This window comes from Drosophila suzukii, chromosome 2L (assembly GCF_043229965.1).
Source record: "Drosophila suzukii chromosome 2L, CBGP_Dsuzu_IsoJpt1.0, whole genome shotgun sequence".
In the NCBI taxonomy this organism is placed as follows: Eukaryota; Metazoa; Arthropoda; class Insecta; order Diptera; family Drosophilidae; genus Drosophila; species Drosophila suzukii.
This window is the reverse complement of record NC_092080.1, coordinates 21,426,965-21,567,530: the sequence shown is the minus strand read 5'-3', so window position 1 is coordinate 21,567,530 and position 140,566 is coordinate 21,426,965. Positions and strand designations below refer to the sequence as shown.

At 41.9% G+C, this 140,566-nt stretch overlaps 11 protein-coding genes and 1 long non-coding RNA gene across 20 annotated transcripts; 3 read left to right on the top strand and 9 right to left on the bottom strand.

Annotated features, from left to right (window-relative positions):
• The first annotated feature begins 4,473 nt into the window (after nt 1–4,473).
• On the top strand, nt 4,474–7,262 carry LOC108011017 (uncharacterized). Its single transcript, XR_010655399.2, has 4 exons — nt 4,474–4,512; nt 5,613–6,185; nt 6,243–6,784; nt 6,843–7,262. It is a non-coding gene; the product is annotated as an uncharacterized lncRNA (long non-coding RNA).
• A 3,370-nt stretch (nt 7,263–10,632) lies between these two features.
• LOC108018809 (Golgi-associated plant pathogenesis-related protein 1-like) lies at nt 10,633–11,565 on the bottom strand. The gene is made up of 5 exons (XM_065868790.2): nt 11,470–11,565; nt 11,310–11,380; nt 11,111–11,218; nt 10,829–11,052; nt 10,633–10,775 (listed from the first exon to the last, which is right to left on the bottom strand). Exons 1-5 carry the CDS (start codon nt 11,480–11,482, stop codon nt 10,679–10,681), a joined length of 513 nt encoding a protein of 170 aa, XP_065724862.2. The 5' UTR covers nt 11,483–11,565; the 3' UTR covers nt 10,633–10,678.
• Nucleotides 11,566–20,205: 8,640 nt separating this feature from the next.
• LOC136117812 (Golgi-associated plant pathogenesis-related protein 1-like) lies at nt 20,206–21,151 on the bottom strand. Its single transcript, XM_065868791.2, has 4 exons — nt 21,086–21,151; nt 20,775–20,882; nt 20,487–20,710; nt 20,206–20,431 (listed from the first exon to the last, which is right to left on the bottom strand). The coding sequence occupies exons 2-4, from the start codon at nt 20,838–20,840 to the stop codon at nt 20,320–20,322; spliced, it is 402 nt and encodes a 133-aa protein (XP_065724863.2). The 5' UTR covers nt 20,841–20,882; nt 21,086–21,151; the 3' UTR covers nt 20,206–20,319.
• Nucleotides 21,152–36,033: 14,882 nt separating this feature from the next.
• Nucleotides 36,034–37,706, top strand: Osi21 (Osiris 21). Its single transcript, XM_017079165.4, has 2 exons — nt 36,034–36,873; nt 37,346–37,706. The coding sequence occupies exons 1-2, from the start codon at nt 36,152–36,154 to the stop codon at nt 37,479–37,481; spliced, it is 858 nt and encodes a 285-aa protein (XP_016934654.3). The 5' UTR covers nt 36,034–36,151; the 3' UTR covers nt 37,482–37,706.
• A 9-nt stretch (nt 37,707–37,715) lies between these two features.
• On the bottom strand, nt 37,716–40,074 carry mre11 (double strand break repair nuclease mre11). The gene is made up of 5 exons (XM_017068210.4): nt 39,769–40,074; nt 38,637–39,711; nt 38,293–38,453; nt 37,932–38,241; nt 37,716–37,864 (listed from the first exon to the last, which is right to left on the bottom strand). The coding sequence occupies exons 1-5, from the start codon at nt 39,993–39,995 to the stop codon at nt 37,784–37,786; spliced, it is 1,854 nt and encodes a 617-aa protein (XP_016923699.3). The 5' UTR covers nt 39,996–40,074; the 3' UTR covers nt 37,716–37,783.
• A 293-nt stretch (nt 40,075–40,367) lies between these two features.
• On the bottom strand, nt 40,368–42,266 carry Ppt2 (palmitoyl-protein thioesterase 2). Its single transcript, XM_017071726.4, has 5 exons — nt 42,042–42,266; nt 41,789–41,930; nt 41,621–41,728; nt 40,878–41,151; nt 40,368–40,821 (listed from the first exon to the last, which is right to left on the bottom strand). The coding sequence occupies exons 1-5, from the start codon at nt 42,186–42,188 to the stop codon at nt 40,623–40,625; spliced, it is 870 nt and encodes a 289-aa protein (XP_016927215.3). The 5' UTR covers nt 42,189–42,266; the 3' UTR covers nt 40,368–40,622.
• Nucleotides 42,267–42,744: 478 nt separating this feature from the next.
• On the bottom strand, nt 42,745–44,634 carry LOC108005962 (transcription initiation factor TFIID subunit 12). Of its 2 annotated transcripts, XM_017069397.4 has the most exons (4): nt 44,484–44,634; nt 44,125–44,216; nt 43,939–44,037; nt 42,745–43,855 (listed from the first exon to the last, which is right to left on the bottom strand). In XM_017069397.4, exons 1-4 carry the CDS (start codon nt 44,499–44,501, stop codon nt 43,138–43,140), a joined length of 927 nt encoding a protein of 308 aa, XP_016924886.3. In that variant the 5' UTR covers nt 44,502–44,634; the 3' UTR covers nt 42,745–43,137. The 2 variants fall into 2 exon arrangements, with proteins under 2 accessions (XP_016924886.3, XP_016924894.3); XM_017069405.4 differs by lacking the exon at nt 43,939–44,037.
• Nucleotides 44,635–44,846: 212 nt separating this feature from the next.
• On the bottom strand, nt 44,847–54,352 carry cana (CENP-ana). 4 transcript variants are annotated; one of them, XM_065862907.2, is made up of 11 exons: nt 54,086–54,352; nt 53,893–54,015; nt 53,486–53,832; nt 52,558–53,432; nt 46,885–50,596; nt 46,583–46,810; nt 46,366–46,515; nt 46,072–46,314; nt 45,746–46,021; nt 45,572–45,686; nt 44,847–45,511 (listed from the first exon to the last, which is right to left on the bottom strand). In XM_065862907.2, the coding sequence occupies exons 1-11, from the start codon at nt 54,222–54,224 to the stop codon at nt 45,444–45,446; spliced, it is 6,276 nt and encodes a 2,091-aa protein (XP_065718979.2). In that variant the 5' UTR covers nt 54,225–54,352; the 3' UTR covers nt 44,847–45,443. The 4 variants fall into 4 exon arrangements, with proteins under 4 accessions (XP_065718979.2, XP_016942125.3, XP_065718981.2 ...); XM_017086636.4 differs by lacking the exon at nt 46,583–46,810 and having other exon boundaries at nt 54,086–54,350; XM_065862909.2 differs by lacking the exons at nt 52,558–53,432; nt 53,486–53,832; nt 53,893–54,015; nt 54,086–54,352 and adding an exon at nt 51,179–51,634.
• A 2,498-nt stretch (nt 54,353–56,850) lies between these two features.
• LOC108018712 (zinc finger protein Paris-like) lies at nt 56,851–58,638 on the bottom strand. Its single transcript, XM_065868393.2, has 2 exons — nt 58,442–58,638; nt 56,851–58,384 (listed from the first exon to the last, which is right to left on the bottom strand). The coding sequence occupies exons 1-2, from the start codon at nt 58,528–58,530 to the stop codon at nt 57,118–57,120; spliced, it is 1,356 nt and encodes a 451-aa protein (XP_065724465.2). The 5' UTR covers nt 58,531–58,638; the 3' UTR covers nt 56,851–57,117.
• A 3,390-nt stretch (nt 58,639–62,028) lies between these two features.
• cmet (CENP-meta) lies at nt 62,029–70,885 on the top strand. 2 transcript variants are annotated; one of them, XM_017089741.4, is made up of 13 exons: nt 62,030–62,310; nt 62,381–62,503; nt 62,564–62,910; nt 62,964–63,877; nt 64,365–64,526; nt 65,279–68,549; nt 68,605–68,880; nt 68,936–69,229; nt 69,284–69,451; nt 69,506–69,772; nt 69,831–69,948; nt 70,009–70,517; nt 70,573–70,885. In XM_017089741.4, exons 1-13 carry the CDS (start codon nt 62,172–62,174, stop codon nt 70,708–70,710), a joined length of 6,726 nt encoding a protein of 2,241 aa, XP_016945230.3. In that variant the 5' UTR covers nt 62,030–62,171; the 3' UTR covers nt 70,711–70,885. The 2 variants fall into 2 exon arrangements, with proteins under 2 accessions (XP_016945231.3, XP_016945230.3); XM_017089742.4 differs by lacking the exon at nt 64,365–64,526 and having other exon boundaries at nt 62,029–62,310.
• A 1,294-nt stretch (nt 70,886–72,179) lies between these two features.
• Nucleotides 72,180–122,933, bottom strand: ab (BTB/POZ-zinc finger protein abrupt). Of its 4 annotated transcripts, none has more exons than XM_036815719.3 (9): nt 122,888–122,933; nt 121,714–121,948; nt 108,707–108,982; nt 98,296–99,116; nt 97,132–97,765; nt 96,735–97,025; nt 96,402–96,600; nt 74,372–75,073; nt 72,180–74,306 (listed from the first exon to the last, which is right to left on the bottom strand). In XM_036815719.3, exons 4-9 carry the CDS (start codon nt 98,778–98,780, stop codon nt 73,873–73,875), a joined length of 2,745 nt encoding a protein of 914 aa, XP_036671614.3. In that variant the 5' UTR covers nt 98,781–99,116; nt 108,707–108,982; nt 121,714–121,948; nt 122,888–122,933; the 3' UTR covers nt 72,180–73,872. The 4 variants fall into 4 exon arrangements, with proteins under 4 accessions (XP_036671614.3, XP_036671627.3, XP_036671619.3 ...); XM_036815732.3 differs by having other exon boundaries at nt 97,168–97,765; XM_036815724.3 differs by having other exon boundaries at nt 122,842–122,924.
• A 13,552-nt stretch (nt 122,934–136,485) lies between these two features.
• On the bottom strand, nt 136,486–137,831 carry LOC108016468 (uncharacterized). Its single transcript, XM_070998885.1, has 2 exons — nt 137,734–137,831; nt 136,486–137,678 (listed from the first exon to the last, which is right to left on the bottom strand). The coding sequence occupies exons 1-2, from the start codon at nt 137,782–137,784 to the stop codon at nt 137,190–137,192; spliced, it is 540 nt and encodes a 179-aa protein (XP_070854986.1). The 5' UTR covers nt 137,785–137,831; the 3' UTR covers nt 136,486–137,189.
• Between the last annotated feature and the right edge of the window lie 2,735 nt (nt 137,832–140,566).

Below are 140,566 nucleotides of genomic sequence, written 5' to 3'. Positions count from 1 at the left end.
GTGCGGCTCTGGCGTGCGATATATTGTAACAGACCATTGTGTCAAATATAAATCAGATCATTTTTTCCGCCTTCAGAGCAGTGACCAAAAGGCGAACGGGAAAAAACAACGCAAGGTATTTTGTTTTTATGGGCCAGAGACGGAGACAGAAATTGGCATAAATTTTGAGAGGCAGGCAGGGTCGGCTTTTTAAAATTTTGACAAACTTTTGGTGCCCCGTAATCGTATATCTAGATCGTGTTGGCAACGTCTGCTTTTGAAAGTGTTTCGATTTTGGGAATTAAAATTCAATGCACATTAAAATGACAAAAACGAATCGAAACGAATCTGCTCTGCCCGAATCGGAGTGAAGTACATTAAAAAGTCATGCCGTATCTGACAAAATGGTCAGCAATGAAATCAAATCGGCTATACAAAAAACTGGCGACAGCCATCAAAATGTAGATCGTTCGTCATTGAGGGTACAAAACCCCATAATTTCGGTGGCAATAAATAAATTTAACACGCCGCAGCCACTGTATGCATAATGTCGTACAAAACTGAAGGAGTCCGACCCGGATCCCAGTTTAGATCGAAGATATTATGTGCATATATGCTGATGGTTCAGATTGCGGAAGTCAGAACTCATATTAATACTTTAACCATCCATGAACCAGGGAGTCATTTTGTCTTGCAAAGTAAATTAAATACATTATTTTGCAATGTATCTGAAGTATACTTTTTAAAGTGTGGATTTTTATTAATAAAACAATATGATATATAATAATGCTTGAGAAGTTTTTTAACTTGTTAAATTAAATACCTATGAATACAAGGATATTTCCGTAAAATTTCTACGAGTAATCATTAAAAGTTCAATTTCCTTACATATTGAAAATACCTACATTGATGTTTCCTCAATAAGATACATGTATCTTTTAAAACATATATAAAGCGCCTGTTGGCCGGACGACCGGGAAAAGCAACGAAAGCCATGCTGAGCTCTTTGGATTCTTCGCAGCATCCAAATTGATTTGCCTTTAATTTCTCGCACGTTGTTGATTAATTTCCCCAGGAAAGGCACTGAAAAAGTGTGCGAAAGCGAGTCCTTTGTCCCACAAAGGGCATTCAGAATACGGAGAGCCTTTGCAGTGTCCGTCATTTTTTGGGGGCGTGGGAAGGGCAAGTGGATGGGTGGCGGGTCCTTTGAGCCACTGGGCGAAAAGGGACGGCTTGGGGCTCTCCTTTCATTGCGCAGGAGCAGAATCAATGCTTTGGGCCCGTGGGACATGTAATCCGGATTGCGCCATTCAGAAAGTGTAAATGAAAAATCTGTTTTTGGAAGCATTTCGGCGTGAAAATGCAATATTGAATTCATTTTCATTTAAATTCACCAACGCAAAAAGCAATTACACGACGCTCCCGGCTCCGCAGCTCTCCATGGTCAGCATGGCTCCAATCAGATTTCGTCCAGGGCCATGAAATAAAAACTGAAACAATTTTTTATGTAAAACAGGATTATTGCGCTGGGCCGGGGGCTCAAAGGGGCATAAATAATAAACTGAAATTAAATGTAAATATGGCCAGGAAATCTCGGCAGCGTCGGCGAGACAATAACAAGGACAGCGGCATTCCGGCTGACAACAACTCATAAATTTTGCCCACAAATCGCGCGGCGAGCGCACAAAATCTGTCACCTATCAAAAATGCCCTAAAAGGGCATAAGTCTCCCCCTGCCCCTAACCCATCCCCTCCAGAATCGAATCCGGTCGGGGCGAATGCGCGTGCGCAGCCTTCGGCTGACAATCGATGACAATCAATGTTTGCATTGCATTATTATTATTGGAATAAATGAATAAAGTATCGTGGATCCGCGGCATGCAGTGACAATGGCTCGACACATTCTGATGCTGCCTCCGATCCGAAGCTGCCCATTCGGGGGATTTATGTATGCCCATGCCCGAGCCCATTCCCATCCCCATCCCCATCCCCATCGCGCTACTCCGCCGCAGTTCAGGCGAATTGTCAGCGCTTCGCGACCAGTCAAAATCGCCATCAAAATCGAAATCGGTAACAAGATCAGCGGAGGCAGAAGCCCCAAAGACACACTAGCAAAAAAAAAACCTTTTTAATATTTCTAAATCCATAGAAATTATTGAGCTAAAAGATTCAGTGAATTATTTTATAATATAGATAGCTTACATTACATTTTAGTTCCTTTCCTCGAGCTTAAAAATACTTCTACAAGAGGGCTTTAGTAGACAACAAAATTCAGCTTTAATAAATTAAGGTGGTGACTTAGGAAGAGAACTTTTTGATTTGAAAGTGGAACTTTATAAACTATGAAATTAATTAACTGATGTTCTATGGAAACTACTTTTTAAAATATTTTTTTTTAAAGTATAACTGAGAAATAATAATTCAAATCAAAAATCAAGATTTTAAATTTTTTCTCCTTATGTCAAGTAAAAGTTAAATTTTTTCACTGCATAAAAAGTTGGATCCGTGTTGACATTCCTTGTAGCTTGTATAGCTGCCGTCCACCACATGGTAACTGGAGTTTTCAGTTTTGTTCGTCCATGCCAAACAGCAATCATATTTCGCAGGCCGATCGACTAGATCGAAGATCCGTGCTCGAGGCACACAGAAAATCACAGTGGATCAAAGGTGAAAGATCGATGCTGAATATTTATAGATGAAATGATTTACAAAATGATGGTTATCCCGAAAAAGTAATGTCTTTAAAAACGTGTTTCCTTACAAATCATAAAGTTTAATGAAACTCAACATTGACCTTAAAAATTGTAAGTTAAATAACTTAAAATTGTTGAGCCGTTAAAAAATCGAAATACAATTTTCAAGAACGAACTTTAAAGATAAATTTTGTAAAATCGATATATATATTGATTTCCACCCCTACAAATATATAGTAAGTATATTATAAGTCCCACAAAAATGCAAGTACCCTATAAGATGGAACTGACCCAAACAATTTTTTTTAAATTTTCAATTCGTTGTTATCTGTGGCCTTTCTTAACAAAAATATGCAATGCAAATTAGGTGCGGAGCAAAATGCTTCTGCAACAAATCAAAACCACATTTGGTATCAAAAAAATCTTAGATCATTTATTTAAAAAACATTTTTTTTTTATTTTAATATTGGTCATCTCTTATTGCATAGCTCCCTCAACGTTTAGCTATATAGGACATATTTGGTGGTAGACAAACAGAAATGTTCCACTGTCGAGGAGATTGCATGCATATATGGATAAACGGTCGATGAACAAGAAATGCATATGATTTTGAATCTCTTCGCGCTGAATGCCAACAAGCAGTCGGACCAGCTTCCTCAGATTTCTATCATATTTTGCATAGAATGCTGAAATTGCAGATCTCGGTAGACGTTGGTTTCTGGTGGAGATCCTGGAGGCGATTGCAGCTCCCCGAGATGCCTGATCGTTGAGTGAACTATTTTAATATTTCCCCCAGCTGCTCGCGGAAAGTGCTGAAATTCAAATCGTCGCGGCTGCTTTAACAAACACCTCAGCTAATAATGGCGAGGGAAGACAATGCGAAGCAGCTCCCCAGTGACGGGCGGCCTTTTTCTGGGCCCCGACTTGGTTCCAGAATGAGACTGGGACTGCGAATGGGTCTTGGGACTGCCTCGAGGCAGTCGGCATTGCCAGACAGCGTGTCTCTGGCTGCCTCATTTATGCAACAGATCGGAGGCAGAAGGTCTCCTCTCCGGCCTTAGCTTTCCGACATTGACTGGGAGTTTGGAGCTTGGTTGTCGAACAATTTCTTCGACACCTTTTTTGCCGCCGACGGACCTCTTGGCGATTTCGCATTGGGGATCTGCATCGGCATCTGCATCTGTGTGAAAAATGGAAAGCCCTTTTTGGCGATTCCTGACGATGACGTCCCCACATCATCGCACCAAAATACAGGGGAACCTTTACCACGCAAACCGTTAATAAAAAGTAGTATAACACCAAAATGGACATATTTTTATATTTACCTACTTCATTTTGTTTAAACAATAACTGAAAACTATAACCTTGTTTTATCAAGAGACACGAACAAATAGGGCTTGGAAGATTAGTTCACGGACCTCCAAATAACTTTACTTAAAGTAGTTTAAAATTAAAATAAAATTTTAAGATTTCTGTGTACTACTCTTTTTTTTGAAAAGCAATGGGCTATCCAATATAACCTAAACTTTAATGAATAAATAGATTAGATTTGTAAACAATTTTTCGATTTTGAATCGAGATCGATTGAAGCTGACGAAGCACAAGATAAAATAAACACTGCGATCTCAGGATTGTCTTCGGTTTTCCGCTAAGCGCAGCATAAATTGCATTTCTTACTCTTGTGACAATGACTAAAAGCTTTCCGAAGACAAGCTTGGGGAAACTGCAAAAGAAGAGTTCCAAAAGCTTAAGTTGCCCAGCTACTTTAAAAATATGATCCTAAACTTTAGGCAGTCTAAATCGGGAAGTTCATAAACGAACATCGGGACGGATATACAAGGTACCTTCGAAAAATGTTAAACCCAAAAGAATCACGCATAAGGAAGCTTGACTGTATTGTCACTTACACAGAAAAGTTTTGTGGGCTGCCAGGGGACATCAAAACGGAATAATATTTATGATCATTGCGATATTTTTGTGTTTCTCCGTGGCTGTTTTTGCTTTGTTTTGCTTCTTGTCCATCTGTCAGTACCGAACCGAGAGTGGTCTGGGTTCGAGGATGGGTCTGTGCCCAGGTCGAACTTTTGCTTTATGTGCCACGGAATGCGGTGCCCCGCCCCGCCCCCACAACCACCGCCTCCCTATGGCACTGATTTACCGATATGTCATTGAGCGATTCAATGCGATTCACACGCATTCTCCAGCGCGGACGCGAACTCGAACGGGTTCAATCCGCCGCCGAGAATTGTCACCCTTTGGATCGGATTTGAATGATTCGCGGCGCGGGCACAAAGGCCTCGGAAGATGATGCATAAATCTGCATGCCAACTGGCCTTCTCGGAATTTTTTCAGTTTTTGATAGACACAGAATGTGTGGTGTTATGAGTGAATGTAAATTCATGCCAAACTCACATTGCGCAAGGACGTAATGAAGTGACATCGCACTCAGGATATTGTGCAATTGTACCAGTTAATAAGGAAGTACTTTAAAAGTCCGTATTGAAAATCTCCCCATCCCAGGAAAATGAGAATATAATTGAGAAAGGGTCTTAGTTCGAATACAAATGACCTTAGCTAGATCGCGAAAATAAACCATAGTATTAATATTATTACACCAGCCTTAGTAAAGGTATTATATAAACTTGAGCCCACTAAAAAGTTCTCTTTTTTTCCTTTAGCTTCGTATATGTATACTAAATTTTATCTATAAATACCGTTTTATTTACTTGTTAATATTACAATATGTTTTGAAGCAATTTAAGATTTTACACTTCAAAAATACAGTAAAATTTGTACTTTTTGTGGAACAAGTCCATATAAACCCTTAAAACTATTCAAAAATAAGTTACCAAGATACCTCTTTCGTATATACCAAATTTACAATTGTAGTTCTACATTTTTTAAACTTGAAATTTCCCAACACTGTATTAATTCTTGCAGCCCTGGAATTTAAATATCGATTACCGCTTTATCGTGCTAAGAATTATCAATTTATTCTGCGAAGCCGGTCTGTTGAAGTGTGAAAAATGGAAACCCCAAACTTGCTTGATTTGCCTTTTGAGGTTCTCGATTTCATATTTAAAAACTTGGATGATTCTGACAAGTGGCAGCTCGCGAAAGTTAATAAAAATTTGGGGAGAGCTTTTGCTTTCCATATCCGAGATAAATATGAACGCGTTTTGATCCACTATTCTTCATCGTGGTTCTTAGAGACTATACTGCCGTTATGCGGATCAACTGTTCGTCACATTGAGACTACAGACTGCTTTGATTCATATGAGTCACTAGCCTGGCTAATAGAGAACAATTTCGAGAATTTGCAATCCTTAACAATAGATGTAGATTTTCAGAAAACATCCTATATGAATAGGTTTCTGAGGTCTGGAGTAAAATTGCAATCAGTCGAAATTCATGTTCGTATTGAATTAAATTTCTTGCCAAGAATAATTGGCACATTAATGGGACATCCCCGCTTTAAAGGCTTAGACCTATATTACGATCCCAAGGGACTGGGTAAGTAAGTCAGATTAATATAATGGACATCCCTTAAACTTTATTTTTGTTTTCCAGGTCGACTTGTCAAGCAATTTACTAATTTGGAAGTTTTGAAACTGGAGTTTTCACCCATTCGAGAAATGATAAATATTTTTGAAGTTTGCGTTCCTCTCAACAGACTTCGAAATTTAAAAATTTCGACAACGCTAATACAATTTATAATTGATGACCAAGAATTTGAGGCCTTGGAAACGATCGAAATTAAATGTTGCATTATTTCCACAAAAACTTTGCCGTTCTTCAAAAGTCTTAAAACGATTTGCTTTGAAGCAAATTTTACATGTGAAGAAATGGCTCTCCCATGGATATTAAAACACTCGAATACCTTAGAAAACCTTACAACGGACATAAGAGATATTCAAACTGACGATTTCTTTAAACTTATTAAAAGCTGCCGGAAACTTCGCTACTTCTACCTTAAAGAGGATATCGAGAATCTTCTGTCAACGGGATTTATTACTACGTTCCTTAACATTTTGCAGGAAAATGGAATCGACTCAAATAACCCATTTCAATTTGTTACAACGAAGATTACCTTCGACGCAATGAAATCATTTGTGAGTTGTCAAAGCTAGTTTTTGGAGTTGACCGAAAATAATATTTTTTTAATTTCAGATGCCAAACACCCCAACTTCAAAATTACTGGACTTGTATTTTTTTTGAACATTTTTTCACTTTAAATTTTGTGTTGAAATCCAATGTGATTAATCACAAGTCTTTTAATTTGCAAGAAATAATGTAATAATTGCATGACAATTTTTGAAAATTTAATCATTCTTTGTAAAGTACTCATTTAAAAAAGTTTCAAGAGAACTGTTACCTTTTTAATTTTAAAATTCAAGAAAGATTGACTGCCTATGGATAAAAATGGCCAAGTCTTAAGCATCATCAAAATTAATATCTTAAACTGTTGTTTTGGGACGAAATGAACAATCAAATATCTTACATGTATTATTTGACAACTCATAAACTTATTGTTAAAGTAAGGACTGTCAACTAAAAATAATTTAAATAAAGAAATATTATTTAACAAAACCGATCACATTCCACGCCGATTTGTATGTCAGTCAATAAGGATGTTGGATGAGCTGATTTCCATTTAATATGTTTTATATATTTTTTTTCTTGGAAACAGAATACCGAGACCTTGTTCCGTCTGTCCTCAGTTATTCCATGGAAACTGTCACTGACATGACGGAACTCCTTCGCCCGGAGCTAGCACACCTATGCCATATATGGCGGAAGAACACCCCATGGGGTTCCATTATGCAATAATGTGTGAAATTGCATAAGTAATGGGCAGGATAGTAGAAAAGCGCCCTCCTTTTTTCAAATGTCAAAAACAATCGTTGTAGTGCGGGCCAAGTGGCACAAATTTTTATTGAAAATTTATAATTGAATGGCGTAGCTCACCTGAGGTTTTGCCACGCCCACTCCACCCATACTCTCACTCCGCCCGCTTTCTAAATCCCCGCAGAGTTGGCTTTTGTAATTGAATTTGACGTTCGACTGTCGCGTGTTCCATTTGTGGGTGTCTCCTGTTGACTTGCTGTCATGTGGTGCGGCACTGGGCGGCGGGGGCGTGGCGCTCTTAGACACATATATAACATATTTATACTCCCTGGGAAGTCCAAGATTTGGCGCAAATACCTAATTGACAAATATCCAAAGTGGATGGCAAAAGACAGAGCAACAAAATTAACAAAACAACGCTACACTGGGGGAAAGTAGATGCATCAAATTAGCAGAGAAACTTATAAGTTTGCCTCAATTAACTTAAGCACTTGTAAAAATCTTAGTGATATGAAAATATACATAAATTACCTAAGATTAAGAAAGAAAAAGGTATATAAATCAACTTTGTTAATTCCGATTTCGATTTTGTTAATTGATTTTATGAATTAGTATGGATTTTTTTCCTGTCTTTCTTCTGATTTTGGGTGCCGTTTTGTGGGTTACAGGGTGGCAGTGATGCTGGCTGGCAATAAGTAACAAAATAATTGAACAATTATGTCCAAATGTCCGCCTGCCAGTCATTATGATAGACAAAACACGGCGTCCGACTGACGGGACCTGATCCGATGTCCATCCCCGTCTTTGTCTTGGCCTCTAGCCCCCTCTCTTTCCACCCGCTATCTGCGTCCTTGTCTCTGGCCTAAGCCGAGCGTGGAATGACATTTATAATTACCTCGGGGTATTTGGGGAATAATTTGCCCGTCCATCGCATCCCAGCCCTGCTGGCTAATGGCCGAAAAAAAGGAGGGCAGGAAAAAGACGGCCCAAGTGTCCGGATTTCCCCACCCACCTCCACCGCAAGGCCAACACCCGAGATGACCACCGCCCAGGGCTTAATGAGCCGGATTTTGGGCCGAGGAACAGACCAACCAAAAAGAAGCCATCATCAGCAGCTTTTGTTCATCTTTTTTTTGCCATCAGCCGTCCTGCTCTTCTGCTTTGTTCGCGTTTTTCCTGTCCTGCCAACTGAAAAATGTTATTGGCCGCAATTTATATGAAAACTGTGCTCACGTACCACATTAACCCCCTTGGACGACGAGCACTGGATGCCGGATGCCGGATCGAGATCCCTGGCAGCAACAATAACTCGCCCCCTCGAACAGTGAAAATGAGCAAATTTTCTAAATGAATAAACTTTGCCAGCAGAGCAATCCCAAAGAGAAGGCAGAGGGAAAAAATTAAGAAAATAGGAATCTGGCTATTACGACTAAAAATATACCCGTTATCAAGAAGCGCTTTAAGAAGGCAAGAATTATCATTTATCATTTAAAAGTATTTATTTATAGTATAATATCATATCATATGTTGCTATTGAAAAACTTCTTTATAGTCATCCAGATTTCATTGTTTGTCATACTAAAATATACATATATTGGCAAGCTGTTTCAATTAACTTAAGATTGTTGATGTCCCTTTAAGCAATATACCCTGAGATCTTGAAATAGGGGGTGCTAAGACAAAGGCCACAGCTCAGCATCGCCTCCACTGGATAGATAGAGAAATATTACCGCCCTTCGCCGGGGGGTGGACCAGGGTCCAGCGACATCTTGGCTGCTACGTGGCCAAGTGGCAACGTGGCTAATTCTTCCATGAGCTCGCAAAAATTAAGAAATTAAAAAATTGCCCTGCCCTGCCTGCTGACGGTGCGGAAAATTCGTTTGGCTGTTTTTGGCATTTTCCAGAATTGGCTGGCAGCACTTGAATAATTGCATTCCTTCGATGATATTAGTCACCGGGCGGATGCAGACACACCGACACAAACAGCGCCAGATACTCATTTATATAATTGTTTATGTGGAAGAAATATATCTATTAGATTAGGGGATATAGCTACTCTACTTTACCTAGCAAGCTGAAGTAATGAGCTGGAGTAGGCGCAGCACAGGTTTATGATTTTTTGTAGCAACCAATAAATCTAAATATCTCTTAAGTTCTGAAATCAGATTGCAGAAAATATAAAAAAATAGTTCTTAAATTAAAGTGCAAATCAAAGGAATATAAAACGACTTAACATTTGAGGAGTTTACATCTTTTAAATATAACCACATATAAATTGTAACCTATTTAACTTTAATTATTATTGAATATTGTATTATTGACAAAAACTTTCGAGTGCAAGCGAAAACAACCCATTTGGCATTGGAGACCCGATTTCGAAGGCATCTGAATATCCTGTTTCTTATCCGAATCTCCCCAATTCGAATTGGATCGCAGATATGGAACACGCTTTGGAAAGCCGACTGGCAAAGTGAGCCTTTTACAACCAGAAAGTGGGTGAATAACACCAGACCCACTTCGTCCCCTAAACGAATTGCCGGCTCACGTCCCAGGGCAACTGGATAAATGTGTGTATATCGTATGACGTATAATTAGGCGGGGAAGTCGACTATGAACCAGCCCTCGAGACCCAGACTTTTGTTTATTGGGACAATCTGACCGGGTTCATCATTAAATAATAATCAGTGGGGCAGGGGGCAGGGGCGACTGCAGTTTAATGGTAATTTGTTACGCCTAAACGTGAGCACGCGCTGTGCGTCCCTAATCTGAGCCCACCACCTCTTCCCACCTGGCCAACACCCGGGCTCAAAGGCTCTGCACTGAAAAAAAAATCGAAAAAGTATTTATTGAATTCCTGTGTATTTTTTTGGATAAATATATATTATTTATTAAACCTACTCAGGAGACTAACGACAAATAGATCAAATTATTGAATATTTATTTAAGATAATTAATCTCCAAATTTATCTAACATAATATATTGCAATTTTATAAATATAACAATATAATTTAAATGTTGGAAACTTAATATATTATAAGTAGCTTTGATTCTATTAAGAAAAATTAGATGTAATACTAAGACTCTTTAATTACTTAATGATAACTTACAGAAGCATTTTTGGATTCTTTGGTACTCAACTATTCCTTGATGTGGAATGTTAATGATAATAAGTTGGATGAGCTACGTTCTTTTTGAACTGGTTTTTGTAGTTTCCAGGGGGATTATAGTTGCACACAACAAAGATGCCATTGCCGCTAAAAAAATTTATAGGTAAAATTCGTATTTCTCTCCAATGCAAGAAACTTACCTTTTGGCAAAACCAACGCCCAACTCAGTGGAACTCTTCCAAACCAACTGAGTAAAGTGCCCAGTCTGCTTACTAAAGGAGGGGTAATTCCAGTTGTAAAGAGAAATCTCATTGTACCAGGCCTTGACGGCATCTTTGCCTTCCTGCTTTGAGAGGGGGGCCCAATAGACATTTTCTCCATATCCGTTGTGACTATGCTCCATGCGATTCTTAGCCATCAATTTCTAGATAAATGAAATAATCTCTTAAAAACCGATTTTGAAAGATTTACAAAAATCTTACATAGGCCCAGTTGGACGCCAGTTGACTTAGCTTGGGGTTCAGAGTTAATGGTGGAGCGTTATGCATGGCCCGATAATAGTTGTGGGCGTTAAGAACTTGTTGCTCAAACTGAAATTATAAATATATTTTTTTAATTGGGAGCTTATATTGAGAAATTATATTTTAAATATGCTTTCTATGTACTAAATAATAATATTACCGGAAGTGCATATAACGCCGCTTGGAATGACTTTTGCAGCACCACTGATAACAAGATTAGACAAAATATTACTGAAAAATATGATTTTTGTTTAATTTAATAATTTAAAACATGTATCCAAATATTAAAATCATGGGTACCACCAAAAATTATTATTCACCTCTAACACCCATTTCGTAGTTTGGTTTCCGCTCTACACTTAGTTCGAGATATATTTATACCCGTTACTCGTAGAGTAAAAGGGTATACTAGATTCGTCGGAAAGTATGTAACAGGCAGAAGGAAGCGTTTCCGACCCCATAAAGTATATATATTCTTGATCAGGATCACTAGCCGAGTCGATCTAGCCATGTCCGTCTGTCCGTCTGTCCGTCTGTCCGGATGAACGCTGAGATCTCGGAAACTATGAGAGCTAGGCTATTGAGATTTGGCGTGCAGATTCCTGAGCTTCTTACGCAGCGCAAGTTTGTTTCAGTAGACTGCCACGCCCACTCTAACGCCCACAAACCGCCCAAAACTGTGGCTCCTACAGTTTTGATGCTAGAATAAAAATTTTAACTGAAATGTAATGTTCTCATCAATACCTATCGATTGACCTAAAAAAAAGTTTGCCACGCCCACTTTAACGCCCACAAACCGCGAAAACCTGTGACGCCCACAATTTTTATGCTAGATAAAAAATTTTAACTGAAATGTATTTGTCTCGTCATTACCTATCGATTGACTCAAAAAAAAGTTTGCCACGCCCACTTTAACGCCTACAAACCGCAAAAACCTGTGACGCCCACAATTTTCATGCTAGATAAAAAATTTTAACTGAAATGTATTGGTCTCGTCGATACCTATCGATTGATCCAAAAAAAAATTTTCCACGCCCACTCTAACGCCCATAACGCTTAAATCTGTATACCACCGGTAGGTGGCGCATTTTAATCTCGCTTTGCTGCTTGCATATCTCCATTTAGCTGAGTAACGGGTATCTGATAGTCGAGGTACTCGACTATAGCGTTCTTCCTTGTTTATATTTTCAGTTACTTAAATTTAAATATGGTTGCACTGGTACTTCTCGGTGGAAACTGAATTCTTCTCGGCTCGGTAAGTGCTTTTATGTGAGCTCAGTGACACAGACTCACTTATCTCTGGACATGACGTAAAGGAAATAATGTTAGAGTGGTGCAAAAAATTGTAAAACCCAGGAAATTTTGCTTCATCAATGTACTTTCATACTCCAAAAAAAGATCAGGCGAATGATGTCATAGTGACTTATAACTTTAAAGTTATTAACTTTGTCGAATTATATAACTCGTTCGTTTTTATGATTCAAAACAACTAGGAATTTTATCTTTTTTTTTAATTTAAAGCTATGTATAATTATTCTGAGTGCACCAGTCTGTTCCTTTTAGAACTAAATGTGAAACTAACCGCAAGGCACACGCAACGGGACGAGGAAGGATGGCAGGACTGGGACCGGGACCCATCCCGCCATCCAGGATCGCCGCTAAAGTTTTAGGCATTTCGTGACTTTATGGCTTTCGTGTCGCGGCAGTCGAGCCTGTCAACTCCTGCTCCTTGATTGACTTGGCCAGCGATCCGGGGAAGGGTGGAAATCGGTGGACTCGGGGGTGGAGCCACCCTTGTTTGCATATTACTTAATGGCATTTGCACTTGAAGTGTGCCAGAAATTACCTGTCCGCTGGCAATTAACTTTTTAACTCGTTTCTGAAACTGTTTGCTCGCAATGCGGTACACCGAACTATTTTCCCTAACCCCCTCTAAATGATATTACACTGGGAAAGATTTCAAAGTGTTAGTATAGGTCTGTTTACAAGCCAATTTATTATATTAATTCTGATGAGAATGTTTGAGTTTTATTTACCATGCCACCTTAAATTGTTTTATTGAAATGCAGTATGTTTCCTGAAAGAAATTTGAATTTTCTTTTAAATTTTAAAATTTAAACTTCTTCCCAACAACTTACCATGTTAGTGTGTTTAATTTACTGAAATAATTTTAAAATTAAAATTTTCGCCAAGGTAAATCTATAAAATTTAAAATATATCCATTCCAGTGTTTATTTCTAACCCTACCTCCGCGAGTCTATCAAAAGTTTTGGCTCATAAACACGAATGGCTGTGGGAAAGCTTATGGCGAAAGTTTTCCTGGGGAGTGCTCATCCAAGGACCGAGGGGCGATGGCGATCAATCAACCCCACAAGCATTCAACACTTTCGAAGGTCCTCGATTAGAATGCCCCTCCTCCCACTGGCCACTTTAACCCTCCGCCCCCCAGGAGGCCAATCTGTGCATATGTTAATTCAAGTGGAATTAATTGTTTCCGGTGTTTAAGTTTTTCCGCAAAGCAAATTCTCATTCATTGCCGGCGTCTTGGTGCCTCGACTGCGGTTAGCCCAGCCCAATCCCCAACCCCCGCAATCCTAGGGATCTACCACCCCTGGAAACATTTGCATGCAGGTCCTGGCCAAGTCCCTCAACGCCCTCGTTTCGGCTTCGATGGATTTTTGACTTTTATATTTGATTTGAAATGTTGTGGTCGACTTTTGTTTTGTTGCCACTTAATGAGGCCAGCCGAGTGGAAGCAATTTCTCCTCGGCTCTGCACGGATTCACTGACATAAGAACTTCAGAGAGTCCTGCTCCATCCGGAAGTCATTTTTTAAGGAGTAAAGGAGCTAAGAGTATTGAAGAACATTCAACCCTTCTTCTGTGTAGGTAATTTGTATTGCAAATTTTATTCAGTTACTTGATTTTACCAAACAATAAAAAGTGTCAATCTAAGACAAGTGCATTTATAATAAAAATCAAATATTTCTAAAGTCGACAGATTATACTATAATTCTTCATAGAAGTCCTAGTTAAAAAACAATCCTACTTTCAACAAAAATAAACTAAATGAAATGTAACTCCAATACTGTAATTTAATCGATATAATAATAGTGCCTACAATGATAATTTTTGGTGTTATATAAACACATGAACATTTAAATTATTTACTTTTAAGTATTGTTTTAATTTTAAGAAATCACCCTTTTTTACATTTTGCAGAACCTACAGAACATATTAACAGCGCAATTGTCCCAATGCATCGGTGGAATTTTTAATTAGTCAGCATTTATTATGGATACATTCGCGTCGATGCCTTTGGGGGTCACTTCCTGTACAGTTCCCTTTGGCCAGGGCAGAATTCCTTTGATTCCGTTTTATCCTTGTGCATTTTTCACATTTTGCCAATTTTTCAGGACGACCCTCGACGGCGATTGGTAATTGTGATTGATTCCTGTGAGTCTGCAGTTTGATGTGTTTTTAATTAAACTTTTGCAGATATGCATAAATACTTGGCACAAAGTGGAATGGGTTAAAAATGAAGGCAGAATGGGTAGCAAAAGCGATGGAAATCTTTTTTGAAAACCCGCCTGCGCTTATCGAGTTTAAATTTAAGTTTTGTGTCGAATTGAAAGTAAACAACATGTTCATTAATCTCGGCTCGCTGGTCACCATCGACAGGGTGGATCCGAGATCCTTGCAAGGACACCCCTTTCGAGGACTATCTGCAACCCCGAACTGTCGTACTTTTCGCCGTTTTCTGGTCTTGTTTGCACACATGTCATTCGAGGCATTTTTGTGACAAATCGCTAACAGAGTGTTAATAACTGCTGCAACATGAGCCCATCAAAGTCACCCCAGCGGAATGCAAAAAAGTTGAATAGATCTGGCACCCGGAATACATTTGCAATTTCCCTTTTCAGATACTCGAATTGAGGGCCCACGGTGACATCTCAATAGATCACTGCAGATGCGTCCCTCCAGATTAGATAATGCATATTAAACGCACCCGTAGAACACTGTGTGCAATTAACTGGTGCGATCTGCAGATCAGATAAAATAACATATGGCAATAGACAACGAATGATATGTTCACTTTCCATTGTTTATGGATTTAATTTGAACAAAAAGCGGAATTTTTACATGAAATACTCATTTTGATGGAGAGATATAACATGTATTTGGATTCTGCTCACGGCATTAAATTCATTCATTGAAATTCATTCTTTTTAATAACTATGGGGAACTCCGATGAGTAGGTGTATTTCAAATCAAGCCCCTTATTTTAGTTCTCTTTTACGACCAACATAATGTTGGGATATCATTTTCACTTCAAGCTTAAAAGTTTGCTATGAAAAATGTTTCCCATCAATCGAAATAGATTAAAAGGCGCTTTCATCTACTCTTATTTCTGCGATTCAGCTAACAGGCCATTCACGGCCTAGTTTAATTTAATCTCGAACGAAACAAATAACTCGCTGGAATAACTAACTGATGGACATTTATTTTAATATTCTCCTGTCCGCCGATCCAAAGGGAGGGACAAAGGTGAAACAATCTGGACGATGGACCCCGATTTTTCCTGGGGCGATTGATGAGCGGATGTGGACGTTTGGCAGTTGGCAATTTCGCAATTGAAATGCAACGTTGATTTTGATTTGAGCTGCAGAGTTATTGAGGCGCAGTCTGCCGGAGAAAGGGGCCAATGGGCTGGGAGGGGGCTGCAGTTGCAGTCCGATTTTTTATTGCAGTTATTGACACGTAACAATTGCCGTGAGCCCCCGCAATCCGCACTCCCCCAGATCCCTGCCCCACCAAATGTCACACTGACATCCACTTTTTCCAGCATTTTTCTGGCAGTTGCTGCTGTCGATTTTTGGCGTTTCCGTTTCCGCTGATATTCAATTTTGTTTGATTGCTGTCGTTTTTAGTTGAACGATTTGTCCACTTCTCGGGCGATGTTTACATTGAAAGGCCCAACAAGAGGCCATATTTCAGACAGGATTCCACCGAGAGCCCACCTCTTTTCACAGATTTCACTGTTCCTGGCCTGGGAAAAATTGTTGGTCCTGGAAAGCCATACGAACCTGAGGTCCTTGCACATATTAGCAGAAATTATGAACGCTAAGCGGATTACATTTAACACGATTCGCCGGAGTCGCAGGTCGGGTGTCCTGAAAGAAATGGAGTCGCGTGGCGTGTTTCGTAATCCGAGCGGACCAGAAACGTGCCGGGGCTCAGCTCTAATTATGAAATTAAATACAAATTAAAAAGCCCATTCAAAATATGCCGTAATATAAACGGCTGGCGGCGTTGCAAATCCAAGTGCCAAGGCGGCAGAGTCTCAAATAGCAGAGTTTCCCATCCTATTCCATTTCATCCTGAGCTCGTTGTCATGTCTCCCCACCATATATCGTTTAGCTATCTCCACTTTTGGTGTTTGAGCTGATTTGTTTACCCAATAAGCCGAAAGCGTTTCGTCATTGTCGTCATCATCATCCAAATGCTGATCGATTTAGCACACTTTTTAACAGTGGTTCCTTTATATTAAAAATGAAGTCCCTATAAATATTCAGAAATTATTTAAGTGATTAGTTTTCTTTACCAAATTACTTAAATAATAAAGCTACCTTTGTATTAAAAAACTTGTTTAATATTAATATTAATGCTAAGAATCTTTATCACCTTGATTGAATTCTACATTAAATAATACATTATAGTTTAAGAACATTTTTTAAAGAATTTTTGCTCTTTTCAGTTACTGGTAACACTGTGCAGAGCCGTCAAGATTTCGCTCATCATTCGCCCCATCATTATGCCAAGTTCTTGGAAGTCAAAACGAGCCAAGTCAAAATGGGGCGTGACTGGGGGCTGGCTGGATTCGAAGGAAAGAAAAACATATTATTCAATATTTAAAAGTTCGCCTTCCTTCCGGCGGAACTGTCTTCCGCTCGAGTTGATCGATGACGCTGCTTCAGCCGGTTGATGTTACTGTTGCCTCGGTGGGGTGTTCATCCCCTGACAGCCCATCATAGCTATAGCTCTCCTGGTTTTGGCCTCACCTTACACTACACCCCACCGCGCGAAGCCACCACTTGGCATGATAAATTTAATTCCGCTTCTATTTTGATGGCACTTGTCAATTCAAATACTTTTGTCAGTCTCTCTCTACGATTTTTTTGTTCCCGTTGTGGAGTTTTTCCTTTTGTTTTTGTTTTTACTGGAAAGCTAAGGGCTCTTCAGCTCAGCACCAGCCACGCCCCTCGCCCACCGCATTGTTCGCAAAAGCTGCGAAAAGTTGAAGGATTTTGACGCATTAGAGTGCTCCCCCAGGGGCAAAGGTTTCGAAAGGGAGTGGGCGGGGGATTTAGACACCTGCAAGCAAATGAGTGCATTTGTTGTAGCACATCTTAATGGATGACGGGGTGTCAGGCAGTGGAGGATGGCTTAAATTACCTGCCTTAGAGGGAATATAAATATATAAATATAAAATCAATCCACCCTTTATCCAAGTGAAAATATAGAAGATGTTTATTATTTTATTAATTAAGAAGCTTTTTAAGGCACTTAAGTTATGTAAAACGTGTAAAAAGTAAGAAAAGTATTTTAATAATGAAACAAATTCACTACGCCAACATGACAGCAATAGAAACAGGTATCTGTAAATGGAATTATATTTGTAGCGTACTTTTAGGTATGAATACTTAAATGCTAATATTAAATGTTTATTTGGGTTAATCATACTTGTTTGCTACATTTTATAGTGATGATGTCCACTTGTAAGCAATAGTCCTTCTCGTCTATAAGAAATAAATACGATATAAGTCCACTATCAATTTGACTGCATTTTTTTTTTAAAAGGTGGATAGGACTAGATAAGTCTTAGTAAAGATTTCTAACATGTTGCCCATTGTGTTTGACATTAACCACTAATGAAACCTGGACAAGAAAGCGATCCCAGGGCTGGGGCATACCCTCCATACACATTTCGATTCGAAGCACTTAACTTTTCTTGTAATCAGACAGCGCGGACACGAGATTCATCCAACATTATTGTCCCAGCTTCAATTTTAAGTTATTTCCCCGAACGAGCCGGACTTTCCCCAAGGGAGCTGCTGAACTGGGACCGAAAATGATGACTTAATATACGGAAATCACGGAAACTGATGGATTCCTCTGGGGTGTTCTTTACTTGGAACGACCGCTGTGCTGTCCTTGTTTTCGTCCCCATCCTTTCGCCCTCCTGACCCTTGGCCCTTGGCTCTGCGACAATTTCACGCTCTTCGGACTCCGCTGACAAGCTGACAGCTGCCACTTGAGCGATGGCGTTTATTAGTTATTAAACGGTGTGATTTATGCACGCGGCCCAGGATACACCCCCCCCCCTTCCTCTCCGCCCCTTGCAATTGGCCTGGACTTTGGCGCCTTAATGAGACCGCCTGCCGTCGCGATGGAAAATCGCTGGAACCGGACATCTGCGGTTCTGTTCGCTCCACCCGGACACACACTCGAACTCGGAACACTTTGTTTCAAGGCCCATCATTGGAGAAACTGTCACGACAAGTACACTGGACAATTAAAATATTGTAAACCATCAGGCGTATCATTAACTACTTCTGTACCCCAGGAAGCGGTTATAATTGTGTCATAATCCAAAAACTTTTAAGATTGTTTTAACTTAATAGATTATATATTTTAATTACCAACTATCACAAGATTTTAAATTCGACCAAATTCTATAATGATTTGACTTTCAAATAAGAGAATAGATACTCGTTAAAATTTACAATTTATATTTTATACCTTACAAAAAATAAGTAGATTTTTAAAAGTATATGAAAGTATAAATAATATAGAAAATAGTTGAGATTACTTATCTAAAAGTTTCGATAGCTTCTATTATGCTTTAAACTTTCCATTTAACACCACCTTTTACAAAAAATCAAGGACCCTCTGGAAAAATAGTGTTGATACCCATGTAAAACTGATTGATAACAGTTTATTGTTTGCTTAAAGCCGTGCACATTGCATGTTTACATTTCGGAACTATAATTGCCAAAATGTAGAGTCGAACCACCCCGGCAAAAAACTGAACCCTCGTCGCCCAGTCCATTTGACTTTGTTCAAATTGAGCTGCCTACTGTGCGCTTCTATTTGTTTATACTTATTTCGTTTTCACACCCCCTTGCGGGTCTTCCTATTCTTACCAGATCCACCCCGCCATTCGCAGTCTCATCATCATCATCATCATTCGTTTGAACTTGGAATCGGTCTCAGGTTACTTTGTTTTCCTTGGGCTCCGTTGTTTGTTTTTGTTTCCGTTTCACTTTTCGTGGGGTTTGTTTGTCATTTTGAAAAATGCGTTTTGCAGTTTTTTCAAAATTCAATTGTGGACGGCCGCAGTCCTTTGTAAAAATCAAACCACCCCTCTAAGGTATCAGCCTTTCCTCGACCTTATCTCCATCCTTCACCGGCTTCAACTCCCCCTGCGGCTAATAACGTCCTCGTCAGTTCCGGCAGCTCAGTCCTGACACCCCACCTATAGAAATACGGAGTCCTTCTTGTGCTTTTCGGTGTCACCAAATTATGGTTGAAATTTTAACACAAATTTGTTTGCCAGCGTTCTTAGCACAGCGGGATGTCCCCCACCTAAGAGCTGGGTCTTCTCAAATTTTTTTTAAACTGATTTTTGAAAGCTTTCCTTCGTAGTTTGTAGTTTGTCGTTAAATTAATTCAAAAAACTAATTGATGCCAACATCGATAGATATGTATTATAAAGAGCTAATTTTTAAAAGCTATTTTGAGGGAAAAAGACTGCTAGAATCCTACAAGTTATTATATCTTTAAATCAACGAAATCATCATATCCTAATTAAGGAAAATTTGTCTTTCTACTTTACGAGTATGTTTATTTATAAGGTTGGTTTTCAGAACCACAATCTCTGAAGTAATTGTAAAATGTTTTTGTCAGTCAGACTTTTATAATTTCCAGAACCATAAATGTTACAAACGATAAATTATAAAAATGCATTTATTAGTAAGAACGAAATCTTTTATTTTCTGATTATTTTCAACAAAACTAATAAAAATTTAAAGTATAGCAATGCTAATAGTATTCGTTAATACAATATGTACAATGTACATCAGTGAGGGTACGGCATTATTTACTGTGTTAGTCACGTTGATTCCTCCGTTTCTTATTAGGAAAAGCTACGTTCTTCTTGAACTGGTTTTTAATATTGCCAGGGGGATTATAGTTGCACACAACATAGATGTCGTCTCCCCTATAAAAAAATGATCAATAAAAATTCGTGTATTTCCGCTGTATAGATTTTTTACCTTCGGGCAACACCGACGCCCAACTCACTGGTACTCTTCCACACCAACTGAGTGAAGTGCCCAGTCTGCTTGCTGAACGAGGGGTAATTCCAGTTGTATTCCGAAATCTCGTTATACCAAGCTCTAACTACATCAGCGGGATTTGGATTTGTCAGGCTGGTCCAGTAGAGATTTTCTCCATATCCATTGGTGCTATGCTGCCTTCGGTTTGTAGCCATCAATGTCTAAATAATTGGAACAATGTATTAGAAAAAGTTTCAAATTCTTAAAAATTTCGGATGATCTTACATAAGCCCAATTAGAGGCCACTTCACTCAGCTTGCGGTTCAGAGTTAGAGGTGGAGCGTTATGCATGGCCCGATAATAATTGTGGGCATTGAGAACTCTTTGACTAAACTGAAATTTTTAAGTAACAATGTTTAAAAAAATTATTTACATTTCTTTCGTTGATTACTTATAGTAAATCTTATTTGTTTTGACATAACTGTATGAACATCGTCAAAATTAAGTATAACTGTTATTATTTGAGAATAGAATAGAGATTAGGTATATGGAAACTGTATTTAATATGTGGGTATTAAATAATACTATAATATTACCGAAAGCTTCGCTTGGACGCAGCTCTGTAGCACCACTGATAATAAGATGAAAGAAAATATACCTGAAAAATGGTTTTCAAAAGATTTTAAACTTTTCGTAAGATAATTTGTTTATTTTAGTTTAAAAAACACCAAACAAGTTTACCTTTAACTGCCATTGTACAGAATTAATTTTCAGTAAAAGCCTGATCTTAATTCAGCTATGAATTTTGAAAGTTAGTGTATACTTTTTTTATATTTTATTTTTATTTAAATAGCTTCGAACTGTCGCTGGTACTTTTCGATGGAAACTGAACTCTTTTGAATTCGGAAAGGGCTTTTATATCAGTTTGGTTACAAAGACTGAATAATCTCTAGTCATGACGTGCAGAAATTGCAGTTAAACATATGCAACAAAAATGACTAAGAAATGTATTTTTTTTTAACTTTCCAATATTAATATCTTCTTGAAGGCACTTCCTGTCATTCTAAATATTATTGAGTATGAAAGTAAATTCCCAAAATTAAAAAAAGCATTAATAAAGTAAGCAGATAAAGCATGACGCTAGGGTTTTTCTGAATAGCTTCTTAAACAACTTTCTGAATTGAAATATGAAGCGGAATTCGATAGTTATTGGCAAGTAACGGCTTTAAGTAAAATATGTCTCCAATTTGACAAATTTGAGCTATATAAATAATTCCTCAGTATACTAACGTGAAAACAAAAAGCAGGTTGAATCGTAAGATCGGACGCTAACCGATTTCCCCAAACTTACCAAAAACGGGGTCTGTGTCGATTCAATTACGATAGTTATCTTTCGCATTCCCAGCGATGGTAAATCAATCCGTATCTGAATTAAGCCCCGAGGTGGGAACATTGGAGTTCGTATTGTCTCTAATCCTTTGACACGTAATCCCTCACGCGTTCCGGGATCTTTTCCGGGCCTACCCCGTTCTATTTACTCCGGGGAGGTGGACACTTGCGCTCCATTTGTCATTTTCATAATGGGTGCAGAGTAAGTCGGTGGGAGCGTGTCGTCGAGGCCATATCTCTCGCGGATTACAAAATGAGACGGAGACGCGACTCCGGTGGCACGTGACTGACTGAAGGAGGAGAGTCAGATTGAGATCACTATCGGACGGAACACGGATATTTATGTTTACCTAAGACGGGGCATTAGCCAACGGCCTTCCTTCCCGAGTCAAATGATACGTAAACCAAGTCGTTAAAGGTTGCCCCGTCCCCGGAATTACTTCTGTGAAAGTGACACTGCGCCACAAAGTTCAGCCCTAGGATTAACTTTGTCATCTTCCGAGTCCTCTTGATAATTTATATACATTTTATAAAAATATAAAGGGAGATTATAAAAAATTTAAGATGAACCATCTTTCACAGCTTAAGTGTAAAAATAAAATCATTATGCTGGTTTTGGCTAAGATGTCTAATAATATTAAGATATTTCATCTCCAGGACAGGCCATGTAGTAAAGCTTAAGCTAATATCTTGTCAAGTGTAATTTATGCAAATGGCCCACATGTAACCAATAAGAACTGGACTTAAGCTCAGTTCAAAAGTGTGTATGGCTTGGCGACTGTCGGTTCTCATTAGGAGTCATCCGAGCCGAATTGATTGATTTATTTTGGCAATTATGTGCATTCGATTAAAAGTTGAACTCACAGTCACGCGGCGCTCGCTAATAATATGCAGGGATCCCACGCAGCATACCACTCCTCGTCTAGCAAAGAAAAAACAACATAAATCCCCAGAAATATCCCATGGAGCTGGGGGATTACATGGCCCTGAATTGAAAACCAATTGCGCCTGGGATGAAAAATCGCGCCAACAAGCCCAGCAGGCGATAAGGCGGGGATTGGGATGGAACCCTGGCCAGGACCTCCGGGATGAGGAGGAGGAGGTGGTCGGGGGATGTGGCCTGTTTACAATGTCGCTCTACTTGGACAAGGGGATTTCTTTGTTTTGGATTGGTTTTAATTTTGAGCAACGAATAAATTAAATCAACCGACAGTCGAAATAATTGCCGGAAATTGGTGACGTTGTTGAAATTTCTTCTCCATTTTCCAATTGAGAAGGGAGCGGAGTTGGAGTCCGGTGCTTAATAAGATTATGCGTGACCCGTCGAACACGGCTTCCATTAACGAGGACCTTCAGCAGTCCACAAATTCGAGGTTTAAATTGAACGTATGACGGACAAGTTAAGCTTGCGTTCAGATGAGTTCTAGCAGGATAAGGTTTTTCTTTAATTTAATACTAATAGACCTGTACATACCTTCCAAGTACTTGCATTTACCTATAATTCTAACTAAATAAAAATTAATATTAGCAATGGGAAATTTTCCCACCTACACAAAATATTTTTCTGTATATTTCTTAATATATAAAGACAATTAAGAGCTAATTCAGAATTAATAAAAAACTCATCTGGGAAGCAAATTTATTTTAGATTTCAGTTTCCCCATGCAACGACCTACACTAATTGAAACTTTAAATTGGTAAATTCATTGATTCGGCCGATCGAGCATTTGGTTTTTAATATATATTTCGAAAAATATTAAACACTTTGAAATTTCATTAGTCATTTAACTATATTAAAATTAAAATTATTCTTAATTTATATATTATAATACCAGATGTGTTTTATGTAAAGGTTAAATTCCCAACATCATATGAAAAGGAATTAATGTAAGTTACTAGAAGATAGTAAATAAACGCCAGGTGTTCCTCCATTCTTTATGACTAGCAATTAGTAATAAATCAGTTCTGTACGGCAGAGCGATAGACAATTTCGGAAATTTATTGGCCAAGTTCCCGGCATTCGTCTTGAGAATCCAGCCTGTCCGGGATAAATCAAAACTTTGTTTGCCATAAATAAAAGAATGGCTAATAATTACAGCAACGTCCGATGGATCAGCCAGTGTCCTGCTCACCCGCACTTCGTCCTGCGATGCCGCCCACTCCATCCCCACAGGAAGAAATGTAAATGAGTCTCTGGCGACTAATAAATTCCCAATTACACATGGAGTTACCCCGGCCAGGGACGACTCCTGATGGCCAGCGCACAGGGTCCACTCATAAAACTATGCCGGCACACCCTCCACCACCTCGAACCAGCAAATAAACTAAAAAGCATAAATTTTTGAAAACGACAAATTCATGCACTTGGGCAAACTCAGGCAGAGGGAGAAATCGGTGAAAAAAACGGAAAATCAAATGGAAAACACGGAAAATCACATACGGCGAGGTGAGGGGTGAATTCAGGAGGAGGAACAGGGCACTTGACCCGCAGCCGATGTCCAATTACGGGTGACGACGATGACGCCGCCAAATACCAACATCTGTGACCCCGTGAAAGATTCGAGATGCGTGAATGTGAATGCCCTCCGGCCTTCGCATTTGTTCCGATTGCCTCGACTAATGCAGAAGATTGATATCCCTCGATATCAGGATCTCCTGGAGTGGGTGCTGTTGGTGTCATTACGTAAATATGATGGATTCAAAAGGTCCTGATAAACTCCGGATCGATACACCCAAAAAAAAATGATCATAGAAACTAAACTATTCGTACATTAAAACTAAACTATTGAGTGTCAAAAATATCTTGATAAGATGCGTATTTACCTTATGACACCGAAAGTATTAAACTGAAACTTTCGAAGTTATCAAAGTTAAACTAACGAGTATACAATTTATACTCACTCAGTGTACTGAAATTTATGCTGATAGTTTACTTTTTATACTATTTAGTATAAAAGCTATCCTATGTAGTCTCCGTTTTATACTATTTCGTATACATATTATACTAATCTAGAGAGCCGTAGTATACTTTTTAAGCTATTTATCGAAATCGTTAGTATACATTTTATACTATTTCGTATAAAACTTATACGATTTCCCCGTTGCCTGTAGTATAAAATTTATACTATTTTGTTTTTCGTGGTATCCCAAACCCAATAAAATCAAGTTGTATGTTGTTTTTCTTTTATTACTATTTGACATATTATTTTGTTATTATTTCATAAATATTCATATTTTGCGCAACACACAACTCATGTTTTTAGCTCCTTCTTGTTTTTTTTTTATATTCCTTTACCTAACACGTATATACAGACTAAAATAAGTACAAGCAACAAGAGTAGGGGCCGTGATTGCGCGGTATCACCGCAAGGTATTGCTTAGCGCAATGGTAGCCACCTAGGCTGTAGCTTCTCTCCTCTCATTCTCGATGCGACGCAGCGTTCGCAGTACACTAGCTGCGTAGGCTGCCGTCGCTGGCCGAACTCTTGCCCCGGTGGTCTTCATCAGCATTTGGCGATCAGACCCGAAGCAGTGACATTAAAATAGGACATGCTGATCGTCCTCAACAATCCCACTGCCGGACTCTGGACAACCGTTCTCCGTGTCGTGTCCGAAGCGCTTAAGGAAGCTTCGAAAGCAACCATGTTCACTCAGCGCCTGCGTGAGGTAGAAATCTACCTTTCCGTGCTTCCCATTTACCCTTGCGTCCAGCGTCCAGCGTCCCTTGCTGGAGTTGTCCCAGGCTGCCTGCCAGTTGTCGACGCTCTGCATCCTGGCACTCCTCTTCACCTCGGTCTTGGTTCTGTGGCTCCCGCACCAGTTCACATAGGGGAACTTGGCCTGCAATGACGAGCGCTGCGTCGTCCGGAAGGCACTCGCTGTTCTGACAGCACAAAGGCGGTACGTCGAGTTCGTTAGCTCCTTCGCGTTATGCATCTGTACGCGTGCGCAAAGCACTTGCATCTGAAAATACACAATACACACAAAATTTACCAACAGGGACAACATAATATTGATTTTTTTTAATTTTAGAACAAATATTTTACTTACATGTTGACTCGGCACAAAATTCACAAAAATGCGGGACCAAACTCACAGAGATAAATCATCACAATAATCATTAACGCGTCAAACAACGCCAACTCCGGTAGCATTTTCTGTGTTCGTATACTCGCTATTGTCCTGGTTTTACACCAAAATATATGTTCGAATATTCGCTATTGTCCTAGTTTCACACCATGAAAAACTATTTAATGTTCAGTATACTATTTATACTACTGAGTCTCACTCATATAATAATTGGTATAAGCTTAATACTATAAAGTGTTGGCATGAAACTATTTTGTAATAACTTGAAACTACATTTTCTTTATACTACATTAAGTTTTTGTTGAAACCAAAAGTATAAATTATAAACTAAATAGTCAAATATGACTAGTTTAAAAATAACACTACAGGTTTACGCTTTATACTCTTTGGTAGAGCACTTACACTACAAAGTATACAGTTGAAACTAATTAGTGTTGAGTTAATACTTACATTTTTATACTAACTTTAGTATACTTTTAACACAACGCTTATTAAGTGTATACCTTTGGTTTTTTTTTTGTGTGTAGTGATGTTCCGAAAAAACATATGGAAAAATCATCCAAAGATTTGAATTCTGATCGGATAAATATTTTATCATGGAAAAAATCTTTAATGTAGTACAGTGTTAACTTTTTTTTAGTAGGTAACAGTTAAATAACTCAAAACGGCTTTAAATCCTGTTTTACAACAGAGCTAGGTATATTTAGTCTTCAACAAAAATTTAAAAAAAAAATCCTCTTTGTTTAATAATGTGCTCCTTAAAGACATGCTTGGGTATTTTGAATAATATATATTCCAACTACCATTTTCCCGATGTTTCCTAAATAACTTTGCCCATACAAAAACCTTGTTAAAATTCTTGCGAAATCAGTGCGAAATAAAACCGGAATAAAAGAAAAATAAACGAAATGAAATCGCAAATATTTCGTATACTTACTTATGTTTTACGATTTTCGTGGATGTGCATGTTTGTGAGAGTGTGTTTTTGTGAGGGGTTTTCCCCCACAGCTCATTTCCCGGGGAAGCCCCTACCCCATCTTTTCATTCGTTTTTATGCCTTTTTGCATACTTTATATATTTGTGCAAAATTTATGTGCGCTATTGTTTTTATGGCATGCACCCATTTCGCCCCCATGTGCCATATACCCCTCGTCCTGGAAGAAAGCGAAAATGTTATCCTTGTTCGAAAGGCATTTTAATGCCAGCCCGGGTTGGGTGGAAATGGCAATGGGAATGGGATCGGAATTGGATTGGGGCTGTGTGGTTGGGTGGCTGTCCTGGCACTTTTCTGCAAATTATGGCACATGCGGCGACGTCGGCATTATGCCTGATCCTTTTGCCTTTGATATGGCATACAGAGTATGTATAAGCTCACACACACGAGTATGTTTTTATGTAAATCCGTATATGCCTGGAGCCCTATCTATCCGCCTCTGCTGCCACTTAAGCTGCTTATGTGGCAAATACATAAAATAAAAATAAAATGGAAAGGAATAGAAGGAAGAGTCGGGAGCGAGAAGAAAATCCTCGCATAACGAGCATTTCCCTCTGCCATATTTGTGTTATTTTATTATCATTTTTCTTCGACGTTCTTGTCGTTTGGAGATTTTCTTACAAAATGGCGATGCTTATTCTAACTCGACTTTATCCTTATTTATTTATTAAACTTATAAAAATATCAAAAAATATTGACATATTTTGAGAATAAAACATTTCAATATCAAAGGGTTCTAAATGTTGGCCATTCAGTCTTTGTAACTTTCAATTAAAAACACACGTCAATTTACAAAATCTAGTACATGGTATGTTTGGAAAAAGCATACAGCACATTTTTAAGAAAATTACTGAACTGATTTACGAAAATAATAGTTTTTTTTAATTAATGACAAATTTATCCACAGACAAAGTTAAAAAGATATTTCCAAGACCTATTTTAAAATATTTATATATTATATCTTTGATACAATTCATTATATAACGCCTTTCAATATTACCATTAACGGTTTTAGTTAAGGATGACAGATATTTTAGAGGCGTATATCCAAGTCCAAGTCTTCTCATGACCTACTAAGTGATATCTATTTTTTGCTGATACATTTCTTTCTGTGTCTCTATTTTCCCCACCAACTGCTGCTTCTTGGCATTGGGGTGTTCACTTTTATATCTGCCAGATATGAGTTGCCATAAACTGTACGTGTGGGCGTGGGCTTATGTGTATCTGAATAAATGTGGATGTGTGCCACTGATACGAATCCAATTTCTCAGAAGCAACAATAAAACTCGGCTCAGTCTGTTGGGGGCGGGGCTGGGGCTGGGGCTGGGTGCTGTAACCGAATCTGAATCTGAATCCGAGACTCAGAAAGAGCCTTCTATTGGGCCTGAGATGACGATAAGCGAAAATGGCGAACCGCCTTATGACGCGACTTAACGGGATTCCATGCGCCCTGATTATGGGCATAAATACGAGCCAGATCCAGAGCCACAGCCACCCACCCCAAGCCCACCATACATGCGAGGAAAATTTAAATAAACTGATAAACGAATCCTCTCTAAGCCCCAGCCAACGTTGATGACTGTTTCGGCGGTTGTTTCCCCCAACACCCGGCCCAAAGATACAAATACAACTTCTTCCAGGCAGAAGATACAAAAATGAAGACGGGGCAAACTGCTTTAATTAAAGCCAAAAGGAAGTGCAGCCAGCGGAGCAATGGTGGCCGGGAGGGAACCAGACCAGATCCGAGGACCTGGTCGCGGGTCTGCTTGTTTATGACCCGCAACGGTCGCAGCGATCAGATACAGTATCTTCACCTGACACTGCGACTGGGTCTGGGCATGGGTATCGGTATGGGTATGGGTATGGGTATGGGTCTGCCTGCGGTGACAATTTATGACGTACAACCTGGCCGCCGAACAGGAACCACTTCTCCAGCCAGCTCCCCGCTCCTCCGGCTCCTGGTAGTCCTCCTCCCGAGCAATGGATGCTGCAGTAGCTGCTGCAACTGACCAATGGCCGGCGAGCTTATGAAAATCATAAACACTGAACGGCCGCCGACGGTGACATCCGAGCAACGAATATGCATTTTAATAAAATATCCTAAAAGCCACATAAATCACATCCGGGCAGTGCATCGCGTGTCTCAAGTGGAGTTTATCGGTCGGCTGCCGCTTAATGGGTTTACCAACTTCTCTTGATCCCCGCCTTGGCGCAGATCCCTGCTCTACATGGCCAACCCAGTGATAAGTTTCGGACCTCATTTCAGTTTCCTAATCTTTAGAGGAGGTCACAAATGCTGCGGTTGCAGGAAAACAATACAACAATTAAAAAGGTTCTTAAATGAATTCATCTTTAATTGGTAAAAATAATAGATAATCACAAGTGAATATACACATATCATAGTAATTATTCAAAAGTAAGATTCCTTCTTGTAAGCTTTAGGTACAAAAAAATTCACTTTGCATTTTATAAATGTCACTCATAATAACATATTTGGTAGTAAAACTCTTAACAAAAAATATTAACCTAAAGGAACGCCAACTTCCATTTGATAAGTACTTTCAGAATTTGAAAATTAAACTGCGGTTACACCCTAAAACCCTTAAAGTGTATGTGGACAGGGCACAGTGTTATTAAAATGTTGAATAAGCGTTACATATAAACTTAGTTTATTTACTGATGCAATTATGAAGTAAAAGTCACACTACAATTCCTTAATCGCAAAGACTTCACAAGGTTGTTAAATAAAAAACAGCGTGGAAGTCGAGTTGCCCTTGGGCTGTTCAAATTTATTTAATCTATGTCCAATTGGTCCCATCAAGTGCCAACTGTCAAAATATTCAAAAACCGACACTTTTCGTCTAGACTTGGGCAGCCGCAGGCCCAGTTGGTCATACTTCTGGGCCAATTATCAATATCTGAGCAGGAACTGGAGCAGGTTCCAGCCGGGACCCGAACTGGAGCAGCTATAATTATGACATATGATGGCACCGGTGCCGGGACCGACCCATGTCAAAAAGTCCGTACATACAGGCATAATTTGGACTGGATCTCTGGACGTGGACGAGGGTCTTAGGTTCGTGGAATAATGATGCTGGGTTCTTGACACATTTGAGTGCTAATTTAAAAGTCTCGCACATGACCATGGCCAGGGATGCATCGATTATGGGAAGTATGGGAGAGGTGTCATGAATCTCCCTTTCCACTCGAAGGATCATTAACTTTGCACAAAAGGGAAGAAAAATAATTAAGCTACTTATAGGCAATCATATTTTATTCCGAATATTTTGTAAGATTGCGGCATCATGTCTACATCACACCTATTTTTTAAGATTTAAATTTGAAAACTATAGGTTTTCTATCATTTTGTAGATTAACTACTGAAAATTTTTGTTATTGCCTTAACATATTAGATTTAAAGTAAAAAATGCAACAGAAGTACGATCCACCCCCAAAACCAAATGAAATTTCTAAACACAATAAGCCATATTATCTCTTATAGTCTAGAAATATACGTTAATATATGTATAACAGAAGTATTCTAAAGAAACAGTAGCTTAGCTACAAAACATTTTTGATGAAGGACTATTTCAAGATACTTTTTGAGCGAAATTCAAAGTTTAAGATCTTTCCAATACAGCTAAATTTTTTTTTTAGATCCTTGAAGTATTTCGAGTCTATAAAATTATGTGTTTTCTCTTACCAACCCATAAAAATTCGTGAAAATGTGAAATTCAGACACCTTTTCTCGAAGTGTGATTTTATCCCAATGAAAAGTAAATACCAAAAATGAGACCATAATCAACATGGCACATTGTATACATTGTGGGTCTGCCGGCTACCCCTGACACCCCCATTCTATCACCCAGACAGACATTTAACGATAACACCCAAAGATATCAAAATCGAAATATCGTTAGACGGTCCCGCGCAAAATGCTTGACAAGCATAACAAACACAGGGTACACGAGTCCTGGTCCTGGGTGCTGAGTCCTGAGTCCTCAGTTCTGGGTCTCAGCCAAGGCTTTTATGATGGTGACGACCTCCCCCGGCACCACCCACAGGACCTCCCAAAGCACCCCCACCCACCGCCCACCACGACGCATTCAACATGGCGTCGGTGGCTGTTTCGCTTTCTGTTTCGCTTTCCCTTCGCTGGGCGGGGGATTCCCCCGGTTCGGTTTGTGTGCGATATAAACGAAGTTTACCAAATAAATAAAAGCCCTCCACCGCTTCTCGTCTAGCGATTGGGTTGCAATATATCGCGTACGTGCTGGCATGCCATAAATATGTGGCCCATGTAGATGCGAGGCAACAAAATTATATTTCTGTTTGTGCTTGCAACAATTTATTTTTCTCCCCGCCCCCCTCGGTCGCCCCCTTCATTGCCACGCCCACCGTGGAGATAAAGCGAAAACATTTTTCCAGCTCAACTCGCTGCGCAATCGATAACGATGGGGGAGACAAAGGAACCATAGACGCCGAGTGGAGAAAGGAGGGGACTTCCCCGGCTTATTAGATGTAGTGTGCCCAGTACCCCGAAGGTAAGCTGCTAAATATGTATGTAGTGCAAGCAAATTTGGCCAGAGACCGCAGCTTGTGGCGAAGTCCGAAAAGGAGCCAGCCCATATCCTTCCATATTTGAGTTGCGTCCAGGCAAAGGTACAATGCTTTTATATATTCATGTGGGCACCGAATTAAAGATTTCCACAAAAATCTGTCTCTTCACTCAGATATGCACTGAAGAATGTGCAGGATTTTAAAAACCCACAGCCGGTTATCTGTAACTGAGAGCTGTAGAGGTCAGCCTTGTAGACTGTTGGACACAACGAAAGCCAGGGACGCAGAATCTTTTTTCTAAAACTATGCAAGAAAATAGTTCTAGGTATTTATCGCCTTCCATCTAACGTTAAAAATCATGTAACTCCAAATGAAAAATATATTTTTGTTTTTAAAAATTGTCAGTGTTTAGGTACCATTTTTGGAACCTGTATTTTTAAAAGATTTTTAGGATATAAAAGAATATTAATAAAAGGCTACTGCACACTGCCCTATACCCTATAATATCGTATTTTAATTTTAAAAAACTTTTCAATGGAAGATTAGATTACTATTGAAATATTTCTTAAGAGCCCTTACATCTTACTTCCACTGTTAAATTGCGTCCTGCACTCAAGAAAACCTGCACGAAGAAAAACAAAGAAACTCCGAAGGAAAAGGAAAATGGCAGCAGAAAAATCGGAGCACAAGCAACAAGCCAACACATTTAAAATGTGAAAACTTTGCAAGTAGTTGAAAGTTGGCAGCAGGCGAACGAACCGCAGTCGCCAGAGAAAAGCGACGGGGAGTTGGAAAATAGAGGGAAATTCTTTGTCTACCCAGCAGTGGTGGAAGGTGAAAAGGGTGCTGGGGGTCCCGAGGGGTGCAGGTGCAAACAGGGCTGAGATACGGGCACACGACTACGGATACGAACTGGAGTACGGATACGGGACTCGATGATTTGATGTAGTTGAAAATTTGCCGCTGAGATTTTCTTTGTGGTTTCGACTTCTTTTGATATGAGAGCATTTTCCAACGTGGTGCACACTCAAGAGGAGTTTTCCCAATCCCAACGCCTGTCATTTGCCAATTCAACTAAAACTTCAAAGAACCGGCGGTGCATCCTCCTGCCCGGAAGGGTAATCCACAAAGTCCGTCGCCATTTTGGACTGGTTAGCTATCGCTACTCACGCCCACAAAGGAGTCGCAACCACAAAAACAACAAAAGCAGGAAGTGGGTGTTATGAAATATGACGAGATATGAACTCATATTCCACCCTCGGAGAGACCTTCTGATTTTGCGCAGTCGCATTGTGGGAAAAGAAAAAATATCATCAGAATTGGTCAACCATTGACCATGGTAAAATGGCACCAATGAGTGACTTCTTCAAAATTATAATAAAATATAAATGTATTTCATCATTCATCCATACATTTTTATTTGTAGTTGTAATAAAAACTGATTGGAATTGGAATATGAACTTGTGCTGTTACTGGCCCTTGTCCAAGCTGCCAATCAAGCTGGCGCTGATCAAATATTATCACAACATGGCCGCAAAACAATGTGGAGGCCATCAATCAAAAGGGCACTCGGCGGCCAAACCAATCATCCGTTTATCCATCCATCCAGATCCTGGCCATCCAATCTGCAATCACCCAATCGCTCAGGCGTATCGCAAGAACAACAACAATTTTCCAATTAAGCGACCAAAAATTTGAGCATATGATGATTATTGACGATAAGAGTGGGACTCGAAGCTCCCAACCGCCCCAGGAATCCCAAATGGTCTGCCGAAATGTGCAAATAAATCGCACAATTGTCCGTCTGCCCGCTCGTCCTTTTCGGCAGGACTCCCTGCTATCTGCGAGCATCGAAACTAAAAGTTAACTGCGGCCACGCCAAACCAAAACAAAGAAACTTTCATTTCCAATTCTTGATGTATTAAATTATTTACGCCCTCTTGAGCAGAGGATTCGTGTGCGTGGCACTCATATATGACTGCCCATACATACATGTTAGTCTAGAGATATACAGATATGTGCATATATGTTCTCTAGATATGTTTGTTAGTAACATTAGTCTATCCGTTAGTTTTTTGGATATATTTTATCTAAGCGTTCTCAAAAATTGGATCAACCATGGTAGTTTTTTAAATTGTAAATCAATAGTTACTGAATAAAATATTATAATTGTACCGGCAAATATGTGTGTCAATTACAAATGAAATGGGATGTTATAGAATTTATATAGATATATCAATATATTATAAAATAATCAAGTTTCGAAGGGCTACATTGCTGTATTTCACAAATTTGAATATAAATTATAATACCTTCTGCAAGAGACTTACAAAGTATATAAAATCCAATTACAAGTTCTTGTTTTAAACTCTTTGTAAGACATATTTGTTTTATTTCTTCTTTTAAAAGAAATATAAAAATGTTTTAATATTTAAGTAACTGAGTAACAAAATAAATTACTGATTTTCAAACCTTACAGTTAAACTTGCTATATTTATACAAATTAATTCGTCTATCTCCTTGCGTGCAAAACTACGGCGCCATTCATACTAATAGGAGAAATTAGCTTTATCTGGGTGAAAAAGATAAGCAGGTGAGAGTGTCGCAGTCACTTTTTACAAGCAGTCACTTTTTACCAACTGTCCCCAGTTGGCCGGATCCGCTCTGATCTTCAAAAGCGAATCGCAAGGCTGGCAGGTACTCACTGGCGGAATGGGAGCTGTTGATTTTCACAGTTTGTGCGCAGAAAAGAAAATTTCCTAACTGTAGCCAACTCAATTTCACCCAGTGAGCCAAATGTGCAGCGATCACCTCACGGCATCGACGGGGAATCCCCTGCTGCGTCCAGAAGCAGTGGCAATTTATGATAACCAATTTGCGGGCTACATCCATTCCCACACGAGCGGTATGTTATGCCAGCACCGATTCCAACCGAGATCCCAGTCCGCGTCCCATCCAAAGACGATATCCATGGGGCAGTAGCCGAATCACTCTGCTACACGCATCGTTAAATGTTATTAGTTATTACCAAGATATGGTGAGCGGATCGGTTGTTGCCTCCGGGGAGCGGCTGGAGTACAAGCACCCGCCCGCTGATATTAGCTGTTTTTTGGATCTTATTAGCCATATTTGTTCTTGTAGTTCCTACTCTCTTTCCAAGAACTGATTTACTAGTATTTTATTCAGAAAATATGGGCAGTTCTGGTGTCCTAGTGCTCTAGTGCTCGCTGCTTTTAAGAGAACCCACAGTGGTAATTGGATCTAGTCTACAAAGTAATTCACCTTACTGATTTTGTAGTACATCTTGAATAATGATGCTTTGATATTTATACCCGTTACTCGTAGAGTAAAAGGGTATACTAGATTCGTCGGAAAGTATGTAACAGGCAGAAGGAAGCGTTTCCGACCCCACAAAGTATATATATTCTTGATCAGGATCACTAGCCGAGTCGATCTAGCCATGTCCGTCTGTCCGTCTGTCTGTCCGTCCGGATGAACGCTGAGATCTCGGAAACTATGGGAGCTAGGCTATTGAGATTTGGCGTGCAGATTCCTGAGCTTTTTACGCAGCGCAAGTTTGTTTCAGCAATGTGCCACGCCCACTTTAACGCCCACAAACCCCAAAAACCTGTGACGCCCTCAATTTTTAAGCTAGATAAAAAATGTTAACTGAAATGTATTGGTCTCGTCAATACCTATCGATTGATCCAAAAAAAAATTTGCCACGCCCACTCTAACCCCCATAACGCTTAAATCTGTATACCGCCGGTAGGTGGCGCATTTTAATCTCACTTTGCTGCTTGCATATCTCCATTTAGCTGAGTAACGGGTATCTGATAGTCGAGGTACTCGACTATAGCGTTCTTACTTGTTTTTAATAAATTTTATAATCCAGAAGTGAAAAATGTTCTTTTTATCTCCCATTTTCTTAAAGTATTTATGCTTAAATAACCAATATTATGTGTTATGATGTAAATATTAAGAAGTCCTTATATATTCAAATCTATTAAAGCTTAATCCCTTTCATGGTTTATAAACGCATTCAAATTATTATTCTAGAAAATTGTTGTAGTTCATTACATTTTGAACTTTAAATGTTATTTAAAACCACTGTCATCTTTGTCTTTAAATTTTGAAGGGAACATAAAGGGTAAACCTTTAACATATGGGTGGTCCAAGCTCATTAAAAACGTATTAACTACAGATACATTTGCACATAAGTGTATGTATATAGAAATCGAAAAGTGCCACTTTCTGGCAGGTATCGCGTAGATCCATGAGCATCATGGATAGGCATCCATCCGTGGTTGAGTAACGAAAACGTGTCAGCGGTAGAGCGGCGAAGACAAGGAGAACGCATACCGAAATATGGCCAGTGCTAATTGCCCTCCAAGTAGCTACTGCTCCATCAACAAAGTCCAAGATCCGTCTGCATCCCATGAAGCACGCCAGTTCTTTCCGTCTGAGTGCTCCGCAATCTCGGATCGCAATTTATAAAAGCTCTGCCCGCCCAGCGATTTCGCTGCAGTAGCATCCCCAAATTGCCGGCGAGTGGACGTGGATATTAGCTATTAAAGACCCTCTCAAGTGATCACATTGGATAGCCGCATCCAACAGAAAGGACCTCACCATGAAGCGTCTCGAGTGGCTGCTGCTCCTGGCGTTTGTAGCCTCCGTGTCAACGGCAGTGGCTCCAAGGAGGAGGCGTCACAGCACTGTGGAATCGCCCTCCTCGAGCCTCGGCGATTGGGGATCGGCCTGGGGCCTGGGTCCCGAGATGGCGCTCGTGCGGAGGGTCTACGATGACTGCCAGGACAAGAACGACTTCATCGGCTGCCTCAAGCAGAAAGCCCTCCATGCTCTCAGTCGAGCCCTGGACCAGGACTCCATCAAGATCGTGGATGGTCTGGTGCTGGAGAAGCAGAACCAGAGCGAAACGGAGAGCATCTTGGGCTCCCTGACGGATGCTCGCCAGTTTGGCAACCTGGCGCCCATCGATCGAGCCCTTCTTTCCAAGGCGGACAAGCTTATGCGGACGCACACGGTCAAGATCGACATGGACGGAGGAGGTGGCGGCGTAGAGGATAGTGTGGGCCGAGGCCACGAGCACGGACACAAGAAGAAGAAGCACAAGGAGGGGGGCCACATCAAGTACGTGGTGGCCGCCCTCCTCACCGCCATGGGAATCGCTGGTCCTCTGGGTCTAAAGGCTCTGGCCGCGATCGCCGGCAAGGCCCTCGTCATCAGCAAGGTGGCCCTTACTATTGCCGGGATTATTGCGCTAAAGAAACTCTTCTCGCACGACCACAGCGAGGAGACTAGCTTCCAGGTGCATGCCGGCGAACACAACAGGTGAGTCTTCCGTCTGACTAAAAGAGTGAACAAGGACATATGATGATATAAAAACTATATATTACAAAGAAAAACGATGGGAAATAAGATTGATATTTTCATAGACAGTGAATTTTATAATACTCTAAAGAATACCCTTTACAAGTAAATTAATCTTACTACTGAAGGATCCTCAAGAAGTTCTTTATTACTAAAATTTGTTCTCATCCAATAAGCTTTGTAAAAACTTTTACAAAAGAACTACTTATAAAGAGGCACTGCCTAAAATCGCTTACTTACACTCATATATCATTGAAGAATTCAACAAATCCATTTTATAGATAATAGGATTAGAACACAAATTGGTATATCTTTTAAGAACTACTTTTAAATTAATCTTAACAAAATACACAAGGCGCCGTTTATTATTTATATGAATTTTAAGAGACATCCGCTGAATCATTTTGATTAATTGTATCGCTTCCACTTGCAGGCGCAACACATACGTGATCCGGCCGGTGTCCAAGACGAGCGGTGGGGTAGCAGCTGGTGGAGTGGGCGTGACTGCTGCCGGTGGCAGCTCATCGGTGGACCCGTATCGCTACTACTACGACTACCACCAGCAGTAACTCGTAACACAGTGTCGAGTTGGTGTCTGGAGAAATCTTCGCCGTTGTCCGGCGGAGTCCTGAAGCAGCTAGACTACCAAAGAACCGATCCAAAACCAGTCGGGCCAAATGGAGCCCGGCAGCAGCCGTTCACCTTAATGTAGCTCCTAAGTTGTAGGCTAATCTAATATGCAGTTGCCCGAACCCAGAGAATAAAACCCAAATAATAAATGATATTGAAATGTACTCTAGGAGTTAATATGAAAGAAAGTTCCTCTTTATTCAGCTTTGGGGTAAACAATATGGGGGCTTCGGAATGTGATTTAATCAGAATCATCCGATATAACATAGCTGGCAGTATTTCGAACGTTGCTTAAAAGTGTTTGCTGTCGACCCGAAGAACGCTGTTAAGATTTGAGGAGGTGGTTTTATTAAATAATGAAATTGATTTTAAATCGTGGAAATACATGCCGTGTTATTGACGGTCACTTCCAGTTGGGCTTTGCCACGTGGAGCGGCTGCAGCAGCGGTTCGGCCTCGAGCTGTTCCACGACCCCGTCCTCGCCCACGTCCCGTCGCAGGTACTGTGGATGTGCTTGCCTCGCTACCCAAGATGGTTGTGGACTTATCTTCACGCTTCACCTTCAGACCCTGAGTATCGAGCATTTTCAGCAGATCCTCGTGTTTGTGGCGTACCCTAAATGTCGTCAGCTCGTCGTCGACGTTCTCATCGTTGGGCATGGACTCCATTAGATGATCCACTGCCTTTTCCTTGTAGAACCTGAAAGGAATTGGTTTAGATAGAGACACTTACTATTCCATGACCACTTACTTGACAATATTTTCAGCAGCATCAGCATCCCTTCGCTCCACCAGACGATAGGTCATCTCTGCTAGCGCCTTTGAGTGGAACAACCTCAGAGGTTTATTGGACTTGGCCTCTTCGAAGTAACGATCCACCAGCTCCTCCACTCGAGTGGCATTATCCGCCTCCTGCATCACAAGTTGTAAAAAAACAAACGTATTTATTCATTAGTAAGGTAAGGATTTTAAAGGGGTCTTATGAGAATTTAAAATTGCTATGACAACTTAATTACATCACCACATATCAGAACAAGACAAGCACTATGCTATCAATGTAAAAGTTAAGGAAAAGCATATGTTTCCCATCCTTACCAGTGCGCGTCGCAAGGCCTCTTTGTCCAGATTGACGGTCTCCGTTTTGGTACGTTTGATCAGCTTGCTGAACTGCACCACATCCTGAACATTGGCAACCCGCGTGCTGAACATTTGGCCAAACCGAATCGCATTAAACATGCATGACTCGTCGGTGTAGAGAAGTCTCAGCCGGATGAGCGGAAGCGTAGGCTGCCTGGGATGACCGGTGTGCTGTGTCGCCGCCATCTCAAGCATGGCTTCCACTCGTTCCTTCGCGAATTTAAACACTTTGTTGGAGGCATCGCCCTCGTCCAGACCCAATTCCTCGGCACGATCAGGCAGTACGACGGATTCGTAGACGAAGGGACGCACGGTCTGCAGCGGAAGGGCCTTAAGCTTGAACTTCCCCTTGTAGATCTCCAGCAGGCCGACGTGCTTCTTCTTGGCCTCGCCCTCGGACAAGGAAGTGGGCACCGAGGAGCCCGGCTGGGAAACATAGAAACGCTGCTTGGCATTCTCCTCCGGCTCGATGCGGCAGTCGTGTTCGTGGCCCCAGATCACCAGGTCAAGGAACGGCGGAAGCAAGTCCTCGGGCAGGTAGTTCTTCGGGCCGCGTTCGGCACGGTTCTGGTGCACCACCAACAAATGGAACCAGTCCTCTTCCTCCTTCGACTCATCGCCGGCTTCGCCTATCGCAACCGTTCCGGGGCAATTGAACTTGACCTTGAAGTCCTTGATGAGTCTGGCAAGCCGCCCATCGTGGATGTGGCTAAGTCCGTACAGAGCCAGCTGGCTCTCGCCCTTGCGTATCAGGACGGGGCTGATCTCCACTTGGCTGAGGTCCGTCCAGCGGCCAAAGTAATTGACCAGACCCGAGGTGCTTAGCAGATCCAGGGAGCTCAGGCGACCGAAGCCACTGGGATCGTCGTGATTGCCGTGAATGGAGAACACCGGAATGGCGATGTTCAGGTTGGGGTCCTCGTAGTTCACCGACTGGTTGACGGCATTATGAAAGCACTGCGCCTGGTCACTGAGGATCTCCAGGGAAACTGGCCGATCGCCGAAGGTGTAGCGCCGCAGGAGCTCGATGCACCTGGTGGGGATAAGGGAAGATAGAGATGAAACGGAATGCATTGCAGTCCCGACTCACTTGTGCATAGAGTTCTGGCTGGGCACCGCGTCGTGGAAGAGGTCGCCGCCCAGCAGAATCATGTCCACATCCTCGGACACCGCCAGTTCCAGGATCTCCTCAAAGGCTGTGAAACTGTCTTCACCCCGGACCGCGTCCTTCTCGCCATAGCCTAGATGGTTGTCGGTGGCCACCAGGATGCGGATCACGTTATCCGCATCCTGCTCTGCTCCCGTGGTGTCCTCCATGGCCAGTAAGTTTCTTTGAAATCCCAAAAATAGATATTTTTGCGCCCAAATTTATTTCGCCAGGAGATCTAGTGTGACCAGGTCAGACTCTTCATAAAATATTATGAACTTCATAAAGCGCGGGATTTTTAAAAATTATGTTTAATTCAAAAAGCGGAAAAATGTCTTTAAATAGTTCAATAGTTGGGGAAAGTAATTTGTTTCAATTATATTCTTATAATAAATGGAAAAGCTACTTAAGATACTTGTTGAGATGTGTTGTTGCTGCACAATAAAGAAAACAATTATGAAACTAGTTTAGTTAAATTAGGTGGTGTTTTATTAAGAACAACTACTTAAGTGTGTCTTAATGAAACACATTTATTTTCTGGGTGTTTTTATAAAATTATATTTATTTTCCTAAGCACCTATGTATATGTATTTTATAACTTTATATAAATCTCTCCTGTGATCTACAGGTCATTGTAAACATTCTTAATCTAAATTACCTATAAAAGATCATTGTATAGCCTGACAGCCAGGTAGCAACTTCACATTAATGCTTATTGATGAGAGCGAGCTTTTATCCGCCTTGTCGATCACAGCCCTTTGATCGCTTCAGTACAATTTGGTTGTTTGGTTTTTTGTTCAGTCCAGATATGGCATTATAACTTCGTGGATTACGTCCTTCCGCGTGTGCCAGGCAAGATGATGGACATGGGGTTTTATCACAATAATGAGTTTGCCAGCCTCCTGAAGAGTTTTGATGCCGATGGAGTCGTTAGTGAATAACTTTCGCTTGTTAAATGGGATCACATCCATATTTTCGTCGTAGTAACTAAAGTGACTGGAAGGGATATAAACGCGTTATTTTATTTTATAATCAGATAGCTTCAGTATTACCTAGACTGCCAGGGAGTGATCACATCGTCGTTTGGCCCGCCGATCATCACCAACCTATTGAGCCGTACCATTCCCATCTTGAAGGATGTGGAGTTGGAGGTCTTCTTCTCGTTGTTGATCAGCGGCAGGAACTCACTGTACTTCATGTAGAGCTCCTGTCGCTGCGGATCGTTCCAGTAGCCACCCACCGAGGTGTGCTGTCCCACTCGCGAGTAAAACAGCTCGAAGGCCGTCTTGGCTGCCAGATCCGGAAAAATCAGATGCAGGAAGCTAGCTGAAAGCAAATTCAAAATTTGTAATTATCAAGGTTGATAATGATAAATCGAACTATCATTTGGGCACCTATACCAATGTATATATCATATTTTAAAGAAACATCGAAATATACAAAACTTAAATAAGATCGAACGGACTTTCATGATTTAAAAAGGCACATTTATGTTCTGGAGTAACTTATTCCATTGCCTTAACTATCATAACTTTGAAAATCTGAAAAACAACTAACCCCACTTTGCAATTTTCGAAAGAGGTTATATAACTAAAATTTAAGTACATAGTGCATATGATGATTTATGTCTAAATATAATCGATATTTTCCGTTTGATAAGGGCATAAAATAAAAGCATTTTCTGGCATCAACCCAATTAAATAATATCTTGGGTTGGAATGGTCTAGATTTACACAAATTAGCCAACAACCTCTAGAGGGATTAATAAAATAAAGATTTTCTGGGTTAAACTTACTTCCATATTGGCCCGCTTGTGGAGAAGATAGGGATATGAAGGTCTTCACATTGTGATCGGGCAGACTTTGGATGGCCGCCCGGGCCAAAAGGCCTCCCTGGGAGTATCCTGGATATAGTATAACATCAAGAATCAGGAACAAAACACTTAATGAAGGTCTTGACATACCCAGGACGATAATGCCCTCCGGATGAAGTTTGCCCACTTCGTTGAGGTAATCCCTAACTTGATCCACCTGCCGCCAGGCGTTCTCCAGACTGTACCATCCGCTAAATTTGTCGCAGTTATAAACTATGGTTCCAGGATGAAACTACAAGCGGAAGGCATAGGTTTATTAATCTAACTGCGTTGTTTGCGTTGAAATTGACCTTGTGATTATTGCTTTCTGGTAAACAATAACAAGGGGAGTCCAATAACAAACCTCTTCGATTTCCCGAACCAGAGAAGACATCGATTCGGCGCCGGAGAGGATTCCGTGGAGGATGACCACCGGTTTGATGGCCAGAGAGCCGGAAATCGGCGAGCAAGTTGCGAAAAACGCCAGCAGGACTTGCCAATGAAGCCTCATTTTACGCTGAACAATGAAATTGGTGTGCAACTGTTGTTGTTGATGTATCCGTATCTTTATTAGCTGCTCTTCTTCTTGCTCCTGGCTTTGGAAATTCTTAATGTGCGGGTTTTTAATTTGACACGCGAATGGCAATCTATTGTCGACGCAATTATGAGCAGAGCGGTGTTTGAAAGGGAATTTGAAATTATAAATCTTTAGTTTTGGAAGGGTAAACTTATTAGTTGGTTCGAATATATTTTTTAATATTCTTTACTAAATATATTTTTGACTTGCAGAATATATTTATATTTTATATATATTTTTGTATTTATATCTTTGTATTTATATTTTTTCTAAAACGGAGAAGCAGGTGTTGTTCTACATGTTGTATTGTATAGTTGGAAGTTCCATTTATAAATTTCAATAATGGTTAGTTATCCCCTTAAATACACTTTATATAACACAACTAAAAATCCACAATTAAAATCACATTTCTTAATGATTCAACCATTATCATCTTTTAGTAAGCCAAACTATTTGCTTAACTAAGTTTACTCCAATAAAATCCCCGAGATCAGTGGACCTTAAAATAATGCTCGTTTATTCACTCTCAACTTACACGATCGTCGTTATGTACTTTGCACTATTGTGTCTTGCGTAAATTTAAGTCTAGGCGCAGCATACACGCTCCGCAATTAATATCTACGCTCTGTGGCTGGCTATTCACAGACTCCTCCTCCACTTCGCACAATCCATTTGTCTTTCGGGGCCGGGAACAAGGTGATTTCAAGGTATATCAAATATGACAACACTTAACATGTTAGGCTTAGGGCTAGGGCGGCATCTCAACCGTTTTGTTTAAGAGTTCTCGATCTAGATTTGTAGCGGTTCTGTTCCAAGTTACGTGATTCGTTATGTGGCTGGAGATCTAGTAGAAGAAATCCAGCCCGTTCCGAGGGCTCGTACCTCACCCGGCCACCTCCTCGCTGACAAAGTCCAGCTTGACCACCTCGGCGGGCAGGCACTCCTCCACGTCCACCTCGTTCTCCTGCACGTTGATGCGGTTGAGGGTCATGGACACGTCAGGTCCGCACTTCAGGCCCGCTGGCGCCCCTGCTGGGGAGCCCACTGTCGACGTCGTCGTCGCTGGAGGATTGGAGGTGCTCACCACGTCATCGGCAATTACCACTGTGGGCGAGAGTACTGTTGACACAGTGGACACCGCCGGCACAACTGGCACCACGATCTGCGTCGACGAGCAGGTGGACACCACATGAGGTTGCTGCACCACTGTCGCCGAGGTGGACGTGGGCTGCTGGATGATGATGTTCTCCGTGATGGTGGGCGTGTTGTTTGCCGCCGAGGCAGCAGCCTGGGCTGCCGCTAGCGCCGCCGCCTTCTGCATCTGCTGGTACTGCTTCACCGTCACCGTCGTGCCCGTCGTGGTGGTGGTCTGTGGATGCAGGATGATCTGCTTGGGCTGCGCCACCAGCTGCACGTGCTGAACGATGGGCTGCGATTTGAATACTTGAGGAGGTGTCTGCTGAAGGGTCTGCTGCGGCTGCTGGGGTTGCTGGGGCGGCAGAGTCTGGAGCACGTGTTGCACCTGCTGGACGGGCACTTGCTTGGCGGGAATGCCGGCGTCCTCGAAGGCCTTCTTCTTCAGCGCCTGGCGGATCTGGGAGCTGCAACGAGGGCGAAAGTAACTGTGATTAGCACGGACACACTGGGCAGCATGTTCCCTCGCCAGGATCGGAGGATCACTTACACGGTGCGGTTCTTGATGCTCAGGCTGATCTTGGTCAGGTCGTCGGAGAAGCGCATGATGGACGAGTGCAGCATGTCGATCTCCTCGTCCGTCCACTTCCTGCAGCCGTGGCGAGGGAACAAGGGACACAGAAACACTCCGATTAGTGTCCACCGGATCTCGGAACTCTGGACGGGATTAACTTACCCGGATGGCGACTCCGCGTTGGGATGCAGCTGCATGGTCAGGTCGCCCAGTCTGCTAAACGCCTGTCCGGCGGCCGTGAAAATCTCCCCCACCTGAAAGTGCATCCGACCCGGATTTGCATCCGGAGTCAGTTTGTTGTTACCGCGTGCAAATTCAAAACAAACGCACCGTCCCCCGCCCACCGACCGCCGGCCCAGAGAAGGTGGAACAACAAATTTCCCACTCGCAGGAGTGAGACAAACGAACGACTCTCGACTCTCTCCCGCGCCGCCTTTTTTTTGTTGTGACGCGCTTGGGCGCTGGAGGCGGGATTCCGGGCGCGTGGTCGCCGGCGGACGTGGCGGAGCACCTGCACCTACCTTGGTTGCCGAGTTCATGGCCTTTTTTTCGCGGGGCGCTGCTTTTAGTCGTAATTTTCTGTTTTGCAAATCGTAAGCGTCCGCAGCCCTTTCCAACACTCAAGCGACCCCTCGATAAGCGTCGAGCGCTGTTCAACATTGGTAAAATGAATTGCGCACATCGACCTATCGATTGGCAGTTTTAATTCAAACTAAAACCGTTAAACGCTGAATATCAAAATCGAATGAGTCTTTGAAACCAAGAAACATAATACCGCTACGATTTTCAGCTTTCAATATTACATAAAACGTATGGAAAATTTAGATCATTATTTTTTGATTCTAATTTTTTTTAAATCGATTCTGTGTCGTAAACAAAGAAAATAAACAGAAAATGGAAAAGATTTATTTAATAAACAAAATAAATTATTAAACATAGTATTTAGAATACCTTATTTATCGAAGACCAAACTTTTGGTCTTTAAAATAATTAAATGTTTTTCAAATTTAAACAATAATCTCGTGCAAACGTTATTTCAAAGAACCAACCTTGTTCCAATTTGAATTTTTTGATCTTTTTTGTTAAAAAAACCCTTTTATATCGGCTAATGAATACGGCAAAACTTGTATATTAAACTTGACCTTTGCAAGATAACACTTAACAAAATAACTTAATACTTGAATAACTTCTAACATGACTTATTTGGCTGCCTCCTAAAGGCCATCGGTTTTTGCACCATCCTCTATGTGTACTCCTATTTTTCTCGCAGAGTGGCGATTTCGGTTTCTTTATTCGCATTGTGTATGAAAACATGAAGTGCTGACCGTAATTAATTACAGAAGGTTAACAAAAAAAAAAGGAATCAATACTGACACCTTAAGTGCATTGTTTTCTCAGAAAACTTATTTTAACTATCTCCGTAAACTCCGTTAGGTCGCGAAATATGTTACGAGCATCTTTTCATTCAATAATTATCCTACTTAGGATGGTTTCCACCCCGGATTCAGTCTGTGTTTTAAGCTCAGCTCGGAACAATGGCAATTAGTATCTGTAATGGAAAAAATGAATAGATGTTCGTACATCCCACAAGAAACAATACTGCACATACCCACGGAATCCGTCATAGTTCCGCAATCCCGAAAGTCGTTCCAGCAAGACTGCTTTCGGTGCTCATCGTAGGCCGTGATGCGTCGATTCTTCCTCACCTCAAAGCTGATCGATTTCTTAGGAATAAACAATAAATTTAAAAAGAGTTACTTGGAATTCACCAAATCAATTGTACCCTTGACACACTGGCAACACCAATGCGGTCCACGGTTTTCTTAGCAGAGGAGGCCGATGCAGATGTTGGCGACAGAATCGAAGAACTCGGTTTGAGGGACACGTTGCCTCCGTTCACATTAGCCGCTTGAAAAGCCGCCAGTTCAAGCTCAAGCTTAGTCATAACCTCGGTGACCGTGCACAACTTTTCCTCAAGGTTGCGCTTGTCTTCCATTAGAATGGAGATGGTACCGTCCATGCGTTCCTTTTCCGCTCGGAAATTGGTTTCCCTGGATTTCTAAAAAAAAAGGTGAGAGTCTGCAAGCTAACAGAGTGACTTTATATTACCACAGTTGATCGTAACGTCTCGCACTCCTTTGCGAGCCTTTCAACCGTTTCAAGGCTTTGTTTATTAGCCGCTTCGGCGGCTAATTTATTCTTGGTTGAGTCTTCATGCAGAGATGCAAAAGCTGCCTCTTTGGACGCGAACTGGGCTATAAGACGAGCATGGTCATTATCCTTCTCTTCAAGGATAGACAGCTTTTCCGCCAGTTCTTGTTTGCTCTTTAGCATTTCGGATTCGTTGGATTTCTAAATAAAAATGTTTAATGAACGAAACTAGCTGTATTACTCAAATATTACCAGTGTTGTTCGTAGCCTTTCACATTCTTTTGTGAGCTCCTCGTTAAGCTTACAAAACTTGTCCTCCACGATGCGCTTGTCTTTCTTTAGATTTGAAATGGTGCCATCCAACAGTTCCTTTTCCATCCAGAAAGCCCTCTCTTTGGATTGCTAAAAGAAGAGAAATATATATATATATATGAATGACATTTAAAATACCAAGTTTCTTTAATATTACTAGCCCGATTCGTAGCTTCTCGCATTCCCGTGTGAGTTCATGAACCTTAAGCCCCATTTGACGGCTTTTGTTTTTGGCTGCCTGTATGACCTTTTGGTTCTCGGCCGTGGCTTTTTGCAGAGATGCAAATGCTGCCCCCTGCTCTCTAAAAACGGCTAGCCTTTTTTTCAACTGTTGATTATTATTTTGCAAATCCGATATAATCAATTCCAAGTTCTTCTTATCATTCTGGAAATGATTCGTTTTGGTTTCCCGAAAAACGTTTTCTTAGAACTAAATAGGAATATGGAAATTTAACTTACCAGATCGGAGCGAAGTTTTTCGCACTCTCTGGTTAGTTCTTCTACTTTGTTGCGGGCCACGCCCACTTCCAGTTTCAGCTCCTTCGTTTTGTGATCCATTTCTGCTTCCTTGGCTCGTATCTGGTCGGCGAGATCAGTTTTGACTTCTTCCAGTTTTGCGAAATCTTCTTTTAGAGAAGCACACAACTTCTGCTCCTTTTCCAGCATGTTCTGCAGATCATCAGCATTTTTCAACTTAACTTTAAGTTCCTCATTACCAGTCTCTAGTTTATTTTTCATTTCTTGTAGCGATGTGAGCTTAAGCTCCAGCTCGGTCATGGAACCCTTAAGATCTTTTACTTCGCTTTTGAAACTGCCTTCTTGGATTGACATCTTTTCCTCGACTTCCTTCAGCTGCATTGACAGTTCTACTCGCTCCATGGTAGCAATTGTCTTTGCATCCATGGCGTCAAATAGGTCAGAGCGAAGCTGTTTAATTTCTGCATCTCGACTAGAGATATCGTTCTGTGAGTTAAGCAGTTCCGAGTGCAGACGCTCCACCTTTTCTCGCAGTGTGTCCGATAATTCGTTTGCCTCGGAAAGACAGATTGTCAATCGTTCGTGCTGGGAAACTAGACCCTCGTGGGTAAGGATCTTGAGCTTAGCACAATGCAGTGCTTCCTCAAGATCAGTTATCTTGGCATTGAAAGTTTCGACTTTGCTCTCTAAATCAGACTTCTCCAACTCCTTCTGCTTGCTCAGAACATTCATTTCCGCTTCAAGTTGCTGAAGTTTTTGGAAGGTGCTCGTGTGCTGTGCACTGGCATCCTGAATCTCCGATTGCAAGGTCAACTTCTCCTGCCTCAGCTTATCCAAGTCCAGAGCCTGCTGCTCACACTTTTCCTGGAGCTCATTGATCTTGTCGTCGGTTTGGGCCTCCAAGCCGTTTTGGTCACGACTGCGCAATTGCATCTCCTGATCGTACAGCACCTCTAGTTGGCGCTTTTCTGTTAAAACTTCTTCCAATGCCAAGTCCTGTTCGGATTTCCTTTTTTTCATCTCAGCAATTGTACTTCTCATTGCGCTATTATGAACTTCCAACTCCTCCAGAGATTTGTTCATCTCCTGAAGCCTCGCCTCTGCCTTCTCTCGCTCCTCCTCTGCTTGACTTAGTTGCTCCTTCAAAGTGGCTTTTACATCGCTTATTTCCGCCTTGTAAGCATCTTCGATCTTGGCCTTCTTTGCTTCGGCGCCAGCCAAAGTCTCCTTAAGAATTTCTCGGATATTTTCTAACTCTGCTTGGTGTTTGGCATTTAATGTATTCCTTTCCTCCTCGGCCTGACTAATCTTTTCCTGGAGACTAAATTTAATCCCTTCCAACTCCGCCTGAAAGCGAGCAGTAACACTGGAGAGCTCTTCCCCGGCCTTCATTAGTTGTTCTTTCAATAAGGCCACACTGCTCTCATATCGATCTTTGCTTTCCTCCATCTCCAGGCTATAAGAGCGAAATTTGGCGCGGTTCTCGACCTCGCTCGACTCAATCTTCGTCATGTATTCCAGCTTAAGGTCGTTGATCTCATTCGTCTTACTCTTCTCCAGGATACGCAGCTCTTCTTGAGCTTTCTTTAGCGATTCTTCGAGTTCCTCGATTTGTTGTTTGTATTCGGAGGAAGCAATAGTCTGCTCCTGCTTATTCTTCTCCAGTTGTAGAGATTCTTCTGCTTTGACACTGCGGTCTTCGAGTTTCGCGTTCTTTTCCTGAAGCTGGTCTATGAGACAAGCGTCATCGGACAGTTTCTGCCTTTGGCGGTCCAGTAGTTCTTGCTTTTGCCGGGAATCGTCTTCCAACTCCGTCAGCCTCTGTCCCATTGATAAACAGCGTTCGCCCATTTCCTCAACATGCGAGTGCAGTTTGGCGATGTTCTTGTCCTTCAGCTGCATCTGCTTTAACTGGCTTTCCAGTTCGGCCTGCAGATCACATACCTTGGTTTTTAACTCAGCAAGAACTGCCTTAAGAGTAGCCACTTCCTTCGATTCCTGTTCTTCCTCAACGGAAGATGCACGAGATTTTGGAATGGTATCCTCATCAGCCGGAATTCCAAGAAGACTCTGGGTCATCGGGCTCTGTTTGGTAACCTCATCTTGCAACTGTCTGTACGAATTTGTCATTTCCGCATTTTGTTTCTGCAAGGCATCTATTTGCCGCTGATAATCTTCAACCTTGTTCAATATCACGTTTTTCTCCAGAAGGTCAGACTTTAGGGTGGTCACCTGCTCGCGCATCTCGTGTATAATTGCCTTTTCGTCCTTAATTAACGCCTTTTGTTTTTCGACTTCCAGCTCCAATTGGGAAATTATGTTACGAAGTCGATCCTCCTCTCGCATACAGACCTCCTCCTGACTCATTCTCACAATCCTAAATCTTTGACGCTTCAGAAAGCCTTTTAGGCAAACAGATTCGGATGTATCCTGCTGACTAGTATCACCCTCTAAGTACTTTGCAGACTCGAGGCAAAGCTTGAAGCGTGGCACACTCTCGTCCTGTTCCAGTTTGTTCACTATGAAGAGGCAGGTGAAGCCGGAATGGTGCTGGAGCTCAATCTGTTGAATAGACTCTGACAGCTTGACAAACTGCTCCATGAGGTCACTGTCTGGGTCTGGGTTATTGTCCGGCTCGCTGTACTCGGTGCCCACTCCGGAACTCTTCATAGACTCCAAATCATAGCTGCTTTGGCGCTGCTTAAGCTCCTCCCTCAGAGCCTCGCTCTCTTGGAGACTTTCCATCAGCTCGCTGGAAAGGCAGTCGTACTCCATCTGAATGCCGTTAAATTTGGACTGCAACTCAGAGAGTTGCACCTTGAGCTCTTGATTTTGAGCCTTGAACTCTTCTACAAGAGATTCGGGGTTTGGAACTTCCAAAAGCTTGCGCTGGGCTTCCTCCACTCGACCCTTGAGAGTTCCAATCTCTTCCTGCAGTTTCGAATTTTCAGCCTGCAGCTGCTGGCACTGTTCGTCAGATCTTTTTTCCAGATGCTCGTACTCTTCCTGCAGCTTCTGGTACTTTTGCTGGATGGCATCGTAATCAGCCTGCATGGTCTCGATGGCGCGTTGTTGACCCAGCCACTGCTGCTCCAGGCTGTTGTACTTCCCCAGCAGTTGTCCAAAGTCATCATGGGCCGTGGAAATCTGTCTGGAGAGGCGCTCACAGTCAGTGGTCTTTTGGGAAACCTCGCAGCTTGCCTGGCTAAAGGCTGACTGAACACTTTCCAACTTGATCCGAGTAGCAGCAATCTCGGATCGCAGCTGATCACATTGGCAGGCGATTGTCTCGAGTCCATTGACGTCCGCAATGGGCAGAAGGCGCTCCAACTCGTGGCACTTATTGCAGATTCTCTCGCAGCTGGACTCAAGGTCGGGGCACATGGAACGCATGTGGTCCTCCTTGCTATTGCGCAGCACATCTCGGGAAAGCTCCTTGAGGGACTGCTGCAGGCCCTCGATGGTCGAATCCTTCTCAGAGAGGGCCGTGAGCAGTTCGGTCTCCAGCTGCTTGGACTTGGTCTTGTGAGACTCAAAGCGCAGCTCCAGATTCACTGCCTCGCGGTTCTCCATCTCCAGTCGCTCGATAGTCTTCCTTAGCGTCTTTACCTGCTCCTCGTAATTCTCAATCGTCCCCTTCGCTACCTGGTTGGATGCAGTAAGAGCAGAGACCTCGACCTGCAGGGCATGGCAGCTGAAATCGTTAAAAAAAGGAAATCAAGTTACAAATCAGAAAAACCTTTTCTTTTTAGCAAAATATTTTCTCATTTATTTTTCCAGCACACCGCAGAGGAAAATTGTATACTCTGCCTTACTAAATGGGAGCTGTCCGAGGGATTCGGGCATTTATAAAATACCACTAAAAATAGAAGCAGCTGGCGGCATTCAAGTTGAAGTTGCACCAGGCGAGGTGTGTGGGATACACAGCTATGTGCATAGATACAGAGGCAGGCGAAATAATAGCTCAACCGGGAATTTGTTTACATTTGTATTTAATTTTTAAAAATATGAAACATCTTTTAAAACAAATGTTTTAAAACTAAATTTTTACTTTTACTTTTCTCATAAAAAACTCCTAAAAAACAAGATAAGCTAAATACCCAATCGATACGGGAGTATAAAGGTATTAATTTTACCTATTGTTCTGGCATGTTTTTTGCGATCGGGAAAGAAGTATACTTCTTATTATAATAATGCGCAGTGCTATCACTCCGAACGCAGCTGTCTTTGTATGTAGATCGGTAAATGCAGATCTTTCAGTCACTCACTCACTCACTCTCTCGGTTTCAGTTAGCCAATCTATAGGCGTTACATCACAGTCTAAAACGTCGGTGGATCGCCAGTTGGTCCGACGTCATCGATCACCCAAGACGATACGGCATGGGGGGTGGGAACGGTGGGAGGAGGAAAAGCGTGCTGGTGCTGACTGTTGGACAGCGGCAAATACAATGAGCATTTCGGAATTCCAGCGATCAAATTATCAAGAAGTTGGCCAGTTAACTGGCTTGTCGATCGGCTGACTGCCTTATCGCGGGGCCATAGCCACAAAGCGATCGGAGCAGGGGCGTCATCGCATCCAGCCGAGTCTATTCGCGAAACTGGCTCACATGAGCGGCCTCTTCCCGCTCCCGGTTTCTCCCCAGAAACGTTTCTTTCTCGACGGTTATTTGCGTTGGCGTTTGTTTTGTTTTCGATTTCTTCGCGATCGCACTCCGAGTGGAGCTTGCTTGCCCTCTTCGAAGCGACTGCGCCGAGAAAGTGAGGAGAGCGAGCGAAGACTGCGCGAGAAGACAGTCGAGTAGAAGTAGAAGAGTTCGACGCGGTCTCCACCACATATTCAACTCAGGTGCCAGGTGAGTGGGCGCCTGAGGTGAATTGCGTTATTTGAACTAAAGTATAGTGTATGGTGTATTACATTCTATTTAGTTCTATTCATTCTATTAAAATGTCAATTAAACTATGATATTTATTAAGTAATCTTATTTAGTTCTCTATTTTTCAAGTAATAGTTTATTAGTAATGATTATGAATTTTCTGACTAAAAATCGTAGATTTTCATCTAACTTTTTTCAAATGCTATATCTAGCCGTTAACGATATTTTTTAAGTACACGACTGCTTAGTAAGTTAAAAACAAAATATTAAATTATTTTGCCGAGGTGGTGTTAAACATGAAAGCAGCAAAGCGACTGTTCCCAAGAATGCACACCACTACACTGCGCCACCTAGCGACGATTCCATTACTTAACGTTTTAATGGATGGTCCGATTTGAACCATTTTTCGCATGACAGTGGATATTGGTAAAAAAAACCAAATTGCATTTACACAATCTTCAAAAAAATTGCATGCCTAATCCCAACTTTCTAGCTTTTTTAGTTTCCAAAATCTCAGCTTTCATTCGGACGGACATGCAGACATGGCGAGTTTGACTTGGCTAGTGCTCCTGATCAAGAATATATATATTTTTTAGGATCGGAAACGATTCCTTCTACCTGTTATATACTTTTCGACGAATCTAACACACTCTCACTCTACAAGTAACGGGTATATAAGCCTAACTGGTAACAGGATCATCAGAAAATTACAAAGCAAATTTGTTCTGCTAGTGTTCCTTGAAATCTAAGAAAGAAAATTAAATTTAAATGTTCAACTCACATTGCCATGGACTCCTGATCCTGTTTGGGAATCTGAATGATTTCAGATGGATTACTCCTAGCCGCCTCTATCTCCAACTGTTTAGGCTGTCCAATTCTATTCTCCATACTATCGCTTGGAATAAATTCCTCCTTTTGAGATTGATAAACGCCGATGGTTTTAAGAGCGATCTCCCGTCGTTGAGAAAGACCACTATTAGGGAAAAACATGGGTTTTGGTAGGCTGGACATCTTCGATGGTCGGGGCAGGCGGGATTCCTCTTGCAAAACTGGCAACGAAGTTATGGCACTCTCGCTCTCGGAGCCCGAGTTGGAGAAAGCCCTGTTGCGGCGGCGCTTCTGGAGACGTTGGTCGCTCAGGGAAGTGCTCGAAATAATCTTCAGCATGTCGCGCTTGATGCGGCGCTCCAGATCCTGCACTACCAACTGGCTCTCTTTTTTGCGCTCCTCCTCGGCAAGCTTATTTTTCAAGTTCTTAATACCGCGGTCCACACGTTTCAACATCGTTGTGTCGGAGTCCATATCGTTGACCTGCGGTTTAATGCGGATCTTGCTGGCACGTGTGGCGAAGCAAAGAGTGGACTGCGACTCCTCTATGATCGAGGGCTTGATCGTACATATGATAGAGGTCAAAGCATTGCCACAAAGCGATGCCTGCAGGACGCGAGTGAGTTTGGAATCGCGAAAGCTAATGAACTTGTTGTCCACGTGCTCGGACAGGCTCTTAATCACTTTACTGAGGATTATGTTGCTGTTTATATGGTCTTGGGAACCAGTGTGGTCCACGCGATCCCATCCATCCAGATCCACCATGTTCAGCACGCTCTGGACTACGGCGTCGTCGTCGCTTTGGTCCGACTTCCTGGACTCAATGATCTGCGGGACACGAATTAGGATAGATGTAACTAACAACTACATGATATACTAACTATGCGGGAAATGGCATGCGAGCGACTTGAGCGCTCGTTCGTGTTGGTCTCGACCACGGTTCGCTCTTTGTTACCATTGCAGAGGTGACGCAGAATGTCATCCTCGTTGGTTATGATGTACTCCTCGCAGTTCACGTTCACGACCCCATTGCCGGCCTCGTGGATCTTCAGGTCTTGGTTCTTCTTGTTCAGCAGGTCGTAGATTTTCTCATTGTAGATCTCTATGAACCCCACGCGCAGCAGGAAGTCGCGTTCCGTGTCAATGGAGATCTGCTGGAAGATCTCCTTGGCGGCCAGCGCCATGACGCCCGGGTTCTGGCCGTCGCCCATCATCGTGTAGGTCTTCCCTGCGAGACATGAACGGCATTAGCTACACCATGGTGTGTATATATAGCACAGATACCCACCCGACGACGTCTGGCCGTAGGCGAAAATAGTTCCGTTGAAGCCCTGCATACAGGCGTGCACGATGTGCTTGGCCATACGGTCGAACACCTCCTGGTTGCTGGCGCCCTCGTCGAAGACGTAGTCTGCAAGTGGGCATGGAACGGAGCTCTCGGGGATTAGGATGCATATTACTGACTATGATTGAGCACTCACCAAAGACATAGGGCTCCGCATGGCTGTCCGCCAGGTGGATGGAGCGACCTTCATTCACCTGCCAGAGGGACGTGAGCTCGGCCTCGCAAGGACGAACCTTGATGCACACCTGAAGGGAACTGGGGATCTTGGCAGACATATTTTCGGCTTGTTATCAACACTTTACGATACACACAGTAGACGACATAAACAGACTTCTAATGTTTTATGAAAGCTAAAGTCATCGACATCTTTGTTTCTCTGAATAAATTCGAACAAATACCGCTTCGCAAGGGAGCTAGATCCACACGCGGAACCACTTTTATCGATGCAAACCAGTTCATGAAAGCTGTCGTTATCGAACTATTGGAAACTTATCTGGGTATTCCCCATTTAACAGTTTAAGGAACACCCTATATAATTTTTAAGCCCCTGTACACTCTATCGTGATAGCTATTAACCCGACTACTCCAAAATAAAGGTAATAGTCTTTGCATACAGTCGTTACAATTTTAAGCTGATTCCTGTTCACATAGAGAATCGCTAAAGCGAACAGCTGATCGGCACAAGCAAACCGTATCCGAAGGGAGAGAATGTGAATTCAGTTGCTTCGGAAAAAATGCAACATTTCGCATTTAAGTACAATTTGATCGCTAACATTCAGGCAAGCGTTGGGAAAATTAAATAAGTACTTTTGTGGGCCAATACGAGAATTTTTAGAAATTGAAACAGTTTAAGTATATATAACACCGTTTTCGCAAATGGTTCTTTGACGATATCCATCTAGTAAGCAACTTACCATGATGCAAATATTAATGAATGACAAATTGCTGTTGGCGTGAATCGATTAGTGGAATATCGATACAAATAAACCGAATTATTATTAATAAAGCCTAGTACTCACATCGACGAAAACCGCGAGCTAACCATAGGAGTGAGCGAGAGGCAAACACAAGGCTAAAGCTTTTCGTCGTGACTGTTTTTCAGCGCGGTACTCAGATGAGCTTAGGAAATACCAAAAAAATACCAGATTTCGCGAGTGAATTTTCGATGAACGCCGTTAGCCGCGGCCCAAAGAATAAGAAATTTAGTCTTTGGCGGTGTTCGTGCAGAAGCGGAGGGGAATTTAAAAATTAAAAATGGAGGAAAACCCCAAAAACAGCTAGAGGAGGTCAGTGCAGATGCAATACCACAACGGGGCAAATCCGCAGAATAGTTGAAGTGCTGGAGGAGATCCACTTGAGAATCCCAGTGGGAAGGAACATGGGACATCGCTCAATCTCTGACGAGCTCTCCATTGAGGACTCCACCTCCATCAGTTACTTGACAGCTAAAGCGAAGATGGAGGACGCGCTGGCTTCTATAGGGAGGAGAAAATAGGGTCGCCCGCTAAGGGACAGCTAGAGGAGCCATCACCAGCCATTATTGGCCAGCCTATTGGGACTCGGAGCTGGACTACAGATGGCATCCGTGGGACGAGAAGGAAGCTTTAAACCAGTAATTTGCATAAATAAAAACATTCGTTGAACATTCCATTTATTTTAAATTAAATTTCTTTGTGTACCAGCAGACTCCTCCTTTTTAAATTTCACCAATTGATTTGTTTTTCGTTTGGCAACAAACCCAGCTGCTTGACAGTAAGGCCGTGCTACATGCATTGCGGGTGAACTTTAAAAACTTCGGTCACATTACAAAGAATACGATTTTGACTAGTGAAACTCTTAGCCGATCTGAGTACTAGGCTTAAGCCATAAATTAAGTTAAATTCTTAATACCCTCTTCCCATAGAGTCCATCCATTCGAAACGGTTGGGATTTTTGACAAATTTGAAACTCCGATTCCCACAGAGCACATCAACCATTTACTATCCGATAACAGCTGATCTGAAGAGACATGTGGCTAATCAAACCAAGCCTTTTCTTTATTACCTTCCATTTTCAAATTACGTTTTCGAGTCAAAAAAAAGAATTCAGATTGGCACTGAAAAAACATCGCCTAAGTATTGTATAAAAGAGTCTGTAGTAGTCCGTCAAATTTGGATGGTGAACTAGTTGGTAAATTTTCGTTACGGCAAAACCATATGGACCATCCTTTTAACGGAGGGTGATGTGGGTAGAGGGTAATTCGAATGATATTTTCGATTTGCGGTTGCAATTAATACCATTTTTTTAAAGTGAGTGTCGAAAACTTATGTAAAACCAATTTCAAATCATTTAAAATTGTCTGATGAACTTTTGAAGTAACACATTTTACTATATTGTCATCGTAATGTATCATGAGCGTTCAGCAGAACAAACCTGATCACTGATTACTGATCTTAAAATGATCAGTATCTGTTGAATGCGGCCATAGAATGTAAAAAACCCGTAACTCCACCATAGTAAGCACAAAGCCTCAATTTAATACCCTCTTCCCATAGAGTCCAGCCGTTCGAAACGGCTGGAACCTTTGACAAATGCGAAACTCCGATTCCCACAGAGCACATCCTCCATCTATTATCCGATAACAGCTGATCTGAACACCCATTTTGCAATATTCCCTGTCAATATTTTTAAGGTTTTCGTAGTGAAGAAGACGAACTCAGAGTTGCACCGAAAAAATTTGGATGGACCATCCGTTTAAAGTATGGTAGATGTTGAATGGATCAACAAGAATGGTTAATTTTTAAGACTGGGCATAAAACGTTTGCACGCTTTTCATTAAGGCAAACCATTTTCGTTTTGAAAATAATTACACTTGTATTTAAGTCTATGTTTAATACTCTAAAGATACGGTACATGCATAGTTTTCAGAATTAATCATGAAGCACCCGGAAGCCCAGCTTTAGCATTTCTAAATGATTTTTAGAAATAAGAATACATTTTTTTTAAGTTGTCACTCATTTTCTTCTATCCTTTCCTTGTTCTCCAGTGTAAACTCGCAGGTTGGCCGCATGACCTGAACGACAAGCAATGCGCGTGTATTTGGTAGTGTGTCCTCAGATGTTTATTCAATTTGAATGCCTTCGAACACGGGGGTCACTAGAGTTGTCGCTGCGTGACAGCAAGTGTTGCTCAAGCCGACAACTTGATGGGTGGGCCCTGGGAACATATGGAATTGGGCCCTTCAACGTGAGATAGCAAGTGGTCCCTGAGACTGGAATGGGTGGCAAGGGTCTCTGCGCACTGGGAACACGTAAAGGGTCGCTTTCGCATGTGTTTTGCTAGAGCTCTATGCGTTGGAAATCGCTCTGAGCACAGGGAACACTTGATGGGCCGCTCCCCTGTGTGCTTCGTGAGCAAGTGATCCCGAAGAGTGGTTTTGTCTCTGTAGGCCATCGGGCAGTGGGAGCACTTGTGGGGACGTTCTCCCGTGTGTATCATCATGTGCTTTTGTAGTTCGTCATTCCTAAAAAAAGCCTTCAGGCATTGGGCACACTTGAATGGTTTCTCCCCTTTGTGTATTCGCAAGTGAGAATCGAGATTTCTTTTTTCCTTAAAAGTCGTTGAGCAGTGGGAACACTTGTAAGGTCGTGCTCCAGTGTGCCTTTTTATATGCGCCTTTAGACAGTTAGATCTCTTAAAAGCCAAGGGACACTGGGTGCATGCGAACGGCCGTTCTTCCTGGTGCGTTTGCAGGTGATTTTTAAGAGTTGAAGAATGTACAAAGGCCTTTGGGCAGTGGGGACACAGGTAGGATCGTTCTCCCGTATGCGCCTTCAGGTGAACGTGAAGGACGCCAACCGTTTTGAAGGACTTGGAGCACTGGGAACACTTATAGGGCCGTTCCCCAGTGTGCACTCGCAAATGTTCCGAGTAGTGTGTCTTTCCCTTACAAATCTTCGAACAGTGGGGACACGTGTAGGGTTTAATCACTGGTAGTCTCTTGGTTTTATCTTCGATGATATTAGCTAGGCAATCATTATGGGGTTTGGGCATGCTATCATTTTCCTGGTTTTCATCAGTTTCCAAGATATCATCTTTGGACTGAGCTTTTTCACTGTCTGTTTCCATACTTTTCCTCATTCTTTGATAGTTATTTTCCGTTCCATTGAGACTTAATTTCAATATCGCATTCGATTTCTCCAGGTACTCCCTTTGTAGTTGGCAGTAGAACACTTGGCTCTTCTCGTACACTCCTTTGATCTCGAATGCATTCTTTGCATCCTGCAGACAAGTTGGACAAATGGTTTCCGGAAAGGAGTCGCCCTCGCATACCTCGAATCCTGTGCATAGAGAAATGATTTCTTTAATTGAATTACCGGATTCTGTTGTGCATTCAAAAATATTGTAGCCGTCTTCAGAAGGCACCAGACACACTCGGCATATTTTTGGTATTTCCCTATAATAAGATCATAAAACGTAAGTATACAGCATGTAAATATAGCACTTCTCTTACGATTCCATGTTGTTGTCCAATGTTTTGGCTACAGACTTGACGGATTTATATTTTCTGTGCTCAAATCCGAAAAATGTATTTGAACGCATCGATGTTTTTAAAATTTGTAGAAACGTCGATGTTTTACGCCGATCATCGATGTTGTTGTCTCATCATAATAGCCTATTCACACAGAGGGTAGTTTTCGTGTCAGCAACTAAATACACCTTCAGCGATTTTTTTCTATAGAAAGATACGGGAAAAAATCGCCACAACTCGCTTCTGCAGAAAGCACACGCAAAAAGATTAAGTTTTTCTTACGAGTTTCGTTGATATTTACACTTGACGTTAAAAGTAAGTTGTTGTTGCTGCAGGATTAAGAAGCCCTCCAACGGCTCGGAACTGAGCAGTTGATCTCATCTTGAAAATAAATATTTCTGTGCTTTTTTTAAGGAAAATAAGTACATCCAGCATATGTCCTGGCATGTCCTGCAAGACCTGGCACCTGTTGCAAAAAACTTACATTATTTATGTAAAGCATGAAAAAATCATTTGGCGCTGAAAACATTATATTCATAATCATTCATGCTAGTGCTAAAATTATGTTTAGTTATGCGTTGTTTCGCATTCTTTTACGAAAAACTCAATTTGCACCTCCCTTCACTTTGGATAAGGTTTTTTTATGCCTATCAGCTGTTCGCTTCAGCGATTATCAATATGAACTAGAATCCGCTTAAAATTGAAACAGTGATTTTATGGCCTCTGCACACAGCCGCTTAAAATTGTAACAGCGGTGTGTGCAAACGACATAATGTTATCACTGAAAGCTGGACAAAAGCTGGTTGCTGTGGGAGCGGCCGATTAATTTACCATTGCCTGATATCGAAATAATATTGACTGGTTCTTGCAAAGGTGCAGTCAATAGGCTAAGTCAGATCGAAATCAGTTTTGTTCGACTTCTGGCGAGAACATGGAAAGTCTACTAAAAACAGCGGAAGATTATGACCTCCAGAAATCAAGAACTGCGGAAATTTCAAACTTTATTGTAAAAATACATTGAATTTAATATAAATAATAATTATAATTTGGAGGTGCCTCAGAAATCGCTTTGCGTTCAGCGTCAATAAGACTTTACAAAAATTTAACAGTAAGTGATTTCTGTGGAACTTTTGGATATGTATTTTAACATGTTGGTATGTTCAAGAATTTTTTCAAGCTTTACTTCTATATATGTAGATGCGTACATTGGGTTTGGATAAGGTCATGTTGGTTGATGATCGTTCCGTTATTAATTCTGAAAAAAAATATATTAAACTAATTTTATTTGTATCTCAGTTTTGATTAAATATCTACGCGTTGTTATAAATACCCTGCTTGGCATCGGTGTGAGCGCTTATGATAGCGGGTACGGATCAGCGAAGTAGACGGAGTCACTGGGCCTTTTTGAAGCTTCTTCCGACTGCTTTTTTACGGCTGCACAAAAATTGGTGTTTTTTATTTATTTATTCTCAGGCTAAAAGACAATTGAGAAATTACCTATAGCCTATGCTTTTCATTGTAGCTATAGCTACTGTGGCCTTAAGCTACGTTTGTTATATACAATTTACATTTTTACATATAGACTATGTCTAGGTTTTAAATTACATGGTATAATTTTATTGCCTTTAAGAAATTCATGGAAGCTATGATATTGGGGGTGTTGGGGGTAAGGAGTTCTGACGGGTTTGAGGGTAGGAATTTGTTTCTTTCTGATAGAAAGAGAGGACACTCTAGGAGAATGTTGGTGTTTATTTTCTTCATTTTATTTGTACTTGTGGCCACGAAGTGAAGACAGGTCAGAAAATAGGAAGCCGCACTCGCAAGCCATTTTGTAGTTCGCCGATCGACAACCTTCCATGTGGGCCGTGACCGATTTAAAGTTACTAAAAGTTTTACGGCACACCGCGCACATGTCCCTTCCCAATTTATTCGCCAGTGGCAATTCCCCTTTAATAATTTGTATATATATGGCCAGAAATTTTTTTTCTTTTGATGTCGCCTTGGGCTTCTTGCTTTTCCTGGGGATAAGGCATTAACATTTATTCAATACGTATACATGATATATAGTCACATAAACAAATCCCACTATTCGTATACGATCAATTGTAGCCTACACGTAATTGGCAGAGTGGGTAAGGGGAAAGGATAGTTGAATGTAATATTTGATATTACGGATTTTATTTGAGTATATATATTGGGGCGGGTTCAAAAAAAGTCTAAAACTACGTGGTCAGTGACGCTGCCAGTGGTGATTGCCCCTTTTAATGAGAACTCGAATTGTACGGGATAAAAAATGTTTTTGTCCAAAGTCGGTATTTAAACTATTCAAATAAAAGGTATCAATTATAAAAGGCCAAGCCCCGATCAAACTATAAGACTTTTTAAGAGGATTAATGGTTTATCTACACTTACGAAAACCTCGAAGGGGTTGAAGACCTGTACCGTTCCAGTTCGGAGCTGGTACCATTGTTCCTGCTTCTGGAGCTGCTGCGTTCTGCACGGCTCTCATGATTGCTGTTATTGTCTCGATGGAAAGGTGGCGACCGGTTGCGTCCTTTGCGAACGCTGCCACCGCCTTTACCGCCTGCTCCCAATCCTCCATCGCACACCCTGCTCCGGTTCGTCGGTGGTGACGTTGTGGGCCGCTCCAAGCATGACGACCGAAAAATCTGAGCGAGAGGGCGTTCTGTCTTGATAGGGCGGCGTGCGGGAACGTCTCGGACTTCTAGACCTACAACGATGTGCAAAATAAAAAAATGTACTAACTTTTCAAGAAAGATGGTATCAAATTGTTGGCAAGCATAATATTGCATGTTGCAGAATATTGCGGCTCTGGAATGATGTTGTCAATTTCCAAATCAGTTTTTCGAAGCTCTAATTTTAATCCCTTACCGCCCAAAAACGCCTCTTCTAATTTCAATTGAATAATTTTTTTTTTAGATTGTTTTGAAATGATAGATTCCTTTCATGACTGATTTTGAAGTGAAGAGGGGGAATGGACGAAGGGCGAGGAGCTAGAACTAGATGAAGAACTTATTTGCGTATCTACTAATTATGTGTCCTTAACTATTTTAAATTTCCTAGGCTTGGGCTCTGTTTGGCAGTCGCAAATTTACCGCTTATTTTTTAAAAATGTTTGCGGCCTTTCCTTTTCTTCTCCTAATTATCCCTTATCGTTCTTATCGGTTCCTACATATTTCATAAAGTGGGCTACCTAGCAAGTGTTGTGAAACGGCAGAACGGATACTTTTAATTTGCTAGTGGCAACGCTGTAGATTTTAAATCAAGAAATTTAAATTCTGAGAATTTTAAAATCTGGTTTGAGTCTTGGCTGCCAGAGATTTCTTCGCACAATATATCCAAAGTTGTAGATGGCGTATCAGAAAGCTTAGCTTAACAGAGCTGTAATAGTAGCCCGCTTTTACACGCTGACAACAGCGCTTTGCTGTAACATTGCGCCTGTTAGTTAACATTTACTTGCAGCGTGACCGTTTGGGATATTAAGAAAAATATTTAGATTTCTTTCAGCCGGCCGGTATAATTGATTGCTAAAACCTCGGTCGCACTAATTTAGAAGCGGCATTATTTTTTTCGAATTCAACAGTAACAAAGATGTCGATAATTTTGTGTTCCCTGTGAAACATAAGAATCTGTTTGTTATTGAAGTGTGATGTGATTATTGTAAAGCGTGAAGATCAAGAAGCTGCAAATAATGTCTGCCAAGAACCCGAGTTCCATCCAGGTGTGCATCAAGGTGCGTCCTTGCGAGCCCGAGCTCACCTCCCTGTGGCAGGTCAACGATGGCCGCTCCATCCACCTGGCGGACAGCCATGCGGAGCCCTATGTCTTTGGTGAGTGCTCGAGCAGAGTCGGGAACACGCATCCTAATCCCCAAGAGATCTGTTCCATGCCCACTTGCAGACTACGTCTTCGACGAGGGCACCGGCAACCAGGAGGTGTTCGACCGTATGGCCAAGCACATCGTGCACGCCTGTATGCAGGGCTTCAACGGAACTATTTTCGCCTACGGCCAGACGTCGTCGGGTGGGTATATGTGCTATATATACACACCATGGTGTAGCTAATGCCGTTCATGTCTCGCAGGGAAGACCTACACGATGATGGGCGACGGCCAGAACCCGGGCGTCATGGTACTGGCCGCCAAGGAGATCTTCCAGCAGATCTCCAGTGAGAAGGAGCGCGACTTCCTGCTGCGAGTGGGCTACATAGAAATCTACAACGAGAAGATCTACGACCTGCTGAACAAGAAGAATCAAGACCTGAAGATCCACGAGGCCGGCAATGGGATCGTGAACGTGAACTGCGAGGAGTGCATCATAACCAGCGAGGACGACCTCCTGCGCCTCCTCTGCATGGGCAACAAAGAGCGAACCGTGGGCGAGACCAACATGAACGAGCGCTCCAGTCGCTCGCATGCCATTTTCCGCATAGTTAGTATATCATGTAGTGGTTATGCAAATCCATCTTAATTCTTGTACCGCAGATTATTGAGTCCCGAAAGTCGGACCGCAGTGACGACGACGCCGTAATCCAGAGCGTGCTGAATCTGGTGGATCTGGCTGGATCGGAGCGGGCGGACCAGACAGGTGCCCGAGGGGCTCGCCTCAAGGAGGGTGGCCACATAAACAAGAGCCTGCTTTTCCTCAGCAATGTGATTAAGAGCTTGTCCGAGAACATGGACAACAAGTTCATCAGCTTTCGCGACTCCAAACTTACACGCATCCTGCAGGGATCGCTCTGTGGCAATGCTTTGACTTCCATCATATGCACGATCAAGCCCTCTATCATGGAGGAGTCGCAATCCACCCTGAGCTTCGCCACGCGTGCCAAGAAAGTCCGCATCAAGCCGCAAGTCAACGAGATGGTGTCCGACGCCACGATGATGAAGCGGCTGGGGCGCGAAATTCAGGTTCTGAAGGACAAGCTTGCCGAGGCAGAGCGCAAAAACGAGAGTCAGTTAAAGGTTCAGGATCTGGAGCAACGCATCCAGCGCGACATGCATAAGATAATCTCCAGCACATCACTGAGTGATAAGTGTCATCAAAAACGGCGTCGCACGTGGTGTCCGGCTCCTTCGGGTCAGGTGCTTGAGTCGGCTGGGATTAGCATTACAGACGACCGTCTTCTTCAGTTTTCAAAGGTCTCCCATCTACCGAAACCAGTCTTTTTTTCCAACTCAAGTGTAGGAAAACGATTGAACAACATTCCCAAGACCATCAACATTCTCGGAAGCTTGGATATCGGCACTGATGGCCATACTATTGATGAAGAATTCTTTCCGGCCGAGTCTATTGACTTTGGCTCTCCTCGCCCAGGTTTCGACAAAGACATGCTGACTAACCTGAAGCTGCCAGACCTGACCTTGACTCCCTTGACGAGAAACGTGGCTCCTTTAACGTAAGTACTCTTTCAATTTTGGTTTTGGTCTGGGTAGATTTGAATGGTTGCAAAAGATAAATCGTGGGGAAAATAATCTTGAAATATATCTAGTTAATACTGCCAAAGAAACTTTCTTTCGGAAATAGTATTTTCAAAAGAATAATACATTTTTTTGTTAGAAGAAAATCACAGCGTCCATTAATATATCATCTTTTTCAAGGGGCAAAATGTATGTTTCATTATATTTATAAATAATACTAGAATGCTGGTTTTAAAAAAAGAAAGCAAGAACCAGTGTTCTTTTCTTGCAAATGTGAAAGGTCAAACGTAACTATAAACACAGTTTCTTTGGCCATATTTTGAAGATTTTTTTTTGGATTATGGTCCCCTAACGATTTTTGGGCCCACAAATCAACCCACCCTAATCTTCATAACACTCATCACCTAACACCCACATTCATCTACGCACCCGTAACTCAATCACTGCACTCATCTGCTTGCTCAGCTCGGAAAAGATCAAGGAGATCCAGGACCTGCAAATGTTCACCAGCTTAGAGAAGCACTGCGAAGTGGAGAGTAAGGAGGTGCAGGTTTTAAAAGAAAAGCTGATCGGGGTTACAGCTCAACGGGATAAGTTAGAGCAAGATTCTATATCCGAGAAGGAGCGGTGAGTTCAAGGGGTGGCAAGTAAACGATAACTCATATTCCGAGAAAAAATAAACCCAGCTTAAGCAAGTCGATTTGTTTGGGTCGGCTCTATGGCAGCTAACATACAGTCGTCCGATTTTGATCAAATTTAAATAGTCTCCTAATGGTTGTAAGCAACGATTAAATCGTAAATATCAGCGTTCCTCTGCTTTATTTATGGTCTGCATCATCGTTCTCATCTTTCTGCATTTTAGGCACAAGAAAACTAAACCGCAAACAAATATTCATATAAAAGCAAATATTGTTAAATTAATTCTACAGTACTAAGTATCGATTTGGCGTCGATAAGATGAGAATTAAATGAGTATTGTATTGAAATTAATTGGCTTATAAATAATATCTCAAATCCAAACTCTAGACCCTTAACTATAGAAATTAAACTCTAAGTTATATACTTTATATTATTTAGTTTTGAATCTAAACTTTTATTTTAATACTGCCATTGGTATACTGTTAACAACAGTTAGTAAATCTGAACTTTCTGTTGTTTTATGGGTGTAATATTTTTCTGAGATACTAATTTGTTATTCTATGAATAGAATAGAATATTAAGTGCACAATTCTTTTGAAAAATTTCAGTTATAAACCTCTGATTTGTTAGCTTCTAGGCTATTTTTAAAGAAACTTGTCTAGTTGATAGCGAAAGAGTTTTACTTCCACCGTTTTATCTGTTGTAAAATAACGAAGTATTTCTAATTTGTCTTATTATAGTTACGACGCTCTGCAGGAAGAGGTCACCAGCTTGACAGCAGCCAATGAGGCTGCGAATTCAAAGATCAACGAATTAGAAGAGCAACTGAGTTCTCTGAAAGAGACTATGACCAGATTGGAAGTAGAAAACCGCGAGGCAGTGAGCCTAGAATTTGAGTTCGAGGCCCACAAGAAAACGTCGAAACTGCGCGTAAATGACTTGCTATCAGCGCTTTCCGAAAAGGAGTTGACCATAGAAAGCCTGCAAAAGTCTCTCGACAGTTTATCGCAAAACAAGAATTCCCAAGCTGAGACTAAAACCCGCAATGAGCGCGAGGAGGAAGAGGTGCAGAGCCAGCTTAAGGAAGCTCATAACTCTAAAGCTATGGTGGAAAATTTTAGGGCTCAGAACCAAGAGCTAAAAACGAAAGTCTCTCAGTTGGAGTCAGACTTCGAGGAGATTCAGCGGGAATACGACTGCCTTTCCAACCAACTGATGGAAAGTGTCCAAGAAAACGACGCCCTGCGAGAGGAACTCAAGCAGCGCCAAGCCAGCTTTGACTTGGAGTCCATGAAGAGTTCCGGTGTGGGCACTGAGTGCAGCGAACAGGACAATAACCCTGACCCAGACAGTGACCTCATGGAACAGTTTGTCAAGCTTTCAGAGTCGATTCAACAGATTGAACTCCAGCACCAATCCGGCTTCAGCCGCCTCTTTAGAGCCATTAAACTGGAACAGGATGAGAACGTGCCGGGCTTGAAGCTTTGCTTCGAGTCTGCTGAGTACATAGAGGGTGACACTCGACAGCAGGATACATCCGATTCCATATGTCTCAAAGGTTTTCTAAAGCGACACAGGTTCCATATCATGCAACTCAGTCAGGACCAAGGGAATGTGGGAGAGGAAAAGCGACTTCTTGAGATTATTTCGCAACTGGAACAGGAAGTCGAAGAAAAAAATGTCCTTATGGAAGCCACAGAGGCAACCATCAACGAGATGCGCGAGCAGATGACGAACTTGGAGTCTGCCCTCCTTGAAAAGAGTGTTATTGTGAACAAGGTTGAGGACTATCAGCGCCAAATCGAATCCCTGGAGAAACAAAATGCAGAGATGACTATGGTGTATGAAGAGCTGCAGGATAGGGTAACCAGGGAGAACTCAATGAGCGAGAGTCTGCTTAGAATTCCGCCTGACGAGGATACCCTTTCAGGCTTTTCTACATCCTCCTGGAGGAAAGATCAGGAATCCCAGGAAGTGACCGCTCTCAAGACATCCCTTGCAGAACTGAGGGCGAAGGTGTGTGATATGCAGGCCGAGATGGAAAACCAGCTGACTCAGATGCATCTGAAAGACAGGGATATCGCCAAGCTTCAGACGGAGTTCGAGGAAATGAGCGAGCGGTGTTTAACGATGGAGGTGAGGCTTGCAGAGTTGGAGGTGGATACTCAGGAAAAGCAGGACCAACTAGGTCGTCAGGCCCAGAAGTTGGCCGATAACATACTCCTGATTGACCAGCTTCAAGAGAGAAACGCGCAACTTGTTGAGCAAAGTTTAAAAACAGAAGAGAAAAGCCAGGAGCAAATGATTGTTTCCCCCATGTATGATAATCAAATCGAGGAACTTAGAGAGTCGTTGAAGGCAGCCAAAGAAGAACTAAGTGATTTGGAGAGGGTAAAAGCGGATGAAATCAACGCTCTACAGGTGGAATTCTTGTTGAAAATTGAGACGAGCGAAAATGAGAGCAGAGCCAAAATACGCACACAGGCCCTGGAAATGGAGGAGAATAAGGATCGCTATGAAAGCAGTATGGTCGCGTTGAAGGAGCAGCTACTGCTGGCTGAGGAGCAGCTCTCCACTGCTACTGCTCGCTGTCAAACGGAGTTGGAGGACATTAAAGGGACTTTTCAAGAAAAGATTACTCAGGCCGAGGAAGAAAGGAACAATTTGATTGCTCAACACCAGGCAGCGTTGGAAAAAATCAGTGAAACCTTAAAGGAAAAGTTGGCTGAGGCTGAAGCACAACAATTGAAGATTGAAGATGACTACAAGTCGCAAATAAGCGATGTGACCACTACGCTAAAGGAGCAGTTGAGTCAAGCGGAGGAGGAGCGGGATAAGGTGTCCTTAAAACTTGAGGAGGTGAGAAATACTCTGGAGGAGATGATAAGTCATAATAGTGCGATGAAAGATACAATTGCTGAGCTGGAGAAAACGAAAGCTGAGCAGGACTTGGCATTGGATAAGTTAAAAATGGAGAACATTGAACTTCAGGCGGTGTACGCTAAGAGCACGGAACAACTGCAAACGCAGTCCCTCACTCGAGATCTGAACAGTTCAGATGCACAGGCTCACAGTGAGCGGCTTGATTCGCTACAAGCCTCTTCGAACCAGAAGATAAATGATCTTCAGGAAAAGTGTGAGCTGTACGTTCTTGACTTGGATAAACTGAGGCAGGAGAAGGCCGCTTTACAGTTGGAGATTCAGGATGCCAATACACAGCACTCAAATACCTTGAAGAAACTTCAGGACCTTGAAACTGAAATGGCTGCTCTAGGCAAGCAGAAGGAGTTGGAGAAGTGTGACCTAGAAGACAAGCTTGAGACTTTCACTGCCAAGATAAGTGCTCTCCAAGAAGCACTGCAAGAAGCTCAACTCAAAATCCTAGGTCATGAGGATCTGGTTTCGCAGCACGAAAGTCTGAAAAACTGTCTTTCTGAGGCAAACGAACTGTCGTCCAATTTGCAAAGGCAGGTAGAACGACTGCATTTGGAACTGTCCGATTCCCAGAAAGGCATTTCTAGCCGAGATGTAGAAATTGAAAAGCTTCGTTCAGAACTGAAGCAGGCCATGGACGCAAAGATAACCGTGAGCTCAGAACAATTATGTCTGGAAACCCAGCTTAAAGAAGTCGAGGAGAAAATGTCAGTTCAAGCAGGCAAGGTCCAACGCGAAGTGGAAGATCTCAAGAGTTCCATGACCGAGCTGCAGCTGAAGCTTAATTCTTTGCAAGAGATAAAAGATAACCTCGAGACTGCAAATGAGGACCTTAAGGTAAAGCTGAAAAATGCGCAGAACCTGCAGACCATGTTGGAAGCGCAGCAAGAGCTGTGTGCCAGCCTTAAAGAAAAGGTTGCCAACCTGGAGCAATCAGAAGCAAACCTCGAAAAGCAGATGCAAGCCAGGGAAGCAGAACTCAATCAAAGATCTTCTGAGCTATGTCGGGAAGTGGAGCTGGGCCGCAACATCATCGGTGAAGTGACCAACGAGTGCGAAAAATTGCGATCGGACCTGGTATGGTTAATTTATAAACTATTTAATTTAATAATTATACTAAAACGATTTTTAGGAAGTCAAAACTGACAATTTCCAAAAAGAAAAGAAGGGCTTGGAGTTGATTGTATCCGATCTGCAGAGCACTGTGGAAGAGAAAGAAAAGCTGTGTGTCTCCCTCAAAGAAAATGTTGAGAAACTGGAGCAATCAGAAACGAATCTTCAGAAGCAAATGCAAGCCAGGGAAGCAGAATTCAATCAAAGATCTACTGAGCTCTGTCGGGAAGAGGAGCTGGGTCGCAACATAATCAGTGAAGTGACCAACGAGTGCGAAAAACTGCGATTGGACCTGGTAAGTTTAAATTCGATATCCTCTCACTTAATAAATTTACGCAAAAATGTTCTAGGAATCAAAAACTGATAACTTCCAGAAAGAAAACAAGAGATTAGAATTGATTGTATCGGACTTGCAAAAGAATAAACAGCAACTGGAGGAAAATATGAACATTCTTAGCGAGAAGTATGAAGACAGTGCTCGACTTAAGGATCAGTTGGCATCCAATATAGCAGCACTTGCATCTCTGCAAGAAGTCTCAAATAAGCACCAGTTAGCAGTAGAGGCAGCCAACAATAGAAGCCTCGAACTGGAACAGAAGGCTCATGAACTCACAACGGAATGCGAGAAGCTGGGACTCGATCTGGTAATAGTTTAGAAACTCGGTCTCTTTACTAGATGAACAGTTTAATATTTTCAGCAATCCAAAGAGGTTTGTTTTCGTAAGGAGAAGGAGCTATTGGAGGGCACCCTTTCCAATCTATTGGAGGAAAAGCGTCACCTAGAGGAAAAGATGACCATGCTCAATGATAGCGTTATTAGGCTTGAGGAACTCACAAAGGAGTGCGATCAGCTACGGTCAACTCTGGTAAAATGTGGCATCCTGATAATGAGTCAATTTTTAATTAAATCTTTTTTTTAGAAATCTAAGGAAACTAGTTTCCGCTCTGAGGAGGAACGCATGAACAGTACAATCTGCAGTCTATTAGAAGACAAGCGGAATCTGGAGGAAAAATTGTGCACGGTCAACGACATTGTGGCTAAGCTTGAGTCTGAACTAGCTGCTTTACAAGCGCTTAAAGTGAATGGAAGCAACGCGTCCTTCGAGTCACATATCTCCAATGGGTCGCCAGTTGCTCCAACAGCGAGAAAGAGTCTCGATCGAAATCCTGGCGCCTGTGGGTCAAGGGTAAATTTTTCCTTATCGGTCCGGGACATGGGTTGCTAAACTGATCTTTTTTCCGTAGAAATCCATTACCTCTGAAACTGAAGTACGCAAGAATCGGCGAATCAGCGTTCATGATGAGCGGCGGCAATCTTACTGGAACGACTCTAGGGATTGTGGTACCATGACAGATCCCGTGGGTAAGACCAGTTGTCGTGGGATGAGTTAAACAATATTGTAACTAATGATTCAAATTACAGACAACAAATGCAACTGTGCGGAGCTGAACTGCAAGCTTCAGGATTGCCAGCGCGATCTCTTCATTCGCGAAAGCCAAGTGACTGCGTTGACTATGGAGCTTAAGCATCATCCACTGAAGGACGAGAATGCCCAACTTAAGAAGAGAGTTCAGGAGGAACAGGAGAAAGCACGCGTCGAGCAGAAACGGTTAAAGATGAAGCTTCACGATCTCAACGCCAGGGTCACTGATCTCACTCATGCTGCCGAGTCGTCAGCCAAATCGGTTGCCGGCCAAGGAGCACAGGTTACGACGAATCTGAAGCCTCCTATGGTACCGGCAGAAACTCAGACGGAATCTGAGCTGGAGGCAGTTCTTGAGAAAACAAACATGAAGTACCAGGATGCTTGTCGCTTGTTGCGCTCCCGCTATAATCTTATAAAGGAGCTGGAAGAGAAGCTTAAGCAGAACGAAAACAACGACACATCGAATATCTCCTCACTCACAGCTGGTCAAAATAGTGCACTAAAGGTTGTTACTTGCATGAATATTTAACTTATTTTTTAATCAACCATTACCTTTACAGGCGCAATGTGAATCCTATAAGAGAGAACTGGCCGTCATTAAAAGTAAATACGAGTCCGCAAAACGAGTGTTAATGATGCGAAAGGATGAGCTGGATGCATTGCGAGAAAAAATCGCTAAATATGAAGGAGCTAAATAAGTCACTAGATTATAATGTTAGTAGAGTCCTTTTTAAGTGTACAAATATTTATGGGTTTGGTTTTAAGTTCTCCTTTTATGTCGTAAATATGTTTCTTTAAAAAGTTCTGATTTAGTCATAGGTAACAAGGTATATATGTATTCATCAGTAGCAATATAACATTCTTGAAAACATTGTCTCATTTTTTTTTATCCAAAACATTTTATAGTCCGAACAGCCAAGGCCTTGCCTAAAAAGGGAATCGTGTTTCTTGATCTCCTCTTTAAGTCAACGTATCCAACACTTTCCCTCTCAATGGAAGTGTGCTGAGATGACGATGATACCAAAGCCAGGAAAACCGGAGAACCTTGTCGAGTCATACCGACCGATAAGCTTGCTACCCACATTCTCTAATATTCAAATAAGTAGAATTATGAGAGCGTATAGGATGCCATTCCCGAGCACCAGTTTGGTTTTAGGCATCATCATGGGACCTCAAAAAACGCGCATTAAGTTGTCCATCATATTTTAAATGCTTTTAAAAATAAGCAATACAGCTCTGCTCTGCTCGACGTTAAGGAAGCTTTCGATCGCGTGTGGCATGATGGCTTACTTCATAAATTAAAGTCTCTACTCCCGACTGGCCAGTTGTTCTTATTAAAATCGTACCTGGTGGATCGAAGTTTCATGGTCGTGGTGAGAGGGGAATGTTTAAGCTCGTTCTAGCGTTCCTCAGGGAAGCGTCCTGGGTCCCGTTTTGTATATCCTGATCACTAGGATTGCTGGAAAGTCGCCACACTGTACAGATCCTTCCTAGGGTTGAGCTGCACGACACCGCCATCCCATAATCACCCCAGGTGCAGTACATGGGTTTGATCCTGGACAAGCGGTTCACCTGAAAACAGCACACAGTCAAATTGCATCTACATGTCGTGCTAAGCTTAGGAAGCCAATGAGCAAGCTCAGCCTTGGCAGGAAAGTGTTGCTTTTCAAGTCAATTGTGGTGCCCTCAATGACTCATTGTATTCAATTACGGCATGGCTTCAGACTCAAACATCACGGAAGTTAAAAGAGTCCAAAACCGGGCGCTACCCATGATGGCAGATGCGCTTTGGTACATCAGAAACGACGCCCTAGCAACTGGCCTCCACATTCCCTCAGTCTCCACCCAGCAGCTTCTTTGGCCAACCCATCGATTAGAAAAAGACTGTAGCAAAGGCACTCCGGCGATCTCAGGACAAGAGGACGCCATGTTTCTCCAGTCCTGAAGCTGTAATTGTTTATTGTTCAATTGTTATAAAAAAACTGTTATCTCTCTCACATTATACTCAACGATTTATAGCCATTAAATTGGTTGATGGGCCAGGATATATGATATACTTTAAAAAAAGTCGAACTTTAATGTATTATAATTTTAAACAAACCTTTAAATTACTTTTAATTTATTAGTCCCACGGAAAACTGAACCACATATTTAGAGAAAAACACAGTTTGTCTTCATAACGCGGCTTTATTGTAATGTCAATAAATATTTATATAACTTTCTAAGCACATGGATGTCTACTTATATTGCTTATGTAACGACTTTTAACTAATATATTTTAAACTAACGACTTAACCGAATTGCATTAGCCTTAAATGCATTTCAAACCTAGGAAAATGCAATCTATTGCACTCCCCCTGCGCCAAAATCTGGGCGAGAGTGAGAGGAGGGAAAAGTTTCTAAAACCGAAGATACAAACTAAACCGGGTAAATAAAAACTAAAGACACTCGCATGTACTTAGATATTTTTATTCACATGTGCGTCATCCAATCTCTTGTTAAGCTATGTTAGGTGACTGGTGAGTAATAAAATTAAATCCCATGTTAAAGGTAGTTAAAACACTCGAAACAAACCAAGTGAAACAAGTTACATATTGGAGAGTGCCTTGAAGAACTTACAAATAAGTATCCAAGTAAATTACATTTAAATTAATTGAGGTAGAAAATTACTAAATTAACACATATGTTGGTCATAAGGCAAGTTGTAGCGACTCTTGTAGAGTCTGTGCTCATCTCCGATTGAAGCTAACCATAAACCTAGGATAACTGAGGCATATTCGAACTAAATACATACAGGAAACGCGTAGTTACATCTATCTATGTCTTGCTTGCAGTGCTGCCACATAAACTAACTAACCTAGTTTCTTTATAATAATATGATTCGCACTGGATATCATAAAGGGGGTCCACCTTCGAGTGTAACGACCGAATGCTGAGTATGCTGAGGTATTCATTTCTCTGACAAATAAGTACAGGCATTCATATGTATATATTTTTAAGTGTATATACGTATATTGAGTGTGCACTGTATACCGTATTTAAGTGTATAAATAATCAATTTCTTGTTTTCTGATCCCCTTAGGATTCTAAATCTACGAGCAGGTCTCGCTCTTAAATGTTGGCAAGATTCCTGGAGATGGAGTACAGGGCCAGTCACAACTCATGGAAGTTTGAGGTTTGTTTCAGGGTTCAACTCTTTCGCTGGCTGAGGTAGTTCGGTTGAGTTGTTCGGATTCGTCCGCGAGCGTTCCTGAGATATGGTAAGCACTGTGAATCAATGGACTGGCTAGACTTGGAACTGGAAGGCTGTGGCATGCATGGCACATCTGAATTATCTGCTGGCGTCTGGTACAATACTAACATACGTAAGTGTTAAATGCGACGGATCGTTTGGGGGGCTGTTGCTGGTCTAATATGAATAGTTATATGTATTTACAGGCTTCTCTTTCAATGTGAAATCTAACTTACGACACTAGACTACCATTAGTTTATGTTTTTCATGCGGGATGGGTTGTCTGGGCATTTCCCTTCCTCCTCTTCATCGACTTGTATACACAGCAGGTACTTGTGTATATAAATATATATGTGTATGGGGAAATATATCTATAGGATATATCTGTATAGTTAGGTAGTTTAAAAAGCACAACATTGAATTCTACTAGGCCAGCTCTGGCAGCGGCACAAATATGATTTTAGTCCTAGGTTTCACTATCGTATTGTATCGTATCGTACACATAAACTGGTATACATGAGGATAAGGCTACTCGTTACATATGTTCCATGGGTAATCGGTATACAACTGTTCATGTTCATGTTCATATTCATATTCGTGGGTCCCTCGCTGGAATCCCTTGCTCCTTCTATGTGTTGTGCACTCCCTCGTCCTCCGAGTAGTTCTCCTCGGCATCGGAGTTGGCCACCTCATGGTTGCTGCCCGACTGGTTAACATCCAGGCCGAGATCCATGGGCTCCGACCCGTCCCGCCTCATATCGCCTTCGTGGTCCGCCATTTCGTCGTGACCCATCATCCGGCCGCCCGAGTTGAGGGCCAGTGGTCGGTGGACGTTCGGCGAGAGGCTTCCGGCAGCCTGTTCGTGCCGCATGATTGGCTCAATGGTCAGACCGGGTCCACCCTGTCCGAAGGCGGGATTCCCGGCAGCCAGTTTGCTCAGATCGAACTGTCCGGGCAGCAGGCCCGGCGGTAGGTTGTCCAGACTGTGCCCCATCGCATTCAGCTGAGCCATCTTGGCGCGCAGTGCTGCGGCAGCTGCCTGCTCCTGGGACATGCCCATGCCTAAAATCAGCAGAGAGGTCACAAATTATTTACGTTACCATTGCTTGGAAAACTAAGACACTCACCGAAGGTGTTCTCCGTGATGAACTGCAGATAGGTGTCCAGCAGGGACTGACCTGCCGCACCGCTGTTTGGCATCTGGACGCCCAGGTCCTTGGGTTGACCTAGAGCAGCGGCAGTGGCCGCCGCAGCAGCAGCCTCATTTCGCATCCTGGCGTGCCCAAAGTTGCTCAGCAGGCTCTCGTGGTAGCGGCTCAGATCGTTGCTGCTTCCGCTCATGCCGTACATCCCGTTGCCGGTGGTCAGATCCTCGGGATCATCGTCGGAGTCCTCGGCGTCGTCCAGCGGTCCACCGCTGGCATTGCTCAGATCCAACTTGGCCTGACCGCTGCCGCCTCCTCCGCCTCCACCGCTGCTGCCGCTCCCGCCGGTGGGCGAGGCTCGGGCCCTCAGCTCCGCCGGAGAGATCTTGACGCCCGCCTTGGCCAGCAGGCGGGAGGCCAGGTCCGGATCGAAGGGGCTGGGCATGGGCAGGACTGGCAGGTCCTTGGTGGAGATGCCGCGATGCTGGCGCGACATGTGCGAGTGCAAGGAGTTGCGGGACTTGGCCACCGTGCCGCAGAGGACACACCGATAGCCGGGGCACACGGTGTGCTTGTCCTCCAGATGGGTGCGCAGTGTGTGAGCGGAGCGGTAGATCTTTCCGCATTTGGGGCAGGGACGGGGGTCTGTGGCACGGACCCGCATTTCCAAGGAGCGTCGTGAAACTGCAAGATACGATTAAACATTCATTAGATTTGGGATCGCACATTTTCCTCGTAGAGAGACCAATGAAAAGGCAGCTAGTCTTCGTTTGCTCTTTATTGTTCACCAAAATAGATTTGCCGCCTCCAAACACATTCCTCCAGGCAGCGCAGATACAAGATACTCGTACTAGATACATTTGTTTTTGCCCCTCAGACAATTTTGCAAACTAAAATGGCATACAAACTGTTGTACAATCGCTGTACTTATGGCTGCTTGTTTTCTCTTTAGGCTTTATAAACTACAATTGTAAAATTGTCCGCATCGAAATAGAATTTATATTTACTCAATATCGATACAATCTCGACAGACCTTCTTTAGCCAGTTTTTCTGGAGCTTCGGTTTAGTTTTAGTGTTTTTTTGATTAACATTATAGGAACCTTTTTACGTATGTCTGCTCTTGGAGTGTTATGCCGCCAATTGATTCGAATTACAGTTTAGTCAACCTAAGGTAATCAACAAAAAATATCTCCTTGAATTTTGAACTTTCTCTAATACAAATCGATTTCAGTTTTTGGTATTTCGTTTTCTTTCGTATCTCTTTTTAATGCTCAACTTTAGTTTACTTGTGTTTCAGTTTTTCGTTTAATTTTCTTTCGTTTTTTTGGCTAAAAATATATTACGCAGGCACATTCTATTTTGTTTCAGTATCAATATTCATAATAACTACATTATATACTTCTATATATCATGTTTCTTTGTTTGCTGGTTGTTAGCTCTTTATCTACATAGTTATCTCACCCTCTATGGCTTAATCATACGTATTTTGCTTATGTAACTCTATGAATTAATGTTATTATTCTTCTTGTGTGTAGTTCTTCGGTTTCGTTAGCTTTTCACTTTAATACTGCACATGCTTTACTGGAGCGTTACTGGAGTCGAGTCCTACACACTTTTCGTATCTCTCTCAGCTAATGTAAAGGAATTCAAAGTTCGAGATTTACTTTTGCCTTAGGTAAACATATCAGAGCTGTAGGTGTCTGCATTTGTAATATTCTTTATCGCATATAGGAACGTAATAATTGTTGTAAGTATCCTCTAACCCAAAGCGTTCATCCACCGCCGCCAGCTGCGAAGTTTCTCTGGAATCTTCCACAGTTTATTTTCAATAAATCTTCTTGGTATCCCATGATCTCCTATTTATTTTTAGCAGAAATAAAATGAATTCCCTAAATGGAAAGTCACATAAATGAAAATCCCAATAAGAAACATTGAATGTACTCTCCTATTGAAATCAAACTTTATGGATCAATTTTAATGAAACCTGTTCTTGACTTGATTACTTTTAGATATGGAATGACAGCTTCATATGGAGGAACAGCTTCAAAGTGAAAATGAATTGGTTTCATAGAAAATGAATCCTGCCCAAATGAATGTCCGAAATGAATACCCCAATACAAAACATTGCATTCTCCGAAATAAAACTTTATGGATCCCCCTGACTGAAACCTTTTCATGAATAAAATGAATACTTTAAGGTACCGAATGACCACATGGGAGGGCTTCGATGGCTGACTGGCGGGCAGGAAGCGTTGCAGTAGTCGGCTTACAGGCAAGGATCTCTCGTGCGCTTACAGTTACAGTTAGTTATAGTGGACTCCGACAGGGACTTGGACTACTTTTGGCTATCTACGATAGATTGCGAGTGTCTCGAGACTGGGTTAATTCTCTTGGATTGCGAGTTAGATTCGATTTATTGTCGCCATTGACTGACTGAGAAGCAGCAACCTAGAAAGCTTTTAGCGTGACTACGCGGAGTAACATTAGGCCACGGCCTCGCAGTTTCATTTGAAGTCCGGCCCGCCGGCGAAGGGGCCGCCCGAGGATCGCATGGCCTTCATCTTGGCCCACTGCAGGGTGTGCTTGATCCGCATGTGATTCCGCACGGAGTTGGGATGCGCGAAGCGACGGCCACACTCGATCACCGGGCAGACGGGGCTGTCGCGCGGATAGTGGCGGTCCAGGTGCTGCCGGAAAACGCGCTGCTCCAGCGGCGTTTCGCACAGCGGGCAGGGCAGCATGTAGTTGCTGCTTCCGGCTCCAGTTGCCGCTGCACTTCCGCTTCCCACAGCCACGGGCGCAGCACTTCCGGGTAGGGGTCCTGGTCCAGGTCCTGGTCCTGCCACCTTCACCGCTCCACTGCCATTGTTCCCCGGACTAGACGATGCAGCGGTCGCATTCGCCGCCGCCGCGGCAATCGTGTTTTGGAAGAGCTCCGGAAAATCCCGGGACCTGCTCAGAGCTATTGTCCTGGCCATAAACAGATTGGCCGTCAGCTGTTGCTGGTGTGACTGCTGCAGCTCGTCCAGATATTGCTGCTGCTGCTGATGTTGCTGGTGTTGCTGCTGCTGCTGCTGGTGTTGCTGCTGGTGTTGCTCCTGTTTCATGAGCAGCGTTTGATACAGCGTGGACTCGCTATCCTGGCGCGTTCGCTTCATGGTCAGGGAGATGGCCGAGGAGGCCGACGAGGAGCGATCGTCCTCGTCCTCGTTGCTGTTGTGCTGCTGCTGCTGCTGCTGCGCCTGTTGCTGCTGGTTGTGGTTGCCGCTGCTGCAGTCCATGTCCTGGTCCTCCTCGCTGTCGTTCCAGGATCGAGCCGAGGGCGTGGGCGAGGAGTTGGCCGAGCGGTTCTTCTTGATATTATTGTTGTTGTTGTTGTTTATACGATGGTGGTTGTGGTGGTGGTGGTGGTGGCGATGGTGCGGCTGGTGATGGTGGTGCGGCTGGTGGTGGCTGCGCCGCTGGTCGAACAGCTGCCGCTGCTGCTGCTGCTGCATCAGCTTGGCCAGCTTGCTGGCCGCCGGACGACGGTCGGCGGCGTGGGCCTCGTGCGGCTGCTGCTGCACTGCATCCTCCTCCGCTTCCGGCTCCATCACCTCCTGCTTGATGCCGCTCTTGGCATTCAGGAATGTGCCTGCGATCCAAACGTTTCGAGTGGCGATTGGGGAGAGTGGGAAGTCAATGTGAAATCGAAAATCAGAGGCTAAATAAAGGTTGCTATTGGTTTCATTCGGCAGCTTCAATTTTGATGTTCAAGTGTGGAACGTGTGTGTGTTTTTATTGTGGTCAATTTTGAGTTCCATCATAAGCAGCAGCAACAACAACAACAACAGCAGAACTGAATCATCCGCTAGTGATTTCCATTTTTCTTTTTTAATTTTCAGGTTTACCAATTACATTTAAAGCCAATTTCTGGATTACGTTTCGTTTTTGTTTTGGGAACACATTCAGTTCTAGAGTTTAGGGATATTGCATCAACTACTCTCTCAATCGGAAGTACACACACACGGTTTGAGCCAATATTTTGGAGCACATTTTCTCTTTTTTTGGTTTAGCCAATTACATCGGTTAAGTTATGTCAGTTGATTATACGAGAGTATATATATGATACTACATTTATACACATATTTGGTTTTTGGCAGGCAGGCAGGCAAATGATTAATTAAATTATATTACAACGAGTGCAAACAATATAAGAAACTACAAATTAATACATATTATTTACACAATATTACTCTGGTTGCAGTGAAACTCACAATATGAAGCTAATCCCCGACTTAGGATTATGATTTTAATCAGTTCTGGGTAAATATTTTATGGCGATTTAAGTGATGGATTAGGTTTCCGCTCTAAGAATGCAAAACGCACGGATATAACCCATGGGAAAAGGGGTGGATCAAGGTGTGGGAAGGCGAATCGCGTGCCATGGAACCATTGCCAGATTGGACGGGTGTACAACTCTATATGCGAACTGCGATTGTGCATATACATATAGCCCCTATCCGAGTGGCGTGCAGAGGAAAACACCTGGCCCCGTCCCTTTGCATTCGCCCGCTCCCATTTGCAGCGCCATTTCCATTTCCAGTTCGGTTTCGTTTCAATATTCGATAATAATAAATATTGAAAAATAAAACGCAATTTAATGTCTACAAAATTGCCAAGGCCCATGCCAGAGGGCTATCGAAATCGGAATATTGAGTCATTTTTGGGAGGGCCAGGGATTCTCAGGGATGGGATGGAATGGTATGATATGGTATGGCATGGGATGGGATGGGTGGGTGCAGGGGTCATGACGCAAGGCGACCCCAAAAAAGCTGAAATCAAATTAAACAATTTAGTTCTGCCTTTGTGCGTGACAACTCAAGGGAGAAGGCAAACAATTCGGCTGCATAAATATATCAAGTGAAAAATACAATAAAATCCAATCGAATAAAATGGAAAATGCAATATGCAAGGGTTTCCGATCCCCCCTCCCCCCTCGGATATATATTGTACGTATAGCTGGCCCTGTCTGGCGAACGAGCTGGCATATGCTTAGATGCACATGAAACATGCATGGCCGCATCACAGTTTTCTTCGGCGAGCATCCCGAGCTCCTCGTCGATTGGCCGGCGCTCAAGTGCAGCCAGGACATCGGGGCATCCCATCCGAGCAGGACAGGATGGGACCGATCTCCTTTGACCAGCCAAGCACATTTCGAATTTGTCACATTTGAGGAAACCGAAAGGATGTCAGCCCGCCAGAGGATGTGTGTCTGTGAGGGCAGCTCCTGCCTGCAAGTGACTGCCACAAGAACAAGTCCTGAAAGAGGACATTGTGTGGCCCGGATCAAATCAGGCGTAAGAATCCCCCTTCCCCCCTGGCAGGTGCACTTTTTGTGAAAGATGCGTTTGGACACCCGGTTACAGGTGTGTAAGAGTGAACTGCACGGGGCAGGAGAAGCCTTTTGAGCCTCCTCTCGAGAGTCCGGAACCGTGTGCGTTGGTCTGTGCGTAATTTTACAGCCACTTGGTGCGTCTCCTCCTCTTCATTTTGGCCACCTCTGTGGCTGTGCATAATTAATGAAATATAAAATGCAAAACCCAATTTTTCCTAATAATTATGCATCATAAGTGTCTATTTTTGTAGACACAAAGACTGTTGTGCATGGAAAAGGCATCAGATGAGTAAGCTTGCAAAAGTAAATGCATATACTACATTAGGCAATAAATAAAATTTAGTTTCTAAACGATTATTAAACTTAGGGTGACCTCATCTGTCTTCAAAAAGTGATCGTACAGTCGAACTTTCATAACCCGGCTGACTATTGGCCACCAAGAGTTCAAATAATGGAGACTACGATCTAAAGCATTTTTACTAATAAATACAGAATACAATTTCTTTTACAAAAGTCAAAAATGTAAAAAAATACGGTGTTTGTATAAAACAACGGATTTTCGAAAATAATATTCTTCAAATAAAAAATGGTCACACTAAACACACTTTTGCTATGCATTTTTAGGGTCCTCTGGATTATAAAAATCCGACTTGGGTTAGTAATTGTTAATTTCCGCTCACAAAGAGACCCCTGCGATTAAAGATATTCTAGGGCGTGTACACCTATTCGAAGTCTTGGGCTTGGTGAGCAACTGCCACTGTCCCATCAATTATGGCGCATGCGAGCGCGTTTTCTGTGCCAATTCGCGTTAGGGAAGCCCATCGGGTTATGCAAGACATCGGACTTAGGGCCTCCGCACCCACATCAATTACCGGCGGAGCATTCAATCGCAGCGCGACGGCAATCAGTCGGCGAAGGAGTCCGAGTCCGAGTTCGAGTCCTGGCTTCCTGAGATTCCAATCCCTGCGCGAGGACTCGCATGTCGCGGTCCTGTTAGCGGCAATAGAAATTAGCTTTATTAAAGATAAAGCGGCGACGCGACTTGGGTAACATTTCCTTTCGCGCCAAGGGGCCATTATAACGAGGTCCCCTCCCTTTCCCTTTTCCGATTCTGGTATCGTTTTGCATTTCGAAAATGGACTGCATGAGTGGTGGAGGGGGAAGGAGAAAGGGGGGGGGGGGAGGTGCCGGCAAATAATGAATTTTTCTATATAAATCACTCGCGTCAATGGGCCCGGCCCATTGATATTATGGCTCCCATTCCGCGGCCAATGTGTAAACATTTCCGAGCGGCGCTTTGTCTCTGTCCAGGGGTCAGGGGTCAAAAGGGTTGCAAAGGGCGCGTCGTAGGTGTGTTTAACGGTCATTTCTCGATGTCTTGCGATCGTTATCACCTCGCTTATTATTATTATTATTATTGCTGTTATGCATATTTTGCCCTCGAAGCCTCTTGTAATTTCGTCCAGCCTTTTGTTCTTATTGGAATTTATTACTTAATAAGTTTTCGGGGGAAAATGGTTTTCGGCCTTTTGGGTTGTCCTCTTTTTTGAGGGCTGGTCAGTGGGACCCACCCACTCAGATTTTTACGAGCGCTCGCTCAGCAATATTTCCAATGCTTTTGAATTTTTGAAAGTGACCAGAATCGTCGGGCAATCCAAGTCAATTCGAAATCTAGCCAGATAATAAAACTATAAAACTGCGGGTCGGACACTGGATTTTTATTAATTTTTATGGTCCGTTTTATTTGCGAATTTTTGTCATAAAACTGGTGAATATCTGCGCCTCAAGTATCTGGCAAATACAAATTGGCGGCGTCCTGCAGTTTTACGATCTCCGACCACCGAAAATAGTTGTGATTGAATTATGGATAAAGTGGATTACTCGGACGGCAATTTCATATGCGACCAAGTGTCGTAAAATCGCTGACCGAATTCATTAGATACGCACTTCGTTCCGTCCGCAGTTAATTAGCTTTCAGGGTTATCTTTTGTGGGGAAGGGAGCAAACTGGTCAGGACTTATCTTAGGAAACCCACTTTAGATTGCCAATGCTGCCCAGATGTCAGGCGACACATGCCGGGACAATCCATCTCTGCATTTGTTTATCTTATAAATAAAACGCAGCCACAAAAGAAAAACAGGAAAAACCGAAAAAAAGAATGACAAAGTTTTGTCCGCTGGGGGAGGGGGGTCAAAGGGGGCGGGGCAACGGCACGTACGGCCAGCCAAAAGCCAAACGAAATGTTGTTTAAACTTTGCAAACAAGTTTGCTTGTTCGCTTTGCTTTCTTCCACTTTTCTTTATAGATACTCTTTCGAGGGGTGACTAAGTTGGGTGGTTTAGATTGTTAGTAAACTAACAATGGATTCAAAAACTTAACCATCAATTTTGAAAAATTATAAAAATTAAATGTATTGCCTAGATGGTTTTTCTATTCCCATATTAACTGGATTTAAACATATACTTAAACTCTTTAATGTTCCTTTTATAATCCCCTTAAATGTTATTCACCCTTAACTCTTCTCATAGTTGGCAAAGTAACCCTGGGTTGTTAGGGTATTTTGGGTGCTGGCTACCCTTTTCTTTACCTTTTTTATCTTTGTTGTCCCTGCACATACATTTGACTGTAAGTGTGGGCGGCGACTTCGTTTCGCATTCCCTCATAGATAGCATTTGAAATTGAAAGCGAAATTGCCGTTGAGCATGTGTGACGACAGTGGAGTTCCGGAGGGAGGGGGGACAACACCGAGTGATATATGAACTGGCAGGCAGACCACCTCCCCCACACCAATCTGCCTCCAATTTTCCCGAATGTCCCAAGCACCGACATCAGCATTGACATTCGCCATCGACATCGCAGTTTCAGGGAGGCTAGAGGAAGCGGGAAAAAATGGTAAGTGACGCCTCGAATGCATATTCAAGGCGGACACATGCCAAGATCAAGTCGAGAAGTTTTGTGTACACACACTGGGCATGGGGATACAGGGATTCTCGAGGTATCGAGCATTCCGGGACAGCTGCTCCTTGGCCTGTGACGAATGCTGATGGCCCCGGCCGATAATACCGTTTGTTTGTCTGCCTTTTTTTAACTTTTGAAATGAGAAAAGTTTTAGTGGGCCAACGTGTTTTTAATATGATTTTTGTGGGGGAGCGTAACTGGCGCGCGTTTTCGAACTACCCATAGAAACCCCTAGCAGAAAGTGTTGCCTACTTAGGCGGGCCAGAATCGAAATTAGCCGGGCTTAAACGGCGGAGCCAAGCTGGTGGCGGCCATAAATTAGTCACTCGGCTGAGATGTGGGTGGTCCAGTTGGGACACACACACGGGCAAGACCCACTCACACACACTCACACCCACACACAGAGATAAAGCGAACAGGCAAGTTAAAAAGGATAAATCGCTTGTGTTCATCGCTCTTCGCACATAATAAATGTATCTTTTACTTGCGCCGCATGAGGAGCGTAAGTAACTCCCCGTGAACCACCAAGAAACACCACTGCCCAGCCACCCAGCCACCCAGCCACCCCACCACCCACTCACTAACTTGCCCACGCACACATGCAGCCGCACACAGCACTCATGTATGAGTTGTATATAAAGTTAACAGCATTTGGCTATCTTTTTGCAATTGATGTATTACACATAAAAGTTTTCAGCTCGACCCGCACACACACACACACACATTGAGCGCTCAAGCATCCATGTACTATATATTATCTATGCCCCCCCTCCCCCACACGTCTCCCCTTTCCTATGTGTGTGTGTAAGAAGTCCAAGACATCCACGAGACCACGTCCGCAAACAAAACGCACGCATACAATTACAAAAGTGTTACACGTACGTGTGTCCCTTATGCCAGTGTGTCTGTGTGAGTGGGTCGAACGGTCGAGCTTAGGGGGAGGGGGTAGCCGAGAGGGGGGGGGTGGTTCGGGTAAGACAGCAAAGGAATATTGTTAACCGACTACAAAATAAATACGAAAACTTTTAATGCCCCCGGCTGCCGAGGCAAACGTTGAAAAATGCTTTGCCTTCGCACACAGACAGACACTCACACTCGCACACATGCATGCCACACACTCACACAGTCTAACACACACACAGACAGCCAAAGGACAGCTGGGACGGACATGAACGTCTTCGGACTCATTGCCACTTGCAAAACCCAACTACACATACAGACAGACAGATTCAACTACACGAGCATTTCGAGGGGTTCGTGAGGAATTGTGGGAGGGGAGGGGGAAGGGGGGCGAAGACCTTTATCTTACTCTCTCTTTCCCTTTCTTTCGCTGTGGGTGTGCGTGTAAGGACATATGCATGCGAACCCTTCGTCCTCACCCTGCGACCCCATAACTCATCTATCAATTTTCACGTACTTGGACCGCAGTTGCCGCTTCTCCGCACCTCATCCGCCCCCCTCCCTGCCCCTGCCACGCCCCCCTTTCCGCAACGCCCCCCTTCGGCGATTGTAATTGTGTGGTGTTGTGCGCCTGGACCGAAGAAGGCGTCTTATTGCCAAAATGTTGCCCTTTGCCATCTTTCCCGAGGGCCAAAAACTCGAGCACAGTGGTGAGAAATTGGGTGAGATCTCAAGAGATCACAGATGGTTCATAAAATATAATAATTATTATAATTGAAAATAATGATAACTTGGAGAATTCGAAGTTTTTATATTATCAAAGTAGGAAACTCCTAAAAGTATACTAGGTATAGTAATACATTTGTTTCCGATGTTTTAGATATCACTAATAAATGGTATAAGTATTATAAGCACCCAAAACTTTATATTTAATTTTGAAACTTGGATTACTCTATTGCTACTCCTAAGTTAAACCTAACGTCCTTAGTCTTGACGATTGAAAAGATACAAAATATATTAGATATGAAATAAAATATACTAAATAAAAGATTGTATTCGTAACGAATTCTACAGACTTCTGGACAGTTTTAGATCATACATATTACAAAAGTGATAAGAAACAACCAGTTTTGTGTTTGAAATACTTTAGAACTATTAAAAGAGGCTTCTATTTTTAATCCGGTAAATAGATATATCGCTATAATACCCAATTTAAAACCATCTTATAGACCCATTCAGACCCACTGTTCTTTGGGCTGGTTTAAAACCGAACCCGACTCCTTGGGCCCTGTGTACTTAAAGTTTTCTTCTCGACATCCGTACACTCACTTACCCGCACAACTACATACACACACATATGGGGAGGCACAACACAAGAACGGACCCAACAATGAAAGCTGACAGCCCCAAATGTCATTCTATCTTGGCGGTCATTAGAACGGAGTTCAGAAGGTGAAGGGGGCTCGGGTTTGGGGACTCGAAAGGGGTGGTGAGCGATGTTGGCTCTTGGCAAGCAATTCGCTCCTCACTTCGTCTTTGGCCAAGATTATCTCCTTTACTTTTGGTGGCAAGAACTTTTTGCCCCCCTCCCCCTAGATGCCCCCCCCCCCCCCTCCTCCCTGCTTTTGCCCATTTCCTGGCTTCTTCGTCTTCTTCTTCGTTGTCTGTTCTATTCGATTCGGTTTTTTGGCTCGGTTCTGCATGAAGTATTTTACTCTTTTTCCATACACTCTCCGTCTCACACTTGCACACACACTCGTATTAACTTGGCCCATTGTTTTTCGTTGTCCTTGTTGCCTCATGCAACTAAACACACACGCACACACACACACACACACACATGGATATAAGGGTTGTCTCTGTGTGCGAGTGTGCTATTGATGCGGCTAGTTTGATGTATTACCCCAAAAAACGAAATGTCTGTATCGCTTATGCGGGGTTCTAGAGCCATGGAATGGAATAGAAATGGGCATTTTGGCATTTCGATTTAGTGGCTCACACACACACACACATGTATTTGCGGAGAGACAAACGATGATTACGCCATCGCTTGCTCTCATTCTAACACACACACACCACCTCTCTCTCTATCCCTTTTTTTCGGGGCACTCTGTCTCTCTCATGCGGGCCTTTTTATGGGCATTTTGTATAATACATCATCGACAAACATGTTTGCAAAGTGTGTACGAATATTATATGGGAATCTAACTTGTTGTTGCTTTTTGCGCACGCTTTCGCTCTCGTGTTTTCCTTCTTTCCATGTGTGTGTAAGGGGGGGTTGAAGGTGGGTGGTCCTGGGAGGACTCGGAACAATTGCAAGGACATGTGCGATGGATGCTGACGTTGACGCCAATGGTGTCGGTAATGGAATGGCAATGGGCAATGGGCGAAATGCTTAGGCCTTTCAGGGGTGGCGAAGGGGGGTTTTGGGTTTTCCAAAGGGGGGGCGGTGGACTCCGGCCAGCTGCTGATGGGGTTGGAGCGAAGATGGATGTTCGTATGGGTGGTTGAGGGTCCGAAATGTATTCGCTTTGAATTATTCCAAAATATACAGCAGCCGAGGCAGCGACGCCGGCCGAGGCAGCAAAAAAGTTTGCCCAAAGTTTGTCCCACTGTAAGTGTGTGTGTGTGTGTGAAAATCCGCATGGACTTGCACATGTGAGTGTGTGTGGGATTTCGTCTCGGTTAGTTTGGCGTACAGTTTTGTGAATTTGAATTAAATGTACATAGTTTTAGATTGCGTAATTCATTAGTACAGGCTGCAGCCTGATGCCCAGCCACCCTATCGCTGCCCACCACCCACTATGTGGGGGGTGCACCCCCACCCCCAAAAAGGCGTCAGCACGCACGGCCAAATGATGAACGATGCGGTCGTATGTGGTTAACGTTGCCGGGGATTAGGCGATCGGGTATGGGTTACTTTTTCGATGTCTGCGGGGGAGAAAGGTGGGGGCGTCGGGGATTTACTATGCTGATAGGTGTGTGTGTGTGTGGGCGAGGGGTGGCGGTTCAGATGCTGCTAGCATTCACCGAATAGCTTAAATAGCTCAAGGAGTTCCAGTCATTCCCCGGAAAAAACTTCGGGGATGATGATCTTGGGGTATTTTAATTCCAAATAAAAAGAAATCCTACTCTCCCATTCCGAAATATTTAAAAAAATGTATAGGATTACCTAAAGTCAACTCATTCTTAAGCTTTTTTTCAGTATTGACAGCGGCTAATTTTTTAAAACTATACATATATTAATCAAGTTATTTAAATATATTAAGTTATTTTCTTATATTGAATCAGGTACAATAGATATCTTACTTAAACTAGATATGTATATCTGCATAAAGCCCTCACAGGACTACCCAACTGAAGGGGATTAAAATCAGTCCGTAACCCACACTTGTGTTTTAAGGGTACAATGCTAATCTTTCTTCTGCTGGCTGCGGATCCTTTGCGGTTGCGAGCAGCTGTTGAAAGGACCTCTTCGCATGAAGGAAGAGTCGAGTCAAAGATGAATAGCTTCAGTCAGTGGTCGAACGTTTCCACACCCCCTAGCCCCTAGCCCCACATTTTAATGCCTTTCAACTCGATTCCTCGCCCTCGTCCTTCTCGCCCACTGTACATCCATCTATCCAACCTTCCATCTATCCATCCGTCCTTCCATCGAACACTTGCGCCGCACTATTTACGGTACAATTTATTACTTTATGAGCAGCGAACTACTCACCCACCGCCCCCTGCAGAAACGACCCCCTCCCACGCCCCTGTTTACGGACCAACGATTGTATTTAACTTCTTTCAGGGGCGGGGATCTGGGGGGTAGTTGGTTTAGATGGGTGGTTGGGTGTGAATGAAATGCGATGGTAATGAATGTATGAATTTAGAACGCAACTGAAAACTGGCGAGACAGTCGGTCGAGATAGTTTTTGCGCCCGGCTCTGGCCCCTGCCCACCGCCGCCCATGGCCCCCCGCCCCTTGTAGGACCCCCTTTCTATTCATCATCAGCAGGCGATGCGGTTGGGAGCAGGACAGGAAATGAGTAGAGGAAGTTTTAGTTTCATATTCGCACACGGCTCAGGGTTCAGGGGCGTAGTGGGTGGAGCGGTGGAGGGGTCGATGGGTGGGTGATCGAAAAAGGGGTTTTTGGGTGGTGCTTGTAGATTGGCGGTGCTTGGGCGCTGGCGATGTCGGCACTGCGGTTCGGAGGGGGGTTTAGTGGGAGGGGGTAAATAGGACCCCCTCCCCGCTGGATGGTGGCATGCTGTAGCTCCATCTCTCTCCCTCTCGCTCACTTTGCTATGCGTGGCTGCCTCTGTATGTGTCTGTTGGCCTATCTAAGTGTGCGTGTGTGTGTGTGTGTTAGAAAGTTTGAATTGTATTGAAATTGTATTTTGTTAAAATTCATGTTTGTTATTGCTGTTTTAGTTGTTGTTTGGTTGTCGTTGGCCAACCATTTTGTCGGCCTGTCTAGCGCTCTCTTTCTCTCGCACTCTATGTGTGTGTGTGTGTGTGTGTTTGATTGCGGCACACTGGGCGTATGAGTAATTTCATTTGACTGCCTCTCCCGGCTTTTCGGTTTTTGCGTGTAATTCTCTGACAGAAACCGAGAAACTCTTTTTGTGTTAGATTTTAGTTGGCAATATAAGTAAATAGTGCAAAATGATATAGAATAGGGGTATGGGGATGGGGTTGTGTGGCCGAATCAATAAAAACACTGCACGAAAAAGACATTTTATTCAGATTTGTATCGGTTTGATGGCCAGTTAGCCTGGTATTCCCTTTTTTTTTTTTTGGTGGGGGTACTCACACCGTTTTTCTCCCTTTTTGTTTGGGTCAAATGCTGGACAGTGAAATACATCATCGACACGTTCGCCGGGCGGCATAACGAACCACCACCCCCATCCAAATCCCCTCCCTTAGCCCGGTACCACCACCCCCTCGCCCACTTAGGCGCAGGATTCGATCGCACAAATTGCTCATTGCTGAGGAAATATTTGCAATAAATTTAGTTTATGGCGTCGGCTGTTGGCGCTCGAATGCCCGCCTGACTGACACCCCCTGCGGTCCCTTTCGACCCCCTTTCGACCCGCCGCCCCTTTCTCACCCACACACGCACATTTAACCTCGTTGTAGGTGGTAGGTGGCCCCGCCTGTCAAAGCCTAAATTATACGCCAGCGTGTGAGTGTGTGATATTTGGAAATATTAAAATGCAGAGCTCACCCACCCACGTGTAAGTGGGTACGTGGTGGTTTATTGATGTAATATCCTTCAATTATTACGGATATTTGGCGCATTCCCGCGCAGCTAAATTCTTGTGTATCAAAAGGGGGACGAGGAATGGAAAATGAAACGGGGGGTACCGCACCGCAAAAGAGTTATTTCTGTTCTATGTCCGCCCTTAATTAACTGACCTCCACAGCGTGGCCTGTCAACTAAACCCTCTGACTCTCTGCAACCCCACCACAAACAACCAAATCCCGGCCATTGGGATGTGAAAGACACACACACACACACACACAGAGGGAGATCTGAAGGAAATGAAATGCAAACAAATGCTCCGTCTTGTGCGAGTGTCTGTGTGAAAAGGATATGTAAGTGGAAACCCTCCTTTTCAAGGGGGTGAAGTCCTGGGCAGCAACTACTTTCGCATGTGCGGCAATAATTCATCCATTAAAAGGGATATCAATGCGTCAGAGGCGGAGGATGGAAGGGGGTTCGGTTCGGGAGGAGCAAGCTGAGACCTATCCACAAAAGGCAAGAAGAAGACGGGCGGAAGCGAGGGCGGAGATGCGGTGGCATCGGGGTCAAATGGAAAAAGGCCGATCCGAAGCAAGTTTTCCGTCTTCCGTTTGAAAACCGCACGCACACATGGAAAACCCTCCTTTGCTGCTCCTAAACCTTTCTTAATACACTTGGGAAAAGCATTTATTAAATGAGGAATTCGTTATAAAATGTTTTTTTGAAATTCAATAAATAAAACCATTTTATAACACTGGCTTCAAAACCAAAACATTATGTAAATTATGGTTAAAGTCCTGTTTCCCTAAAAGTTTTCCAAAAATGTGTTCAACTTTTATAAATTTTATACGTTTTCAGTACTATCAAAAGAAAACAACCATTTAAATAAATATTGTTTACCTTTAATCAAAATAATTTTCTCTTTTTGGCAATATTACCTTGCAATCTGGAACCACTAGTTATACAAACTTGTTTTCCAGAACGTCGTTAATACTTTTAGTGTAGCTATCAATAGAGGCTGCAAACGGAATCCGAAGCTCCGAGTGATAAGCGAAAATGCCGACAGATTGCAGGCGCCGAACGAAGTGGAGCCGAAGGACCCAAGGAGGCCAAAAGGACTTCAAATGGACTCGGCTGTGGGACTCAACTCGAGACTCGCACACATCCATATGGATTTATGTAAATTCTATGCCCAAAAATGACCTTTTTGCCAAGGTGGTTTTCGGGTGCGGGGCAAAAGAGCTCTGTCTTTGACTTTTGTAATATTTTCGTTGGAAATAAATTCGCATTTGAAACGGACTCGAACTCGCACTCGCACTCGGATTTGGTTTCGGATTCGGATTCTGTAAACGAAATCCTTAAGCATACAGAAACGGACGGGTGTGTGGGCAGATGGATGCTTTGTTGCTACATACGACCACTTGAATTTAAAATACAACGTGGCAAAAAGGGCCGCTCTCAACCCTTGGATCCTTGGTTTTGGGAACCCGAAATTCAACCCTGCCCAAAAACGAAATAGTTTTGAGCAAAACTTTTGCATTTGGCCCCCGTACTTGTGTCTGTGTGAGTTAAGCTCAAGTAGAGCAGCGGCCAGAAGAAGCAGAGGGAATTTTGTTTAAATTTAATGTATTTCCTATGGCAAACACTTGTCCACTCCCACCCACCGATTTTGCAGCCCCAGAGAGAGATGGATAGAGCTATTCCTGTTCCTACATACATAATAATAATGGTTTTTCATTTCCATTTTTCGCATCTATTTGAAAACTGTTTGTGTGCGTGTGTGTGTGTAAGTGTGCGTGCAAAACAATTTCATTTGAAGTTTAAGCAGAAAATTAGAATTTTCAAGTGTTGCAATGGGTTTTTCAGCACCGGGAGGACCACCCCCCATATATGGTATACTCGTATGTGGAAACCTGTCCGCTGTCCGTTGCTGGGTTTCTGGTTTTGGTTTTTCCTTCGAGAGGCGGCGAGTGTGTGTGCGTGTGTGTGTGGGGCGCACAATGACATAATCCCTCATCTACATAAACATTAGAGCGGGAATTTAACTCGAAAGTTTTTAGTTTCGGTTTCGTTTTCGGTCCATCCCCCAATTCCACCGGCCTGTCCCGTCCGAGGGACCCAAAGTGTCTCCGGTTCTGGCACTTTTGCCACTTTCCTGCCCAGCTTTCGACCCGCTCCTGTCGTCATACGTATATTCTACTAGAATAGGCCAGGGGATATCCAAGTTATATACTCAGACGCCCACCCGTCCATTCACCAACACTCACTTGAGTGTGACGTGCAGCAGATGGAGTTTTTGAAATTAATTTGATAACATTTTTGTTTTGTTTAGTTTCCGAAGCCGGGCGTGGCATTGGGCTAAAAATATGTATAAAGCCATCAAAGCATATATATTTGAGAATTATCTGCAACAATTTCAGAGGTCCAGTGAGTGAAGTAAAGCTGCCTAAAAGTGAATTATTTTGTAGGACTTTGCAGCGCATCATTTGTTGGATTTCAAATGGAGTTTTAAATGCTGGACCGTTAAGGGATTTTAACAATATTAGGCCATTTAACTAGCCTTTTGAGGGTTTGGGCAAGCGGATTACTGAATCCTAAACTCAAATCGTTTTGAGTAATATAGTGGTAGTAACTAGCCCAAGGCCTTGATATGAAATTATGGTTCTTATTTAATTAAGATAAAATTGGGGATCAGTTATAATAAACAAAAATATACTTTAAATTTTGTATAATAAATGTTATCTTTACTATATTTCAATTTGTACCCATTGAAAATTAAATATCAATATACCAAATGTATTTTATAACAAACTACTTTTAATATGGGACAAATATGTGGTCTAGAAAATCTCCAGACCATTTTTTTCCATTATACAATAAAATTAAATGGATTTCCTTCTCTTAAGTACCGTTTCATGAGCGGGGATCGTCAACCTTTTGCCACATCTCCCGTCGAACAACTTTGGGATGACATAACAATGTCCTGGACAAGGATACATTGAACGATTGAAGCTGGACCAAGACACAAAGATACGGATACATGCGACAGACGCACGCACTGCAAATGTATTTCCAATCATTTTACTCATTATCCGGGCAAAAGTTTTGCGGCCCCCATGTGTATGTGTAAGTATGTGGCTCTACTTGAGCATTTTCATGTCCTTGGCTCATTTGCAGCAGCTGGAGGGGGAGTGGGAGGGGGAGTGGATGTAGGTGAAGGTGGGCTAAAACAGTGGGTGGTGTGGGCTGCCTCGTAAGCAAAGCTGGCCACACTAGGCGCGGTACAAAACAGGACCCCGCAGATACGGCAACTAAAGTATGTACGAAGTGTGCGGCGTGTTGGCGTTAATGGTTCTTGATGAAATGAAATAATGGGTGCGTTTATTCACGTAATGTATTTGTATTTGTTACAGCTACAACATCCATGGCACCACACATATTTACAATAATAACACAGCTCGTAAACTGAATAACCGAATGGAATGATTGAATGCCGGGTGGAATGAAAGCGGCGCCCAGGCGACGCCGACAAAGGGCAGCGGTGGCTAACAAAACGCTTTTCGTTAGTTTTCATTATTTTCCGCATTTAAGCGTATTTATTCCGTTGTTAATCGAATTTATTAAATGCAAACACGCCAACAAATGCTAGCCAGGACTTGTATACACAGTAGACTATGATGGGGAGTAAGGGACTCGAACACGCACCTTTCGTATAGACCACATCCCCACATTCTGAGCCAAACTGGGTGCGTTTTGTTTGGCCTGAGAAATAATGTTTCTCGCATGCTTATTGCCTTGGCTGCCGGCTGCTAATTTTACGCATTTCACGCAGTTCTTCAGGGGAAAAGGGGAAATGGGGGTAGTCAAGACCCTGGGAGCGTACGTCATTAAATGTCTCTATCGCCGGGTCTTACACCCAAAACCAAGACAGACACACACACCCTCGTAAATTGTACCTGGCGCAGATTCTAATCCTTCGCTTGGCATACATTTTGAGTCAGCAGATTTACCACTAAAATATAATTAAGGCAAGCGATGCACTCGATCGATCTGTTAAACTTTAGTACCTGTAATTGTCTGAAGTACAATAAGTCCTTTAAAGAAGCTACTAATTTCCGAATGTATTTTACATATTTTAAAAATAATAAGTTATTGAAGTACCCCTGACAAGGTAAAGTTATTTATCTACAACAAAACCTCTCCACAATATATCCTTGGTAATCTTAGCAACTATGACACATGCAGACGGGCGATTTAATCATCTAGACCATGGTAAATGTATTCCAAACTGTACATTTTTTCGCCCATCTTGGCGCTGCAGCCCAAGGAAGTGACATAAGATGGTGGAGCACAGAATGCATTTGTGAGCAGCTGGCAAATAGAACCCAACCGAAGCAAATCGAAAGAAACTTTGCGCATTAGCTTCCAAATGGCAAATGCCCAGCGGAGGACAGACAGCGCCAGTTGGTCCGGCCAAGTTGGGTGCTCCGCCCTCGCCACGCCCCCGGGCTGCCCCTCGACTTCCGGAAACTTTTGCATTCGGTCTGGCCAAGAAATGAGCAACTGGCCTCATATGTCAATGATTTCTTTCTATTTCACTTTGTTTGCCTGCATTTCTTCGCCCACGCCGCCGGCGCCAAATGCAGTATTCGCACCTACTGCCAGGAACCCTTTTTTCCTTGGGATTCCCACTCTTTTTCCAGATTTAGCTGATTTGAAGTAAGCCATCGCAGCCTCCCTTTGTCCTGTCACACACACACACCACCTCCCCTTTGCTGTTATTATTTTGGCTGCCATTTATTTGCTGTCAATGTTTGGGCCACCTCCGGCCACCAGCCACCCAACCACCCACTGAACCACCACCCACTGCCCTCCGCCCACCTGACGAGGCCGCAGCCGCCGGCCTGGCTGTCCGCTTCCTTTTTTGTCTCCCCGATATCATTTTCATTTTAAAATGTCCTCGGCAACGACAGCGAAGACGCCTCCTAGCAAGAGTCCAGATTTTCTATGTCCTGCTTTCCTTTCTACAGTTTTTTAAGTACACAGTGGGAAAACTATAATATCATGCTTCAATTTGAAGTTTAAATATTTTAGATAGTATTGAAAGTTGTTCATATAAGTATGAGAATTTCTAGAATATTTCTTATTTTAAAATTCCTCGCTGCCTTGTTTTATTAAGAAATCCGTTTATTTTACCTTTTGTATATGGCACTTTGGTACTTCCCAACTAATATATCACCAATTTCCCCGAGTGCATGTCCTCCCATGCTATTCTAGTCCTTTTTGTGCCTGCTCCTCGAAGACAATTTCGGGCTAGGTCCTGGTTTTGGCCCGGCCGGGGCCACTTTATAAATGTTTCTGCAATGGATTTTTGCAAAGTAAACTTTTTCCTCCTTTTCTCGTTCGTCTTTTGTAGTTTTTGGGCCCGCATCTGATTGCGAGTGTGTGACATTTGTGGGGGCGGAGTGGGGTCCGAGTAAATATATTAAAATGCAAACCCAACTCATATTACTGGGGGCGGGATCGGGATAGGGGACAGGACTTAGCTCTCAAGTCCTTGCGCACACATGTGCGCAATTTCCAAGTCCGTTTTCGGCCATTGCCAATGCCCACCAAATAAATCGAATGCACAAAAAAGCAATAAAACGAAATAAAATCTAAATATGTATGGTCTCGAGTGTCGCCCTTTTTTTGGTTCGGTAAAATAGGGGCGGGGCGGGTCGGTGAAAATGTGGGCGGACATGGAACGAAAAACAGAAGGCAGGAAAAAAAAAACTTATCATTTTTATCATTGCGCAAAAGTTTATCCTTTTTGCTCGGGCCGTTAATATTTTCGATTCGGATTTCCAAATGGCCAAAAGTCCCGGGACCGCCCCTTTGCCGTTGTTACTGCTCGGAATTTCAAATGACTTTGGCTCGTTCCGAAGCTTATTGAATGTTTATGCTTTATTAAATTTGATTTCTCTTCTCTGCGCAGCCATCTTCTTCAGCCTTTCAGCCCGGTGTCTCACTAAACTGACCAAGTGCCGGCCAACATTTGTTGCAATGATCTATGTGCCCTGAATATTAAACGACACTCGGGGCTTATCGTCGGTCCACGAATCGGTCGAAGGATGGAACTCGGTCTGGGTCTCAAGACGGGGCTATTATCATTTTAATGCGCGTTAAATGCGACATTTGCGACATCGGACAAAGTGCGTGTCATGTGCTTAAGAACACAAACAACCCAAAAGGAGGCGGGAATAAGGATCTGGTCGAATCATATTTGTAAAGCTTTTATCTACACTGAGAATAAGGGGTCCTATTGATGAGACTGTGGGTTTTCTAAAGTAAATACATCCTAACGAAAGAGAACAAATTCTGTTTTTAGAATATAAAAATGTATTTTGAAACATAGTCCTAAGACCGCCTTTCTTCCAGTGCACCTTATCTCCACATCCTTCCGTTCCACAATCGAATGGTAATCATAATCACAATAACCGTAATAGCAATAGCCGTAGTTATGTCGATAGCAATAGTGTTTGGTAATGGCAATAATCATTTTTTGTCGTCCGTTATGTAGAACATTTGCACATACGTGAATGGCCGGACATTACGTACCCCAAACCGAATGTGTTTATAATCACACGCCGAATGTTCCGGCCAACAGTTACATATCCCTGGCCTAATGCGACACGTGCTTCGCGCATATTTCTTGGCCCTCAGGACGGGATTGGGAATGGTATTTGAGTGGGATCTGGTAGAGGTTCTTGTCCTGGACCAGCGACAGTTGGTTATGGGCCTAATGATTGGGTTGGTCAGCTCGTTACGATCGAACATTGGGAAAATTAAGCTTGTTTATTATTGGAATAAGATATGGGGCTATAGAAATGGTTCATTTGTGAGTTTCACTGCTTAAATGCTAAGCTAAAACTACTTAAGATGATTTTTATAATAGTTTTACACATGAATGTTGAATGCAATAGATATGCAATAAACCGATAAGTACTCGAGAAGAATTTTGTTTTTCTTATGTAGCCAATTATTTTTATACATTTATGATGCATTTATCGGCTTATCCTTTGATAGTTAGTACATCCTAATATGTTTTAAAAACTATGCAAATCATATTCAAAATATCGGCTTTCTTTTTGTTTTTTCACAAATAATACAGAACAGGCAAGTATTCGATTAATCGATAACGTCTCTTAAAATTTGTTTTCAAATCGTTTTTGTTTCTTATTTATAACCTCTTTTATCGGTCTTAAGAGTCTTAAATATATCAGATATTTCTTTTATGCCAATTAGTTGCTGTTTTGGATACGTGTCCTCCCTAATTGTTTATCGATAAATCGACAGTTAGTTACTATGTATGCAAAACATGTCTGGCAAAATGCAAATCATATGTGTAATTTGTTTTTTTTTAAACACTCTTGTTCCAATCGATTTGTAAATCATACACAAGGGGCAAATATTCAATTTGGTTTCGTATAATAAAGTGTAAACGAAGGGCAAGCTCGTTATCGATATATAATGAGAGATATAGACATGGAAAGCTCGACTTACCGAAGTCACTGTTGATGCCGGAGGGTCCTGGCAGAAGGCCGGGAATGCCCTGGAGGCCGAGGAATGCATTGGGGAACGAGTGCGAGCGCTGATTGTCGATGCCGTCGAGGGTTCCATCGTGCTGTCCATCGCCCCGATCAGAGGGCTCCGTATCACTGCTGTTCGAATCCTCACCCGCGCTCTGGCCAAGATCGTGTTTCTGTAAAAAGAAATTATCAGAATTTTAGACAATACGAAACAGGTCAAATATCAAGATCTCAAGATCTCATTTCCCCATATTATAATCGGGTATTTAATAAGAAATATGGAAGATATACTTTGAAGTAAACCCACCTGATTGGCCTGCTGTCCGTTGCTGTTTTCCAGAGCCTGTCCCAGTAGCGATTCCCTCAATTCCAAATTGCGCTCCCGATCCTTGGAAGTATCTCGACCGCTCCTGTTCCTGGTGAGGGGATGCTGTCCGGCTACGGGGAACTCGCGGTCCAGAAGCAATCGCTCCGGACTGATGCCGTGCTGGGCCCGGAACAAATCGGCACTCTTGATGCGTTTCTGAGGGGGCGGCGTCAGGTGGCTCTTCCGGCTGCCCTCCATCTCACCCATGTCCCAGTGATTGCTGCTGCTGGCCTAGAGTTCGGAGAAATATAAGGAATTGATATACCACTAGTTAGTAAGAGTCTGGATTGGGACAACCAAGTCGAGTGCTAGCATTTCTTGGAACTGCACACTTTACTTTGCTGGGATTGGGTTTGGGGTTCGGGGTTCTTACGGGCGACGCTGCCGACGATGCCTTCAGCTCCTGGATGGCGGGCGTACCGCTCGAGCCGCCGCTCTGTCCGCTGGCACTGCTGCTGCTGGCCGTTGCTGCCGCTGCTGCTGCCACTGCGGCGGTGAGCGAGGCAGCCGCTGCTGCCGCAGCCGCTGCACTCGAGGCGGTAACCGATGGCGGTACCGGCGGCGCACTGAACGGTGAATTCAGGCTGCTGTTCAGGGATCCGCTGATGTTGTTGCTGCTGCTGTTGTTGCTGCTGCTGCTGCTGTGGTTGTTGCTGTTGCTGCTGTTCCCATTGTTGTTGCTTGCGGCACTTGCTTGAGTGGGCGGCAAGTAACTGCTAATCTTGTTGTGATTACTGCTCTCGGCTATGTTGTTGTTGTTATTGTTGTTGCTCAGGCTGTTGCTGCTGTTGTTGTTGTTATTGCTGCTGCTGTTGCTGCTGTTGTTGTGGCTCAAGGCGGCGGACAAAGCCTTGGAGTAGGGATAACCACCATTGACATCCGCCAAGCCACGAATCTGCAGCAGGTGCGCGGTCTTCAGGAAGTCGGGCAACTGTTCGTGGCTCACATTTACCTCACCGTTGTACATAAAGCTGAAGAGGTTAACAAGTTAAATAACAAATTAAATAAAAGTTACATTTTTGCCTTAAATGTTGTGCGACATCTTTAAAAATACCACTAACTTTTATATTTTATTTGCATATTTGAGTAAGCGTTTGAGAAAGTTAGCCTGATTTCAAAGTTTTTCGGAAACTGAATTTATCCAGTAAATAACCTGTAGTTAACGGTAATAAGTTGTGCCCCATCTAAAACATCTGTTCTAAAACATCTTTGAAAAAACAAACTAATAATTCTTAAATTATGCTTATTTCTTTCTTAAGTTTGTACTGTGCAATATGTCAAAGAAAGTTAACATTTAACCAGAGGACAACCTTTAGTTAAAAAAGATTTACCGAAACAGCAATTTAACATGTCATTTTAAAATCTAGACTAAGTAATGAATTGGATTTTAATCAAATGTGATACTGACACTAATGAAAACTGATGGGGTCGCACATAATATAGACCCTTTCTTATAGGAAGCCCAATATTTTTAGGGCGTATTCTATGTAAGCAAACTCACCTCAGCAGATTCTCGACATCGTCGCAGCGCACGTCGCGCAGGATGACGATCGGGTGCTCGCAGGGATTGGCCTTGAGCAGCCGGCGGAAGTAGGGGCTGCAGGCGCTCAGGACGACCTTGTGGGCGGTGAAGGAGCGCTCGTCGCAGGCCAGCGTCACGTCCACGAAGTCCTCCTCGTCCCGCAGGTGCCGGAAGGAGCTGAGGATCGAGCTCTGGAAGTCGTTCCACTTGAGGGCGTAGTGCTGCTGCTGCTGCTGCTGCTGCGAGTGCTGCTGCTGATGTGACAGGTTCAGGGAGGGCGGGGGCGTGGCCGGCGAGAGGGCGGAGCCGGTGGCGGCCATCGAGAGCGAGGAGAGGGAGGAGAGGGCGTGGGCGGCTGCGGCGGCGGATACGGAAACGGAGGAGGTCGCCGGCGGCGGGGGTTCCATTTTGACCACGCCCGCGTTGTTGTTCTCCGCCGTCTGCAGCTGTGTGGATTCGGTCATTTAAGTGGACCTCGTCTAGCCGGGATGGGATCTGATGGGTTGGTTGGATTTGTTGGATTTGTTGGTTGCCTGGCTGTCTTAATGGACCCGGTTGCTTCTTCTTTTGTGGCTAATTCCCCGGCTATTGTCGCACAAATGCTTCCCTTTTTATTGGGCGCCTTTGTTGAGTGTGTTGCTCCTTTTTTTTTTTGTTTGTGGGGGCCTGGCAAATATTTGCACTGCCCGTCCGTGTGTGGATTTTCCGGCTTCTCTGCTAATTCGGCGGCAGCCTCGCGCGGCCTTTGTCCATTTTCACCGGACTGTGTTTGCCGCGGCGCCCATGGACGGAGCTATTTGCTGGAAGGCAAAAGAGAAACAGAAATTAAGTTCAGTCTTCGCATGGCTCAAATCCAAATACAATTGCTCGGGCAGGTGGGCCAATCATTAAATATTATTACCAATTATTCATACATAAGCAGCGGGACCGGGACGCGGACTGCCGCTGGATCCGCGGTTGGTCTAATGAAACCATTAATTACCCGAGCGGACCCGCCGAACCTCCACCAGACCACCGAACCACCGAACCATCGCGAGCGGGCCACTTGTCGGGGGCATTAGACGCAAATCAATTTAATTTAACCGTTTACAAGCCACAAAACAATGGAGCTGAAGTTCCCCGCCACTCCATAGATCTTTGTCTTACACTTGGGAAAAATAATACTCATTGTATATACAATTGACCTGATTTTTAAGACATAGCATAGGATATTTAACGTATCTTTTATTAAGATGAAAAGGTATTAAAGAACAGGTGCGATTGTATTCTATAAATTCTAATAAATATAATATAATATATATAATATCAATAAACGAAATAACCTTTTTTTAAGTTCCCTAAACATTACAGTGATTCTTCAAGTGCACCGTTCAAATAATTGTACAAGATCATTAGAGGAGTTAACCAACAACAATCCATCCATCTTCGGTGTGCTGCCGCTCTCCCCTCGCTTTAAGGCAGAAAACCAACCTGATCGATGTACCGCCATCAAAATATTTATAAACGCATACATCTCGAGGTTTCGAGGGTTCAGCGTGTCGCTGGTCTTGGATTACGATCGCTATGAAGACTCGGATTACACCTATGCGATCGAATATTATGGGAGGCGGAACTTCCCAGTCCCTGTTCCTACTACCTTCGAATCTTACAAATTCTTCGCTTGCAATTGGCGCCTGCAGTTGCAGGTTGGTAATTTTTCATGGTACATGTGGAATTCCGCTTGAAAATCATGTTCACAATTTCCATGGGTACTCATTCACTTACTCACTCCTTGCCGCACTGACTCACGTCGTCGGTTGATTAATGATGGGGCATTTTAAACTCGATTATGGCCATCACTTTTGGCCGTGACTAAGACAATCGAAGGAGGCTGGCCAGCAATGCAGCCAATTCGTTTGAAACCAGTGAAACACTTGGTAAGGCTTAATTGTGCAATGAGTGAACGGCAAGTTGAATAATTAAAGTAGTTGGGTAGTACGCAACAGAGCCTTAATTTGTACTAGTCATTTATTATATTAATTGCAATAAATGCACTGAATATTTTATTAGTGCCAGACAAGTAAACCTGTTTCGGGAAAGTCTTGAGAGTTCAGAACCCGAACCAATACTATGGTTTTATAGAGAGGGTCGTCGGCTGACACCCCCAAATCCATAACCCTCTGCGTTCGCTGAGCTGCGTGCATTTGTTTGCGCTAATTTATGAAGTAACCCAAAACAATTTCATCATAACACATTTGCTGGCAATTATTTCGTTTATTGAACAAACATTCGCTGCGCCTCGCACATCGCATAAATTCGGGGCTTCGGCGGGGGCAACTGCCATACAATACAATAACTAACCCGGCCAAGACACAACAAAATAAAACAACAGATAGTTTCCGGCTTGGTAACCGAAAAATATGTAAATGAATGGGCAATGGGGGAAAAAAGGCGGCAACAAATACGCTTTTCACATGTAATCAGCGGATGTCTGTGTGTGTAAAGGACGCAATTGCATTCAGCATGCATGCCACACTTCAAATGCTCAACTTTCAAATGGCAGAGTGCAGTGGCAACTGCCTAAAAACAAAACATTTCAGAATTTTGCGTTAAACAAAACACAGTACGTTTTGGCAGCCAAAAAAGGCCAAAAGCCTTTTGTTTCTGTGTGTGTGTGTAATTGAAAGGAATATTCGCAGAGGGCGTGTGGAAAGGACCTCGGCATGTCCTGGGGGCTGGAGTTGAGCGTAACATAATAACAAATAAATGTAAATGATAATGGTAAATAAAAAACGAATTACTAAACAACACACAATCATCTGCAAATACACAGATATCTAGGCATATGTATGTGCACACACCCATCAGGGTATATACATAACGATCCACATACTATAGTATCTATAGATACATATATGGCTGTGCAAACACGCGTATGAAAAAGGGTTGGGGGTCGTATCTAGAACTGCGGAAATGCCAGCAACAACTGCTGTTGGCCATGGGCACAATCAAATTTGTACTAACTATTTGAACACCCCGAAAACTTTTGCCCCGAAGGGTATATCGAATTGGCAGAATATTTTGCAACGAGCTCAATAAAGTAAAATAATTATTTTTGAAAAGTTATTCGAGATGTGCTTTTTACCTCAAGCGTATAAATATAAAATGAACAATCAATCGATTTTGATTTTGGAAAATGTAAAATAAATATACTACATGTGATAGCCTTCCCAAAATTTACTGGGTATGCTAGCTTCTAATAACTTTTATCTCTCTTCGTCACTTGTTATTTTTGGTAAATTGATACTAGGCCTTGGCAAGTGAACTAAGTTCCTTGGTAAATATTTTACCCCATCCGTCACGCGCCTTCAACCCCCTTTTCTTCTGACATCCATCCTTTATAACTAGGATTCAAGGAAGGGAGGCGCGTTATGATGATGATTGTTATTTTTACGATTTGCATTTGAGCTGTCAGTGGGAGAATCATTGAATGTACACAAAGTCCGAGGTACAAGTAGCTCCTTTGTGTGTGTGTGTCGGTTTTTCTTGATTCCCTCATTATTTTTACAGTTATGATTATATCGTTTATGACTTCATATTGTAGGGCGTTCGTCCTTGTAAGGGGAAAGTGATGGGGAAGCCATAAACAAAATTCACGCATGAATATAAAATCAGGAAATTGACTCAAATTGGATCAGGATGGGGACCATTTTGTCAAGTTATGTAGTTCGTAAATTAAAGCTAGAAATTGTTTTCAAAATGTGGATGTAGGTTTTTTAGTTAAATTACGATTATATTTTAAATACGAATTCTCGTAGGACCCTGCATGATTAGTTTTCATAAAAAATGTCGATTATATTTTGGCGAAAAATGTCAAATCGAATTATATGCGGTGTGAACAATGCAATTTTGGTACGGCCTCTCCAATTCTGCCGCATTATTCCTTTTTTCGGGAGGAGCGAAGGAGAGGACCTAACTCAATGCAAGCAAATTAGTTAAAAACCAATTAAAATCGCTCATCCGCCACGTTGACCGAACCGACGCCACGCGATGATTGCGGGGGAGGATGCCAAACCATACACATGTACTATCTGTACATAGGGAAATGTATGTACTCGCGGCTGTGTGTGTAGTCTACACACGATTCGGGACGAAATATTCTAAAAATCCAAATTAGAATGTCAATAAAATGCCATTTTTAATGAAATAATTAATTAGATTTTGCACATCAACAATCTAACACGCATTTGCGGACCAAACACCCAAACGTATGTATCTGTGTATCTACGTTTTCTATGCGAATAAAACCATTTTTAGAGTTGGGACGTGAATTCGTGTGAAATTCACATGGGAACTTGTTCAATAAATGGTGCGAAAAGAGCAAACTTTTTTAAAATGGACTGAAAGATTATCTGAGACAGACGGGAATTAAACTAAATCTCTTTGGTCTTATATTACCAACCTAATTATTAAAAATAATTTCCATCATAATTGGAAATATAATACTGTTGAAAAATAATACTGATGATTTCTACCTATATTTCGCATTTCAACTCTGATTTATTTGTTTTTATTTTCCTGCAGATTTTTGGCAAAAACTTCACTCACGCTCACATATCAAAAACAGATGTATAAATTAACATACAGGCCAACACAAACGTTATAGTTGAATTTAGTTGTTGGACACCATTTTGTTTAGAATTTGGGATTCGACTGACCTCCCACAGTGGCTTTTTCTAAATTTGCATGCGTTTCTATCTCCATTTTCCTTATTATTCATCATGGCATCCCATTCTGTTGTGTTTTTCTGCTGGCAGCAGCGCGATTTGTTCGATTTCCAATTATTTAAATGGTTTTATTTTCGTTCGCCTCACATACACTCATTTGCATTTCTGGATCCCCAATGCCCAATCCTCATCGCCCCCACAATATCATCGCCCCCGAGTTGGACACGCATCAAAGTGGCACTCAATGGCAGGAAAAAACTAAAAGCGATAAGAGAACTGGGATGGAACTCGCAGCGACTTTTCCTAATTGCCTCGGAGACTTTAAATTGAGACATGAAATTGAATAATTCAAAATAATTAGCAGGCCAGAAGACAGCCTCAGTCGCAGTCTCATTCCCATTCTCAGTCGCAGTCTGGTCGCGTAATTGCATTAATGATTTTGACAAATGACCGTCGCCAAAGTCGCCTTTGACTTTGACGTCGACTTGATGCAGATGGGAGGCCAAACTATATCAGGGAAAGGACTGGGTGACGAGGCCCAGCAGACTTCATTACATTAAACGTAAAAATCAATCAAGGTGAGAGCGGTAGATTCAAGTCGCAGTGTCCTACACTTCAATATCTGTTTTTTCTACACGGAACCGAATAAAATACTTATAAAAGATACATATCTTAAATCAAGGTATTCGTTATACCCTTACTATCCTCTTTTACATTTGCTATGTATTTTGTACTACTTTTTAATTCGAAAATCCCTTGACATTTCCTAAAACTGGTTTTAGCTAGCTTTTATTTCTCAGTGCACGGCTTAGACAAATCTGCGATCCATTTCATGGATAGACATTGAGGGGCAGTCGAAGCCAGCTGCTAATTAAACTAATTGAGTAATTTCAGAAATTCAGAAATTAAATGAGCAAATAAAAGTTTCCAAAGACAGAGACATAAAAAAACCAAAGCCAAATTTTGAAGCGCAATAATCGCGAGCGCAATCGCAACTTAAACCTGAAATGGCCTCTAAAATGGATTCGTAAGGGGCGAGATCTCGCATCCGTCAGATGCGTGAGTCCATTACTCATGGATCGCACTTGGGAGATATGGGAGCGGACTGCAATGCGTTTTTATTGGCACCCACTATTCCACTATCCCACCATACCGACCATATCCACTGTGAGCAACCTGTCCTAATTAATTTCCAGCTTTACCGAAATGGCCATCTTAATGGGGCGAGTCCACTAGCCGATAGCCATCTCAATGGGCCGCAATTAGCCCGGGGCTGTTATTGTTGCTGCTAGTTACTATTTGCTATTTGGTAGTTTCGCATGGCCAAGAAATGTGTGGTCAAAATTTATGCAAATGCCGATTCGGAGATGCCGTCACTCCACCGAGTTTTTAACTTTCTTTTGAGCCACAGAAAATACACATAAAGATAGTTAAGTAGATACATGGCCAGATATAAGGCTCGTATATACACAAAATGTCAATGAACTGTCGTCTACAATAAAAATGGTTAATATTAAAAAAGAACTTAAAAACCGAAGCGTGAAAGAAGAGGAAATTGAAGATGCAGAGACAGAAATTGATCTGTTCGGCCAACGATTGGAAGAAAGAGTGAAGAAACAAACTAAATGTGGTATTTCAAATTTACATAAACTGGCCATAAATTAAATTAGCCAAAGCCGGGGCAAAGTATCCGCCAGATACGAGATGCAGGCCAACAAGCGACCCAGCATCATCATTATTCGAATACAATTAACACAAAGAGAAAGCAACTACGACAGCAGCAGCAACAATGGCCGTAAGAATGAATACGTATCGTTCAGATACACCACATACTGGCATTAATTTTCCCTCTGGTATGCCCGCCGTCGACTTTCGGACATTTGGTATTGAAAAGCCATAAAAAGCCGAAAAAACAAGTTGAATCCAAAGCAAAAGAAGTAGGAGAGATCACAGCCAGTGGATCGCTCGTCTCCAGACACAGATACAAATGTATCTCGGCCTGTAAGTGTGCGTCGTATCTACATCTTATAACATTTAATTCATTGTTCACTATTTGGGTTTATCGGCATTATGTATTATGTATTCCATTTTGTAGTTTTCGTTTTCTGACGTTGTTTTTTGTTTGTTTGTTTTTTGTTTTTTCGCTCTCGGCCGATTCGATCTCGCGTTGTAAAGTGCTTCGGCTGGCTGGCCATAATGGAAAACGCGTATTGGCCAAGTTGTGCGTGGCGCGTTTGTTGTCATTAAATTTGCGTTTATTTCATTGGTTAACTTGTCTCCTTTCCTCTCCTCCGTTTTCTATTTTTCTATCTGCCTCTCTCTCCCTCCTCTACATCAGTTTTTTCCTCTGTGTGCGCGTTTTATTGTCTCGTTTCTTGTTCGTTTTCAATGCTTTATTTAATGATCGTGTTTACATACTTAGACCATCTCTCTCGCCCACGGTATTCCAACTAAATTGTTTTTAGAGCCGATTCAGATTCAGATTCAGATCCAGATATGTGGGCAATTCAATTATGGCCCCTGGGCGTTATCAAATTATTACCGAAATCCATAAGAAACAAACTAGTTTGCCATGATGTCTTTGAAAACGGTGTTATTTTAGCGAACGTACTAAAGGAAAATTATTATTTATGAAAAATTTTAAATAGCTCCTAGGCGTTATTCAATTATCACGGTCTTTAAAAACGCTGTTGTTTTAATACATGTACTATTGTATACAAACTTTAAAATAAAAAATTAGTGCAAAGATATTTTTCTAAGCAATCTGGTATTAAAACATTTTAAATTTTTATAGTTTCGAACTCTTTCAAATCAGACAACAAAACAGGTAAGTCATCTGAAAGCTCACAGGTTAAAAAAAAACCCTTTGAAATGGCCAAGCAAAAACATTGCTCTAGGTTTCACTTATCGGAAAAGAATCTATTATCGTTTCCCCACCGAAAGTGCCAATCCAATTTTCAGGTCCAGCCGGGATTATCCGGCCAAGCGGCTTTGATTGGATTCGGGGGTCAACTGATGGATCGATATGTGACCGGCGTTGACGGAGGTGGTCAGGTTAATTATAACATTAGCCAACTGACAACTGGTCAGCGGTCCTAAGCTCGAGGTATCGAAGTAATCGAAACCCACAGTCCAGCACACACTGCTGATTTGTGAAGCGGAAGGTGTTTGCCATCGACATCGGCATCGGCAACGGCATCCAAATATACTTTTCCCACACTGCCGAGGTGTTCACACCGTCCGCCGTCCCCCTCGATGAGTCGCAGCTCCCCCGCCCGGGTTTTCGGATCGGGTTGGGTACTCGTAAATTTCCATATGACATTATTAGGTGGTTCGCTGGTTCGGCGGTGCCTCGGTGCCTTGGTGCCTTGCTGCCTGCTATTATGTCATAATTTTAGGAAAAAGTGAAGCGCTCAACCAAAATAAATTAAAAATTGCTTTCATGCTTGAATCGTTTCGGGGGCGGGAGACTGAGTGAGTACTCGGCTGCCTGCGAATCCGGCGAACTTCATTACCGCTCGTCTCATATCCAAATATAAAGCGCGCTGTGACATTGCCACGGATCGATCCCCGGTACACCTCTGCCACACACTCGCCTCCAAGTGTTTATGGTCGATTGGAAGTTTATAATGGTTGATATGGCCCCCTTTTGCTGGATTCAAATTTAGAACGCCGGGTGAATGAAGTGCGCAATATTCAATTAAAGTCATTATTATTAGTAATTTCCCTTCGGCAGCAATTGCCATTGATTGTTCGTTAGATCGGCCTGGGGATCGATCGATCCATCGATCGAACGATCGGTAATCCCATCCCCACCCGCACTAATTGATATTCGAGTGCGATAGACTCTCGGCCCAGGGGGCCAGCTGCATTTTGTTTGAGAGCCGAGGACGGACACCAACCGGAAAAATTCATCAATTTCCAATTTGTATGTATTAAGGCGAGCACCCCCAACTACCCCACCCCCAACCCCTTTTTCTGGGCTAAGCATAATGAGGCATTATGCAAAAATGGACGAGTATATTTTTTCGCTAATGAAGAGCTGTATTTTTTCTGTTCGCTTGCCTACATACGGACGTCTTTATTAAAAGTAATTAAGTCGTTGTAATTGTCATTTGACGAACTGTCTATTAAGTGGAGAAGGTGGTGGGTGGGTGGTTGGATAAATGGGATTGTTTTGACATCTGCTAGAGAGCTACTTAAATTTGTATCGAGAACTGAAAAGGGTTTAAATATTTCTTACACATCCCTTAGATTCTAGACCATTTAGATCAAGTATAAATGTATTTCACAAGTATGGTCTACACATTTAAAAAACGAAAGAGCAATTCAAACATCTTAGCACTGGTTTAATGCAATATTAAAATTTCGGAACTCCAACAACTTGGAGTGGAAACTACCCCATGGGGTGAATTTCCCCCTCGAAATACGAAGTCCTCAGTTGTTGCCCCATTCCACTGACTGGCGTCATTGAAGTAAGTAATAATTGTGTCTAAATTTGTACGCAGACCATTTGAATCTCAATAAAATTTATAGTTATGACGAAAATATCTCCCTCATCCCCTCGGCGAGTCGATTCCGCTCTGCAGGCGAGCTTTAAAAGCATTTTGGGTTTTGGGTAGCCAACGCGACCGTACAGAAATTGAACTCAAGTGCAGACAATTGAAGCTCCTCAGAGAAATTTTTGGACTGCGGGTTTTTGCTTTGAAATGGTGGGGCGGGGAGTGTGGAAGGGGTTGGGGAATGGCACCCCTTTAGACGCCGAGTGTGCATATGTGTGTGAGCTCAGATATATTTTTGATTTTGATTTCAATTCTCTATTTGTCCGTCTGTCGTTGATTTTTTTGCAAGCGGTTATTAACCAATGCAAAGTCAGCCGACGGTCGAGTACTCGCGCCATTTGGTTAATTGATTCCATCGTTTGCCATTCCCCAAACCAACCACCCACACCCCTCTGGGCACCCAACCCTCAAAAGTCGTTCCTATATGATTCTTTTCTTTTTGGCGTTTGCTTTGACCAATTTGAATTTGTATTTTTTATTGTTGCCATAGAGCGAAGAACGTAAGTAAATCTGTTTCGCAAACTGTACAAGCGAAAGGGGTACACAGAAAGTAATCCTTGCATTGTTACATTTCTTTTAACTTATCATGTTATGTGATGTGATTCAAGAGTTTTGGGAAAAAAATAGAACTAAGGGATGACCTGGACTTACAGAGAAAATAAAATATTACGTTTAAAATGTTAGAACATTTCTTATGAAAAAAATATGATTTTTAACTCTACATTTTGTAAGGCACTAACCTATTCGTATGTTCCACAACATTCAAAAATAAAACTTTCTATTCCAAACAGAAAACATTACTATTTCTTTCTGTGCACTTTCGAGGGGAGGTGAGTAAGTTTATACGAAATAGAGGTACCCAGGGGTGGGGACTTGGAACTTAGAGACTGAGACCGCCACAATTACGCCAAATTAAAAGTAATATTGCGTCGCTCTTTGATTCTATTAAGACTGTTAACCGGGGGTACGAAAGAAGTGCGGGGAGCTGGGTGATGGAGGGCCGCATCGAGGGATGCCAACTCGTCCACATTTAACAACATTAAGAAGCTTTTCAATTGCGCGGCATTCAATTAGCGAATTGATTTGGCCCGTCCACTTAATGGAAATTTGAGTGGTACTCACATGTTGCTGCTGGTTAATGCCGCTGTTGCTGTTGCAGTAGCAATATCTCTAGATGTTGCTGCTGCTTCAGTCGCCCAAGATTCCGATGATGTGGCTCAGCTTTTGATAGCAGATGTTGCTGCTGTGTCAATGGGTAAAGTTGCAGCTTGATCTATTGTTGCTGCTGCAGATCCGTATATTGTGGCTGCAGTTTGTATTATTTTTTAGAATTTATGCGGCTGCTGCAGTTGCTTCTTCTCCCTTCAGCTGCACAACCTTGACTCTGCAGCCCAGTGTCTGCAACAAAAGAACAAAAAGCAGTTGACCATTAGAAGATATTTTGAATTCACCCTCGATTCGTTGGGCCTGCGATAAAAGTGTCAATTGCAATCAGAATTTATTGCCACCTTTCGATGCGTGGCTCAATTCGTTGCATTAGGATCAAAGCCAATACGGAGATCGACCGACCCCGAAATCGAATGACCGACGGACCCAAGACTAAGACTCGACTTGGGTTACCTGTTTACCTGTTCGTTCGGCGGTCTAATTGCACCCACTTAGCACTCACACACACACACTGCCGAGTAGTACAACAATTGCTGTTGATTTTGGCCCTTTTGATCCCACATATAGGGAATGTATAAATTTCCAGCTTGTCAAGGCGGTCTGCCCTTTGTCCCTGTGTCAAAATCAGTAAAGATCTTGCTCCTAGAAGATCCCTACTGGACCGATTTTCAAGGCACGCAAGGTGGCCGAAACATCTTTAGATTAAGGGATAGTACCAAGCCATTCCCCATTTCTGACCCAGAAAAACCCCCAAAAAAAGAATAACAATAAGCAAACTAATTACTGATACGCGTGGAAATTTTCAGCAATAACAACCTCCAGAAAAAAAGGGTTCGGTGGTGGAAAATTATGCGCTGCAATTTTTATTGCCTCATTGTTCGTGGCATGTTTCTGCTACTGATGTTGCTGTGGGTGCTTTGCATTGTTCCGGCTTTGTTTCTTGGACATTTTTGGGTTAATGTTAATTACCCGAACTGCTTTCGCACAGAGGAAGCCCAAAGCAATTAAAATTTTTATGACGCACTGAGTTATTACTTCAAATCCACAAACTTGAGTAATGGCCACGCCCCCGCTCGCTGACCTTAACAGCCTCCCCCGGCAAAGGACGTGAGAAACTCCACCAGAAAAACGCAAAAGAAAAGGAAAACCAACGCCCCCGAAACGGAGAACAACATGAAAAAAGCAAAGAAGCGAAAAGAGGCCCAAGAACAAGGAGAGATATTAAAAAGATTTATTGTCTTATGATTTCCAGAGGGGTCACGACCGGCGGCGGAAAAAGTGCAACTGTTTCGGTCAAGATTTTCTACCTGGGCGGCGGGCGGTCAAAGGTTAATCGCTGATGAGCAGCCTCTTTGTGATCGGTAGCACCCAAAAACCTATACCACTTGCACTTTCACTGCCTCGAAACAGCAAAGTGAAATGCTGTAATTAAACTCTAACTATCAAAATGCAATAAATTATACAAAAATCCCCTACCTTAACTCATCTCCGTCCCATAGCTCTCGACATTTCTTTCGTTGATAATTTACATAAAACGATTTTCGGTTAAATTTCAAACCATTCAAGCAGCTGCAAGTGAAAAGATTTCCGAAATCAGATATGTGAAAGTTTATTAATTAGCCAGCAAATGCCAGATCTGTGAGAGACCAAAACGAAGACGCAGTTTCGAGCTGAGTTCGATGTAGAAATTAAAACACTGTCTTTAAATAGTTAAGGTTATAGGGAAGCTGATGATGATGTAAATATTTTGTTTTACATCCATAAATAAAAGTATGGATAATAATCTTAGATCTTTAAAAATAAGTTAAGATCGCTGGATTCCCCAAAAAATTTTGAATATAAAGTAAAGCTGCTATAATATCATTTTCACTTAAGGTTTTACTGCTTGCAGATAATTACAGATATGATTCACCGCTTGATTATGCAAATTTGCCAGGTGATTCCTGCTTTTCCCGATCATTAATTGAGGGCTGACGTCAACCAGTCTTAATACAAACCCGCAGCAATGCTTGTAATTACTTCTTCCACTACAACTAACAAGCCACAAGTTGAAGTTGTTTTCCCTCCGAGTGGGCGGAAATATCAGAGGGTGGTGGGGGGTAACAAAGGATTGCATGATTAGGACGCATATCAATTACTGGCTACAAGACTTCCCCCCCTCTCTCACTCGCTATCCACGTTACAAGCCAAATGCGATTAACATAAAAGGTCAGCAAAAGCTACGGAAGAACCCAAAGGGCCAAACACCCAAAACAAAACAACAATGGAAAGTGGTTAAAAAAGTAGTAATAGGCGTAATAAGAATAATTGGTGATAGGGGGCTTAGAGGATGGAGAGTCGTCCTGGTGCGTGTTCTGGGGTTAGTCCTGTAGTTGGTGTTGTTGTTGAAACGCGTTGACTTGTGACCATTTCATAAATACCGGTATAAACAAATTACGACAATAATAACACAGCAACATCAACAAGAGCGAAGGAGCAGGACAAAATTTATTTTTTATTGCTCACATTTACACATGTCGAAGCAACGCCCATCGAAAGAGTCCCCCTTGACTATCACCCACATACAGAACTCGAAACAAAAAAATATGAATTTCTAATGAAATTAACCTCCTGCTATGCTTCCTTTTTTTGGTTGCCGGGTCAGAGTGTTTATTTGCTGACGGGCCTACAACTATCCAACCGTCCAAAACAGCCTGACCGAAGGACAGCTGGAAACCGGGGAACCCATGGACCCCATCCAAAAGTAATGCACAAGAATTTTGAACTACCTATCTATGAATTATCATAACTAGTTTTAAGTATGCGCCCATAAATATTTATGTTAGATCATACAAAATGTTTTAAAATGATAATATCCTTAACCAATATAAAGTTTTAGAACATATGTATGTAAGTAATGGATTCTTAACCTCTTTAAATTCAATCAAGATATATTTTAAATATTTTAAAAAAACCTACACAGATTATAAAAATAAGAACCAGATTTGTTTCACATTTTTCTCAGTGTATCCCCTCACTGCGCCTGCCATTGACCCCTTCACCGCAAGCCGTCTTTCTTTCCGTTCGCACATTGTAATTTTCGGTAATAAAAACATTTTTTACTTCATAATTTTTCGAAAACGCGACTGCAATATGGAGGGGATATTAACCTACCTAGGATAATTGCAGGACTCGGAAAATAACTAAACAAAAAAGGTGGTTAGAGGTTAAGGAAAGGAGAGTAAGTCAGAACAACGTTAAATTGGCTTAAAATATCGGAATACTTGGAACCGTTTATTTATGCGCATTGTGAATCACCTTCGACAAGAAGCAGAATCGACAGCTGGCCAAAAAATAAAGAAGAATCTCCGCCAGAAAAGAAGTCGAAGCCAGCGCCTGTCCAGTAAAGCTTAAGTGGGTATTAATTTCTCCCCAATGACGGGACGTCCTTGCCCCCGCACCGCAACCCCCAACTCCCTTACGGCCACAACAAGCGATTGCATTACCACAAAACTTTGAGCCCAAGAGGGGGAGGGGGTGGGGATGGGGCCGGGAGGTAAGCAGTTAGTCACAAATACAATCGCGTAATTAATTAAGCGCGTCAGCTGGACACTGACCGCCGTTAGGGGGTGGGGCAGAAGGGGGATAATGAAAGGATAAAGACAGTGGAACCCATGAGATATTATCTAACAATCTATAATTTTTGTAATAAAATTAGATTTTAAAATATTAATAGTATACAATTTTAAAGGAGTTTTATATTTATTGAGTACTTTTATTTATTTAAATTTTGTTTATTACTTAATTAATAAAATTTAAACAAAATAAAATATTTAAGTGTGCAGTGGAACCCATGAGATATTATCTAAAAGTCTATAATTTTTGTAATAAAATTAGATTTTAAAATATTAATGGTACACAAATTTAGATGAGTAATTAATTTATTGATCAAATATTATTTATTTAACTTTTTCTTAGTACTTTGTTGATTAAAATAAAAATATATAACTAAGTTAAGATGTATTTTCATTAAACCATGTTATATATTTTTTGAGTTTCATATTTCAACAATAATCTTGGTATTCCATGTATTAAAGCTTAATGTTGGAATAGATGTATGGGGACTTTTGAGGGACCAAGATTGCTTATAGATAGGGCCCACTGTCCCGAGAACCCATGCTGGGCAGCGGTGCTTAACCCGAGACACACGCATTGTTGACCGGATGGATTGGATATGGAATCGCAGTGGGACGGTCGGCGGAAGGTGGTCGGCGGAACACACCTCAAATCGCGTTTTGTCCTTTATCAGGTAATTCACTTTTTAACTTGCTCTTCGCCTTTTATTCTGTAATTCCACTCGAGGCCTCGTTCCTTTTCTCCAACTCACTCCTTTTTTTTCGCTTTTTGTAATTGTTTGCCATTAATTACAGCAACAACAACAACAACAACAACAACAAGAACGGCAATAACGAGGAGCAACAAAGTCGCATTCGCGCAAATATTTCCGCCTTAACCTCTACCCCTCACCACGAATCGCTTGGCGGGTTGTTAATTTTATTTATAAGTCGCATGACACACCTTCCTTTCAATTCGATTTACGATCCGTGCATTAACGGTTAATGGCAGGGTCAGGCTTTTGGTCACCTCCGTTTCTGTCCCCTTCGCAGGCTCAAAACAATTGTCATTCTGCCATTTAATTGCAATCGTCGATGGCATTAGAACTTGCCCAAATATGATTTCCGTTTCCGGCTATTGCCGCCACCCCCCCTTGGACCAACACATCATAGATAGCATCGAGCAGGTTCGATGCAACACGAAGTGCTTCGGCTCCAACTCGAACCGAAGTTTCCGAGCGCCAATAGAGCGAGATGGCGCGCGAGGAAAGAGAGGGCACGCACCCATATTCATATTCATTCATTCGGTTCGCCAGCCGGCAAAACGGCAAGAAAAACAATAACAAACCCCAGCTGAGAAAATTGGGGGGTTTGGTTTCGCTTCCGAAAAACCTAAGAGAAGCCCGAAAGAGATGGAGCCTCCAAGAGCGGAGACTGCAGTCTCGAGTTGCAAACTGCACACCAACACCACTGAAAAGGCGAGACCAAGGAATACCCATAGAAGGCCAGTCCGAGTGGCGACTTCTTTTGTGGAAAGGGCGTCTTTTATTTATTGCAGCTTCGATTCTGCCCCCGAGATTCGGGGTGTGGGGGTGCGGGGGTGCAGTGGTTATGCCATCATCTTATGCGCCTTTCTGCAGGATGGTGTGTGGGCAATCTTGGGCGGTACAGGGGGCACTTGTTAGAGAAGACCACTTGGTATACTCAGTTTTTTGCTTTGTTTTAAATCAAAGAAAACATATTTTGAATTATATCTTTTGGTGGAGGAGTGCTACTCTTAGATTAAGTAGGCTACATTTATGAAAATGAGTTTATATTAATAAAATGTTGCACTCTTTGGCATTAAATTCACTAGAATTGCCTTTTTTATTTTGTAAGACATGCGTTTATCTTATTATTAACATATCCTTATACCAACTTAGTATAATTTTTGGTTTTCAATTTAAGTTGCATAGACTTTAAAGCATACAATTAACAAACTCTCAGAAAAAATAAAGTGCTATTTTAGTGGGATTTCTTTAAATCAAATTGAAAAATTGTAAAAAATAAATATTTAAAATATTTTTAAAAATAATTGTTTTAAATAAAAGAAAACATATTTTGTTTTTTTTTTTTGGTGGAGGTGTGGTACTCTTAGATTAAGTATGAAAATTAGTTAGAAATATAAAATGTACAATTTGTCATTAAATTCACTGTAATTACCTCTGTTATTTTGTAAGAAATGCGTTTTTATTTTTATTAATACATCCTAATAGGAACTTCATAGAAATTTTGGTTTTCAATTTAAGGCTAGAGTTTGCAATAGAGTTTAAAGCATGTATTTGTCAATACAATTATCAGAAAAATTAAGTGCTGTCTTGTTGGGTTCTCTTTAAACCGAATTGAAAATTTTAGTATATTACTTTTGATATTTCTAAGAAAATATAAAAAGAAATCTTAACTTCCTGGTCTCATTTGCAAGCGCCCACTGTCTCTTTGGGTGTGTGCAGTCTTAAGCAGTATTTTCGTTGTTTGCTTTTAACCAAGTTGGCGCTTGGCTCGCGGCCAAATCGAGAAATCAAATCAATAATTTGGCTGTGGCAAGAACGGCGGAGAATCGGCGAATGGGTCTGCCAAAGAACTGCATTCGCCGCACGTTGCACACGGCTATTACCGCCCCCGCCCCCCTTGACAGTTGTGGCACCAAAAACAGACGACATCGTCATCATCTCGTCATCGTCATCATCGCCATGGGGTTTCCCCGATTTGTCCTGTCTACGAAAACGCTTTCACACAAGAACAACAATCGCGAACAGCGAAATCAAAAGAAAATCCGCAAGCATAAAAATCAAATAGCGCTGGGGGCCAAAGCGACCATGAAAAGGGAAAAGTGGATGTGGATGTGGCGCTGGGGAAAATGGAGAAAACGGCGTTGGGGAAAAGGGGGAGGGGGGTAACGCACACGCTGAAATGGGCGAGTCAGCGATGACACGTGCTTTTTTGCAGCTGTTTTTCGTGGAAAACTCGCAACTGTGCGAAAAAAAGGACAAAAACAAAAATCGCAAAATCAACGCACACACATACAGTTCGAAAAAAAGCGAAGGAAGGGGAAGAAGGAATGGAATCGCGAATATTCGCAGCCGACGACAGCCGAAGGCGATTCGAGGCCTTCAACTGCAGCAGCGGTAAAAGGATTAGGGGGGTCAGGGGTCAGAGGGCCGGACAAGTGAGCAGTGCAAAATGGGAGCAAAGAGAACAGCAAAGAGTGCCAAATATCAAACGGCAAGAGTCGCATCCTTTCAAAGTATTTGTTTGCCCGCAAATGTGTGAGTGCAAGGGACAAGCAGCCTGCAGGTGGCCACCGATTTGTTGTCCTTGTAGCCACAGTGGACACTCGGTCAACGGGAATTATTTATAGTTTAAAAAAATAAACAAATTCTTAAAGGTATTTTCCCAATCTAAAAAATAGGGTTGCTTAAATTATTCATTTTTACTTGAATTATACGAAAACATTTAATATTATAAACTAGTTTGGAGGACTTATACATTATTGTAAGTATTACTGTTTCAATAACAAACGTTTTGAACCCTATACAAAAGAATAGCACCTGATTATGGGTATTACAAAGGATTTTTTTTTTATTTTTAGCGAACAAATAAAAACTTTGAGTCTTAGACTTATTTCCAAGTATTCTATTCAAGATTCTGATATCAATTTTTATTTTTTCAACCCGTTTTTGATAATGATTAAACAAGTGTAAGTTCGAATAAATAGGAACCAAAAAAATGAACTGTGGGTGGGACTCGAACCTTCTACCCGTACTGTTACTTGCCCCCTGAGCCATACCCATACTATTTTCTTTCGTGGCCTTTGAATGCCTTTAGTTTACACAATTTTTTTCCACCAACACAAAAAAAACTACTGTTTTATATATAAAATAAACATATTAAAATTAAAAGAAAAGCATTTTAAAAGTAAAAGTAAAACATTTTGGGTGCAAAAAAAAGGTTTCATACATTTAAAAATGCGAATTCTCTCTGAGTAATACGACTTCTTTTCTTCTTGAAAGCTAGGGAAGTAACTCCAGTTTGCCAGTGACCACCGTACATTTCGATCCTATAGTATCTGTGCCTATAAAGGTGTTCGTGTGCTTGTGTGTGCGAGGGAGAAGGGATCCAAGGGGGAGTGAGACAGACAAACAGACATCCAGAGGCCAGACAACGTCAACGACAACCACAACAACAACAACGTCGCAGTCTTTTTGGCGCGTGACGTCGAATTTTGGAATCGGACGGAACGTCGTTCCATGGCAGATGGCAAATTGCATTATTATGCGAGTGTCTGCAATCTGCACAACCATAACAACAACAACTACGTCGACACACAACAGACACACAGAGAAGGAAGCACAAAAACAAAGTGCAACAAAATAGGGAAAAACAACAGACAGTATTTGGACTGGACGCTGGCATCATCGGAATCGGTAGTATAAGAACCGGAATCGGAAAGTTTCGGTTGCCATCGGTAGCTCTCGATGGGCGATTAGAAATGTGGGAGTGGCAGGGCGATGGGTCATTCGCAGGGATTACATTCCGTTTTGTTCAAAAATTAATAGAATTTCATAAGCTTTTTCGGCTGCGTCGCCCTGTCTCTTTCTCTTCCTCTGCCGCTGTCTCGCTCGCTCTCTCTCCATCTGTCTCTTTCGCCCGCTGCAGCTCTCTCTATCGCTATCCCTCACTCGCTCTATTTGCCGACTCGCTCTTTCAAATGTTAATTTGAATTTTTATTAGGTTTTAGGCATGCATTGTTGTTGCTGCCGCCTTTCCACTGCTGTTGTCATGCATTTTATTTTCACTTAAAACTGCAATTGTTGGGGGGCCTTTGTTGCTGCTTTTGGGGGCCTCAGTCGCAGTCGCAGTCGCCGTTGGCGTCGCTGCCTCTGCCGACGTCGCTGCTGTCATCGTTGAAAGTGCGACTGCGTTAGAAAATTGCATTTGATAATACTAAACACACGGACAGCACACAGTTAAAGTCGCCAACATATAGAAATCGTTTTTTTAGGTCGTGGGCTGGGCAGAAACAAGAGGGCAAAATATAACCCAAACTGCAGTTGTACTTTTTGCTACGTGTCCTTAGGCATCATGAAACCAAGGAACTACTAATGGGTGCAATAGTATAATATAGTATAGTCTTTAGATTCCGATTTTTAAGTTATACCATGATGGGGAAGAAATCTTCCGAGCTTTTGACGCCGGATTCAAAGCAGGACCAATGTTTACAGACAGGACTCTAAACTGTACAGAGGCTTTTAAGAGTTTTATAAACAATTACTTATAACTATTTTAAAGATATTTAAATAAACAAGAGGTTATGAAAACATCAATGACTATACTATTACAATAGGATAAATAAAAATTGCTAGCTAAAGTAAAACTACACAGGAAGACATATTAAAGTACAATGTTCTTGAATTGAGAACATTCGTTCTTAAAAACCATGTAAGTACACAAAACTTTTTGATAAGTATACACTATTGGCTGGACTAATAGTTTATTTCTTGAGATATACAATGAAAATACCGCCAATTCAACTTCATACGAGCAGAATGAAAACATTTTCAACTTCAAAATTGTCGTCCTATTTTCAAGAACATTTTCAACTCAGACGAGAACGTCACAATTTTTTCTGTGTAACTTTTGATATATTTATCACTTTGTTTTTATAAAATATATTATATAGTAAAATCCATCTCATAAGATCAAACAATGTCTTCGCAGGACATTTTTATATATCTTAGGCTGCCTTTTCCAAAGTGACCACTGTATTTCAGCTTCCAAAGGCGAATGTTTACGTTGGCTTACCTTCCCAATCGGTATCGTTATGAGGTCCCGAAGAAAAACTGCAAATATTTTGATGAGAATATTTTTTCAAATCGATGCAGCCATATTTCGCTTAAATCCTTTGCTCCTGCAATAATATTTTCGAAGGATTTTTTTGTTTGATGATTTACATGGCAGGTAGCATTGAAAAAGTGCCACATCATTCTCATTTTCGCTGCATTTTTCGTGCACTTTGCGAGCGATTTACTGATTTTGTGAGTTTGTGATTTTGTGATTTTGTGCCAACTCATGTGGCAATCGCGACTTTGGGCCAAGGCGCCGTCGGCGAGTTGGAAAGGCAACAATTGAATCGAATGGCCAGGTCCTCAGAGTCCTTTCTCCCATTTATTTTCTCCTCGGCCCGCTTTTGGCCTGGCCTTTTTTTTGTCGAGCGGAACTTCAATTACACATTTGCTCACATGCGAAAAAGTGAAAAGTCACTGGCCTGTCATGGGCAAGAAATCCAAATCTCATCTACCGACGGCATTTCTCCGGTTCGGGCCCGCTCACCCCCACCTCCGCCCATCAGTGCATATCTGGCCAAAAGGCCACTCCGAAACCTCCTTTTCACTCTCGCTCCTTCACATTTGATTGGAGTTGTTGTCGTCCCGTTTGCGGGTCCTTGGCTAATGGCGACGGGGCATTTTATACCCTTTTTCGCAGGCAATAAAAACATTTTCTTTTTTGGCCACAAAATAATGAATAATATGAAGAAAAATACTTGCTCGCTGCCTCTTTTTTTTAGCCTTGTTGTGGAAAACAGAAAACGCATTAAGTGCTCGGTTTCCATTGTTTATAACATTTTTGCCACCCCAGAGAACGGGGCAAAGGGATAATTAAGAATGCTTATTTATCTAGAACGCAGTCACGGCGCCGATTGTCCAGCTCCCTTCCAATTTTTTGACCGCAGGGGGGCAGAAACCCCATGAAAAGGTTCGTAAAAAGCCAAAAAACTTTTATTTTTTATGATAAATTATAAGGAGTGTGGGGGCACCAAATGAAAGGATGCGGAGAAGACGGCGCCAGCCAAAGGTCATTCGGAAGCTAAGTAGAGGAAAGGAGAACGAGGCTGGGGAATTATTCGAGACATAATGAAATGAAACGGAATTTTAGACAGAAGACGACTGCCAAGTTTACTTTTCTTTTGCAGTTTTATAAATTTAAGGTGAACAAGAACTAAATCCCTGCGACTAAATTGAATTAGAATGGCTTTAAATATTATTACCATCTTTATATAAGGGTAGTTAACTAAAGTAATACTATACCATTAAAAGCACTAGGTTATTAAAATGTAGTTGTTAAAATTGTAACTTTAAGGTGAAGTAGAAGGAAATCCCTGCGAGAAAATTGAAATAGAGTGGCTTTAAATATTATTACCATCTTTATATATGGGTAGTCTATAAACTAAGTTAACTAAAATAATACTATTCCATCAAAAGCACTGGGTTATTAAAATGAAGTTGTTAAAATTGTAACATTTCAGCTTTGAGAGGTATTTTAAGGAATATCAGGGAGTAGTAATATAAAAGTAATATTTTCCAATACGAAAAACATCTAATGATATTTTAGGCTTATAAACTTTGGTCAAAGGTCACCTGTTCTTGGACACATTACCACTTCTGGCGACTCACAAGAGTTCAACCAACAAATGGGCACTCGGCTTCTGCCAAAGATTTTCTCCGCTAATTAGCCGGGCCGAAAGTTGGCGAGTTGAAAATTACCCAAAGAAAAAAAGCTTAGAAACGTTGAGCTGGAATCGATGCCGGTGGGCAGCAGCAGCAGCCACAGCAGCGCACACGCAAATCACTTGTTTTTATGTAATTAACTGCTCCGTCCCGCCAACCCGCTCCGAAATTTTATTCCCCGGAGGTTAACGGAGATTTGGCCTGGGCCTTAGTTCGGGTAATTAACCAAAAACCGATCGCTTCTTGCCGCGGCAAATCCAAGTTTTTGGCATAATTTCCATGCCTGGCGTTTTGCTTTTTTGGCTTGTAAATCTTTCTGGGACCTGCTTGGTTTCTCGTCCGTTCAATGACCGATAAAATTGCCTCAACCATCGCAACCAACTCGACCGACTCCGTCGATGCCTTTTAGCGGGCTATTGATTATTAATATTTTGTATCTTTCCCTCTCACCGTGCCTTTTTTGTGTCTTTTTCTGGTTAGTTGTTCCCAAACATTTTTTACCATTTGCTGTAATTACAGCGACGCGTTAATTGTTCGCCTCCTCTGCACTCGGTTTGCCCCTTTTGTTTCCCAGCATCCCCGGGTTTCCACATCTATTTGTGTTTGTTTTCAACGCCGGTAAAAAAACATCAAGAAACAACACTTGCCGAGGCGAGGAATCTACACTTACGCGCTGGTGTTTGGCATCGGAGACCCCCGACTCCGAACCCAAATCCAAAAATCCAGCCGAGAGCCCCGCTTCATTAGCTGCTATTACCATTATTGGCCATACTATCTCGCTGCCTCGAATAAGTTGGCAATTACTGCACGAAATTCCCCCGAAAATATTTTCCAACAAATCTACAGATTCATTTATCAACTCGGAAGGGGACACACCATTCGGAGCTGTCTTCAAGGGCCGCAGACCCATCATGAAAGCGTTTAAGCCAAAAATAATACATATTCTTCAAACTTTACCACTAGCTTAGCAAGTTTGAAGATATTTCCATGATACCCAATCCTAACGCCTTTTGTAAGTCAGTTTTTGTAAGCCACTATTCTCGGTTTACGACCACTGAGAGAGATCGCAAATAAATATCAGGGTCAATAAAAATTCGCTAACCTAATTTAATTTGTAAAAATGAAATCAAAGACTAAAAACGCAGGGTTATTTAAAAGTAAAACATATGTATCTTAAACAAGCGAGAAAGTTATATGTTAGAGCGATATTAATGGGACTTCAACTGGGTTTACGATTAGCATTAGATTTGATGTTAGGGTAAGATTGGACCAGTTTTTAGAATTAAATATTGTGAATATTAATTTGTAATTAGTTTAGACAAATAATTCTTCGTTTCGATGTGTTTATTTTGTAGTCCAAAAATGTTAGCAAATAACACAAACATGTACATATGTAACTAATAAGATTTACATATTTTATATATACTTTCTACTATCTAACTATTACAGATACTTTCATATTGAATTTAATTTTTTTATAATAATCGTGAGAGCAAATCCGAAACTTTTAAATTATATTTCATTCAAGCTTATTTCAAATTTAGCAAAGCAATAACGAACTTGGAAAATTATCTTTGCAAGAAAAACTAAACTAAAATAAAAATGCTATAAATAATACATTACGATTCGCAGAAATTAGTTCTTATATTTTCTTTGAACTAAAACTAGGAACTTCAAAGATAAGGTATTGGTCTTCAAAAATTTGATTTTGGCACATTGAAATTACATTTGCAGTTAAGAATGTGTAACCCAAGATGATCAAATCATGTTTCTAGGAACCAGTTGAAAAAAACAAATATTACTTATAGACTGTCCGAAAACTTACCGTTTGCACTGTTTTTCTCCTATTTTTCCTGGAAACGCACGATGATGCAGAAAAGCAGTCGCTGATTTTGGTGATGCGATGCCACAGTTGTAAAATTTGAACACTTTTGAAACACTGAGGGTTATTATTCGAGGGATTTCCCTTTTGAATTTGTTTTGTGGGTTTATTGATGGGACTTTAGCACTTTTCTTTCGAGCCGATTTTGAATTTAGTTTGGTTTTTCAACACTGCACAACTGCAATAACAATAAGAATAAATGAGTGAGAATGGGAGGCAAAACAGAGAGCGATTTCCAGGGATTTCCGAGAAGCGGAAAACAAGCGAAACGAAATAGAGGAAAAACGCCACAAGAAGAGAAGCCGTCGCGCTGCACTGGCGATTTCTGTTTTTTATTTGTGTCTTTGCTCTTTTTCGCAGCGAGTTTCGTGTTCTGGTTTTTTTTTACTGATTCTGATAGTGAATCTGGTTCTGTGCGAATTTCGTTTTATTAATAAAATGCACAACTTCCGTTATTAATTTTGCAACGACAACAATTGCTGCATGTGTGTGTGGCTGTCGTGTGTGTGTGCTTGTGACAGCCGCTGACAGGCGAAAGCAAAAGCAACAAAGTGACAAGCGTGAGCGTGTGTCGCCTAGGAAAAGCGGAAAAGAGGCAACAACAAAAACAACAACAACAGCAGCAGAGGTGGGCGGTGGGCGGCCATCGAACGGGACAACCTGTCCGCTTTTTTTTTTATCGGAGGGCGCCCCCCTTTTCTTCTGCAATTTCGCTCCTGTGCACGCGACTCGCTCCGTCTCGCTCTTTTGTTGCGGTTTTTTCGCTGTAGCTGCATTCATTCATAAAAATCAGGTTGTAAAAAAAGAACAGCAGCAGAAAAACGACAGTGATTTTATTTATTTATGCCAATTTGCCGACGCGTTGCCGTTGCAGTTTGTTTTTATAGTTTTGCACTAGAAACTAGAATTTCTTGGATTTCTTTTGAAAATATTCAACAACACAGTGTTTATTTGTTCTTATTCGGTTGCTAATTTATGGTTGTTCTTGTTTTTATTTGTTCGTATTTTATTAGTTCTGGTTTCCAAATTTAATTTTATGGTCTTTGTTATTTTTCAGTTTTGATAGTTTACTAAGCCAGCAAAACAGAAAATCACAAATAAGCCAAATTAGCCGCACTTGAACCACGACACTTGCTGCCCGACTGATTTCTGAAATTGTACTGCGCGTAATAAGAATTCCTGTTTTCGTAAGCGTATCCGTCAGATACTTCGGCTCGTCGGATGCGTCGAACATCGGGGCTCGACGCTCGACAGCGAACATGTTGCATGCAACGCTTCGACGGCTTTTCGGCCTTTTCTATCCCCTTCCCAATCTGGCCAACAGGCACCCGCACACTCACACACTTACACACTCTGGGGGCTATTATCTAAGCCATACAATCAGATTGTGTTTACTTTTCCAGCCAGGCGAAGTGGCAAGGTTGAAGACTGAGACTGCAGAGAGTCCGGGAAGAAAGACAGCCGACCAATTGAATTGCAGAATTGCCCGCTTTCTTGGCCAACAGTTTTGGGCAGAAGAGAGCACCCTGGGTTTTTGATTCATGGGGTGCTAAGTGCGATAAAATGTGCGCCCTCTTCTAAATTATAGTAACCATAAATTGACGCGGATTTAATCGATATAACTTATTTTCAGCTTGACCTTGTTTTTTAAACATGTATCAAGAGAAAAACGACGAAAATATTTATTTATGAATTTATTTATTAAAGATGATAGTAAAGAGTACACCACTAAAACTAACATTGGAGGTATAGTGCCTCGAAGGCCTCGTAATTTAACCATTTTTTTTTACATTTAGTTTTATGCTATGATATAATATTGTTTTTTTTTAAACATATAATTATTGTTTTAATGTTTTCTATTGATGGGTACCGTGATACCATTTTTTTCTTTAGCCGATTTTCTTTTAATATTTAAGATTAAATTACGTTCTTAAAAAATTTGTGTTTAACTCCAAATACGCCAACAAAAAGGACTATTTTTAAAACTGAAGAAATTTGTTTTGGAGGCTTGGGTATCAAATTAATACTATCAATATTTTAGTCATTGGAATGCTCAGTAGTTGACAAACGGATTTAAATAAATCATTTGGCCTCATTTGAAATTGTAATTAATGTGACGCACCCAAGAAAAACCTGCATTTGTTGCTCACCTACATATGTATAATAATTCCTAAAAGCGGATTTTACTTTGTCATTTAACTAATTTAGTAATATTTTAAACAGTTTACAAATATATACATTTTTGTAACTAAATAAATAAAATGGTATGAACAAGATACTCTAATATTTTTTTTTTATTTTTGTGAAAAAGTCTTTATGGGCGCTTCTTGAATTTTTTCTTTAGGTATAGGTACCCTTGATCATACAGGAATAATAATTTATAAATTTGAGACAGATCCAGGGAGGATATAACACCGCTACCGAACCATAATCTTTCTGTTCCTCCGATTTCCCGCAGTAGCCGCCCCTCCAGGAAGTCATTAAGCTGCTCGAAGCTGGAATAAATAAAGTTTTCCCTCCCACTTTGGCAGACGCTAAAGCTATATAAGGTGGCACCCCACGGCAGATGCAACTTTATTAAAGTAGACAAAAACAAAATAAATTTACGTGTAAAAACACTCCAAATGCGAGAACATCGATATTGTCGCAGCAGCCCAACGATCCATAAACGCAGCGATCTGTAGATGCAACGATCTGTAGATGCAGCTACAGATCCCTAAAGGGAGTGCAAGCTTGCGGCATGCGGTAGCTAATGTATCTAATAGATACACGACAGCATGTCAAACGCTTGCGCTGGAGCGAAGTATGAAATTGGAAGGGAGGATGGGAGCTGGGAGTTTCAGACCGATATGGGTCCAATGGATATGGGAACTTGCACTAGAAGAAACCTACAATCGTTTTATATAGAATATCATATTAGGAAAAAATTTCAATTCAGTCGAATCACTTAGGATTTATAAATAGGGACCAATATATGTTCCTACAAATGCAAATTCTTTTATATTAATAACAGAGAAAATTTCCTTTATTTTCGCTAGGTTTTCTAACTTGAAATTTTGAAGTGTTTGAGTTCCATAAACTATAACATAAACTAAACTAATATAGTTAAAAGGTCAAAATAGTACCATCTAATTGGATAACAACGACGGTTGTGTTTCATTAGTGCTATTTTACTTTGAAGTTCGACAGGAGTTTTTTTAATTAATGTTTTATAATCTTAATTCTGTACTTTTCCCAGTGTACAATGGAGATTCTCTCATCCCTCGCTCCACTTCTCTCCACCTTAGCCTCATCTTTAGCTCCACCTCCGCCGCATTCTCTTCGTTCCTCGTGCTTCTCTAATTAACATTGGGATTGTAGTACGCTTTTAATTTATATCTTATTGATGCCGGCGACATTTGTATTTATTTTTGTCCACAGGCCCCACCACACCCCCTTTCACAGCATCTCAGCCTCGTTTCTAGGGGGAGGTTGGGTGGTGGTGGTGTGTAGGTACTGTCCAAAATTCACTTCCCAAATCTATTTCTCCTCGCCCCACCGAACCCCCTCTACTTGTATGTGTACGTGTGGAATGTTATTTTTATCGAGAGTGAACGGAAAAAAATTGTGGAAAGCTAAAATTTATATGGAATAGGTGTCGCGTCTTGATATTTTGGGTATAATTATTGTTAATATTTGTTGCTGCCCCCGCCCTTGTCGCCCCCCTTGCCCCATTTTCGCTTCTCGTTTTTTCTCATTTGTTGAATGTTTCCTTTGTTGTTGTTATTTTTTATATATACTCTAATTAAAATATTCGGTTGTTTTGCGCTTGATATATCTGCGTTTATATGTATGCATTTCTGTACATATTTCTTTAATGCCACGATCTGTCTAAATGATTTTTGTACGCATTTCAATGGACGAAAGAAATTGCTATGAAAAAATAAAACTAATATAAACAACAACAATTGTATTCGTGGGTGGTTAAAGTTTATTTTTAATAAAAAGAATCAGTATTTTCAGGTTGCTTTTAATGGTTTATGTTTATGACATTTGTGTTATTTTGATATTATTTCAGGGGCCTCGGATTTAGTACGTTGCTCATATTCAACTTTATTTTCGTCGACTGGTACTGACCAAGTGGAAAAATTTGCCTGGACAAATCGAAAACCTTTTTGAAAAATTGTATCTTAAGAGATATTTATACTGATATACTGATATATTTAACTTCGATCACAAAAAGTTACGCTGATTAACGTACACGATTTTGTGGGTTTCAAGAAAAATATGACTGATCAATAATCAAAATATCGACTCGCCGAGAATGTAGTTTTATCATTTTTCAGAATATTTGTCTGTTTTCTATTTAATGGAGTCATCTAAGTTTTGTACCCGAACTCCTAATAGGGAGATATATCAGCCATGGGATAAATACTCCGATCTGTTAGGTCCCGCGCTGCACACGAGGCAAATGACAATTCATTTGTCTTGCAGCTCGTGCAGCAATTCGAAGCGGGTTTTCCACTAGTTTTTCCAAACGGATGGGGTCAGGTGAGGGGGATGAGCAGTTGCGTTGGCGACCAGCATTCGATGTCAGCGATGAGTTATTGACACTCGCATTGGGCCATGTACGCACAGAAGAGTCCCCATCCTATAAAGCTCTCAGTTCCGGTGATCTCTGGCTGAGTTATCAATGTGAAAAATAGAAACATGATTATGAAATTATCAAAAGAAATGCGTGTACGTGAAAAATCGGTGGGGAGAAACGTCTAACAACGAGTGAGTGCGAGTGAGAGGAAGACCGAGAGATGTCTTTGGATGGGTGGCGCTTTCGTTTTGCTTGAGATTACCCCACGGCATTAGATTGGATGGAATTTGTAGAGCCAACGGCAGCATAATTAAATTCAACAACTAAAACTGGGAGGGTGGGGTGATACCGGTTCCTCAAGCACCCTGGAAAACTAAATTCCACAAAAATATTTAGGTTTACTTTGTTGAAATAGGTATTTTCGAAAGATTAATACAAATCGCTGAACATTGAGCACGGAATTTTCTTGAAAAACAACTCATTATTTAGTAATCATAATATGTGAAGTTAAAAAAGAATACAAGCCGCTATGTTACACAGAAAAAATTAAGATATTTTTATTTGTTTCTGGGATTAAACAATTCCTTTTGTGGGATCGTGGTCCTTTTGACTAATAAATATATATTATACAGTTTTAAACTGTTCACTCTTAAAACTTTTCAGAATTGTGTAATAAATAACCATTTTGGAAAAACCCTTGATAGTTGAAAAGTATAACCCTATAGAGCTTAAGTGCGGATACAATTTTAAAAATCTGGACATAAAATATATCTACTGGGTAGTACCATCTGTAATTTAGAAGCTGTCCCCCCTCCCCTCCAATCTTTCGCTGCCCACACACGCTACTTTCCATCTATCTCTCTCTTTGCCCTGTTGCTCTCCTTTTCTATCGAACGTGTGTGGACAATAGAAATGATCGAGGTAAATATGACTGTACATATGTACGTTTATTGGTACCGCTCAACTCACCTTGCGGCACACGAATTAAATGCCGAAAGAGAGCGAGAAAGATCAAGAGAGTGTTTCTTTCGGTTTGGTTTTTTTGAAGATGATACACGAACCATGAATTTAATTATGATAAAGAAAAAACAATTTTATAGCCAACAAAAGCACGCAAATAAAGGGTTATAAGAGTATTAGTACTGACCAGTGTGGTGGTATGTTCCCAGTTTTATGTGTTCGTATTCGTGGGGGTACTGCCCATGTTATTATGTAAAATAAGTTGGAAAGCGTCTGGACAAATAGGTACTTAACTGTGTATGAGTGAGTATCTGACGGTGTGTGCTTTATATGCATGGAATGTAAGTTTGTCGGCCATCGTAGTCTACGAATTGAGTGCCGTTGGCTCAAAAATGGCGTCGGTCACATTGCACAAGGTACAGTTGCCTCCGAGCTTAGAGGGCATAACTCATAAAAACCGACTTGAATACGTATTACGCAGTCTCTTAAGACTGGGTATTTGAAACTTAATATTACCGCTGCCGGTTTTTTTCCAGTCAAAACGAGATGTAAATGAAGAGCCAATGTAAATTTGCGTTTTGTAAATGGTGGTTGTGTATTTGTAATCTTTGCAAACGATGAGCTATCAAAGTGATGTTACTATGGGACTTATACTTAATACATTTTGAATGATCAAGGTATTTTATGGGCTTACTTAAAATCTAGTTTACTTAATATTTAGAGCATGCACCATTAATAAAACACTCAACCAAATGCACTATACAGGATTAGCCAAAACAGCTTTGTCAAGAATGATTCAATTTGTATAATTTACAACCTTTAACTAACTTAGTGATTTATGTTTTAAACTTACGATTGATTTACTAACTGCTTAGAGAATTTATAAACAAAATCCCAACGAATTTTTTTAAAATTATTTACCTACTATTTTAGGATTTTGTATAATAAGTGCAAAACAAAACCTTTAAGTTTTTATTTCTATAACATGATAGGATAAAATACAATTTTGGGGTCCGTATTTTTCAATGGTATTCAAATTGGTAAAATAGCGATCCAAAATTAATGTGCAGCATCCGTGCAAAGAAAGAAGCCAAGAGGCAAGATGCGAAGTGAAAATTGGCTTTGGCTAATGCTGGGCTACCGTAACACATTTAAATTATCTAGTAATTCCTCCTCGGCTTCAATTAGTGACCTGGCCAGGCAGTCGTGTCCAACGGTTGTACTTCACCCATCAGCGCCAGAGTTGAATGAACCAGGCCAACACCATCGCCAATACCAAATCGGAGTTGGCCAGGTCTGTTAATTAGCCAGAAGCGCAGGCAAAACGGAGACCCGAACCCAAAAATGCTAATAATAATGATGCTGAGAGTCAATCAATCATTTTGCATTTGCCGAAAACAGTTTCACAGTGCAAAAAACACTTACACACATCTATCCATCCATGTCCATCCACTAAGACCCCTGCGACAGGCGATGGCATGTTGTGCTGGATGAACTAATTTTACAGAAATTTCCATAGCGATTGGGCCACCCATTGCTGACGTTGCAGCTACCAGATTCAGATACCAATACATTTTGAAATATTTCAGAGACAGCGAGAAAAATTTTAACTTCGTTTTTTTGATAGTAATTAAATAAGTATATAAGGCCAAAACAATGTTTTTTCAAAGGAATACTTAATATACATATTGGAAATTATTTTTGACCCTTTTTAAAAATAATAATATACCCTTTTTTCGGGAATAACGGGAATAAAAAGTCCATCTTTGGTTCTTAAAAACGTTAAATTTTAAACAGAAGGTACACATAATATCGAAAATATTCAGGTTATAAGTGTGGTCCATTTTTCTAGAATGTTGAGCGTGAAAAAAGGGGCAACGACTCTGTTAACTTTGGACTGTTGGATATTATTTTCTTTGTTTATAGATATTATTAATTTTCTTCAGTGTAAAGCAGCATTATGAGAACAATAACTTGGTGCCGCATTAAAATATCTGCAATCATTAAAATTGCGCACGCTGACATTGTTTTGGAAATTGGTCGGCATTGTTTAGAAGCCTGCCCCGCAACTCCCCGAACCACAATCCGGTCGCCTGGAAAGCTGTGCTGCATTTTCGCCGATGACATCGCTTTTCTTTTGTGATGATCCGACGGATCCAACAAATTATGCCCGATGAGGACGGGTCTCGAGAGCCAGGCCCGAGGCATAGGCATCGAGTTTGGAACAATAAGCTCGAAACGTTTTGCACACAAAATGCGTCAAGTCCTTGGTACTGCATCGCCTTCCTCCTTTCGGCTGACAAGCCATTCATTCGATGATTCACAGCCACACAATAAATAAGCCAACAGAAGCTCTACGACACACATATTAGACGGAAAGCCAGGCCTCTATTTTAGGTGAATTTCGGTCATCACACATAGTTGGCTATCTTAAGAGGTTTGTGCTGATCATTTCAAAAATGTTCAGATTTAAACAGAACTATTCATTATTTTTAATGTTTACTTAAAAATTTGAAGAATAAATAATACTTGGAAATTCGTACCATGTATGTTTGATTTTAATTTTAGTTCTAAGCCATTTACTTTACTGTATCCACTTAATTTTATAAATATGCCTACGCCGAAATATACCGAAAAATAATCCAAAAAATCTGCAGCCAAAAAATTTAGATATTTAGCAGTGCCTTGGTGCACTTAAATATTTTAACTCTTTTAATGCCTTGGCTTATTTAATTACAACACGAAAGGTGCATTTTAATTTGCGACTTATGGCAAGCCTACCTGCACTTTATTTTGACCTTTGTTGTGCTGGAGGCACAAACCAAATTTGGAAAAGTGAATTAAGTAATTAGGCATAGTGAAAGTGAATTTCAGCTGGCTTATCTCGACCATCGATCCGCTGTGACATCCCACAAGTGTCAGCTGCAGTTGGCCAGTGAGCATGGATAGCAGGATGGGTGATTTTGTGTGCCCGATGTGCGATGTCCAATGTCCGAGCTCCTTTGAGCTGCTGACTGCATCCAATATATGTGTGTGTGTGTTCGTGTGGGCTGAAGGCTGACGCTGACCTAAAAACCCAATTGGAAGGCTAAAGTCAATAAAGAAGGCTTCGGCGAAGGGCCGACGGTGGCTGGAGTTGGAGATACTCGTGCTCGGCCCCCAGGCCACCAGCTCCAGCTCCAGCTGCGTCCATTTTGGGCCATGCCCGAGTGCATTCGACCGCAGCACATAGCCACCTTCTCCTCGCAGATGGCCCCTTTGACCCGCCTGCGTGCGCCATCAATGGTCAGAAGTCAGCCCGCAGCTCGGCTCTGATTTGAATGGCAACTGGGATGGAGGGGCGCCCGAAGGGGTGTTGTGCATTGGGCAGGGTCAGGGGGCATGGTGGGTTCGCCAACCAACAGCTGGACTGCGTCGTGGCACGTGCTGGCGCCAATCTCGCGCAGGCCCAACACTGCGCACTGGAAGGCACCGCGTGTGGATGCCATCCGAGCCAAAAGCTTTGGGATAGGTCGCGCTCAAAGCTTGCGACCTCTCTGAGCAGCATATTACACTCACAAAAATGAATCCATAACTATTGTAAAAGTACTAACAGCCCCTGTTTCCTTTTTTGTTACAAACAAGAGCTAACATTTGGTATATGTCTGTTGATCCTTGGGTCTATGACAGTTTCTTCCAAGCTAAGCTTCATAGTAGGCTTTTTTATATGATTTTTGCTATGCTTTTTGCTTGGCTTCTTTCTATGTTTTTGCTAGGCTCCATTATAGGCCTTTTTTATGCTCTTTGCTACCGATTTCGCTAGGCTTTTTGCTATGTCTCTTGCTAAGCATATTGCTAGGCTAGTTTTTCGGAGTTTCTCTATGTGTTGCCTAACAAAAAGCAAGGAAATACTATTCAATGTCAATTGCTAGATTTTTTGCTATGCTTTTTGCTAGGCTTGTTGCTACCTCTTGCTAAGCATATGGCCAAGCTAATTAGTAGGCTAGTTTTTCGGCTTCTTGCATTGTTTCTTGCTACACTAGTTCATAGGCTTTTTGTTAGCCTATATGCTATGCTTTTTGATAGCCTGGCAGCAAGCCTATCAAAAAGCAAGAAATAACTATTCTATCCTCTATTGCTACGTTTTTGATAGGCTTATTGGGAGACTTATTGCTAGCTACGCTTATTGCTTATTGTTAGGCTTATTGGTAACTAATTGCTTAAATTTTCTATGGGCGTTTCGGTAAACTTATTGCTAGGCTATTTACCAGGTATTTGCCAGCCAGTTTGCTGGGCTAGTTGCTAGGCTTATTTCTAGGCATTTTTTTAGGGTTGTTGCTCAACTAGTTGCTAGCTTATTGCTAAGTAAATGATTGACCTATTGCTAGTCTTTTTTCAGCGATTACAAAAAATTAAAGATTTCAGGAAGTGCCCAATAGCACAAAACTAATAATAACTTGTATACTTTTTTTTCGAGTGTAAATGGTTGAGGGTGCCCGCATGTAGCAGTCCTTGGGTTTCCGGAGCTTTCAGCGACTGGTTGCGAACTCGACTGTGGCTGGAACTGGAACACATCCGTCCGTGGGACGAAACACGGACACCTCAGTGCAGCAGCACCAACGACCCGACGCGACCACCAGGCAGTCACCCAAATTAGTTGCCAGCGATTCGCCTTTGCGAGTGAGTCCCCTCTGCGATTGCCGTGTGTGTGTCTGCGTCAGTGTCTGTGCCAGTGCCAAGTGCCAGTGTCTGAGTGTTTGTGTTTGTGAAAGCCAGGATTGCATTGCTCCAGCTCCCCAGGAGCCAAAGTCCGGAGCCAGGGCAAAAGTGAAAGGCTGCAGCGAGTGATCCTGCGATCCCGCGATCCGCTCAGTGTGCTGGAAGTGAGTGTGCCCGATATCTTGATGCCCTGATATCCCGATATCCTGACAACCTGACGACCTGACATGGTGATAAGTGGAAGGCGGATGAAAGCTCGGGGGAAATCATGGCCGAGTGGCTCGCATCCTCCTTGTCCTTGTGCTGGGTCTGGGTCCAAGCAAATGGGCACAGTGCCCCCTTAAAGCTGCTTTTCCCCGCAGGTTTAAAGCCCAGTCAACGCGTGCCGCCGTTTAATTATGTAAAAGGACTCGTACACAGGCACACTTACACACTCGCATCGAGTTGGGGCACATAAAACACACAGGCCCATGTACATAGGGGGCCAGTACATACATAACTTGCTGGATTTTATTTGTACCCCGATTCGTGGTCAAATAAAGGCGAACGCAAATCGAAATTTCATTCTTAATACAAATTGATTTTTTCCCATTTGCTCTTGTTGTCCCCATTTGGGCTTTGTTTTTGTTTTGGGCATCCGGCGGCGCACGGTGCGTATGATCGATTTTGAGTAGCTTTTTAGGGGCGAAAGGAGGCCTACTGAAAAGTGCGGCAATTAAAATTAAATTGTTGTCCCCTCGTTACGAGGGGTTATGCCAGCCGGTTTAGTTAACCCACATCCCTCTGGCCCCACCATCATTTTTCCCTTTGAATGTGAGGCACGCGAGACAAGTACACACGCACGCACACACAAAAAAAGGAGGAAAAACCAGGAGGAAAAACAGCAGCGTGTGTGCCACACAGAGTTGGTAACTGTGCCACCACAGCAGCTGGCAGGAATCGCTCCAAAGACAGGCGAGCTTTACATTCACTGGGGTTTGTGTGTACCCCTTACATATATATGGCGTATCCTTTGCATGCACGTGCTTCTCCAGCCAAAGTAATTTGGCCTAAACGGGCAAAACGGGGCTGGAAAAACAACAGCCAAAGCCAGAGTGGAAAACAAAATTGAAGAAAGCAAAAAAACATAACAAACGGTAGCAAAGATATAAAGAGTGGCAGCGAAAATATTGGGCCAAAGGGAAGGAAAAGAAAAGACCAGGCCGGAGAAGAAAAATCAATGATGCTGCCAAGTGGCTTTGGTATTCGCAATAATGCAAAAACCCGTTAACTGCCTGTGTGCTTTCCCTATTTTTGCACAGTGTACGTCTGTGTGTGTGTGCCTGCACTGCAATTAAAATTGAAATGAATAAGCGTTGATTACGCAGCCCTAACAACAGCGCATTTAAATGCCACTAGTTTTCGCGCAAATGTTGATTTTACGAGTATGTAGGTTGTCTGATAAGTCGTCCAATTGGGTTGCTTTAAACTTGTTTAATTGTCAATCAATATAAAAACATCAATAAAAGTGGGTTTCGGTAGAGGTAGCTAGGTAATTAATATTAAATTAAAATTTAGCTCAATACAGCCAGAGTTAAATAACCCAGAAATGCAAAAGTAATCTTTATTCTTTGAACAAAAAAAGATCGTAGTATACGAAATTCTAATACATTTTAAAACATATTTGAATCTTAAAATATGATTACATTATGCGTGATATGATTATCAAATGTAAATAATTTTATAGAGTTAGATATACCATTTCTTAAAATTTTCTCTTATTATTTCTTATTTGTAGTCTTTACAAACAAACCCTTACTTAGCTCACTAAACTTAGTATTTTTCTCGTTTACAAATGTTGTTATCAGCCCATTAAAATCTATGGCTATGCATTTTAACTGTGAAAAGTCCTTATTATATTATCCATTCAATTTTAAAACTTGTAATGAAAGCATGAATTACGCAACAGTCAGCCTCATAACAACCATAACCGCAATCCCATGCCAAATGGGTCAAGTTTCTGGCATCCAGATAGCCTTGACTCCCCAACGGCTTACGCAGCTTCATGCCAAATAATGGTAGGATTTGGATATGGATTTGATTTCGAAATGAAAAGTTTTGGTCAGGAATGGGCCCAGCGCCAGGGATTACCAATACACACGCATAAGTAGGACCCAGCAGAAATAGAGAGAAATCAGGGCAGAGTAAACGGCAGGAAAGCAGGAAAAGAAGGTGAGAAGCAGCGACACCTTCGGAGGCACCATCTCACCTGCTCCACCTGCTCCACCTGCAGGGCAGTGCTCTGAGCAGGCACTCGACTCGGGGCACCCCGCCCGGACTCGGGACCACGGGTCCCCATATACGGCTCCTCCAACTGCGACCACGGGACTCTGTTTACCACACAAATTGCATGCAAGCTGCAGCTGAGGCTCCTGCGGTGACTGCCCCTGCACTGAAAAAAACTGAATGAGATTTAACATTTGAAAATATAATTGAAACCCAACCCATCTTATGGGTTTAATTTGATTTTTCAAATTATTAAAATATATCATAGTTGTTTAGTTGGTGATATTGAAACAAATATTTAGATTTGATGAAAATAGATTTGAGAATAACATTGGTATGTGGATAGTGTATTACAAATTAAAGTGATTGTAGAATTATTAGAAAATATATATATTCGTAAATTAAATTAGGTTTTTTTTTGTTAATAATACAACCGCAATGTTATATAATCCGAAGACTTCTTCTTTAAGCAAGCATACATGCCTTACAGTTTAAAGCAGAGATTTTTTGTTGGAAGTGTGATTGAGCTGGATATTCGTTTTTAAAAAAGAATCCTAGGTGATGGATTGCTTTTTTTGAGTGTTGACTCCGACCTGTTCAGACTTTGCCATGCGCAACTTTATTAACCCCGTTTTGAAGAGGTGGCAAAGCCATGCATTTATGCCCATTGTTTCAACCGAGCTGCTCCTCGGCCGCAGCTCCCGTTGCCACGCCCCCAGCTGCTCCTATTTGTTCCGCCCCTTTCCCGCCCAGGAGGCCAAGTGCTTTTTCCCGTATCTACAAAATTCTGGCTGCCATCTCCCGTCGTCGTTGTCGTTGTCGTGACCGCGCGCTGATGTTTGCCCTGCCAGCCTCGAGAGGTGGCCCAAACCACCCCCTGAACCTCCTCCAGAACCACCCCCTGAACCACCCACCGCCTCCTTGATGTTAGGAGCTGGTGCAAAGCAATTACCACGCCCCCCAATCCCCGGTGTGTGTTTGTTTTGTTGCTCGCGAGACGGCGACGTCGTCGGCTTGGCTGGTGAAAAGTTTATAATTTTATTAGGCCCTACAGAAATTGGGTTAGTGTCGCTTTTAGTTGCATTTCCCAGCGACGAGTGACAACTTGGCAGCGGCGCTCAGATAGTTTCCACGCAGCTTTGTAGTGTTTACACGACCCCCTCCCCGCCACGCCACGCCCCTTTCCATTTCCCATTTTCCCGCCCAGGTCTTAAGAGGCTGTTGCCCGTCATCTTAGCGGTGGATACGCGGCATTATGCTAAAAGCCATGTCGGCGGACTCTTTTGGCGGCATGCCCCTTGAGTTCTTTGAGCCACGTTTGGACATTTGCAAATTACTAAGAATTGTTGATCAGGTGGATTTTCGTCATGATATTCCGGTTTAACTTAATTTATTCCGACCTCACGTTGCCATCCCACAACTACCCGATTTATTTATAATAATACAGAAAATATAAACTTTAAATGCAAGGAGCGAATTGAATAAAGTCACTTAATAGCTTAGTATAAGGAAAGTTCCTTAGAAACAATTTAAGGGTGTAGGTTTTTGATTAAAGTTGGATCTTATTTTAAGAAAAATAGTATTCAAAAACTTAACAAATTTATTCACTTTTTGAATTACGAAATTGTAATGGGGTAAATTCTAAAACATTCTTATGGTATCCGAGTTATATAATAATAAATACCACTGAATCAGCCCATTTGCTTGGACTCGACCTTAAATTGTTGCCCTTCCATCACAGAAAGTGTTCAAGTGAATATCTCCTAGTTGAATACAAATTTGTGTATTAATCGCCGTCGTCTTGTGTGAAAGTTTCGCGTTGGACCCGATCTCCAAGTGAGAATTACGTCAGTCCGCCAAAAGATGAGAATCTTCTAGGCAGGTTACAATCGAGCCACTAACCAGCGACCATCAGGTAAGCAGAACTACACTCTGATTAGCCCATTCAATACTTATTTATTTATATTTCGTTTTTTTCGAAAAACATTTCTATGTAAATAAGAAGCCGTTTTTATTGTCTAGTATTTGCTTTTCGGCTTTAGCGGGGTTTCAGCAATAAATATCATGAAAGTACGAATTTTAAACAGAAACTTGCCTATAAATTCGTGCACACATATAATTAAGAACAGTTCGTTGCGAAACTATAGGATAAATATTTGTGCTATACTAAAAATATATATAAATAGAATTAAAATACATTTGAATGTTTGTGTACTTTTAGCCACATGGGAACTAATGAAACTTTTTATATAACGTCTAAAACTTGTTCGCAATGAACCGCACTGTACCCACAATGAGTTCAATATCTATCTCGGCAGCTGCCAACGAAATTTATGCATATGGAATCGTATTTTCGCCTCGATTGGCTCGGTGTGGCTTTGTGGCTCTGGCTTAATGAAGATGGGACAATAATAATTTTTAATAGGTTTTACTATTTTGGCTTAGATCAGCTTACGCGCAACGAGGATGGCCAAAAGCGGGTATCCAAGGGGGGTGGAGCGGAGAGCTCGTGTGTGCGAGAGCTCAAGGCGGATGGGCTGGCAATATTCAAATTGAATCGCTTTTATCTGTGTTTTGTCACTAAATACTAAATTGGCAACTGAAGTCGAACACTAACCCGAAATCCGAACTGAAGCTACTTGCGGACCACAAGTTCGGCCGTCTATTTGGTATTTGAATGGGCACTGGCTATGCGCAAGTAACAGCCAATGAGATCATGATCCATATATAGTTAAAACCCCGAGCTGAACGCAAATTAAGGCAGCTTGTCTCATGAGACGATTTGATTAGCATTTATCGCCCGTACTGTAATTGCTTTAAAGTTCTTAAACTGGCTAAGATTGGTGGTTGGAACTCGTTTATACAAATTCATTATCATCGTTAAAGGCCCACATATTTTAAAAATTACTTAGCATTTATATGCTGGATTTTATGGTGTGCGATCTTCTATAAAAATTACAACTTCTTGGGTACCGACAACTTTGTTATCCTTTTTGAATTTGGCCACTCCCTTAAAGTATCCTCTTGGCATTATATACGGCCAGTCGTCCGTTTCGATCGAGGCATTCTTCATATAGTAATTCCCCTTCGGTATGGGACATGGGTTTGATTCGAAGGGAATGTCCGTATTCACACCATACTTTAAAGTAGCCCTGAAGTAAATCCCGTAGTTCTTCGCGGCTTGGCAAATGGATTGATGAGGCATTGAAAAGGGCATCAGCTTGTAATCCCCACCGCCACTGACATCGGAGTAGGTCTCGGCTGACATAGTAAAACGTTTACTATCCAAATCTTCAGAAATAATTACCGATCCATTGAGCCTCCGTTCTCTCCCTAAAAACCGAACCCGAAAATCCACTATTGATCCTTTTGAGTTCCATGACACAAATCTAGCTTGGTACGACTTTGGAAAGGACATCTGGAAAATTAATTTTATCAAAAACTACTCGCTTAAATATATAAAAATTCCTCACGCAGGAATCTGCAATTAAAGTCAGAAAGACGTAGAACTTAATCATCTGCATTTTTTTCTGAATTTGTATAGAAACTGAACATTTTATTTAAAAACACGTTCATATTTATAGGGAATGATTACGGTATCACTATAATTGAATAAGTGTACATTTATAATTAACAATGTTGTTACATGCATTCCGTTTTTTATATCTTACTAAAGATCGAAAATCAAAACGTTCTCTATTTAGCAGGGCTTTAAAGGTTTCATTGTGACGGTTAAATTTAATAATGCAACTTTGACTGGATTCCCCATTAAGTAACTTAGTACCATTTCATAACAAGCGTAATAATTAATTTCGAGCTTACGAAATGTCCGATTTCATGATGATATGTTTGCTCTAGAGTAGATTGGAGTGAACCATGCAAAAACAAGGAACTGAGAGTATTAAGAGTAACTCGATATATATTTTTATCAGCGTTAACAGACAGTTATTAAATGTCGAGGCTTTAAAAGGATTGAAAAACTTAACAATTTATTTAACAAATGTCGATTTACACTAAGACAATATTAACAAAAAGAAACATGCTTCACTAATGTCGATAGATTTCCAAACAAAAATGGCAGATGAACACATGAGTACGATTTTGGTCACATGTTGCAAATAAAATTAAATCAAAAACGTGCTACAATCTTTTAATATTAAATATGTTGAGACCCTAATGCAATAAATATATACACTTTGCTTTTTGAAAAGTATTTTTGTGGAAAATATAAAAATTCCATTTGGCTCTCAACAATTTTATTCAATACTTTTTGAACACAACATTATTCAGAGGTCTAAGGATAGGTAAAAACCTAGTCCTACTATAAATACGCGCATTGAGTGGCGGTATACTTTTTTATAAAATATATTTGTTTTACTCTTTAAATAATAGAAATAAGAAAAGGTTCATAGTTCTTTGATAAGATATTTATTTTAAAATCAAATTTAATATAGCGCATAAATTCAAAGTTTGAATTTATTTTTTAATGTTGTGTACTACAACAACTCCGATCACATATTCTCATGAACAGACTTTAAAGTTAAATTAGCATACAGAGACCATCGATTTTTAAAACAGCTTTCGGTTGCAGAATGTGAATGATCTGTGTTTTCTACCTTTGACGTCAATTCTTAGGAGATGGACATTGGTTAAGACGGTGACTAATTATTTTATACTGCCGTGATGTATATAACATAACTTAATATATCTGTGCAAGTTGGATTTTCGCCATATTATCAATGCTGCGAAACGCATAGGTGATTGAACATAACGTCAAGAAAAATTTGAAAAGGTTTGTGGAAGTTTGATAATCGAAAATTTATTTTTTCGCCTATCTAGGAAATGCCTGCCGAGTAAGTGGAGTAAACGAATCTGCTTACTGTGGGCCAGCGAAACAAAAGCCTCGACTGGCTAATGACGTTGACGAGGTGACGATGGCTAAGTGGTCGACAGGCGACAGTCGAGATTCGAGAGTCAAGAGGTGAGAGCCGAGAACTGGTTCCGTCCGAATGACCGATCGGCAATTGGCTTGGGGCGGGGCCAGGTGGGCCACAGTCACGGGCTGAAACACTTCCGTAAATACGCAAAAACCAGTACACGGACGGAAGGGAACAATCATCGGGGCATTACTTAATCGGGCTCGAGGTGCGAGCGTCTTCGGCGAAACCAGTTTGTGTCCCAAATGCCTTCGACGGAGTTATTCAACAATAAATTTAAGGTTGACTAAATTCTGTTCAATTAGATTGGATCATGCCGGGGAATGTGGAACGAGCCAGAGAGCATATGAAAGTCCTATAAATCATGTCAGGGACCGGAGTTCAAAGAACGATCGAACCTGCAGCACCGAAAGAGCTGATTCTATGGCATGATAGGAGAAATAGAAATTTAATACAGCCACAAAGGTGGACCAATCCCGAACCCCTATGTGGCCGCCAATTAAAGTAGGGCCACGAAGAAGCAATGTCACATGGCCTCAGGTACAGGTGTCTATTGCATAGATACACACACTTGTATGTCCACTCGGGGAACCTTCGTATCTGTATCTTTGTATCTACTCACAGCCTTGGGCTCTGTGACGTTGAGCAATCAACTTAATAATAGCCCCAGAAATTGCATTCCAACTTATGCTTGAATAAATTATCAATTATATTTTTGGTGGACTTGATGTGGGGTTTCATATTGTGATATGCCATAGAGCTGGCTTCATTCACCGCTTTCCAAGAAAGGCAAATAGCAAAAGCTACCTGGCTGGAAAACTATTAGTTACTAATGAATCTAAGATAAACTATACTTTGAATACCCTTAAATAATATTAAGAAAAGTAAGTATTCTAGTTAGGAACATAAACATAGGTGTTCCTTAACATTTTTGGATAGTGTATAACATCTAAAAAACGAAATTATTGGCTTAAAACTAAAGAGTATTTCATAAATAACCCCTTAAAGAGTATTCAAGCAGTGATAAAAATTGAAATGGATTCGTTGAACTGACTTTTGCCTTCACCGCTTCCGTCAGAATCAGTGGCTGAAAATAATGAAAACTGCACATGAGATTTGGGCGACCATGAAATGGATATAAATAACTATTCAGATAGAGTTCGCTTTGTTCGCGACCTGGCTGCATTAAAATGTTGGCAATTGAGTGGATCCGTTAATTATATAGCGCGATCAATTATTCATTTGCCGGATTACCTGAGAAGAGCTCGACGAAAAATGAACTTCATTTAAAATGATTCTGCGAAATTCGTTTTTACTTCGCCGCCGCGGCTCTCAGTGGATCTCTGGATCCAAATCCGAGTCTGTCCCT

What these genes read in the sequence shown, in the direction of transcription:
- LOC108018809 (XM_065868790.2), bottom strand. An exon ending in CGGCGTTATATGCACTTCCG is followed by an intron (nt 11,219 to 11,309) that starts GTAATATTATTA and finishes TTATAATTTCAG; the next exon opens with TTTGAGCAACAAGTTCTTAA. An exon ending in GGCGTTGGTTTTGCCAAAAG is followed by an intron (nt 10,776 to 10,828) that starts GTAAGTTTCTTG and finishes AAATTTTTTTAG; the next exon opens with CGGCAATGGCATCTTTGTTG.
- LOC136117812 (XM_065868791.2), bottom strand. Translation starts at nt 20,840, where the DNA reads ATGCATAACGCTCCACCTCTAACTCTGAACCGCAAGCTGAGTGAAGTG. An exon ending in TGGCCTCTAATTGGGCTTAT is followed by an intron (nt 20,711 to 20,774) that starts GTAAGATCATCC and finishes CCAATTATTTAG; the next exon opens with ACATTGATGGCTACAAACCG. An exon ending in GGCGTCGGTGTTGCCCGAAG is followed by an intron (nt 20,432 to 20,486) that starts GTAAAAAATCTA and finishes ATTTTTTTATAG; the next exon opens with GGGAGACGACATCTATGTTG.
- Osi21 (XM_017079165.4), top strand. Translation starts at nt 36,152, where the DNA reads ATGAAGCGTCTCGAGTGGCTGCTGCTCCTGGCGTTTGTAGCCTCCGTG. An exon ending in CATGCCGGCGAACACAACAG is followed by an intron (nt 36,874 to 37,345) that starts GTGAGTCTTCCG and finishes TTCCACTTGCAG; the next exon opens with GCGCAACACATACGTGATCC.
- mre11 (XM_017068210.4), bottom strand. Translation starts at nt 39,995, where the DNA reads ATGGAGGACACCACGGGAGCAGAGCAGGATGCGGATAACGTGATCCGC. An exon ending in AGGCCTTGCGACGCGCACTG is followed by an intron (nt 38,454 to 38,636) that starts GTAAGGATGGGA and finishes CTTGTGATGCAG; the next exon opens with GAGGCGGATAATGCCACTCG. An exon ending in GCTGCTGAAAATATTGTCAA is followed by an intron (nt 38,242 to 38,292) that starts GTAAGTGGTCAT and finishes AATTCCTTTCAG; the next exon opens with GTTCTACAAGGAAAAGGCAG.
- Ppt2 (XM_017071726.4), bottom strand. Translation starts at nt 42,188, where the DNA reads ATGAGGCTTCATTGGCAAGTCCTGCTGGCGTTTTTCGCAACTTGCTCG. An exon ending in TGGTTCGGGAAATCGAAGAG is followed by an intron (nt 41,931 to 42,041) that starts GTTTGTTATTGG and finishes TTCCGCTTGTAG; the next exon opens with TTTCATCCTGGAACCATAGT. An exon ending in ATCACTCCCTGGCAGTCTAG is followed by an intron (nt 40,822 to 40,877) that starts GTAATACTGAAG and finishes TATCCCTTCCAG; the next exon opens with TCACTTTAGTTACTACGACG.
- LOC108005962 (XM_017069397.4), bottom strand. An exon ending in AACGCGGAGTCGCCATCCGG is followed by an intron (nt 44,038 to 44,124) that starts GTAAGTTAATCC and finishes CCACGGCTGCAG; the next exon opens with GAAGTGGACGGACGAGGAGA. An exon ending in AGCATCAAGAACCGCACCGT is followed by an intron (nt 43,856 to 43,938) that starts GTAAGTGATCCT and finishes CCCTCGTTGCAG; the next exon opens with CTCCCAGATCCGCCAGGCGC.
- cana (XM_065862907.2), bottom strand. Translation starts at nt 54,224, where the DNA reads ATGTCTGCCAAGATCCCCAGTTCCCTTCAGGTGTGCATCAAGGTTCGT. An exon ending in AAAAACTTCGCTCCGATCTG is followed by an intron (nt 46,811 to 46,884) that starts GTAAGTTAAATT and finishes AATCATTTCCAG; the next exon opens with AATGATAAGAAGAACTTGGA. An exon ending in AAAGGCTACGAACAACACTG is followed by an intron (nt 46,315 to 46,365) that starts GTAATATTTGAG and finishes ATTTTTATTTAG; the next exon opens with AAATCCAACGAATCCGAAAT.
- LOC108018712 (XM_065868393.2), bottom strand. Translation starts at nt 58,530, where the DNA reads ATGCGTTCAAATACATTTTTCGGATTTGAGCACAGAAAATATAAATCC. An exon ending in TTGGACAACAACATGGAATC is followed by an intron (nt 58,385 to 58,441) that starts GTAAGAGAAGTG and finishes ATCTTATTATAG; the next exon opens with GGAAATACCAAAAATATGCC.
- cmet (XM_017089741.4), top strand. Translation starts at nt 62,172, where the DNA reads ATGTCTGCCAAGAACCCGAGTTCCATCCAGGTGTGCATCAAGGTGCGT. An exon ending in CGCATGCCATTTTCCGCATA is followed by an intron (nt 62,911 to 62,963) that starts GTTAGTATATCA and finishes CTTGTACCGCAG; the next exon opens with ATTATTGAGTCCCGAAAGTC. An exon ending in TCTATATCCGAGAAGGAGCG is followed by an intron (nt 64,527 to 65,278) that starts GTGAGTTCAAGG and finishes GTCTTATTATAG; the next exon opens with TTACGACGCTCTGCAGGAAG.
- ab (XM_036815719.3), bottom strand. Translation starts at nt 98,780, where the DNA reads ATGACCGAATCCACACAGCTGCAGACGGCGGAGAACAACAACGCGGGC. An exon ending in CCAAACCCAATCCCAGCAAA is followed by an intron (nt 97,026 to 97,131) that starts GTAAAGTGTGCA and finishes TCCGAACTCTAG; the next exon opens with GCCAGCAGCAGCAATCACTG. An exon ending in ACGGACAGCAGGCCAATCAG is followed by an intron (nt 96,601 to 96,734) that starts GTGGGTTTACTT and finishes TTCTTTTTACAG; the next exon opens with AAACACGATCTTGGCCAGAG.
- LOC108016468 (XM_070998885.1), bottom strand. Translation starts at nt 137,784, where the DNA reads ATGCAGATGATTAAGTTCTACGTCTTTCTGACTTTAATTGCAGATTCC. An exon ending in CTTTAATTGCAGATTCCTGC is followed by an intron (nt 137,679 to 137,733) that starts GTGAGGAATTTT and finishes TTAATTTTCCAG; the next exon opens with ATGTCCTTTCCAAAGTCGTA.